This window comes from Monodelphis domestica, chromosome 2 (genome assembly GCF_027887165.1).
Source record: "Monodelphis domestica isolate mMonDom1 chromosome 2, mMonDom1.pri, whole genome shotgun sequence".
NCBI classification, from domain to species: domain Eukaryota; kingdom Metazoa; phylum Chordata; class Mammalia; order Didelphimorphia; family Didelphidae; genus Monodelphis; species Monodelphis domestica.
Genome location: NC_077228.1, coordinates 282,451,963 through 282,596,141, shown reverse-complemented (window position 1 = coordinate 282,596,141; position 144,179 = coordinate 282,451,963). Strand labels below are relative to the sequence as shown.

General features: G+C 38.0%; 2 protein-coding genes across 3 annotated transcripts; both read left to right on the top strand.

The window, feature by feature from the left end:
- The first annotated feature begins 32,918 nt into the window (after window positions 1–32,918).
- On the top strand, window positions 32,919–92,566 carry LOC103096749 (trem-like transcript 4 protein). Of its 2 annotated transcripts, none has more exons than XM_056818201.1 (7): window positions 32,919–33,273; window positions 72,398–72,542; window positions 72,784–73,161; window positions 76,290–76,356; window positions 77,319–77,434; window positions 79,625–79,659; window positions 91,668–92,566. In XM_056818201.1, the coding sequence occupies exons 2-7, from the start codon at window positions 72,482–72,484 to the stop codon at window positions 91,854–91,856; spliced, it is 846 nt and encodes a 281-aa protein (XP_056674179.1). In that variant the 5' UTR covers window positions 32,919–33,273; window positions 72,398–72,481; the 3' UTR covers window positions 91,857–92,566. The 2 variants fall into 2 exon arrangements, with proteins under 2 accessions (XP_056674179.1, XP_007483916.1); XM_007483854.3 differs by lacking the exon at window positions 32,919–33,273 and adding an exon at window positions 69,612–69,766.
- Window positions 92,567–109,433: 16,867 nt separating this feature from the next.
- Window positions 109,434–130,635, top strand: LOC103096565 (triggering receptor expressed on myeloid cells 1-like). The gene is made up of 7 exons (XM_007483851.3): window positions 109,434–109,707; window positions 109,967–110,311; window positions 111,856–111,922; window positions 112,064–112,090; window positions 123,818–123,936; window positions 125,115–125,170; window positions 130,371–130,635. Exons 1-7 carry the CDS (start codon window positions 109,656–109,658, stop codon window positions 130,587–130,589), a joined length of 885 nt encoding a protein of 294 aa, XP_007483913.1. The 5' UTR covers window positions 109,434–109,655; the 3' UTR covers window positions 130,590–130,635.
- Window positions 130,636–144,179: the final 13,544 nt, after the last annotated feature.

The following is a 144,179-nucleotide window of genomic DNA, read 5'->3' as shown; positions in this document are numbered from 1 at the left end:
CATGTTACTTTTTGATTATTGTATTTCCAAATCTTCAATCCAAAGGACAAAATAATTCCTGAGCAAGGCATTATTTGCCACAGGGTCCTAGCTATCACCTTGCCAGACCACATTCCATACCAAGTCACAAACTTTATTAGCCTCTTCTTTGATTACGTGATTGTCAATTGAACCAATGTTAAAACCTATACCATGTCAAATGTTCATTAGCTACCTCCCACTTCACATTCCAAAATGCTCCAATAATAGTTCAGGGACACATGCAAGCCATTTTCTTTCTTTTTAAGAAGCATCACCGGAACTTGCTACATCCCTTGTGTTTTAACTTGTTGTCTCTGAGTCTAGGCTACTGAGTCTGAGGCTACTATTCCTTTGTTTCTCTCCCTCTCTCTCTTTCTCTCTCTCTCTCTCTCTGTCTCTCTCTCTCTCTCTCTGTCTCTCTCTCTCTCTCTCTCTGTCTCTCTCTCTCTGTCTCTCTCTCTCTCTCTCTATTACCTCTTCATCCATTTTCTTTCAGTCTCCATTCTCCTTCTCAGGTGACCACCCATGAAGAAATTAAAAAGGAACTGCAGGCAGTTCCAGCATATGGCACCCAATGGACTATAAATCACCTGAGGAGACATATTGGGTTCAAGATTGGAGACAGATCAGTAGACCTGCACTTGTCCAGTGAGGTGAGTTGCTGTTCCATTCTGGAATATAGGTCAAAAACTATTTTCTCATACATGTTGTATTAGATTATTGAAGTCTTTAATATCGAAGAGAGGAATTAAGATTTCAGAGACTAAGCTCCAAGCATTCATTAAGAATATCTTAAAATTTTATCCTGATTTTCCATCAAAACTGGTTGTTAATGTACAGGAATGGGATCAAATAGGTCAAATAATGAAACAAAATTAGAAAGAGGGACGAAAACTATCCCAAGATATATGGAACACATGGAATATTGTACAAATGGCATTAGCAGTGGAGCTATTACAAGATTCCACAGATACATATGAAATATCTTTAGAATTTCCAGAACCTGAACCTCATTCCTCCACACCCTTTTCCCCAAACCCTAAATTACTCTCAAAATCATACTATAAAAATGCACATTCCCCACCCCTACCCTTTAGTCCTGCAACATGTCCTTCCTTGACATATCCTCCCCCTCCTCCAATGGTGCCTGCAAAAACCAAAGACTCACCAGGGCCAGCACTTTACCCTAACTTATTTCAGCTAACCTTTCTAGTCTTATTGAATCATTTGGATACTATCCCATTGGAGTCTCCATTTATTCCTCCCCCCCCCCACCACTATAATATGATCCTTCTTTTCAAATTCACTCTACTCCTCCCCAAACACCTCCCCCCAAGAGGCTACCAGAATTGTCTCCATCAGGAAGTCAAAACAAAGAGCCCTCCCAGAGGAAAGAGCAGAATTCTTAGCATGCCCTATAGTTCTGAGAGACAACCCAATAATCCAAATGAGCAATTAGCAGAACACAGGATTTTTGAATTCAAAACCCTTAAAGCTCTCAGAGACAGTGTAGTACAAAACAGAAACACAGCTCCATTCACTATAGCACTAATTAGGAATATTAGTCAGCAGTTTCTTACCCCAGATGATTGGCATGTCTTAGCAGAATCTACACTTAATGGTGGTGACTATTTAAATTGGAAATTAAAATTTCAAGATTTATGTCAAGAACAGGTCAGAGCAAACAGAGGAGCTGGATTAAATATTTCTTATGATCAATTGGTAGGACAAGGGGAATTTTCAGTCCTTGATAGGCAAATTTTATATACAGAACAGATTCATGGTCAAATTGCCCTAGCAGCAAAAAGAGCGTGTTTGAATGTACTTTAGGGGAAGATAAAGTTGTAATCTCCTGATTGAACAATGAAGGTACTTAGTTCTCACCTTATAGTGAAGCTAGAACTTTAAGCTAAGTCTATTTTTAGGTCTTAATACAAAAAGGTGTTAAGTAAGTATAAAGGTTAAATTAATCACAAAAAAGTCAATCAACTAACAAAAGGTGAACTTAACAAAGAAGTGTTAGGTAACTCTAAAGATATAATCAAATCAAAGAAGGTGAGAACTAAAAGTATTGTCAGTCCTAGAGAAAGCCTTTGATGTGATTGGTAGATGTGAAAATTTAGAGGGGGAGACACAAGGGTGAAAGGTCTATATATTTGGGATTTTTCGTCTCTCAGAACACTCTCTTTCCCTGATTGGTGGTGGAGAGTTAGCTGAGAGCAGCATGCTGGTTGGCATCTTAGCGGGGCTACAAGCTATTGTCTGGTTTGGTGGTGAGTTTCTGGCTGAATTTCCCTCCTTTACTTTTCCAACGTTATCCCCTTAGAAGCCTCTAATCTTCTTCAGAGACCTAGAGGAGGGGATTTTAAAACTCCCCCTGGCACAGGCTAGGCAGGAGAATCCTATATCCTCTTCTTTCCTTCTCCTTAAATTCCCTCCCTCTATGTTAATTAAATTACCATAAATTTCCAGACTGACTTGGGTATTTTATTTGGGATTTTCCCCGGTGACCAATTAACTCTAGTTCTTTAAGTCACAATCCTAAAATTATCTTTACAGTCGCAATCTTTACCAGCAAATGAAAAAAAAGGCAAATTCCTATATGGACATTATACAAAAGCCCATGGAAAGGTTTGCCATTAAATGCCAGGTTCCTCATGAAGGAGCTGCAGAAATTCTTTTGAAAGATCTTGCCTATAGAAATTCTAATTTGGATTAAAAAAAGAGCATTGGTTCCCATTAGGGCAACTGGTTCATTAACAGATTTCATAAGAGCTTGCCAGGACATAGGCACCATTGAACATAAGACTGTCCTGGCAGCACGACTTAAACGACCTACAGGTCTCTGTTTCTCATGTGGCCATACAGGTCATTTTCAAAAGACTTGCCCTAAATTACGATAAAAAACCCTCCCAGTCTTTATCCTAAATGTAAAAAAGGATATTACTGGGCATCTTTATGCAGAAACAGGGCCCCACATAATTATAACTACAAAAATATTATATAAATGACAAAAAACTGATCTCTGGGCAGGTCTTGGGCCCGGGAAAAACTAGAGACAGAAAACAGGCCACCCTTCCTAGGAACTTTGAAATGGCTGTAAATTCTTTACCACAGCAAGAGTCAACCAGTTTTTCTATCAAGGCAGATTCAAATTTAGTGATTACAGCTCAAATGGGAATCTTCCCTATTCCTATGGACTTTGATTTCACCTTTTCTCAAGAATCCATAGGTTTATTATTAGGTAAATGCAACCTACTTGCACAAGGACTAGAAGTCTTGCCCCAGGTAATTGATAAGCAAACAGAAGAAAGAATAGCAAGAGCTTTTTCCTCATTTAACATCACAAAGGGAATGGAGATAGTCACATTGCTTTTACTAGCTAAGACTCCTCTCCTTGAAACAAACACTGAAGAAACAGAACACTCTGAATCGCACACCCCAAATTTATATTGGACCAAAAAAATTACTAAGGACAGATTAATCATGTCCCTTTATGCAGAAGATAAAATTATGATAGGCATTTTAGATTCTGGAGCCAACATATCAATAATCTCTACAAGAGATTGGCCAGTATCTTGGGCAGCAATCACACCTCAGCAGCAGTTAATTGGTATTGGGGTACCCAAAGATATTCTACAATCTGCCAGAGATTTATCTTGGTCTGATGATGAAGGACACTAGGGAATATTTTGGCCTTATATGCTAGACATCCCATGTTCTCTTTGGGGCAGAAAAGTTATGGCTGAAATGAATATAACACTAACCACATCCAGTCCAGCACATTCAACATTTTTTGGATCTGTTATGAACTCCACAACTAAATTTTCTGAGCCAATAACTTGGATTGATTCTAAGCCTGTGTGGATCAATCCATGGCCTATATCTAGAGAAAAACTACATTTAAATAAATTAATACAAGAACAACTAAGCTTAGGGCACATCAAAGAGTCCAATAGTGCATGGAACACACCTATTTTCCTTGTCCCCAAAAAGTCAGGTAAATGGAGACTGGTTCATGATTTAAGAAAGGTAAATGAACAAATGCTTGATATGGGAACACACCAACCAAGCATTCCCTCCCCTAGCCCCATTCCCATGAATTGGATCTTATAGTGATTTATTTAAAAGATTGTTTTTTCCACATTCCTCTATCACTGCAGGATTGCCATAGGTTTGCTTTTTCAGTCCCCTCCATAAATTTTAACATACCTTTTAAAAGATATGAATAGCTAATACTACCTCAGTGAATGAAAAATAGTGCCACCTTGTGTCAAAAATTTGTTGCCCAAGCACTTGACGAAGTGAGGAAAAAGTATAAAGGGCAATATATCTGCCAGTATTTAGATGATATAATGCTAGCAGCACCATATAATAACAGTTCAGGACATGCAGCTTTAACTAAAGCTAAGCTAGTAATATCCCCTGAGAAGATTCAAATTAGACCTCCTTATAAATATCTAGGCACAATTGTTTATGAGCAGGAGATTAGACTGCAAAAAAAAGAGGGATTGCTGAAAAACTCTAAATGATTTTCAAAAACTAATGGGTGATATTAACTTTTCTGAAAATTACAACAGGGAAATTAGAAAACTTATTTGCCACCCTAAGGGTGGAAGCAGTTTTATCAGCAGCTAGATTATACAGGATTGATCCTTCTCTACCTTTAGTAGCATCAGTCATAAGTACAAGGTACATACCCATGGGTGCATTACATCAAGGGGACCATATAACTGAATGGATACATTTAGCTAATCAGGAAACTAAACCACTCACTAGTTATTTAGAACTCATGGTATTAGTAATCACTCAAATCAGAAAAAGATCCCAAAAACTAATTGATTGTGATCTGGATACCATCCACCTCCCTATCATACAAGACCAGATTCAAAATTTATTTGCACAGTCACTACCATGGCAAATTGCTCTTGCAAATTTTACAAGAAAGATTGATAATCACATTCCTAGTAGTAAAATATTACAATTTGTAAAATTAACTCCTATTATTTTTCCAAAAATAACATCTATGCATCCAATTATTAACGCTATAAATGTCTTCACTCATGCACCAAAAATTGGTAAGGCAGGAGCAGTTGTAAACAATCGTGTGTTGTTAATGCACACACAATACAGTTCCCCACAAAAGGCTGAATTGATAGTGGTCAGGAATGTACTTAAGGATATCACAGAACCTTGCAACATCATATGTGATTCATTGTCTGTTGTGAATTTAGTTAACTCCTTAGAAACAGCAAAAATTAAACCTGTCCATGATGAAGAGTTATTCCTTTTATTTCATACCACGCAAACTGTGATCCTCAAGAGACAAAACAAAATTTTTATAACACACATTCATTCACACACAAACCTCCCTGGACCTCTGTCTGAGGGAAATTCAAAGGTGGATGCATTAGTAGTCTCTGCCTTTCAGAAAGCAGTTAATTCACACTCTCTATTACATCAAAATGCCAAAGCTCTTAAATCTCAATTTGATATAGCCAAAAGACATGCAAAAGAAATAATTCAGCAATATAGTTTTTGTGTACCTTTCTCTTCCAAACCCCTTCCAGCAGGAGTAAATTCATGAGGTTTAAAAGCCAATCAGCTATGGCAAATGGATGTGACTCAACATTCTCCTTTTGGAAGACTAAAATATATACATGTAATTGTTGATACCTTTTCTCATGTTATATGTGCTATAGTTCAAAATGGAGAAAAAGTATGTCATGTTACTGCACATCTTTTAGAATCATTTGCACATTTGGGCATTCCTAAACAAATTAAAACTGATAATGGAATTGCATATACCAGCAAACGATTTACAGAATTTTGCAAATTATGGAATATATCACATAAAATGGGCATTCCAGGCAACTCCACAGGACAAGCTATTGTGGAAAGGACTAACAGAACTCTTAAGGTCCAAATACAAAAACAAAAGGGGAGTACCAAATAATTTATGAAAGCAATATTATGAAACCTAAGCCTATTAATCCTAACAAATTATTAAAAATGGTACTCCTAACCATCAATCACTTCTCCATCCCAGAAGGGCTAAGTGCTACTCCTATGCAAATGCATTTTGAGTGTTATGACAAAGATTGCACAGTACAGCAGCCCTGGAATTTTTGGAGATTACCAGGACTATAGGAGACAGAACAGGATGATACATTGGGTTGAGGGTTTGCTTGTATTTCTACAGATAATGGAAACATCTGGACACCCACCAAGCACATCAAACCATGGAGAGGACCAGATCCAGATGCAGAGGGAGCAGACAGGCAACCAGGGCAGAGCACAACACACCTTGCAGCTCAAGACCAGGAAGAGAAGCAGAAGAACAACACAGATGACATCACTCAATTAACTGCATACCAGCCACACTCAAGACATACTTGACGAAACAATCACTGGTGACTACACAGATAGCAAAGACTGACAGTACACTTCTCTTAATTATATTCACTGGAATTGCTCTGATGGACACTTGTCATGCTGAAGTCTATTGGTCTATTATACCTAAACCTCCAATATTAAGCATGTTAACTTGTATGGACAAGCCCCCACTTGTATATGTTAATGATACCAAATGGCTACCAAACCCAATTTTAGCCAAAGACATTCCCATGGAATCTGAAGGGGCAAGCTACAATTATTCAGGTTCTACTGTATACCCTCCTTTTTGTATGTCTACATTACATACTGACAAAAAGAATTCATTCTGTATACCTCGTAGAGTTCAAGCTTGGATTGTAAAAAATGCTACTGATAACAAATATATAGGCATAGGTATGGGTTCCATAGGAAAAGGAGATAGAACATCTCATCCACCACATAAACCTAACTGTCCTGAGAACAAAAAGTTATGCTTAAATCAGGTAGAGACATTGCACAGGGATTGATCATGTACAGATTGTTCTGTCCAAACTCCTAGAAAGGTTGAGATGTCAGGTAAACTAGACTTTGAGATTTTTAATTGGGGACCTAAATTACGTTGTAGATTTTATGATCTATTGACACATTTAAATAGAACTAGAGGATATGAGAGATGGCACATTCCATGCACAACACAGCATAGGATTGAAGAATTTACACAGGCTGATGTATCAGGTCCCAGACTTGTTATTGACTCAGGTCCCATTCAAAATACTCAGTAGAAGATAATGGCTGCCACCCAGTCAATTTGTAAATTTCAGGTAAATATAATGAATTTTGGGGTTGATTTTGAAAATGCCACTCACATCAACATCACGGTGTGTGTATTTGCTCCTTATGTAATGTTAGTAGGTAGCACTCTTAACATCTCTGTAAACAATAAGGTACTATATGAAATTCAATGCCTAAACTGTCATCTACATCAATGTATAGATTCTATGCATAACAATACCTATATAACTATTATGTACCAACCACCATTGGTGTGGTTACCTGTACATCTTACAGAGACATGGGCATTTACTCCAATTGTACATTTCATTCATGAAGCATTTAATATCATTAGGCATCACTCCAAATGTTTTATATTGACAATTATAGGATCAGTAGTGTCCAATATTGCTATGATAACAGCATTAACTACAGCAACAATTGCATTGATTAACTCCATTCAGAACCAAGGTTTTATACAAGAGATTGTATCTAATTCATCTGAATTGTGTCACACACAACAAAGTCTTGACCTTGCTTTTAAGGATGAATTAGAAACTTTGAAAGATGCTATATTTTGGCTAGGAAAAGAGGTTGAAGCTTTACACACTAGAATTACTTATCCATGTCATTTCAATCAAACTGGATTTTGTATTATACCTTTAAAATATGATAATGTTTCATATGAATGGCAATCCATAGTACAACACATTAAAAGTGCTTTGGGACATCATAACAGCACATTGGATATTATAGATTTACAACAAGAAATTGATAAGCTAGACCAAATTGTATATGAACAAGAAGCTGTAAAGATTGCTTCCAAATGGGAAGCAACTTTAGATTCCACAAACTCTAAAAATTGGTTTGGCAGAATTAATTTAACAAAGATTGGCAATGTCATAGTTTTGGTTATTATCTTTATTGGTCTAATCATACTTTGCAGGAAAGGTTGTATAAATAAGGCTTCTATTAGAAATATGTAGCCAGAAGTTCTGTCTCCTCATTCTCATCATTTAATACATGATGATATAGAGCAACAATCACACAGAATGTAATGTTTATGGGACTATTGGTACCTTTTAAGAATTACATTAATTATTGTTTTAATGTTTTTGAAAAGCTTTTATGTGCTAATATATTTAGTACACTCATGCTATGAATCTTGACCGTCTTACATTAGAAAAATAAGAATCATTTTTGAAGGTAAATTCTTCCTGTTACAATCTGGATTAGTTGACACATTATCATATGTCATGTATGATGTAAAAAAATTTTTCTCATCAATTTTATTATTCTATTCTTATTTTCAATTAGACATTTTATTGTTATCTTTTTCTTTCATTTTCTTTTTCCCCGAATACTTTTTTATTATTAATTTTGCTATATATTATTTTCTGGGTATCTAAAGTATATTCAAAGCAATATTAATATTCAGATCCTGAACTATGAATTAACAATAAATCTAAGCCTTTATGTTTATACATACCCAAAAGCTTGAGACTGTAGGAACATGCCAGCATTTGTTAAACCTCATGGGACTATTATGAGTTATTGTGTCTGATTGCATAAGAAGGGATTATGATATATACGTTACACTTTGCCAGAAAACCTAAGCCATAGAGAGGTCTGTAATCCATACGAGACATATAAATATTGGTTGCTAGGGTTGGAGGTAAAAGGATGCGGTATTTTGACACCCTCAAACACAGGTCAACCTGGTACCAAAGTTCCAACCAAATATCTATGTGGCCGGCATCTTGGCTTCAATATCCCAAAGACTATGCATGATCAGGACAAGGGAAAGGAACGACTTCCCTCTCATCTCAAACTATAGTCCCATTCTTTAGATTTAGAGGTCTGGCAATTTCTTACAGTCCTGGCTGTACATGGGTAAAATGATATATTATTGCACTTGTCTTATGGGACTGTGGGACTGAAGATCTTTCATAAACTTTTTAAATTTAATTTTGCTATTTGATTTAGAATTCATTTTTATTTTTTTCTTTCATTTTTGCTATACTAGTTATTATGTTTTTGTTTGGTTTATAATTTCTTTTTACCATTATACAATCTTGTTTTAATTTTTAAACAAAAGGGGGGATATGTAGCATACCAGGTATATTAGCATCTTGAAAGTATTATTGGTGTATTGATATTGTATCATATGTATTAATATACCAGACTCATGGTCATGTTACTTTTTGATTATTGTATTTCCAAATCTTCAATCCAAAGGACAAAATAATTCCTGAGCAGGACATTATTTGCCACAGGGTCCTAGTTACCACCTTGCCAGACCACATTCCATACCAAGTCACAAGCTTTATTAGCCTCTCTCTCTTTGATTATGTGATTGTCAATTGAACCAATGTTAAAACCTATGCCATGTCAAATGTTCATTAGCTACCTCCCACTTCACATTCCAAAATGCTCCAATAAAAGTTTGGGGACACATGCAAGCTGTTCTCTTTCTTTTTAAGAAGCATCACTGGAATTTGCTACATCCCTTGAGTTTTAACTCATCTCTGAGTCTTTATTCCTTTGTTTCTCTCTCTCTATCTCTATTACCTCTTCATTCATTTCCCCTCAGTCTCCATTCTCCTTCTCAGGTGATCACCCATGAAGAAATTAAATAGAAACTGCAGGCAGTTCCAGCACCTACTGAATATGGATTTGACATCCTCATAAGTATTACATGCAGCATGGGGGACACAACTGCCCAGGATATTCCAAGGATCAGAATTAGGAGCTGATATAGGCTTACAGTGTGATTCTGTGCCCCTGCCCAAGTCTTTTCTGAACTCCTTCTCAAGCCTGAAGTGAGACCTTATTGCAAGGCAGTCTACAGAGTATCTGACCTGTATGAGGTCAGAGTGAGGCCTGGAGTCCATACTCAGGATCAAGGTGATGCCTTGAGCCCCAGAAAAGGGTATCTCACAGTGTACTGAGCCCTGCAAGCCATCAGTAGTCCTTAGAGGAAACTGAATTAACAGTGGGACGTGGCTTTCAAAGCTCCCAGTCCACAGGCTACTTAGGAAGAACTGAAACATGCATAAATGCAGAACTGATGGTAGCAGCAAGGGAAAACTGAATTTTGAGAGATTGCTTCCTCTAACCTGAGGAAAGAGCCCACCTTTAAGATAAAATTAAAAGTTAAAAAAAAATACTGGGAAAATAAGCAAATAGCAAAAACAAACAAACAAATCCCCACCCTTATCATAGAAAAGTATTATGGAGACAAAGAAGAGAAAAGCATCAATTCTGAAGGGGATAGTGATATCAAAGCAAAACTTCAAAGAAAAGTTGGAATTAGTCTCAGGTACTGGAAGAGCAGAGACAAGGAAAATGAAAAAAGAAAAGTGAAAGCAATGTAAGAAGAAAATAACTTAAAAAGTAGAATTATCTAATAGAAAATGAGGCCGAAAAGTCCAGTGAAGAAAAGAGTTTTTTAAAAATTAGAATTGGGTAAATAGAAGTTAATGACTTCATGAGATATCAAGAAACAAAAGAAAATGAATGAAAGAATTCAGAAAAAATGAATTAAAAATAGAAGAAATATGAAATATCTCATTAAAAAACAACTGATCTGGAAAATAGATCAAGGAGAGACAATCTGAGAATTATTAGATTTCTCGAAAGTCATGATAAAAACAAAAAAGCATAAATATCATATTATAAGAAATTATCAAAGAAAATTGCCCTGATGTTCTCAAACAAGAGGGTAAAATAGAAATCAAAAGAATACACCTATCACCTCCTGAAATAAATGCACAAATGACAATTCCCAGGAATATTATAGCCAAATTCAAAAGCCCCCAGACCAAGGAGAAAATACTATAATCAGCCAGAATTAAATAATTCCAACTATCATGGAGTCATAGGATTACACAGGAATTAGCAACTTCTAAATGAAAGAATAAGAAGTTTGGCAATATGATATTTGGGAAAGCAAAGGAACTAGGTTTACAATCAAGAATTACCTACTTAGCAAAACTGAGTATATTCTTTAATGGGGTGGGAATGTGTGTGATCATTACTAAAGTACAAGATTTCCAAGATGAAAAGACTAAATCTAAATAAAAAATGTGATATTCAAATACAGGACTCAAGGGAAGCATAAAAAGGAAACAAGAAAGAAAAATCAATGGATTCAATAAGATGAAACTGTTTATATTAATACATGGAAAGATTATATTTGTAACAAAATTTTTATCATTATTAGAAAGATTAACTGGAATATACATTGGGAAAGGGTATGAGAATAAGCTGATTATGGTGACATAATATGCAAAAAAAAAATCAACAAGTGAAAAGGGGAATTTCCCTGAGAGAAAAGGGAAGGAAAAGGTAGAAGGGACAAATTATCTCACCTAAAGAGGCACAAAAAACTATTAGAGTGATGAGGAGGATGAGGGTGGTGACAGGCAATGCTTAAACCTTACTCTTATTGGGATTGGCTCAGAGAGGGAATAACAACCATATTCATTTGGGTATAGAATCTTACTATATAGAAAAATAGGAAGGGAATAAGACAAGGAGAGGGAGTAATACAAGATAAGGGGAAGTAGAGGATGATGATTTAAAAAGCAAAACACTTAAGAGGGAGGACAAAGTGAAAGGAGAGAGAAAGAGCAGGATCAAAAAAGGGAAAATAAGATGGTGGGAATTCACAGATAGTAATCATAACTTTGAATGTGAATGGGATAAATTCATCCATAAAATGGAAGCAGATGGCAGAGTGGATTAAAAACCAGAATCCTACTATATGTTGTTTACAAGAAATACATATGAGGTAAGGAGACACACAGAAAAAAAGGTAAAGAACTGGAGTGAAAACTACTGTGCTTCATCTGAAGTAAAAAAACAAAACAAAACAGAAGTATGCACCGTGATTTCAGACAAAGCTAAAGCAAAATATCCCTAATTAAAGGAGATAAGGAAGGAAATTACATCTTGATAAAAGGTATTATAGACAATGAAGTAATATCAGTACTAAATATGTATGCACCAAATGATATGGCCTCCAAATTTTAAAAAAAGAAATTAAATGAGCTTTTGAAATAAATAGACATTAAAACTATACTAGTAGGGAACCTCAACCTTTTCCTTTTAGAACTATATAGATCTAACCAAAAAATAAATAAGAAACATGTAAAGGAAGTGAATGAAATTTTAGAAAAGTCAGATTTAAAAGATCCCTGGAGAAAACTGGATGAGGATAAAATGAATAAACCTTCTTTTCAGCAGTATATGACATCTACTGTAGGGTTTAAATTAATGTCCAATACTTCAAGTATTATTTATTAAGTTTATTATCTGACAAAAATAGAACCACATGACTAAGTTTTTCTACCTGTTCAAAAATCCCTACTCCAACAAGGCCACCAAAGAAAGAAAAGAGAGAGTAGAGAGATGGACCTCCACCCAATTTATATCCTATCTATATCAGCATTTAATGACAGGAAGTGAGTGGGGTTCTGGGAATCATAGTTTTTCTGGGGATCATAGTTTTTAGGGTAACAGATTCTAATTACACACTACATAGAAACTGATAATGTACTATGGCATAAAAACTTCAAACCAAATGTAGAAAAGCAGAAATAATAAATACATCCTTTTCAGATCAAAATACAATAAAAATTACAATCAATAAGAGTCCATGGAAGGATAAATAAAAAAATTGACTTGAAACTAAATAATCTAATTTTTTAAAAGGGCTGAGTCAGATAAAAAATATAGAAAAAATCAATAATTTCATTAAAGAGAATAACAATGAGGAGGTAACACATCAAAATTTATGAGATATAGCCAAAGAAGTACTTAATGGAAAATCTTTATCTCTGAAAACTTACATCAATAAAATAGATAAAAAGCAGATCAATGAATTAGACATGCAAGTATAAAAATAGAAAAAGATCAAATTAAAAATCCCCAGTTGAAGTCTGAATTGTAAATCCTAAAAATCAAAGGAAAAATTAATAAAATTGAAAGTAAGAGAACATTTATCTTTCTTTTCCCCCTATTTACACATTACATGTCCCCCACATGTTAGTATACATAGATTGATATAAATGTAATCCTTATAGAAGAGAGTTTGAGTAAAAGAAAAAGATAACATTTTTCTCCTTTTCCCTTTCCTTCATATTTACCTTTTCAGGTATTCCATGCTCTTTGTTTTTTGAGATCTAACTTTCCACAGAGCTCTGGTCTTTTCTTTGCAAAAACTTGGAAATCTTCTATTTTGTTGAATGCCCATACTATCCCTTGGAAGTATATAGTCAGTTTTGCTGGATAGCTGATTCTTGGTTGAAGACCCTGCTCTCTTGCCTTTCTGAAAATCATGTTCCATGCCTTACGATCATTCAGAGTGGAACTTGCAAGATCTTGTGTGACCCTGATTGGCATTCCTTTATATCTAAATTGTCTTTTTCTGGCTTCTTGTAGGATTTTTTCTTTTGTTTGAAAGCTTTGGAATTTGGCAATTGCATTCCTGGGAGTTGTCTTTTGGGGATTTAGTGTAGAGGGTGTTCTGTGAGCTCTGTCGTGGCTGTATTGCCCCCTTGTTCTAGAATCTCTGGGCAATTTTCTTTGATTATATCTTGTATTACGATGTCGAGTTTGCTGTTTATTTCTGGCTTTTCTGGAAGTCCAATTATTCTTAAATTATCTCTTCTCCCTCTATTTTCCAAGTCTGTCACCTTGTCAGTGATATATTTTATGTTCTCTTCTAATTTCTTGTTTTTTTTTTTGGCTTTGCTTTATTAATTCTTGCTCGTTGTCTTCGAGTTGCCTGATTCTGACTTTTAAAGCCTGGTTTTCCTTTTCACTTTGGTCAAACTGGTTTTGTAGATGCGTGAATTTCTTTTGCATTATTTCCCACTTTTCCTCCCAGAAGGCTTCCATCTTTTTGGTCATTTCTGATTCAAATTCTTCATGGGTTTGTGGAGAGTTTCCATTTCCTTTGGAAGGTTTTGGAGCATTTGCTTGTGTTTCCTCTTCTATCTCCTCTGTATTTTGTATTTTTGCTCCATAAAATGTGTCCAAAGTCGCCCCCTTCTTCTTGTTTTTCTTGGAATTTTGGGTCTTTTGTGCGTCTATGGAGTTTGCCATCTCTATCTGAGTGGGGAGGACTAGCTTTTCTTATCTCTGTCTGGTGTTCAGAGGTTTTAGCCCTAGGCAGATTGTCCTTCTATGCAGTTGTTGTTCTGTCTTCCCAGGGAAGCCAGGAATTGCTGGTGTTTCCGTGTTACTGCCCTCCTCAGTTCCCTCCTGATGCTTCTCCTTTGCCTTACTTCCACGCTCTGAGCCTGGCTTGGCCCTTTCCTTGGGGTGTTTGTTTCTGTGCCTTAGCCGGCCAGGAGAGCCAGCACTCTGAGGGGGGAGGGGCCGTGGCTTCCCAGAGCTCCAAGGGCTCCTGATAAGATTAACTTTCGCTGGGTTGAACTGAGTATGCTTTGAGGCAGGGACCTTCCATGAGACTTGGATGGAAGGATCCAGCCAGGGGGCTGCAGGCTCCCCCCGTCTCTCTCTGTTTCCCTTCTGTCTGGATGCCCCCGGACTGGGTCAGGTTATTTTCAGGAAGCAGCCTTCAGAATAGCCAGCTCCCGAGGCCCTTTTGCCAGCCCTGAGGGTTGCTGTTGTTTCAGAGGACCCTGCTCTCTGAGGGGGGAGGGGCCATGGCTTCCTGAAGCTCAGAGGGCTCCTGATAGGATTAACCTCGGATTGAGTATGCCCTGAGGCAGGGACCTTCAGTGAGACTCAGATGGAATGATCTGGTCAGGGGGCTACAGGCTCCCCCCGTCTCTCTCTGTTTCCCTGCTGTCTGGGTGCCCCCTCGACTGGGTCAGGTTGTTTTCAGGAAGAGGCCTTCAGGATAGCCGGCCCTGAGGCTCTGAGGTTCCCTCTGCTGCCTCAGACTCAGCGCTCTGGGTTGGGGGGATGGGTCCTGGGACCTTCCTTCTGCCTACCCCTTACATCTGAGTTATCTCGGGTTCTGGCTTTTTGGGGGGCCGTACCTTTTGATCCAGGTCCAAGTCCAGGAGGAGGATTCCCAGGGTCTATGCTGTTGTTCATTTTGAATTTCGGTGCCTTAGGAGCATATAGTTTGAGTTCGGTAGGGAAGGGTTTCCGAAGATCTGAACTTTAGCTTTCTCTAAGTCGCCATCTTGACTGGAAGTCCAGTAAGAGAACATTGAACTAATAAATAAGAGTAGGAGTTTTTAATGGGAAAAAGCAAGTAACAAGGACAAAGCATTGGTTAATTTGATTTTAAAAAGGAAAGAAGAAAATCAAATAACCACCATAAAAAATGAAAAGGGTGAATTCACCAATGTAGAGGAAATTAAAGCAATATTAGGAGGTATTTTGCCCAAATACATGTCAATAAATCTGAGAATCTAGTTGAAATGGATGAATGTTAAAAAATATATATAAATTTCCCATATTAGCAAAAGAGGAAATATTTAGATAATCCCATCTCAGAAAAAGAAATTGAAGAAGCCATTAAAGAATTCCCAAAGAAAAAATTCCCAGGGTCAGATGGACTCACATATGAATTCTATCAAACATTTAAAGAACAATTAATCCCAAGATTATATTAAGTATTTTGCAAAATGGGCAAAGAAGGATTCCTACCAAATTCTTTTTATGACACAAATATGGTGCTGATACATAAGCAGAAGAGAAAAAACAGAGAAAGGAAATTATAGACCAATTTCCTTAAGGAATACTGATGCAAAAATCTTAAACAAAATACTAGCAAAGAGATTATAGCATATATCACAAGAATTATTCACTATGACCAGGTGGGATTTATATCAAGATTGCAAAGTTGGTTTAATCTTAGGAAAACTATCAGCATGGCCACATCAATAACAAAACCAACAGAAATCACATGATTATCTCAAAAGAAGCAGAGAAAGTCTTTGACAAAATATAACACCTAGTCCTCTTTAAAACATTAAAAAAAACATAAGAAGAAATGGGCCTTTCCTTAAAATTATAAGTAGTATTTACCTAAAACCATCAGCAAGTTTCATCTGCAATGGGGATAAGTTAGAAGTCTTCTCAATAAGATCATGAGTGAAGCAAGGATTCTCATTAGCACCACTATTATTTAATATTGTACTAGAAATGCTAGCTTTAGCATTAAAAGAAGAAAATTACATCAAAGGAATTAAAGTAGACAATGAGAAAACTAAATGATTTCTCTTTGTAGTATAGAAAATCCTAGAGAATCAACTAAAAATGTTAGTTGAAATAATTAATAACTTTAGCAAAGTTGTAGGATACAAAATAAACCCACATAAATCATCAACATTTCTATATATTACCAACAAAGTCCAGCAGCAAGAGATATAAAGAGAAATTCAACTTAAAATAACTCTAGACATTGTCTAAAGTTAGACAACTCTAACAATAGACAATAGAAATACTTGGGGATCTACTTAGCAAGAAAAACACAGGAATTATATGAACACAATTACAAAACACTTTCACATAAATCTAACCAATTGGGCAAATATTAATTACTCATGGGTAGGCTGAGCTAATATAATAAAAATAACAGTTCTATATAAATTAATTAAATTATTCAGTGCCATACCAAACTACCAGAAAATTATTGTATAGAACTAGAAAAAATAGTAAAATTCATCAGGAAGAACAAAAGATCAAAACTACCTAGGGAATTAATGGAAAAAAAAAAGTAAAAGAAGGTGTCTTAATAGTACTAGATCTCAAACTATACTATAAAGCAATAATCATCAAAGCAATCTGGTATTGGCTAAGAAATAGAATGGTGGATCAATGGAATAGATGAGCTACCAAATATAAAGGGGTAAATGACCTCAGCAATATAAGTTTCTTTTGGCTGTGAATTTATGCTCTGAAATCACATAACATAGGTTAGTTACATGGATGGCAATCCTAGTTATATCCCTCTCTCTCTCCCCCAGGGGACTAATGGAGAAAAATTTCTGACTAGAAGATAGTACTCTTTATCCAACAGTAACCCCTCCCAAATCTCTTAAATTCCTTTAGCCAAATCACTTCTCTGGGATTAGAGAAAGGACATAGAATTTTAGGTGGGAAGGACTTAGTTTGACCAGAAGGAAGAGGAAAAGTCTATCCTTGTATCACTTGGCTATAAGGAGAAGATAAGGGAAGAGGTAGCGAAGAGATGGTATCCTTCTGTCCTGGATGTCCTTCCTAAATAGATCCCCATGATCCCAACAGTTTTTATCCATCAAAGTTATCATCTTAGACCACATAACTCCATTTCCATTCATCTAAATCTTAAAGTCCTAGGCCAAGTTCTCATACTTACTTCATCCCCGCAACCCACTCCCTTATGCCCAAGCTCTTTGGATGCCTACACATGAAATAGATGCTTGTGAGATCAGAAAACTTATGGAGTAAAACAAGTTCCAATCATGGTTTTTGTCCTCAGGGCTAAAGGTCTTCTTGAGGAGGGTGCCTAGGTCATCCTTAGAGGTTAAAGCCCTGAGAAGTAGACTCTCCCAAAGATAAGCTTTCTCACCCTTCTCCTATGACGTCAGTACTTTTGCTCCTTTTGCTCTTCTCACTTGCCCAAGCATAGCTTCCTTCTTTCTCCCTTAGTTCTTTCCTCTCACATGCTCAGATTTAAGCAGTAGAGACAAACACCCTCCTGTCTCCTATCAACCCAAGGACAGCATAAAGACATTGCCTCCCATGACCTCTGCTTCTGGACCCATATAGGCAAGATGGCTCAAGCAGTCCCACTACTACTACTGCTGCTGCTTTTGCTGTTGATAGGTATCTGGGGGTGAGAAGGAAGTAAGCGATGAGGAGAGGAGAGGACTGACAGGGTGGAGAGAAGAGAAGAATGAGAGAAGGGAAGAAGTACAATATTATGTTGGTATAAGGGGCTGGGAAGGAATAGGACCAGCTTTTTTACCTTGTTCATATTCTTCCGTCAGGGAAGGGAGGGACTCCCCCTGACCTGAAAATCTTTTTACCAGGCTGCCAGGGACAAGAGTTCAGAATGAAGTACCAGGAGCAGCAAACACTGAGAGTGAATTGTACCTACAAACCAAGGAGACTTGAGAAGAGGTGGAAAATCTGGTGTAAAGAGCAAAAGATTCGAAAATGTCATAACATACTAATTGCCAGGCACCCAGATACCACATTGTACAGCTTGGACCAACGAGCCTTTCTTGTGGATGACACCAACACTGGTATCTTCACTATCACCATGTCTAAGCTCCAGGTAGAAGATTCTGGAATCTACTGGTGTGTAATCAAAGGCTATTCTGATACATTTAATGTTATCAGGAAAATCATCCTAGACATTTCTCCAGGTACGTCCCTTCCAACTCAGTCCTTTTTAGTTCCAGTAGAGTATTGCCTGTGTCGGACACACTGGGCTAGGATGTGAATTTAGGACTTTTTGGGGTCTCCAGGGAGAAGTTAGTCACCTTCTTCCAATCCTTCAGTTTCCTGCTCCTCCCCATTCCCATCCTCTCCTCTCTTCTTCCCACACTATGATTTTAGGGGGAGTTTGTCCTTTAGTCCCCAGGTATGGGGAGGTATTTCCCTTCCAGTCTCCTTCCCATTCAGGAGCCTCCTGGGACCTCATTTTCTTTGTTGTTAAGTGTCTCACACACACTCAATTCATATTAATGTGTCTGGCTCATACAGGCACAAGCACACCTAGAGTCTCCCCAACTATTCACAAAAACACACAAAAACATGCTCTTCATAGACTGTAATGCTAGCAACTCTGGCCCCATGAAACAAAGAGGGGCAGGCACCAGCAAAGGTATGGCTGAAGTAGATACTGGCAGAGTCCAATGGAAAGAGTGCAGGAATGGAGTCAGTCTTAGTTGTGAAACTGACTTATGTAACTCTGAGAGGTCACTCCCCTTCGACTTAGTTCCTCTTTTGTAAAATGGTGGGAATGGGAGGGGAGTGGTGAGGGGAAGAGAGGCAACTATAACAGTGAGTATGGGAAATACACTTTGTGAATTCTAATGTGCTCCACATTTAGGAATTATTAGCATTGCCTTCATTCTGGACACCAACTATACCCAACTCCTGGGGACAAGTCTGATGGCAACATCAACAGTAGGAACAATAGGTTAGAGCATTTGATAATACATAATGAAAGGAATATAATACACTATAATATATTAGCCCACAGCTTGCATGCATGCATATGATGCCCAAGCTTTTCAAAGACCCAGTACCTCTTTGGGACCACTAGCGTTACTGTGCTGGCACTTCCAGGGAGGAAAAGGCATGTGAGACTGGATTCAAGGACCAAGTGGTTCCTTCCTCTGTTCTTTTTTCAGCTACGACACTGAAGACCATCATATGTTCTCAAACTATTACAGAGATGCCTTTCACCACCCCTGCCATCACCTTGGCCACCAGCAGGTACAACTCCTTTTTGGAAATCCATTTGTCTCCAGGACTCCCAGCCTCTGCACTTAGTGTGAGTTTCATGTGTGCTAACCCTGCCTATAAGCCTAAACTGGTATCTTTCCATCCTCTCTTTCTGGATGGGAGAGCAAGGGGATAAAAGGATGCTGAGGGTTGTTTTGAGCCTAGTGAAACTGTACTCACAAGCTTTCCCCCTTTCCCTCATTTTCAAGTTTAAGGTCACTTGAAGTTGAATTTCTTTTAGCCCTAGCCTGACATTTTTGTTCCTGAACCCACACTACCTTGTGTCATATGCTAAGTCTTTCCCCCTTGCATCACTAAATTTTTGGCAGGTGGGAAAAGTCTGCCTATTGTTTCTCACACTTCCTCATCTCCAGATAAATCAGACAAATCCCCAAATTCCTCTTGGTAAAACAATTTTCTCTTCCTGCTAACTGGGCAGCATCCCCAGTGATTGGTCACTTTTCCCTTTCTCCCATTAGAGCTGAAAGAACCAGCCAAATTGTGAAACAAAGAAAATTTACCTCCCTAAAAAGATTGCTTACAATATGCCTACACCCAGCAAATATTCTTGTTGGAACTTCTCTCACTCATTTCTCACCCCCTCATTTTTCACTTTGCCACTCAACTGAAACTGTTCTCTTCAAGGTTACCAATGAATTGACTTTTTCTTAAATTCTTCTTGATGTCTGTGTGGTATTTGGCTCTGCTGATGACTTCCCTTCTCTCAGAACTCCTGGATTTTCACAAAACGGCTCTCATCTCCTCTCAGTTCCTTCTCAGACTCCTTTGCTGGATTATCATCCTTGTCCTGTCCCTTATGTATGAGTATTCCTAGTCTATCCTGGTCTTGCTTTTTCTCTCTATATACTGTCTATAGCTCAAGGGTGATGAACCTGAGGTCCATGAATGTGCTATAAAAAAGATATTACTAACCATATTGCTACATATAAAATGGTTTTCTTTATAATTCCATGAATTTTATTTTATGTATTTAAAAGCATTCTTTTGAGAAGAGGGTCCATAGACTTTACCATATTATCTATGGACTTGATGGGACAAAATGGGTTAAGAAGCCCAGATCTAGATGGTGCAACAGAGAACTCATTTTAAATAAATTATCTTCTCTATTTAGATGACTCCTATATAAGATAGTATGTGTGTAGATACATAGATATGGATATATATGTGGCTGATGATCAGTCATTTTAGTCATGTCTGACTCTTCATGACATCATTTGGGGTTTTCTTGTCAAAGATATTGGAACAGTTTGCCTTTTCCTTCTCCTGCTCAGTTGGCAAATAAGGAAACCAAGGCAAAGAGGGTTAAATGACTTGCTCAGAGTCACGTAACTAGTGTCTGAGGCCAGATTTGAACTCAGGAAGATGAGATTCCAAGCCTAGGTCTCTAACCATCATACCACCTACCTGCACCTTGGGTTCAAATCCTGCCTCTAACTTAATTTAGCTGTGTGACCCTGGGCAAGTGACTTATTCTCTCTGAACCTTAGTTTTGTCATCATTAGAATGAGAATGGGCTCAATCCCCCTGGCCTCTAAGGTCCTTTCTGGCTCTCAGTCTAGGATTCCATGACCTCATTATGCAAAAATGCAAAAAATACTTAGCAAGCCCCTACCATGTCTCTGGGATTATACTAAACTCCAGGGATGCAAAGACTAAAATGGAAATAATTCTTGCTTTCAAGGAGCTTGTTCTCTATTAGAGTATGTTTCTCTGTGTATGCATATGTTGTATGTCCATGTATGTGTCAAGCTAGCCTGTCACAAAAAGTTTATTGAAGTTTTAAGCTTTAATAACTTTAGAAGTAAATATGCTAAAAGATTGCAAAATGTTTTTTGAAAACTTAGTATTATTTTAATGTGTTTTTCAGTTATTTAGTTTCCTAAATTTTGAATAGCAAAATTTTAATTTTAACAAGCCTGGGCATTATACATTTCATGTGCAAAAGCCTCTTGATGACACTGACTCAGTCTAGTACATGGTAGAGGACATCTTGCTTGATCACTCAGTTACCTGGTCTGTCTCTGGATGTTTTTAGGGGGTGGGACACATAAAAACTGTCATGCACACATCAAAACTTTATTCTTTGGATGATTTTGAAGCTAGGATTTCAAGTGCAACAATTTTAGCTGCTGAGTAGCAGCCAATGAAAGTTTTTTAAAAGTTCTAAAATTTACTAAGCATATCAAGACTTTAAAATTGAAATAGAACTTTTTTCAAAATTCCAAAATAAGTTTGTAGCATGAATATTTCTGAAGGGATTGAAGTTTAAAGTTTCGCTAGGACTTTTGGAACACCCTGGATAAATATGTGTATAGGTAGGTGTGGGTGTTGCTATTGTAGTCCAGTAGTTTAGTCATGCCTGACTCTTCATGACCCGTGGACTTAGTCCATGGCATTTTCTTGTCAAAGGTAGTGGAGTGGTTTGCCATTTTCTTCTCCAATGTGTTCCCATTTTACATCTGTAAAATGTAAGAAGAACTGAGGCAAATAGAGGTTCAGTGAGTGACTTGCTCAGGACCACAGTGCTAATAAGTGTCTGAGCCCAGGTCTGAACTCAGATGTTCCTTTCTCCAGGTCCAGTGCTCCATCTACTGTGCCACCCAGCTGTCATGTATGTGTGTATATATGCTCATATTGCAATATGATTATATGTATATGATGCAAACCAGATGATGTACACACATATGTACCTATATACATATATACAAGTATGTATTTAAAAAAAATTTAACCCTTTATCTTAAAATCAATACTGTGTATTGGTCCCAAGGCAGAAGTGATAAGGGCTAGGCAATGGAGGTTAAATGCATCGCTGAGGGTCACACAGCTAGGAAGTGTCTGAGGCTAGATTTGAAGTCTGTATTTTTTAAGTATATGTGAATAAATGAAATGTTGCTCATTTTTATCTACACAATATTTCTCTTCTAGCCCCATCTTTCTACTCACATAGTCATCATCTCTTGCTTAAACTCTTGCAGTAGCTTCTTATATTGGTTTCTCTGCCTCAAGTCTCTTCCCTCCATGAAGCTTCCAAAGTGATTTCTCTTAAGTACAAACCAGGCCAGGCCATGCCTCTACTTAATACATACTTTATTATGTCTTCTTATTACCTCTAGAAAAAATATTATCTCTTTTACTTTTAAACCTCTTTACAACCTGGATTCATTCTATCTTTCTATCCTGATTACTTATTACTCCTCTTCACTTCATATACAATTAAGTGAAATTGGTCTTCCCTCTGTTTCTCTCACATAGTAGCTTATCTCCTAACACATACATCTGTATGGGTTGTCCCCAGTGCCTAGAACACATTTTCTCCTCATCTCTGCCTCATAGGGTTGATCTTCTTTCATGATGCAACTCAAGCACCATCTTTTATATGAAACCTTTCCCAAACCTGCATCCTCCCAACCACTAGTGCCCTCCTTCTTTCCTTAGCTACCTTGAATCAAAATAGTTTGCATCTTTTTTGTATTTCTTCCAAATAAACTTATACATGAACATGTCTCCCCGAGAGAATATAAGCTTCTTGAGAGTAAAGATTGACTCATTATTTATATTTGTATCCTTTATGCCTAGCACAGAATCTGGAACACAGATTTTTTAAAATGCTTGTTGATTTATTGATATATGGTAAATGATATAAATTGGTATTAGATAGAAATGAAAATATCTGACAGCTGATTGGTTATGTGTGGAGTCAGCATGAGGAGTCAAGTATAGTGCTGAGGTTTAACAAAATTTGGTAAAAGAGTGAAAAAAAGGTAATGAATTTGTCTTGGACATGTTGAATTTGAGATGTGTGCAGGAAATCCCATTTGAAATATCTAATAGGCAACTAGGGAAAGTAGGTCTAGAGCTCAGGAGAAAGGCTGGAGTTAAATATACAGAGCACCAGCATAGCACTAGCATAATAATTAAACACATGAGTTTTGATGAGTTCACCAAGAAAGAATTTAACAAGAGGAGAAAAGAGGAATTAGGACAAAAAGTTTTGGATCATATATCCTTAGAAGACGTGATATGGATAGTAAATCAGCAAAGGTTTACAAGAAGGAACAGTTGGATGGGGAAGAAGAGAACAAGTAGAGAGTAATGTCACAGAAAGGAGAGAGTATCCAGGGGAAAAGGTGATCAATATTGTCAAATGAATAAGAGAAGTCAAGAAGTATATAATATGAGGAAAAAACACATGAAATATTATAAGAGATCTTTGGACACTTTGGAGAGAACATTTTATAGTGAGTGATGAGATTATAATCCAGATTGCAAAGTGGTTAGAAGAGAAAGGAGAGGCATTGAGGCAGAGAGTATAGAAAGCTTTTTTCTGGGAGTTTGGCTTAGAAACAAAGGAGAAGGAGAGGACAATAGCTTGAAGGAATAGTAGGGCTTCTGTAGGTTTTTCAAGGATGAGAGAGATGTAGGTATGATTAAAAGTAATTTTGAATTGATCCAGCTATAGCACTGCTGGGATTGTACCCCAAAGAGTTAATAAGAAAAAATACATGTACAAGAATATTCATAGCTGCACTCTTTGAGGTGGTAAAAAAATTGGAAAATGAGGGGATGCCCTTCAATTGGGGAATGGCTGAACAAATTGTGGTATATGTTGGTGATGGAATACTATTGTGCTCAAAGGAATGATAAAGTGGAGGAATTCCATGGAGACTGGAACAACCTCCAGGAAGTGATGCAGAGCGAAAGAAGCAGAACCAGGAGAACATTGTACACAGAGACTGATACATTGTGGTACAATCAAATGTAATTTCTCCATTAGTGGCAATGCAGTGATCCTGAACAACCCAGAGAGATGTATGAGAAAGAACACTATCCACATTCAGAGGAAGAACTGTGGGAGTAGAAACGCAGAAGAAGGGGGCAGCTGGGTAGCTCAGTGGATTGAGAGCCAGGCCTAGAGATGGGAAGTCCTAGGTTCAAGTCTTGCCTCAGCCACTTCCTAGCTGTGTGACCTTGGGCAAGTCACTTGACCCCCATTGCCTAGCCCTTACCACTCTTCTGCCTTGGAACCAATACACAGTATTGACTCCAAGACAGAAGGTAAGGGTTTAAAAAAAAAAAAGAAAAGAAACACAGAAGAAAAACGACTGCTTGATTACATGGGTCGAAGGGATATGGCTGGGCAGGTAGACCCTAAATGAATATCCTAATGCAAACACAAATAACATGGAAATGGGTTCTGATCAAGGACACATGTAATAGTCAGTGGAATTGTGCGTTGGATAGGGGAGGGGTGGGGGAGGGGAGGGAGGAATAGAATATGATTTTTGTAACCAAGGAATAATGTTTGAACTTGACCAAATAAAATTTAAAAAATAAATTAAAAAAAAAGTAATTTTGAAGGAAAGGAATAGTAGATAGGGAGAAATTGAAGATGAGAGAGATGGAATATTTGGGGGAGGGGTGGAATCTGATAGCACAAAAGGAGATAGGGAAAAGGATACATATTGGGGGCTAGTCATAACAAAGAAAGGGCCACTTAATTATCAGAGTCTGTAAGAAATGAGGAGAGAATGATGGGGGTGGGGTTAGATGCAGAGACAAGTAGAGGAAGGAGATCATAGTAAATGCCTCAGGGAGAGGATGTAAGAGGTCTTGAAGAAAAGGGTGAAGAAGTGATATGGAAGGTTTGAGGAGCAAAGAACTGATTTGGAACAGTTTCTACAGGGAATGGAATTCCCTATATTATGCAATTATGGAAGAAAAAAAAGAAATGCCTTGATACAGGGAGATTTAATAGAGATTAGACAACTCATTTGTAGTGCTGGTCATCTCTGCTAGGAGATTTCCTTTAGATCTTTGCATCATCTACTGAGTAGGAACAGAGGAAGCAGTAAATGGAAGTAATCCAGACTTGGGGTTTGGAAAAGAACAAGTCAGCAATAGAACACAGAGTTTTTAAAAAATCTATTTATTTGTTTATTACATTAGTGTACCCAGTTCATTCCCTTGTTTGTATCCCAACACCCATTGGAGAACACATCATTTGACAAAAAGATACATATATATGAATGAAACTATGTCTTACTTAGTTCTATATATCAGTTCTTTCTCTGGAAGTGAACAAATCATTCTTCAAACAATATTTCTACAATATTCTTTTTTTTGTTCTGCTTATTTCAATCTTCATAGTTTCCTGTCAGCCTTTCTATGTTTTTTCCCCAAATTAGCCTATTTGTCATTTCTTATGGTTCAGTAGAATTCCATCACAATCATATGCCACAACTTGTTTAGCCATTTCCCAACTGATGGGTATCCCTTAATTTTTAAATTTCTTTACACCACAAAAAATAGCTGCTATAAATATGCTTAGAACATATAGGTTCTTTTCTTTTTTTCCCCTGATCACCTTAGGAAATAAACCTAATAGTGTTATTACTGGGACAATTTTATTACTCTTTGATCACAATCCCAGATAATTCTCCAGGTCACAGTTCCACCAACAGTGGATTAGCATTTCCATTCTTTCCATATCCCCTCCAACATTTGTAATTTTGCTCTTTTATCATTTTAGATAATTGGAAAGATGTGAGATATCTCAGAATTATATTTATTTGCATTTCTCTAATCAATAATGATTTAGAACATTTTTATGTAGTTATTTATGGCTTTATTTTCTTCATCCAAAAACTGTCTGTTCATATCTTTTGACCATTTATCAATTGGGAAATGGTACACACTCATATATTTGACAAAGTTCTTTAAGTCTTTTAGATGTTAGACCTCTATCCAAGAAACTGTCCACATAAACTTATTGCTTTCCTTCTCACCTTGACATCATGTAATCAAAATTATCCATTTTATATTTCACAGTGCTTTCTGTCTTGTTTATTCATAAATTTTGTTTTATTCATAAAATATTCATAAATTCTATCCATAAATCTGATAGGTAATATTTCCCTGTTCTTCTAATTTTCTATATCATGTTGATCTTATCTTCCTAAATGGGAAGATATTGATCTATATCTAGTTTCTCTCAGACTGCTTTTCAGTTTTCCAAACAATATTTACCAAATAGTGAATTCTTATTCCAAGAACTTGGATTGTTATTTTTTTTTTAAACCCTTACCTTCTGTCTTGGAGTCAATACTGTGTATTGGTTCCAAGGCAGAAGAGTGGTAAGGGCTAGGCAATGGGGGTCAAGTGACTTGCCCAAGGTCACACAGCTGGGAAGTGGCTGAGGCAAGATTTGAACCTAGGACCTCCGGTCTCTAGGCCTGGTTCTCAATCCACTGAGCTACCCAGCTGCCCCCATTGGATTGTTATTTTTATCAAAACAAGTTTCACTACATGCTACAATTATTTGTTGTATGTCTGCTCTGTCCCACAGATTTTTCTATTTCTTAGTCATTTCTAGAAAGTTTGATAATTACTGTTTCATAATATAGTTCAAAATCTGATACTTCTTGAACCTGTTGTTCCTTAATTTTTTCTCAGTAATACCTTTCATATTCTTGACCTTTTGTTTTTCCAAATGAATTTTAATCTTTTTTCTAGTTCAATAAAATAATCTTCTGATAATTTAATTAGGATGGCATTGAATAAGTAAATTAGTTTAGGTAGGATTGTTATTTTAATTATATTGACATTGTCCACCCCTGAATATTTCTCCCATTTAAATATTACTCTATTTGTATAAAAAGTGAATATGAAATCAAAACAATTATTAGGTATTATTTTGACCAATTATATGCCAACAAATTTAATAGTTTAAGTGAAATGGGAGAATACTTAAAAAGTTACCTAGTCTAGCAGAGGAGGAAAAGGAATATCTAAATAAACTTGTTTTAGAAAAAAAAATTGAACAGGATATAAATGAACTTCCTAGGAAAAAAGTATCAGGATCAGATGTATTTTTAAGTGAATTTTACCAAACATTTAAAGATTATTCAATTCCAATATTAAAATATTTAGAACAACTGGGAAAGAAAGAGTTGTGCCAAATTTCAATTATGAAGCAAATATGATGCTTGATGAATAATCCATGAAGAAAGAAAAAAGAAAGCAAATTATAGGCTATTTTCATTAGTGAATAGATGCAAAAATCCTGAATAAAATATTAGCCAGGAGACTACAACAATATATCACAAGAACTGTATGTTATGTCCAAAAGGAAGTTATTCCAGGTATACAGGGGATATTTAATATAAGGGAAACAATCAACATAATTTATTACATCAATAAAAAAGTAACAAATATCATAAGCTTATATCAATAAGTGCAGAAAAACTTTTGACAAATACAACACTCATTCCTACTTAAAAAAAATACTTGAAAGAATAAGTATAAATGGATTTTCCTTAGAATAATAAAAATATATACACTTCAAATCATCAGCAAACATTTATAATGTTTATATTATATTTATATTATATATTATATTTTATTATTTATTATATATAATAAATATATTATATTTATATTATAATGTATATAATGGGGGTGAGTTATAAAGCTTCCCTATAACATCACAAGTAAAACAAGAATTCTTATTATCATTGATATTATTTAATATTATGTTAGAAATGCTGGCAATTTTCAGTGAGAAGGAAAAGAATTTGAAGGTATAAGAATGGGTGAAGAGGTAATAAAATTATCTCTTTTCACAGATGATATGGTGATATATATGTAAATCCTAGAGATTCAACTAAAAATTAATTGAAACTGTCAATAATTTTAGTAAAGTAACAGGATATAAAGTAAACCCACATAAATCATTAGAATTTCTATGTATCACCAACAATATCCTGCAAGATGAGATAACCCATTTAAATTAACCATAGATAGAATAAATTACCCAGGAATACCTATATGAATATATATGTATCTATCTATCTATCTATCTATCTATCTATCTATCTATCTATCTATATATATGAACATGATTTAATGAAAGAGAGGAACAGAGTTTTAAGAGGAAAGGGTGATAGAGCTAAATTAAATTTGGAAGGGAGAAAAAATGAAATCATAGCAAAGGTAATGATGGCCTAAGAAGGTAACAAGGGGAGTACCAGGATTGAAGTTCATGATGAAAGTGAAGACTACGTTTAGGAGAGATGAGGCATAGGGAGAAATGGAATGATGGTAGTTCCTCTGCAGAGTAAATCTGATGATACTATATAATATACCTACATAAGCTGTACCCTTCCTAGACTCTAGAGCCTTTGGCCAACCTCAGGTTCAGTTTAGAGTTTTTGGTGCTATTTATTAATAGACAGCTAATTAAGCACAGATCAACCCCCCATTCAAGGTAATATTTATTTAATCACCATATAGGAATCACAAATAAAATGAGAAAGAATTGAGAGAGAATACCAAAGTAATTCACAAGAAAAGAAAACATTTCAAAAAGGATCCTTATTGTCACTTTCCAATTCCCCAAATTAGTAAAAATCACCTTCAGGCCCTGATGGGTTAAGGAAATTTATACTGGAGAAGGAAAACTAGTCCTCATTTTGGTCCCATGTTCCTCTCAGTTTGTTCTCAGTAGCCAGCGTGGAGGCCCAATACCACCATCGAGATCTCTCATTACCTCTTGGATATAGTTATCAGCTCCAAATTATCAGATTGTTCTTAGACTCCTACATTTAGAGACTCAGCCATGAAGCTCCTATTCCTTCCATTTGCTCCATATAAAGTTCCTCTTCTAGTTATGCCAGTAAGTCATCTCTTTTTCCTAGTTCTTACAATTTCTTCTCGGTCATCGGAGAAGATATTAATACCATTTCAAATATGAGGCATTTGACTAACTCATTAAAGGCCTGATAATGTTTTTTATCCTAATGTTTCTTCAAGTGTGCCAGACTATTCAATCCAGATTACCTTTTGTTTCCCCTGCTTTTGGATTGTTTGGAGTCAAAATCCTGAATAACAACAACAATAACATAGTATTTATTTAGTACCTGCTATGTGTCAGACACTGTGCTAAGTACTTTACAAATATTAGCTCATCTGATCCTCACAACCTTATGCGATAAGTGATATTATCATCCCAAATTTACAGTTAAGGAAAATGAGGCAACCAAAGAGGTAGTATTGTTGAGTAGCCATACATTTACAATAAGGCTCTGCATAAATTTTTGATAGTCTTTCTCAATCCTGGAGAAGTTATCAACTCTTGAGAATTCTCTGGATGTAGCTAGACAACTCTATATTTTTATCTTCTAGGATTAATAATCATTTCCTATGGAGAAATTACATGTGACTCCTCCCTCTTTTCTCCTCTTCCCATACTTAACTTAACTTAACATTTGTCAACTGATAGGTTTAGACCAGTGACTTCTAGAAAATCTTACACCTTCTGAAGTCTTTCCTCAACTTCTTTGTACCTTTTTCCAAATACACTGAGATCATCCAGATAAACCACCATTACCAAATAGTTATATATCACCACTCACTTTTTTCCCATGAGCCACTGAAAATTGTCAGGGTTTTCCATCTACCACTCTCAATCTCTTGGGGGTACATGCTCAAAATTGGTGGAAACCAAGTGGACAGATGAAATTTTTCTCCTCATCTTCTTTTGTCATGCTCATCTGATCATTTCAACCATACAAGTCCAACAAGAGATTCACTAGTTGTCCATTGGACAGCCAAAGTATACTGTACTGTTGTGCCTTAGTTTTCTCAGTCAAGGTCCCATAATCCCACTGCTCCTTAATTTTCTCAGACTTTTTCTTATCACTGGTATATGTTTTGATTTGTCCATCTTTTATAGACCTCCATAGTGCTTCCTAGATTTCTTAGCCATGTCATCTCCACTCTCTTCCTAGCTCAAAATTGGACTCTGTGTCTGAAACCACCTGAGGCTTTGATGGGTCCAGAATCAGTTTTATCTTGCTTAGCCACAGGACTTTCTGAGACTGTAAGTCTCAGAAAACTCCAGCTATGCTACTTCCTTTCCAACCTTGTGTCCTTCCTGCTTTCTAGCCTATCTCTTTATGTGTTGTTTTCTCCCATTAGAATGTAAGCTCCTTTTATTTCTATCCCAGTACTTGGCACATTGTAAATGCAATTGTATCCCAAATGCCTAGCACATAGTAAGTGTTTCATAAATGTTTTGTCTTTGTTTAACTATCTATCTATCTATCTATCTATCTATCTATCTATCTATCTATCTATCCATCCATCTATCCATCCATATCTCCATCCATCCATCCATCTAGCCTTCCATTTCCATCTATCTATCTATCCATCTATCCATCCATATCTCTCTCCATCCATCCATCTAGCCATTCATTTCCATCTATCTGTCTATCTATCTATCTATCTATCTATCTATCTATCTATCTATCTATCTGTCTGTCTGTCTGCCTGTCTATCATCCATTGGTAGGGCCCATATATCAGATGACTTCAAGATGATGCCATTGACTAACAGCAACTTTAGGTCATTCTCAAGATTCTCCATCTCTGAAAGAGGGATTATCTAGGATTATTCTTATAATGGTCATACAGGTACACTATGTATTCTTGGGAACTTAATCATGCAGTGAAAATACCCTAGTCCTCATGTTCAGTATCTTTCTCATATCTTCCTTTTCTTAGGCAACTCATAGTCTACAGAGTTGAGCTTGTCTAGAAGGTTCAGTGCTTCTTTATGATTCTTTGCCAACCCTGATCTTTACTTTGTAATAAATCTGCTGTAAAAATGGACTTGAATCCAGGACTTAAATCCCCAGAAGTCCTTGCTCCACTTCCCCAGAATGCTTTGTAATATCACTGAATTCTCACCTGGGCTGAGATCGAGAAGGGGTATTTAACCTGATTGGAAAAGGTTTTGACTCTCTTCTCTTCCTGACTCCGCTGGCAAACAGATGCATCTCATGATGTGAGTGAAATCTGGGTGGCCCTCATGGCCCACCTAGCATGTGCTTGTATTTTCTTTAGCTTGTATAGCTAGGTGCTTGTATTTTCTTTAACCCTTGTCCTTTAATAAATCTCATAAAAATAATACTCCTTGCAGAGAGAAACTAATTTCTACCTGCCTCAGTTTCCCTAAAATTTTAATCTTTACACTGCACACAGGAGACATGATCTATCAAGACATTTAAATTCTTTGTCTGCAATACTGTCAGTACTTTGAACACAATGGAGGCCACCCCACTTCACATTAAAATTCTAGAGATTTTTACTGCATTTACACAATGTCTACCTTATGAGTGATATCCATTAGAATAAGTGGTAGTGCAGAGGCTGGAGTGCTGTTCCTGGAGTCGGAGAAACTTGAGTTCAAATGCAGCTTCAGACACTTACTTGCTATTATGATCTTGTGGAAGTCATTCCCCAACTATAAAATGGGGGTGGTAATAGCACCTACTTCCCAGGTTGTTGTGAGAACCAAATGTAATATTTGTAAATTACTTAGCAAAGTACCTAGCTGCTACATACATACTAAGGGTTGTGGTTATTCATTATTATTTGCTACTTTTCTGGAGAACCTTCAGTTCCCAATAAAATTCTTTCTACCTCAGAATGTGGTATGAGCAAATGCCTAAAAGGCCTCTTCGATGCTTCCCTTGCCCTTTAAAAAACTCCTTGGTGGACACATATTCCCAGTGGAATTGCCCGTTAGCTACGGGAAGGGGTAGGGGGAAGGGAGGAAGGGAAAGAATATGATTCTTGTAACCAAGGAGTAATGTTCTAGGTTGACTAAATAAAATTTTCTAAATAATAAAAATAAAAAATAAAGATATTGATAGCTTAAAAAAAAAAACAAAACTCCTTGGTGGGTCAACTGCTGTGGATCACTAGAGTCCTTGATGAGAGCTGGATTAGACAAAACAAACTGTTAGTGGGGAGGAGGAACATTTTCCCCAGCAAACTAAGGTATTTTTTGAAGAAGTTCTGTCAAAATGCATTTGCTCTGTGGAAGGATAGTCTGCTCATGTTCATTAGCTTGATGAGGTTATCAGAGCACAATTTGGTAGGGATGGGGTGGTGGGGGTGGAAGGTAGGAGGAGGCTTTGGGAGGGAATGGGAAAAGCACAGGATTTAGAGGTGGAAGACCTGGCTTTGCATCCCAGCCCTGTTACCTGTGTGACCCTGGGAAAGTTAGTTCTCCTCTCAAGACTTCAGTTTCCTCATCTGTAAAGCAAGAGGTGGACTCAATGGCATACAAAGTCCTTTGTGTTTTCAAAGCTGTGATTCTAGAATTGGAATAGGACATAATAGTAGAATGTTAACTTTTGATGAGGGAAGGAGGGTTCGAGGGAACAGGCATTTTTTAGCACCTACCTATAAGATATCAGGCACCCTGCTAAATGCTTTATAAATATTATCTGATCGGGGAGAATTCTAAGAAAGATCTGGAACATGTGGCATTGCTTGGATTTAGCTGACGTCTGACCCTGAAGCAGGGTGCCGAGTAGTTAGGAGGAACCTGAGGTTTCCTGTGGGGACGGGTGGAGCAGGGTAGTAGGAGACAGCACTCACTTCTTTTGTTACAGCAGGCCTTCCGGAGCGTGCTTTTGCTTTGTTTCTTATCGTCCCACCTAACTGATCTTCCTTCCCGTTAGTCCAACAGACCGCCAGAAATTCATCATTTGGGGAGCAGTGCTGACCTCTTTGCTCCTTCTTGGGCTCCTCATTGCAGGTATTGTGCATACCAAGAAAACCTCCTCCAAATCGGGAACAGGTAAGACGACACGTGTGGTCACGACTCTTTTCCCAAGAACCGTTGAGCTCCCACCTACCTTTCTTCCTTTGGCCCCCCAGGTTTTTCTCTCTCACACTTCTCTAGCATTGCTGACTCAGGGGCTGAGAGAAGGGAAGATGACCCTAGAGATCCACATGGCCTCTGGACATTGCCGGTCATCTTTTCTTTTTCTCTTCTGTGACATGCAACTCATTCTAGTTTTTGTTACAATGAGTAGAGATTTCTCTTCTCTGCCCCCTGACAACTTGCTGTCTTCTTTTCCCTTTGTTTCATTTCGGGCCTCTATCTCACAGGTTTGTTGAAAGGACCAAGTGAGAATCCTACCCTTATAGTGTTCTGTATCTATCCGGAAAGGATGTTGTTAAATTGAAGTACCTTTAAATTGTAAATAGCAACATGAGGATTCTTCTTGTTATCTATATGGTCTTGAAGAAAGAAGAAGTACAAATGTCTGTATTTTACTTTTTTTTTAAGGATCAGTTCAGCTCTGGGCATCATTCAAAATGGAAACCCTGTTTTTCGTGGCTTAAACTTAAACCAGCTACATGCCACTAACTTTCCAAAATGAAGAGAACATTTAGCCAACTGAGTTTATCTGCAACTGTGTATACTGTCAGACTTTTAGCAACACAAATAAAACAAATTACATTGCTTAAAATATAATAATATTTGAAAAGCACTTAGCACAAAGCCTGGTACATAGTAATTGTCATATATGTGCTTGTTGCTTTTTCCTTTTGCCCTCATTCTCAGAGCCTATGTATATCAAATGAATGGATTAATTGCTAGAAATTCCAAGTAAATATAGGTTTCCTATGAAAAAAAATTTTCTTTTTTCTCTGCCAGTCCCTCACAAGTCAATTTAAACATTTATCAACATAAATATTTATTAAATACCTCTGATGTCAGATGCTAGAGATAAGACAGATATAACCCAAAGCTTATTCTCAAGGAGCTTACATTAGAATTCTTCCTTCAGTGGAAGGAAAGACATGTTTATAAATAAGGATAAAATGAGAGAATGTCACTGCCAAGGCCCAGCAAAAGTGGAACTTTGAAGAGAAAGAGATCACTTTGATCTGAGTGTGAAGGGATCAAGAAAGATTTCATAGAGCAAGGTGGCACCTGGCCTAAGCCAGGAAGGAATAAAAGGATCTCAGTAGAATATAATGGGTTTAATGGATGAGATGTCTGATTCTAGACTCAGGAGGCATGATGAGCACAGGCATGAAGACAGAAACAATCTGAATGAGAAAAGGAGAGCAGTGAAATATCCTGACTGGAACAGTCTATGAGCAATAGAAAAGATAGTTGATAATTAAACTGTAGAAATAGATATCTCATTCAAGAGGCAATGGGGAGCCACTGAAAAGTTTTGAGAAGGGAAGAAACTTAATCTCTCTATCTCTGCCTCTCTCTTCCTCTATCTGCCTCTCCTCTCTGTCGGTCTCTTTCTGTCTGTCTTTATCTTTCTTAACCTCTGTCTTCTGTTTCTATGTGTGTTTTACTATCACTCTTTCTGTCTCAGTTTCTCAATTTCTGTCTTGGTCTTGGTTTTGGTCTTGGTCTCTCTCTCCTCTTTCTCGCTCTCTCCTTTTCTCCTTCTTTCGTTGTTCTTGTCTGTCTGTCTGTCTGTCACACACACACACACACACACACACACACACACACACACACACACACACACACACACACCTCCCTACCTTAGGACCCTAAGTAGAAATAGAACATAAAATAGGTAAGTTTTGATTGGGGGAATAGTGAAGAACAACATGTATTATACCAAACTATTTTCAGTGAGCAGGTCTCAATTGGGGTGGGGGCAAGAGGAGCAGATTTCAGTTCCCACTGAAGGAGTAGATCCTCTAAAGATATGTGCTTTGGTAGGTGATGATGACATAAATGAAGACTTTGAGAACCAGAAGCAAAAGACCAGGGTAAGTAATATTAATCATCCTTTACATGTGTCCACAGGACCATTATATTTTTCTTGCATTTTACTTTCAAAGCAACTTCACAGACATTATCTCATTTGCCCTGACAACAATCTTATGACTTGGAGTGGGAGGATATTCTATCCATGGCATAGAACAACATGGCATAGTGGATAGAGAACTAACCAATGAATCAAGAAGTCCTCCTTTCAAGCCCTGCTTCTGATGCACACTGTGGGTGGGTGACCTTGGAGAAACCACTTAGCCTCTTGGAAGCACGAGACTATTGATGTCCTTAGAGAGTAAGTTACAAAACAGAGGCTGATGAACTGTGATAGAGAGTGGTTCTTCCTCTGGAGTTCCCCAGTGAAATCAATGGACCATCAAAGAAAATAAACAAAAAACACTACCTCCAAGCAGATCAGAGATCATATTGTTTAGAGAAAGGAAGGAGTTTAGGGGTCTTATGGTTTAACCCTCTCATTTTAGAAATAAGGAAAGAAGTCTACAGAGGTAATTTGACTTTTCCAGACACACGGAAAATCATTAAATAAGAAAACTAGATTTGGAATAAGAAAGATTTAGTTGAACCTCCATGGATATGTATTGGCTGTGTGATCTTGGGTATGTCAAGAGGTCCTAAATAAGTCATGATTATCCTTGGTGGCAATTTCTTCATCTGTAAATGCAAGGGTTGGAGTTAATGACCTTTGAATTTCCTTCTACCTCTAAATCCAGACAGGATAAATGTAGAAAGTTCTTTCCCTCTGCTGACTATTTCCAATTTATCTTCTCTATAGTTTGCTTAGGGTAGCTAGGTGTTACAGTGGCTAGAGTACAGGATCAGAGTCAAGAAGACTCATCTTCCTGAGTTCAAATTTGGCCTTAGAAACTTTCTAGTTATGTGACCCTGGGCAAGTCACTTCACCCTATTTGCCTCAGTTTCTTTATCTGTAAATGGAACTGGAGAAGAAAATGGCAAACTACTCCAGTATTTTTGCTAAAAAAAACCCCAAATGAGGTCATGAAAAGTCAGACGTAACTGAAAAACAACTAAACAGTAGATTGCTTACACAAAGTTGTTTGTATTTTGTTTCCTTCATTAGACTATGAACCCCATGAAAGCAGGGATGCTCTTTTGCCCTCTTCTGTGGCTTTAGTGCCTAGCATGATGCCTTGAACAGAGAAGATGCTTATTAAGTTTCTATTGACTGGCTCTCTAGGGATAGTCAACAGAGAAAAGGCACTAGCATAAAGTGCTTTTGGAAATGACTTCTTGAAGATGAGATTTTTACAAAACCTGAAGGTGTAGATGAAGAGGGAGAAAATTCCAGAAATGAGCAACAGCCTGTGAAAATGCACCAAATTAAGAGATAGAATGTCTTGGGCAAGGAACAGCAAGAAAGTCAGTGCAACTGAATCACAGAAAACTTTAGGGGAGAAGGGAGTAAGGAGTAAAAAAGACTGAAAAGTAAGAATGGACCCAAATTGTAAAGAGCTTTTGAGTGGCAAATAAAGGATAACATACTTTATCCTAGAGATGATAAGGAATCATTGGAGTTTATTTAATTTGGAGGGGTGTGTGTGTGTGTGTGTGTGTGTGTGTGTGTGTGTGTGTGTGTGTGTGTGTGACATCCTCAAACCTGAGCTTTAGTAAGATCATTTTGATAACTGGAACTGAAGTGGGGAAAATCTTTGAGCAGGAAGACCTATTGCAGTAGCCCAGGAGTTAGATGATAAGGATCTACAATAGGTGGTGCTCATGTCAAACGGGATAAGGGGAGGTCTATCAGAGAGATGTTATGAAGGTAAAACTGGCAGGCCTTGATAACAGGTTGGGTATGGAAGATGAAGGGGATGGACATTGAGGATGACACCTAAGTTGTGAGCTTCTGTTATTGGAAGGGTGATAGTGTCCTCTAGAGTAATAGAGAAATTTGAAAGAGGGAAGGGTTTGGGGAGAAAGGTAATAAATCCACTTTTAGACATTTTGAGTTTGAGATGCCTATGGATACCCAGTTTAAGATACCCAATAATCAGTTGGAGATTCTTCCAGTCTGGAGACCAGAAGAGAAGTATGGTTTGGATAAATAAGTATAGAGATGTCAATTAAATCTTTGGAAGCTGATGAGATCACCAAGTGAATGAGTAGAGAAGAAGAGAAGGCCCAGGATAGAACCTTGGGGACACCCACTCTTCATGAATGTAACCTGAATGAAGATCCTGCAAAGGTGAATGAGGAGTAGGAGTTTGACAGGAAAGAGAAGAAAGGTAAGGTAGTGTCATAGCAATGTAAAGAAAGGAGAGCTTCAAGAAAGGGGTGGCAGATAATGTCAAAGGTTCCTGAGAGGTCTAGGACCACAGTAGAGGTCCAAATGCTTTATTTTAACTTGTGTATATCTAGTGTGCTATAGGATAAAACTTTATAAATTACTTCCATTGTATATGGCAGCTGCAGAACTAATTGTGGGTTCCTTAGTTTGGACTTGATCTGAACTTCCTATTATGATTTCTAATGCATCATACAAACTATGTCACATAATTGCCCCAAATCCAGTTTATCCAGTTAATTACCAAAACAACTGCACTTAGAGCAGAGCCTGGCACATGCCAGGAACTTAGTAAATGTTTGTTGACTGACCAAGGAAGCAACTTTCTGGGCACATAGTAGACATTTAATAAATACTTATTGAATGAATGTAACTGGGACATCTTGGATTGAGTTCTGGCTCTACCATTAACTCCATATGTAATCTTAGGAAAGTCATTTCTCTTCTTTTGGCCTCAGTATTCTTTTCAGTAAAGTAAGGGAAATGACTAGATAATTTCTTAGTTCCCTTCTAACTCCAATATTTTATATGTAGATCTATGACATTCCCAGGTGTATTTCCTAGGCATGGAGTTCCCTTCTCCCATTATAGTGTCTCACCTCCTTCTCTTCCTGCATCCTGCTATATAGACAACAAAATTGGCACTGGCAACTTCCCTTACCCTGATCTTTACCTTTTAGTTGATGATCTCCCTCTCTCTGCCTCCTAGGATGTCACCATGGAAATGCAAGAAGAGTATTATGAGGTCATCCAATATGCCTCAGTGATCCATAGCACCCAGCTCAGCCTTGGGGATTCAATCTATGCCAATACCCAGATGGGGCAATACCCTGGTTTGAATCATATTCCCAATGAGCCTGTGGAATATACCAACATTGCAAGGACTAGATATCAGTTTTCAAAATAAACTTCCCTTTAAGAAACAGTAGTGAGGGATTGCATAGGCACAGAAGAACCTACTTGGTATAAAACCTCATGTTTCTTGGGGATTGAGGGACATGAGAAAGCATGAAGGGACTCAGTCCCTGCCATTGAGGTCTTATAGTTTCTCTGAGGACCCTAAAGCAGGAAACAATCTGAAGATAGTTGAAAAATCAATATATTAGTGTTAATAGACTCATATGTTATGGACTGATTTCCCCATATTAATATATTAATGGCTGATTTCCCAACCACAAATTTATGCTGTATAAACCACAAGAAGGCCCTCTCTGTTGCTCTGAAATTCTATCCCTCATTCAATCTATCCCTCCCTATAAAAGGGATTCTTACTTATCAGGCCCAATTCCCTCTCCCCCACATGCAAGGATTAGTCAATCTCTTGGGAAAAACTTGAATCCCTAGAACTGGAAATAAAGACCCTTTGTGAAGCACAGTTACCTAATGTGGAGGAGAGAAGGGTGAAGATGGTGGTATAGAGGAGAGAACAAGGAACAGAGATGATGACAGTGTTTTTCCAATATCTGGGAGCCTTAGGGCAGAAAGAAGAGCAGAGAGAAATAAGTTGAATGGAAGGATGTGAGTTCAAATAGGAAGGAGTCCAGGTTCTAGACCTAGAAAGTAGTATGTGACATCAAACTGGACAACTCCACTCTAAGAAATCCCCTGAAATATATCCTTTGGTAAACAATAAATCAACATGTTTCAGAAAGCAACTCATACTAAAGTGTCCCTGAACTAATTTGGAGGAGAGACATATTATAGATGAGAAGTTTTACTTTTTGTTTAAAGAATATAACAATCTACATTAAATAACTTAGAATCACTCTAAATCCCAAATATTCTGATGAACATTTCATTGCCATTTATAGTTCTAGAATCTACCTCTCTTCATCTCCTCCTCGGCTTTCCCATGGTGGTGAAAAAATTGAGGGAATTAGGACAGCAAATTGTGGGAGCTGATTGAACCATAGTGGCCCCATTTTGTGAATCAAGTCAGGACTTAGCTTAGTTCACCTTCTAGTCAATTATGGATTTAATCCAACTTCTGTCTTGTGAGAAAACTTTATTCAATTGTGAGAACTGGGAAAAAATCTTACTGTATTTTTAAATCTAGCCTTGCATAGTTGGGAAGCTAGATCACCCCTACCTGTTGTTTAGAGATTCTTAACTAAGGACCTAGATGATGCTGACCAGAAACCCATTCAGATCCAAAGACAGAAGTTTTTCTCACAACAAATAGCACATATTAGGGTGTTGGGTTGCTCAGTGGATTGACAGCCATGTCTAGAGTTGGGAGGTCCTAGGTTCAAATCTGATCTCAAACACTTCCCAGCTGTGTGACCCTGGGCAAGTCACTTAACCCCTATTGCCTAGCCCTTAAAACTTTTCTGCCTTAGAACCAATACAAAATATTGATTCTAAGATTGAAGGTAAGGGTTTAAAAATGAATAAATAAATAGTACATATCAAGCAATCCATAAGTCTTATCTGAAAATTTGCCCCACACTGAACAATCATTTATTGTTTTCATGTCCCTTTGATAGTTTACAGACACTTGCTTTCCTCCCTACTTAGAAAGTCCTTAATCTTTCATCCAATTAGAATCAGATAGCCTAATATTGTATTGTTTCCTTTTAATTAATTTGATTAATTGCTTTTAATGTATAGAAGTCTGTCTCCTCCCATATAGAAGATCTAATGCCAAAGCTAAGGAACATTACTGGCCCCAATATGTTGGGCAACTGTCATGCATTGCTAAATAAATCGATATGCTCTAAAGATTGAACCTTTGTTTCCTCAGTTATTTCATCTTTCACCTACCACTGTGGGTGCTCCTTAGGGTTCTCAGATGAAGATGTCTTCCTCTAATATCTTCTTCCATGTTCCCACAATAACTCATCCTGGAATGGATTTTTGTGCCATTCTAATAGAACGGCACACCTTTTTCTCTTTAGATTTTTTCCTTCTCTTCCTAAAATTGCTCTAATCTCACCTCCACTTATCATATCCTCTGACTCTTGCCCTCTATTTAGTTAAGGTATCCTACATCTCATCCTGGCCTTGAGCCCATGCTTCCAACCCTGCAGGGAAAATGCAATATTATTCAAAAGACTAGATTCTATTTCTCTAGGTTCTTCCAGTTTATTAAGCAACTACTATGTGCCAATGCAGTGTGCTAAGCACAATTCCAGACACCTCATTCACTCCTCAGTTCACTTTCTTGAGATTCTAATGACATTTATGCAAATTAAACACAGAATTAATCCTTAGAACTACTTATTTTATACCTTCATAAAATGTCTTAGCTGCACGGAACCTCTGAAACCATACTCTACATGCTTTCCTCTCTCTTCCCAATTTTACTGAGAGTAAATAAGATTCCAGAAGATGTCCAAGAACACAGCTAGTTCATGTCATAGATCTTGCCAAAGGAAAAAATGGGCAGAGGATCAAGCATTTATTGAGCACATACTCTGTGCCAGGGACTATGCTAAGCATTAGGGGTTCAAAGAAATACAAAAGCCAGCCACTGTACTAAAAGAAAGTTCATCATCTAATGGGGACAATAATGTCAATAATTATGTACAAACAAGAAAGAGTCAGGGTAAATTGGAAATAATTTTAGATGAGAGGCATTAACATTAAAGGGGAATTGAGAAAAGCTTTCTACCTTCAAACTGGGATCTGAAAGAAGCCAGGGAAACCAGGAGAAGATGAAGAGACAGAGAATTAAAACATGGGAGACAGCTAGTAAAAACATGCAACCAAGAGTTTTATGTGTGAAGAAAAGTAAGGCGACATAGAGATTGCCAATAAAAAATTTTCTAGTTTCACAATTCTGCCTGGAGCTAGTCTTGTTTTCTTTTCCCCTCCAAAAAGAGATATTAGAAAATGTCTATCAAATGTAGCAAATACAAAGGTGATGATGATTCCTGTGTTTTACTCCCAACTCAAATCAGGATATGATGAGAAATCATATGAGATGAGATGACCTCAATGAGTTCGATTTACAAGGACTGAATGAATCTGATATCTTACAATACTTAAAGTGCTGACGTGTTTGATTGTTGAGTCATTGCATCAATGATCTTTGAGAACTCATGGTTAGTTGTCCTTCTTACTCAAAGAGGATCTAAATTATATCCCTAATCCAGGGTCAATGTGCAATGTGACCAACTATGGCTGAGCTTGGAAGGTTCTAACTTTGGTTGGGCAAAAATAGCCTGTATGCATTTGAAATGGAGATTCTCTACATTTGCAGATCTTGTGTTTCTTGAGAACTCATAGAGAATGTGTGAAGTGCTGTAGGTTTGAAGAAGAAAATATATTGCCCAGTTTCCCAAAAGGAAACAGGGAAAATTCTATAAATGATTATTATAGAGCCTATTACTGGGTATTTGGAAAGGGAAATGGTAATCACTAAGAACCAGCAGGAGTTTCTCAAAAAACAAGTCAGAGAGGTAAGTGAACATGGCCACAAGCAGTCTACACACTGGTTCATTATTTCAGGCTATAAAAGCTACTATGGAAAGTCTCACTTCAAGAAAGTATGAAGGACTACAGGAATTTTGCTTCTAACTACAGTGAACTGAGAAGAATATGCTGGTTATATCTTCCAGGGGGACAAGAAAAGTGTTAGTGATAAACATGGATTGAATTTTCATCTACAGGAGAACATGTTAGTATTAGAATACTTACCCATTTTCCTGATTATTATAGAGGATGAAATATTTCCTAAAATATTAGAATAATCATTTCAATATAGAATCTGAGAGAGTAGAAAAGCAATCAGAAGAGGAAGAAGGAAATCGTGGCTTGTATTTGGAGTTGGAAGGATGAATCAGTGATACGGAAGAAAAATGAAAGGACTAAATTTCTGGAGCTAATAATAATAAGCATGTAGATTCTAACAGAAAGGGGATCTGAATACTCTCAGAAAGAATCAATCTTTGAATTAGGGTTAGGTTATTATATACATAAGCTTAGGTGTGTATGTGTGTAATGTATTTCCTTCTAAACACAGACAATACAGAGATTTGTTGTTTGATTATACATACTTGTTTGCAGCAGGGATTTTGTTTTTCTTTCATTCACAATTTGGGGGAAAGAGAGAGGGCTGATTTAAGAAATTAATTTAAAAAGGAAAATTGTTTAATTTAATGAAATATTTAATTTGATTAATGTTTAATTTCAAAACAAAAGATTTATTTGTCCTTTAACCACTCATCTATTTAAAGTCTCTTTGACTCCTATATCTACTGAGTGAGTTCAGGCATGCTTATCTATTAAATCAAACGCCCTGTCAGTCCTCAGGTCAGGACAAAACTCTCAGTGAATCCAGGAAAAGAATCTGGGAGACTTCTGCTCAAAATCAGCCGGCATCTACCTTTAGCACCCTGATCTCCTTGAAAATGCTGAGTGGGCAAGGTCAAGACTGTAGTACATTTAAAAAAAGTGGAATGAATAGGAGATTGAATAGTAAATAGGAAATTTACAAGTTGTCTTGGGCAGACAAATGAAGGAATGGTCAGAGATTGTTGAGTTAGCTGTATGATGTATCCAAAGTCATCAGAAACATTTTTTAAAAAGGTACTTGTTCTCCTTTCCTTATAATGTTTGGAATTTAAAAAAATGCATGCATGCATGTATAAATGACAAAACAGTTATTGAGTACTCACTACATGCCAGGCACTGTACTAAGTCCTAAGAGTACAAATACAAAGAGAGACAGATTGCATTCTCATTGGGGAATGTAATACATAATAATATTGGACTAAATTTGATTGTTAACGCTAACAGATCAGGTAGTTATCTTCTTTCTGTTACCCTCCCTTCCTCTCTCCCAGCTTCCCTCTTCAGCCTCTTCAGCTTCCCTCCCCCTCCTCTTCTACTTCCTACTAAAACACTCAGGGTGAGTTTGTGGTGTCTAAAATGAAAATACTTTTTCTCTTCTTTATCTTAAGTAAGGGTTTATTTGGGGAAGACAGGAAAGGATAGAGAATGGAGGAAAGAGGGATGAGGATTTCCCCAATACTACTATGAGCCTTAGGTTAGGGATGTTGGGAAAGAGTTCAAATTGAGAGGAATGATTGATAGGTCTGGCAGTTCAGTCACTCTCCTAAACAGAGCATCCTGCAACTTTACTAAAGTTGTTGATTATTTTGATTAGCTTTGGTTGATTCTCTAGGATTCTTTAAGTAGACCATAATGTCATCTGCAAAGAGTGATAACGTGGTCTGCTCCTTGCCTATTTTAATGACTTCAATTTCTTTTTCTTCTCTAATTGCTAGTGTTTCTAGTAAAATGTCAAATAATAGAGGTGATAATGGGCATCCTTGTTTCACTCCTGATCTTATTGGGAATGCATCTAGTTTATCCCCATTGCAGATCATATTAGCTGATGGTTTTAGATATATACTGTTTATTATTTTTAGGAACAATCCTTCTATTCCTAGGCTTTCTTGTGTTTTTAATAGGAATGGGTGTTGTATTTTATCAAAGGCTTTTTCTGCATCTATTGAAATAATCATGTGATTTTTGTTGGTTTGCTTGTTGATATGGTCAATTATGTGGATGGTTTTCCTAATATTGAACCAGCCCTGCATCCCTGGTATAAATCCTACTTGATCATGGTGAATGAATCTTCTGATCACTTGCTGGAGTCTTTTTGCTAGTATCCTATTTAAGATTTTTGCATCTATATTCATTAGGGAGATTGGTTTATAATTTTATTTCTCTGTTTTTGGCCTGCCTGGTTTTGGAATCAGTACCATGTTTGTGTCATAAAAGGAATTTGGTAGAACTCCCTCTTTGCTTATTATGTCAAATAGTTTGTATAGTATTGGGGTTAGCTGTTCTTTGAATGTTTGATAGAATTCACTTGTGAATCCATCAGGCCCTGGGGATTTTTTCTTAGGGAGTTCTTAGATGGCCTGTTGGATTTCTTTTTCTGATATGGGATTATTTAAGAATTCTATTTCTTCTGTTAGTCTAGGCAATTTATATTTTTGTAAATATTCATCCATATCACCTAGGTTGGTATATTTATTACCATATAGTTGGGCGAAATAGTTTTTAATGATTGCCTTAATTTCCTCTTCATTGGAGGTGAGGTCCCCCTTTTCATCTTTGATGCTGTTAATTTGCCTTTCTTCTTTCCTTTTTTTAATTAGATTGACCAGTACTTTGTCTATTTTGTCTGTTTTTTCAAAGTACCAGCTTCTAGTCTTGCTTATTAGTTTAATAGTTCTATCACTTTTGATTTTATTAATTTCTCTCTTAATTTTTAGGATTGCTAGTTTGGTTTTCTTCTGGGAGTTTTTAATTTGTTTGCTTTCAAGCTTTTTGATTTCCATTTCCAATTCATTGATCTCTGCCTTCCCTAATTTGTTAATATATGCATTCAAGGATATGAATTTTCCTCTGAGTACTGCTTTGGCTGCATCCCATAAGGTTTGAAAGGATGTCTCACCATTGTCATTTTCCTCAATGAAATTATTAATTGTTTCTATGATTTCTTCTCTAACTAACCAATTTTGGATTATCATATTATTTACTTTCCAATTAATTTTTGATATGATTCTCCATGTAACCTTACTGATCATTATTTTTATTGCCTTATGATCTGAAAAGGTTGCATTTATTATTTCTGCTTTTATGCATTTGTATGCCATGTTTCTGTGACCTAGGGTATGATCTATCTTTGTGAATGTGCCCTGTGGTGCCAAGAAGATGTATTCCTTTTTGTCTCTATTTATTTTTCTCCATATGTCTATTAACTCTAATTTTTCTAAGATTTCATTCACTTCTTTTACCTCTTTCTTATTTATTTTTTGGTTTCATTTATCTAAATTTGATAGTGGTTGGTTCAAGTCTCCCACTAATATGGTTTTATTGTCTATTTCTTCCTTTATTTCTCCTAGTTTCTCCATTAGAAATTTGGGTGCTATACCATTTGGGGCATACATGATGATTAGTGATAATTCCTCATTGTCTATACTCCCTTTTAACAGAATATATTTACCTTCCTTATCCCTTTTGATCTGGTCTATTTTTGCTTTGGATTTGTCAGATATCATGATTGCAACTCCTGTCTTCTTTATATCAGTTGAGGCCCAGAAGTCTTATTTCATCCTTAAATCCTAACCTTGTGAGTATCAACCCACCTCATATGTGTTTCTTGAAGACAACATATGGTAGGGTTTTGGGTTCTAATCCAATCTGCTATTTGTCTACATTTTATGGGTGAGTTCATGCCATTCATGTTCAAAGTTATGATTGTCACGTGTGGATTCCCTGGCATTTTGATATCCTCCCCTAATTCTGACCTTTCTTGTTTAGCTACAACCTTTTAAACCAGTGATTTACTTTAGATCAATCCCCCTAGTCCCCTCCCTTGATATGCTTCCCTTTCTGGCCCCTCCCTTTTTTGTTCCCTTCCCCTCTCCCCGTTCCTTCTCTCCCTTTTTATAGTCCCTCCCCCCCTCCTTAATTTCCCCTTGTCTCTTGCCGTGTTGGATAAGATAGAATTAAGGATCCCAATGGATCTAGATGTTCTTCCCTCTCAGAGTTGATTTCACTGAGAGTAAGGTTTAAGTAATACCACTTCTCACTCTCTTCCTCTTCTTCTCATTTGAGAATTTTCCCCCACCCCTTCCCATGTGTATCTTTGTGTGGGAAAGATTGTTCTATTTAGTTCCCCCCCCCATTTCTTGAAGTAAATTTTAGTATCCTCAATGATTCCCCCCTCCCTTTTTCTTTCTTTTCCCCTCCTTTCACCAAATTGTCTTCAAGTCCCAATCTTTCCCTATGCGTGATTCTTTGAACTAGTCTTATGATGCATACAATTTTTGAGAGTTACACATTACATTTTCCCAACATATTATATATATAATTTGACATAAATGGAGTCGTTATAGAAGAGAGTTTGACTTAAAGAAAAATATAAGATTTTTCTCCTTTTCCCTTTCTTTCATATTTACCTTTTCATGTTTCTCTTGCTCTCTGTGATTGGATGTCAAATTTTCCACTATATTCTGGTCTTTTCTTAGCAAAAACTTGGAAATCTTCTATTTTGTTGAATGCTCATACTTTCCCCTGGAAGTATATAGTCAGTTTTGATGGATAGTTGATTCTTGGTTGGAGACTCAGCTCTCTTGCCTTTCTAAATATCGTGTTCCATGCTTTGTGGTTTCTTAGCATGTTTGCTGCTAAGTCATGGGTGATCCTTATGGAGTCCCCTCTATATCTGAAGCTCCTCTTCTTGGCTTCTTGTAAGATTTTCTCCTTATCTTGGAAGCTCTTGAATTTGGTGAATACATTCCTGGGGATTGTCTTTTGGGGATTTAGTATAGAGGGTGTTCTATGAACCCTTTCTATTTCTTTTTTGTCCCCTTGCTTGAGAACATTGGGGCAATTCTCTTCTATAATTTCCTGTAGTACGGCATTGAGGTTTTTGTTTATCTCTGGTTTTTTGGGCAGACCAATGATTCTCAAATTGTCTCTCCTTCCTTTGTTTTTCTGGTCTGTCACCTTGTCAGTGAGATATTTTATGGTTTCTTCTAATTCATTAATTTTTTGGCTTCACTTTATTAATTCTTGCTGTTTTGCAAGCTCACTGTCATCCAGTTACTTAATTCTGGTCTTTAGGGACTGGTTTTGCTTTTTGGCTTGGTCTTCCCTTTTGTTAGATGCTTCCAGCTCTTTCTCCAATTGTGAGGTCTTGTCTGTCAGGCTTCTGAACTCTTTCTGGTTTTTTTCACATTTTTCTTGCCAGAAGGTTTCCATCTTTTGGATAAGCTCCAATTTGAGTTCTTCCAGAGCTTGTGGATAATTTCCATTTTGGGGGGCATGTTTAGATTTTGTTTGAATTTCATCCTCTTTCTCTTCTTTTCCTTGGGTATTCCCACCATAAAAGTTTTCAATAGTCACTTTTTCCCCTTTCTTCTTGGAGGTTTGATTTTGGGCCGTGCGAGCCATCCCTTCTTCGGTGGTGTTTTTTCCCCCTTTCCTTTTTGGTCTGAGGCCTGGGTGATATGGGTGGGTTTTCTGTGGATTTAGGTTGCCTCAGACTAGTTCTTCCCAGCCTCCGCAGTTCATTAGCATGCCCACCCACGTGCTCTGTGGTCTCTTCTCACAGGTGTGCAGGAATCTCCTGTAAAACCGCTCTCAGGGATGGATCTCTGATATTCCTTCTCAGTTTCCCGGGAGCCTGGAGTGCCCCCCCCCATTACAGTGAGGGGCGACGCTTTGGCCTTAGGCAGTTTTTACAGATTCTTGAGACTCCACAGTGTTCACAGTTTGCAGGGGCCCCATGGTCTGTGCACTCTGAAGTGCACAGGGTTCTCCCATGAAACTACCCTGAGAGGCCATTCCCTAGCAGTCTTTAGATCCCAAGGACCCTGGTTCCCCCCCCCCCCTCCAGACAGAGATGTTCCTCACTCTCTTGCTGTCAGCACTCTGATCCCCTACTCTGGTTCCGTGGAGGAGGTGTGTGTGTGGGGAAGGGCGGCTCAGTTCACGTTTTTGTGCAAGCTTTTCCTCCTTCTTATAGTGTGGCAGTGTTCAAACCCCATGTACCTTCGTTTCTGTGGGGGTACTGGAGAGTCCCTCTGTTCTTTCAAAGATGATTTTTATGCTCTATTGAGGTAGTCTATTTCGTTCGGTGCCAGGGAGAGGAAGCGATTCGAGTCTAGGTTGCAGCCATGTTTACCCAGAAATCCCTCTGTTATTCTTTTATTAGAGATTTTCCTGGTGCCTCCCTCCAGGACAAATCCTAAATAATCTATTGTTGAAAGGACCCACTGAATCTTCTTTTTTAAAACTTTATGTCCTCTCTTATGAAGCTCTATCAATAACTTCTTTGAATCCTCCAAACATGTTTTTGGGTCAGGCGATGCTAGCAGCAAATCATCCACATAGTGTATTAATCCACTATGTTTGAAAGTTATGGAGGCTACATCTCTCTGTAGAAGTTGACAAAATATTGAACCAGACTCAAAACATCCTTGCACTAATCTGGTATAGCACAGCTTAGTTTGTCCCCTTTGGAAAGCAAAAATATTTTGAGAATCAGGGTGCAACAGTATGGTAAAATAAACATTGCTCAAGACCAACACTGTGTACCACCTAGCTTCTGAAGGTATTTGGGTTATTATGTCATTTGGTGAAGGTGTGACAGTGTATCTTTTCCTTACAAAATTATTTACAGCCCTTAGATCCATGACAAATCTCCAAGCGGGAGTGTCATCTTCATTTAGTTTGTTCTTTTAATAGCTAGAATTGGACTATTGTATTCAGATACCATACGTCTTAATATGCCTTGTTCTAGAAAACTATTTATAATAGGTGTTATTCCTTCTTTTGCTTATTTACTCAATTTGCATTGCGGTATCTTAGGTAGTATTCCTTCCCTGACCTCAATCCTGACTGGTGTAACTGACCTGATCCTACCCGCATTATTTTGATATTTTGCAAACACCCCTTGTGGTATATTTTTTGGTATTTCATACATAGATGTTACAATTTGAATTTTTCAGGTACTTCTTCTAGTTGTTCTAGATATAACAATGGGTAGTGTTTTAGTGAATTCTTGGGTAAATGCAAATAAAATTTCCCAGATTTTTCACATTGCAATGTTGCCTGAATTTTAACAAAAATATCCCATCCTAAAAGGTTATCTGAAAACAAGGGAATGAATAGGAAAGTATGATCTATGGTGAGAGGACCCAATTTGACCACAGTGCTCATTTTTTATTTTTATTTATTTTTTATTAATTTATTTAGTCAATTTAGAACATTATTCCTTGGTTAAAATAATCATATTATTTCACTCCCTCCCCTCTACTCACTTCCTGCAGCCAATGTGCAATTTCACTGAGTATTATTTGTGTCCTTGATCAGAACCTATTTCCATGTTGTTGGTGTTTGCATTAGGATGTTCATTTAGAGTCTACATCCCCAGCCATATCCCCTCAACCCATGTATTCAAGCAGTTGTTTTTCTTCTGTGTTTCTGCTCCCACAATTTTTCCTCTGAATGTGGATAGTGGTTTTTCTAGTAGATTCCTCCAAGTTGTTCAGGATCACTGCATTGCCACTAATGGAGAAGTCTATTACATTTGATTGTACCACAGTGTATCACTCTCTGTGTACAATGTTCACCTGGTTCTGCTTCTCTCACTGCATCAATTCCTGGAGGTTGTTCCAGTTCCCATGGAATTCCTTCACTTTATTATTCCTTTGAGCACAATAGCATTCCATCACCAACATATACCACAATTTGTTCAACCATTCCCCAACTGAAGGGCATCCCCTCATTTTCCAATTTTTGGCCACCACAAAGAGCACAGCTATGAATATTCTTGTGCAAGTCTTTTTCCTTATTATCTCTTTGGGGTAGAAACCCAGCAGTGCTATGGCTGGATCAAAGGGCAGACAGTCTTTTAGCACCCTTTGGGCATAGTTCCAAATTGCCTTCCAGAATGGCTGAATCAATTCAGAACTCCACCAGCAATGAATTAATGTCCCTACTTTGCCACATCCCCTCCAGCATTCATTACTTCCCTTTGCTGTCATGTTAGCCAATCTGCTAGGTGTGAGGTGATACCTCAGAGTTGTTTTGATTTGCATTTCTCTGATTATAAGAGATTTAGAACACTTTTTCATGTGTTTATTAATAGTTTGATTTCTTTAACTGAAAATTGCCTATTCATGCCCCTTGCCTATTTATCAATTGGAGAATGGCTTGATTTTTTGTACAATTGGTTTAGTTCTTCATAAATTTGAATAATTAGACCTTTGTCAGAGGATTTTGTTAGGAAGATTATTTCCAATTTGCTGCTTCCCTTCTAATTTTGGTTGCACTAGTTTTGTTTGTGCAAAATCATTTTAATTTGATTTGTTTTGATTTAATTTGAATTGTAATCAAAATTATTGATTTTACATTTTGTGATTTTTTTCTAGCTCTTTCTTGGTTTTAAAGTCTTTCCTTTCCCAAAGATCTGACATGTATACCATTCTGTGTTCACCTAATTTGCTTATAGTTTCCTTCCTTATATTCAGGTCATTCACCCATTCCAAGTTTATTTTGGTGTAGGGTGTGAGATGTTGATCCAAACCTAATCTCTACCATACTGTCTTCCAATTTTGCCAGCACTTTTTATCAAACAGTGGATTTTGGTCCCCAAAACTGGGATCTTAGAGCTTATCATAGACTGTCTTACTGAGGTCACTTACCCCAAGTCTGTACCACTGATCCTCCTTTTTGTCTCTTAGCCAGTACCAAATTGTTTTGATGACCATTGCTTTATAGTATAGTTTGAGATCTGGGACTACAAGGCCTCCTTCCTTTGCATTTTTTTCATGATTTCCCTGGATATCCTTGATATTTTGTTCTTCCAAATGAAATTTGTTATGTTTTTTTCTAATTCAGTAAAAAAGTTTTTTGATAGTTCAATGGGTATGGCACTAAATAAGTAAATTAATTTGGGTAGGATTGTCATTTTTATTATGTTAGCTCATCCTACCCATAAGCAATCAATGTTTTTCTAATTGTTTAGATCTAATTTTAATTGTGTGGAGAGTGTTTTGTAGTTGTCTTCTTATAGTTCCTGTGTTTGTCTTGGCAGATAGATTCCTAACTATTTTATATTGTTTAGGGTGATTTTAAATATAATTTCTCTTTCTAATTCTTGCTGCTGAGATGGGTTGGAGATATATAGAAATGCTGATGTCTTATGTTGGCTTATTTTGTATCCTACAACTTTGCTAAAGTTGTTATTTCCAATAGCTTTCTGGTTGATTCGCTAGGACTCTTTAAGTAGACCATCATAGCATCTGCAAAGAGTGATAGCTTGGTCTCCCCATTGCCTATTTTAATACCTTCAGTTTCTTTTTCTTCTCTAATCACTACAGCTAGTGTCTCTAGTACAATGTTAAATAACAGAGGTGATAATGGGCATCCTTGTTTCACTCCTGATCTTAATGGGAAGACTTCTAGTTTATCTCCATTGCAGATGATGTTTGCTGATGGTTTTAGATATATACTGTTTATTATGTTTAGGAAAAGGCCCTTCTATTCCTATACTTTCTAGTGTTTTCAATAGAAATGGGTGCTATATTTTGTCAAGGGCTTTTTCTGCATCTATTGAGATAATCATGTGATTTTTTTTTTGGTTTGCTTGTTAATATGGTCAATTATGTGGATGGTTTCCCTAATATTGAACCATTCTTGCATTCCTTGTATGAATCCTACATGGTCATAGTGAATAACCCTTGTGATGACTTGCTGGAGTCTTTTTGCTAGTATCCTATTTAAGATTTTTGCATCTATGTCCATTAAGTATCGAACTGCCTGATCCTGTTAGACCAAGTATCTGCATTGTTACAATCAGGAGGTAGCTAAATCAAATCTCCTAAAGTACAGTCTAAGTAGGGTGGAATAGTTTTAAAGTTCACAGTAGGTACCTAATAATTGCTTTGTACCGTTTTCTTTGCAAATGCAGTAATTCCAACTTGTTTTATTCAAATAAGTCAATGACATCCAAAAGTGGGAAATGGAATCAAGAATGGACATTGACATAAACTATCACCATTTGGTACAAAAGTTCAACTTCTATAAAGCAATCATCTCTATGAGGTCAAAAGAGTACAGAAACTACTTTTGAGTTTCTTCCCAGGCAGAAGTCATGGAAACCAAAGGAAATGTTCATTTTCAAAATTTTACAGAAGAGGAGAGAGGAATAAAAATTTATATTACTATATTGCAAACCTTAAGGAGCTATATATTACATAGTAATTGTTATTAATAGGGGCAGAATTGACCTTTAAAAATGAGAACTAGGAAAAAATAAACCCTGAATATGCAGAAAGCATAGTGAAAAATCAGGTAAGCCAAAAAATTTCAAGAATTTTTAAAGATGAGACTAGCAAGATTGAAAAAAAATGAACAGAAGTGGCTTATGGAAAAAATGTCCATGAATAACTATTAACTCATAACTACTTTCTCATTTTATAGAATCTCTATGGAATGATTTATGCCTGATCAAAATCAATATCAACTTAATCTGTACTTGTATGAAGTTGATACCAGCTTGTTATATCAATAAGGCTTCTCCAAAAAATATTCTATAGTAGTCCACATCTTTGGGATATATGTCCAGTACTGAGCTTAATGGGTCTAAAGACATGAATAGTTTTGCAATTTTTGCAACATAATGCCATTTTCCTCTAGATAATGTTTTCTTCATCTTTTTCTATAATATAGGACTCTGGCACCCTTAAGGACCCTGTTCTTCCATTTTTTTAAATGTTAATTTCCTTTTAAATCTAGATCATATATCCATTTTGATCTTATCTTAGTAGATGGTATAAGATATTGGTCTATACCAGTGATGGCAAACCTATGGCACAGGTGCCAGATGGCATGTAGAGCACTCTCTGTGGACACTCAGCCATCCTTCCCTTCCCCAATCCCTCCCTCCCCACTGAGTTCATTACTAGAAAGACAGTGGAGGTGCTCCCCTCCTGCTCTCTGCTATACCTGAAGACATTTTTTTCACATCATCCACCCAGCAGCCCAATGAGAGTGCACAGGTGGCAGAGTTGAAGGGGAACAGAGTGCTTAGGCCACCCCCTTACCCCTCTCTACACTTGCTGAGGACATTCCTCACTTTACCTGTCCCTCTACCCAGCAGCCCAATGGGAGCACTTCCTCCTACCCCAGTGTGTGTGTGTGTGTGTGTGTGTGTATGTGTGTGTGTGTGTTTGTGTGGGTGCGCACGTGCGTGTGCATGTGCATGTGGTCGGGGGGGGTGATGGGCATGGTATTCTATCTGGGGGGTGAAATGGGGGCAGGGCCTAGCACTCTATCTCCAAAAGGTTTGCCATCATTGCCATAATAGCTATCAATAGTATTTTTTCTCCTTTGGTAGCTCTTTTTTAAAATTTTTACAAATTTTAGTGGCCACGCCAATAGACTTAATTATTTGCCTTTTGATGGACTCTCAGTGTTTCTGTCGTACTGTGGTGTTTGTTTTTTCCTGGACCTTATTTAATTATTCCGTTTTCTATAGTCCAGGGTATGACATAATCCTAGTTTCTCTGCTCAAGCCCCAGTCTATAAGGTCTCAGGTGCTCCAACCAGAGCTGGTGGACAGTTCTGCCATTACCACTGCAAGCAGACAGACCACTTCCCTCTGTAGCAACAATCAAGGACCCCACTCTTCTGAGAATAAGCACATTGGAGGGACCCCAATCCCTCAGAAATCACACTCATTGGTGTACTCTCCTTCTTCACTCCTCCTCTTCCTTTGACATGGCCAAAGATAGAGTAGGTATCCAGTCCACATTCCTCAGTTCTCTAAAGTCCCTCACCTGGGACTTATGAGAAAGAATGCTATCCACATTCAAAGGAAGAACTGTGGGAATAGAAACACAGAAGAAAAACAACTGCTTGATCACAAGGGTCGATGGGGATATGACTGGGAAAGTAGACTCTAAAAGATCACCCTAGCACAAATATCAGTGGTATGGAAATGGATCTTGATCAATGACATATGTAAAACCCCAGAGGAATCATGCCCTATGGGAGGGGGCTTGAGGGAGAGCAGGGTAAGAACATGAACATCTTGTAATCATAGAAAAATATTCTTAATTAATTAATTAAATAAAAATTTCAAAAATAAGAAAAATAAAGTCCCTCACTTGTCAGCAGTGAGTCTTGAGATGCTGTCCTTAGGATTTGGCTCTGGTGGACTCTGTGGTATCCACTCCTTTAATCCCCAGCTGTGGGTAAGTGTAAGTCTTCTGAGCTGAGGCCACCACTGACTCAGCTATTACAAAGTCCTTCCACTTGTGGATTCCAGGGGTATCCTCCTAGATGTAAGCTCCTAGGCTCATCAAACAAGGTGAGAGTGCCAATTCTATCCTCAAAGGTTATCTTGTTGATTCCATACTCTTTGTTGTGTTCTTACCCCCAGAGCATGTGACTGTAGGACTGACAAGTCAGAAGTCTTCCTTCCTAGTTGCCCCAAGCTGTTCAGCTTCACTCCCAACTCTTGTCTGTTTTGGTTTTTTAATCACTTTTAGCATTGATTCAGTGGAGTTATTTTTGGTTGTTTGTGGGAGCTTTGGGAAAGTAAAGAAGCTTCACACCCTACTCTACCATTTTCCCACTTTTTTATTATTTCTTGAAATATAGTATGAAATTTTATGTAAAAAATTTTACCATGATTTTTAGATAGTCTGCTGATGTTTACTCATCTCTCTGATCTGTTTATTCATATTTCCAGGCTCAGTTTCAGGCCTGAAAAATTGGGTTTCAGTCAAAGTCTATTTCTGTCTTCTTGGATGATGTGACTTGGATGATGTGTCCTCCTTGATCTTGACCACATTCTGTAGGAATTTTCTAGTTTTGTCTCCTGCTGTGGTTCAGGACCAGACTGCATAATGTTTGTTTAGACAGAGGATGGCGAATCTTAAAATGGACATGGTGTTCCAGTATAGTGGGTTGGGTACAGGTTGTCTAAATGATGGTCTAGCAGATAGGGGCCCAAGTCATCCTATGCTTGGTGATGCCCTGGTCCTGTCTCTTGTTTAGGAGGATGAATCCTCTAGGTCACTTCACTGGGTACAACTCTGGCCTTATTTTCTGATGGACTGTTTTGCATTTCACCTTCCACTTGCCCTCTCTTGTCTCTAGTCTGTGCTTCTGCAGAATCCCAAAGTCTTTTTGCAGTACTGGTTTGAATTGAAGAGTTTATAATTGATTGTTTTTGGTTTTTATTTTTCTTTGTTCCTTATGGTTCATTTTTAGAGAGATATTGGGGTATTTGTGGTCAGTCCAGGTTTCTCTATGTTCTTTCTTCTTTGATATAATCATTTTCTATTTTTCAGATTACATGAAATGACAATTTTTAATCCTCTAGGTCCTAATATACTATCATCTTCCCAAAAGTCCTCTTCCACTGTTTTGCAAAAATGGAGATTTTGAACCTTTAACTTCATTCCCCAGAAGTCCTTAGTATTTCCCCAAATTCCCTATAATCTCTACTGTGTCTCCACATTGGCAAGGTCACATTATTGGTATTTAACTGGCTGTAACTCCTCCCATGCCTTTTTTGGCATGATGCAGCAATTATGGCGGCATAGTAAGGTGGGGATTTTTGAAAATGGCTAACCAGCCATGGACACGTGGTTTTTATTTTGATTCCTCTTTATTCCTTGATTTTGAATGATCATTTTAATAAACCTCCTAAAATATAATACTTTCATTATTTGAGATCTAATTTTAATTTTTACAGCATAGAGGTGTTCACCATTATTTTAGTCCCTAATACCTGACTAGACATGTATCCTGGTGTGAATTTTAAAATCTCCATCTTGGTCTAGCACCCAAAAATTGTGCACACCCACACTACACGGGCATGTGCTAGTCAATGACAAATCAGAAATAACTAACTGCCCACCTGGGCTGTCCTAAGCCAAGCTTGAACCACCATTGGCACGTGTGAGGCACAGGAAGTGACAGAGAGAGCAGCCTCCAGAATTTGCTCACTTCCTGTAGACAGGGCTAGACGGGAGTTCGTGTTAGAAGCTTGAACAGAGAGGAGGCCTGCAGACAGCTTCCCTTCAGATCGGTCACGTGAGTCAAGGACTGATTCCTTCCACCTTGGCCCTTTGGGCCTACACTCCCTCTGCCTTGGTCAGAGGTTGAGTAACCCCTTTCCCTTTTCTCCTCTCTCCTTCTCTCCCTCTCCTTTTCCCTACTCTCATTGTGATTAAACCTCCATAAACTCCATTCTGACTTGAGTGTTTCATTTTAGGAATTTCATAAGTAAATTCCTTGGCGGCCATTGTTCAATATTATAATACTCTTAAAAGGTGAAAATGTTCACCACAACACTGGGTATAAACACCATGGTTAGGAACTAGATGAGTGAGGCAACAGGAGAACAAATAGGCTCCTACTACTATACCTGGCAAGGCATTCCCTTCTCTCTTTATCTCTTCAAATCATTAGTTTCCTTCAAAGGGAAGTTCTGCTCTAATTTTACCTTCTGTGAGCCTTTTCTCATCCTTCCCCTTTAGTGCCCTCTTCCTCTCCATTTGTTTCCTTAAGTTATTATTTTAAATTTTTTTCAAAAACATTTTATTCCAAATTTTACAAAACCAAATGAAACAATCATTTCCATATACAAAGAAAAAGAAGATACTATACAAAGGAAACTACAAATCTCCTTTATGTTCAGCTTGCCATTTACCTTCTATATTTTTTGTATTTACTTATATTGTTTCTCCAATAGAATGTAACTTTCATTTTTGAACACAATAAACATTGAGAAATGTTTACTGATTGATTGATTGGCCATATGCTGTTTTATAGTTATTCTTATGTATGTTATTAGTCTTGTCTTCCCAATTAGACTATAAATTATAAGAAATCAAGGATTCTACACTTTATATCAATGTATCTTCACCTCTTCTCCCTCCCTTTCTCCACTCAGTGCCTAGGATGTTCCTGACCCTGTAACAGATATTTGATAAACAATTCATTGACTTAATCAATGAAAATCTGTATTTAATATAATCAAATAGCTGGGATGATGGAATAGAGAGAAAGAGAGACCTAGGAGATCAATATAGTCCAGTTGCTATTTGATGAATTCCATCTATAACATCCCCAATAAATTGTCACTTGGCTCCCATTTGAACATGTCACAGTTATAACCCATCACCTCACAAGATTCCTTATCCCACTCCCTATTGGACAGCTCTAATTGCCAAGAAGTTAGATTGAGCTAAAATCTGTATCCATTAATCTTCTACCCACTCCAGGCCAAGCAGAACAAAATTAATGCCTTTGCCAAATAAAAGTTCCTTGAATACTTGAATACAGCCTTACAGTAAAGATGGTAAGTTTGCCTGATTGCCACCCACCAAGAGGGTCCAGTGGCAGGGTGTGCCTGAACTCCTGCCCCACCCTGCCACCTGCCACTGCCTGCTGTTTCTCCTATCCATCTACTTGAGCCAGCATTCCTCACCACTCTACCCAGCTTGGAGCCTCTTCTTGCCGAGACCAGACCCACCACAAGAGTGCCAATCCCAGTTATTTTTTTTTTCCACAAAGGGTGATGTATAAAAATCTTTTGCCCTAATCCCTTTCCACACTCCACATGTGTGTTTCTAGCCTACCATAGCCATTTTTCATCATGGAGTAAAGAACCCTACACCTTCTAATTTTTTAAGCAGATCTTTTTTTTTTTTTAAGCTGATCCTGGACTCCTCATTTAGAAGGGTGTTAGTCAGTTTTGTGAAATAAACCTGTTTTTTTCCCTTCTTTCTCTTGACCCCAAACACCAAGGAGCATTACTTTTTCTATCATATGCAAACACGCAATTGTTTTCCCTTGAAGTTTTGTCCCTAGGGAGGAGGTGAACAAAAAATACTTTCCCAAACCTCCTAACTAATTCCTTTCCATTCTGCCTTTTTAAAAAAAATGCTATTCCAAACCATTATTCAAACTCTCAAAGAACAGTTTGAATTGCTTGAGCTAGCAAGTACATATTGGTTCTGCTTGAATCTCTTGCTAGCAGCTTGTGTTTTCATTGGCTGTTTCTCATTCTGCTTATTTCCCCTCAAGAATATGCAGCAAACTTTGCTACTTAAACTACAAACCAAACTGAAATATTTTTTACAAAGTTCTAAAAGTCTCAAATACTCTCAATATGCAGAGTGGAGATTCTACCCAGTTCTTCTATCAGAAATTTCAGAGCTCGAACAAAAGAGATGCAAATAGATGATACATACTGGGGGGAGGGGAAGGAATTTTTAAAAAAGATATGGAAGTTTATTGCTAACTATTTTTAGTTTATTCTACTCCTATAATATAGAACAAGTCTATTGGGATTGGTAAAAAAGGATTTTGACTTCACTGCCAACCTGTACCTTCTCATTTGTTTATAATATTATATTTACTGATTGCTTTAAGGTTTAAAAATTTTTAAGCATATCTGTATTAATCTAGTTGATACCTTTCTGTAATACTGAATCATTTTAAGATAGTATGTTTTTCCTATTTTGATCTTTAATTTGTACCTTTACCTCTGCTGAAGAACAAAATATTACTATATAAGCCCATGAACATCTTGTCCAAAACCCTTGTCACTAGATCCATTGAAGATCACATGTGTTTGTTAATTGTCACATAGATGATGATGATGGATGGATTTCAACAAAGGTAGTTAAATTGTATGCAAACTTTGGAGAATTTAACGAGCTAAAAATTTAAATGGTAATTCTAAGGGGTCTTCAGAAATAATTTTAGTAATTAGTAGTTTCTGAATGGATGATTTTTAAAATATTTGTATATATTATAAAGAATGTTGTATTAAAGGTAAAAAGTTCACATAAATCAAGAAGTCAAAAAGAGCTTCTGTGTGTGCATAATAATTAACTGCAGTTTAATTTACTTCCACCAGAACAATCTAGATTTCTTGGTAGTATTCTAGACTCAAATAAGTTTTGCTTTGTTTAAAAATATATTTGCCAAGGTTAAAAGATTTGCTACATCTGTAAAAATTGTGACAAATATCCATCAGTTCACAGGTTTTTTTTGTGTCATACATCAACTTGTATGAAATATGATAGCGGGTTTGTTTGCTATTGTAATTAATTGGGCTATTATGAATTTTGGGGACTTTGATACTTCTTTGAATGTGCATTATCTACTGTATTACTGTTTTATTCTGAAAATCATAATGTACCAACCCTGTGGTTCATGACTAAGTTAAAAAGGAAATGGATCTCATTTTTGGTGAGGAACCTTTGTATTCTACCTCTCCTTGGCTGACACAGTTTGTCACTGATTATAAGCTATATGTTTTTGATTTTTAAAACTTTTTATTATTGTTTTTCCTTACATGTGCAATATAGCATCTGAGTTTTATTTTTTCTTTTTGTATTTGAAGCACATGTCAACGTATTGAGAAGATTTTTCTTTAACTTTTTTGATTTTGCAGTAATATAAGTTTAAAATACATTTGTTCTAATAGTAATACATACCCAAAAGCTTTAGACTATAAAAATGATGCTATTGATTGTTTAAAAATTATGGGAAATTGCTTCATGATTCTGTCTGATTCCAGAAAAAGGAATATACAAAAGAGCCACTGTACAGTGCTAAAGAAGCACAGAGTACCTGCATAGTGCCTATGGAGCACAAGGTCAAGGAGACAAGATCCCAGTGGGATTGATTTCGAGCCAGGACAAGAGGACTCAAACTTGTTTGGGGTTCGAGGTTGTGACTGTTTAACATGTGTTAAATGCAGGACTTCCTTGAGCCACATTCTATCAAGCACCTCCTTTTTGCTGCCATCTAGACTCCCATTTGCTGCTAAAATCTAGTCCCTTTTCTGTCTTTCATGATGTGGTAAATTTTCTATGGTTCTGGCTACTGATTAGGTAAATGCATTATTGCTTAAATCATTTAAATTGGACCTTGATTCAAGGACCTGTTATAGATTTGTTTTTCCTTTACTTAAGTTTTTTTAGATATAAGACTTTTACATTTTGTATTTCATCCACAAGTTATTTTTCTCTTTTATTTGGATTTTTTCATGTTTTTGATTTTTTTTTTTTTGCAAATTGATTCATATACTTCATAATTCAGCCATGCATCCTTGGGTGATCCCTCTGTTTATTATTATTCACCTCAGGGGGGGGGGCAAGTAATTGTTTTGAACTTTGATTTAAATTTGAGCAATTTTAGGATAAGAAACTTGCTACCTCTCAAAATCCAGAATGAGCCATGAAGGTAGATGCATGTAGAGACCACATGCTGCACCAGAAGATCCAAAGTGAACTTTGGGATGCGAATTGAACTATGGGGGATTGAAATGCCTTTGTTTTGAATGTATACTCTTATGCCAAAGGGGACTGCCTCCAAATTGGCTTTTTGTCAACCTAGTAATCATTGGTTTTGTTCTTTTTTTTCTTTTATCCACAAATTATCACACTTTTAAAATTGATTATGTTTCCATGATCTTTTTGGGGAAACTGAGTTTCCCCATAGGATCACAAGAGGGTATGTATAAATGGAGATTTTTAACCTTTGACTTCATTCCCCAGAAGTCCTTAGTATTTACCGAAATTCCTTCCCTATAATCTCTCCTGTGTCTCCACATTGGTGAGATCATGTTATTGGTATTTAAGTAATTGTATACTCCTCCCATGCTCCCTTGGACCTGCGACCAGGCTGAATTCTGGCAGTTCTTTTGCTTTAGTTATTATTAATAAAACTTTATAAAATATAATATTTAGTTATTATATATTACTTTTAATCTTTACAGTTTTTTATAATCTTCTAATGGGTGTTTTACTTTTGTCTAGACTTTCATATAAATACAGAGGAATACTTTTACTTCTTTGTAATTTAATCTTAGAAAGTTATCTGAGACCATGAGAGGTTAAATAATTTGCTCAAGTCTATACAGATATAATGAATCAGAACTTAAATTTTATCCTTTTTGACTCTGAAGTCAATTCTCTATGCATTATTCCTTGTTGCTTCTCTATGTCCCAAGCACTATTGTGACACTATTCAAAATTTTTGAGTCTTTTTGATAAGTTTTTTGTTCAGTAGTTTTTCAATCATGTCTAACTCTTCATGACCCTGGAGTTGTTAACTATTTCCTCCAGCCTGTTTTGCCGGTGAGGAAACTGAGACAGAGTAAAATTACTTGTTCAGGGTCACATAGCTAGAAAGTGTCTGAGACCAGATTTGAACTCAGGAAGATAAGTCTTCCTGACTCCAGGTCTATTCACTGAGACACCTAGCTGCCTGATCAATATAAGTTTTTACAAATGAATTTATATTATATGTGGGTGTTTCACATGACTACAAGATCTCTCTAACAGGAGGATCATATGTTTTTAGCAGAATGCTTTCTCTGTCATCTCTGCTCTATCACTACTCCCCAGTCTCTCCCTATCTACATGGTGATTCTTTCCTGTATACAAATTTATACCCCATCCCTTCATCCAATTTGACCAGCCTTCCTGCTATCAGCCCATGTCTTTTTTCTTATATCAGCTAAATTTCCTTGACAAAGCCATCTACATTTGGATCTCCCACTTTGTCTTTACTCTCTTCTAAACTTTCTATAGACTGACTTCTGAGTGCAATTGAAACTCTCCAGTTACCAATGATTACAAAATCTAATGGTCTTTTTAAAAATCTTTATCCTTCTTCAAATCTCTCCAGTGCCTGATATTCTTAATCACCTTCTGACAACTTCCCTCTTTCTAGATCTTTGTGACACTGCTACCTCCTCAGTTTTCTTCATGTCTGATTTTTCTCAATCTCTTTGGCTGGAAATTTCTCTAGCTCAGTGATAGTGAACTTTTTAGAGACAGAGTGCCAGGCCCTACCCCCATCTCATTCCACAAGACTGAGTGCTGTGCCCACCCCTCCCAAGAGATTAAGTGCTATGTCCTGCTTCCCCAGAGACTGAGTGCCCCTAGATAAGGGAGGGAGGAAGCACTCCCATAGGGCTGCTGGGAAGTGGGGCAGGTTATGAGAGGCTCATGTGGAGAGGAGGGGAGTGGCCCAAGTGCTCTGCTCCCCTCCAGCTATGTGCCATGCTATGAGCTATGTTCCCCTCATACCTAGCTCCTCTCCAACCCCACCACAGGAATCACCTTCACCACAGATTCAACAGGCTGACATGTGTGCTGCATCCTCACACAGTATATAAGTCACTCCCCTATTCTCTCCACCACTCCCCCTCAGTACTTTACCCCAGACAGGGGAGAGAGGAAGCACTTCCATAGACTGCTGGGCAGAGGAGTGGGGAAAGTGAGAAATGTCCTCAGGAGCATGGAGAGGGGGAGGGGAGTGCACCTCGGGCCTTTCTAGTAATGAACTCTGACTACAGATATTTCCACAGAAAGGGTTCTGTGTGTCCTTTTTCACACATGTGCCATAGATTTGCCATAATTGCTCTAGGTCATATTCAGCAATTAGGGGTGTTCCATAGGTATTTGTCCTGCCCGGGATGCTTCTCCTTCTATACACTTTCATTTGGTGATTTTTCCAGCTTCCATGGATTCAATTAACCTGTTATTTGTATTTGCATAACATCTCCTTGTGCACCATGAAGATATGAGATAATTTTCTCTAACTTTCTTTTCCTTCTTGCCTAGTACATTTATTTCTCTTTCCCTGTCTTTCCATTCTTAAGACATAACAGAACCACTCCCAAGTCTTGTCTAAATCTTCTCTCATCTCTGATGATGATAGTGTTCAGAGGTATCACATGAATCATCTTCCCATATCAGAATATGTTTATCCTTGTTTAATCCTTTAAAATTTTTCATTCATCTTTTCTTTTTTGTTTATCTTAGCTTCAAAATTTCTACTCTGCTGTGGTCTCTTCATCAGAAATGCTTAGAATCCCCCTTTTTATCAAAGATACATTTCCTCCCTGTAGCACTGTAGGGAGTTAAAGAAGACTGAGAAGGACAAAGATAACTCCAGGTTAAGCATTCCCAGTGTGTCAAGGAAGTTTTATTCCCCTCCCTCTCCTGAGGAGCTTTATCTGTCTGTCAAACATTCCTGACATACCACAGTTGCACCAGGTTTTGAGTCAGTCAACATGTGGTATGTCAATAAAAGTCAAGGTTTGGGGCTTCTGAGCAGGAGAACAGAGAAAGAATTGGGGGAGAACCAAGAAGAGAACAGAGCAGGCAGGTGAGGGGGAGGGAGGGAGGAGAGAAGAGACATTCAGGCTAGGGCCATGCGGTCAGGTTACTTAGGAATGATTGTCTACCCTCCTAATAAACTTTATAAAATAAATATCTGGGTAGAAATATTATTATTCAATTCTTACACCAGATAATCATTAGCGATCCTACAGAAACGGGATTACTATCATTTTTTTAAATGACAATAATTTGGCCCAATAGAAACTAGAGACAGATTTTGATTTTTAAGGACTTTGCCATGAGGATAGCAGAGAGGCATTTGATCGATATGATAATATGATAATAGCACAAGTGAAAAAGGCAATTCTAATGGGGATAGGAATGCAAAAGTCATGGGCAAGAAATGACTTGCCAAGTGGTCTCCAATATGAAGTATTGTTCAAAAAGTGTGTTAAATCTCACTAAGATCATGGATATAGGGGAAAAGATCGAGATTGGAATGAAGGCTGAGAATTAGGAAACATCAGCTGTCATAAGAAAGCCTTGCACTTCTCTGATCTTCCAAAGCATGATTTCCTCCTCAGAAGAGTGAAAGGGGGAGAGGATCTCACCACCAAGGAACAGAGGAGCTATAAGAAAAGACTAAATAGCAATTTGATGAGTCACTATGACAATCTCTGTTGAGGGTGGGTCCTAATGTAGCCAATTTAGGGGTCCTTTCTACAACACAGTTTCATCAACTTGGGGAGCTTTAAGAAGACTTTGCAAAGTCAGTTAAATTGGTTAGATGCTCCTGCTGGGAACCATCTTTTTTTTTTTTCTTTATAGATCTAGGACAGGGAATTGTGTATGCCTGGCTCCATAAAGACAAATTCCAATTATAGACAGTTCTTCCCTAGAAGTCTGCAAGGGAGATAAAGTTCCTAAAAGATACCACTTTAGTGAATATATTATATATCCCACTTCCTCTGCCTCCACATCCTATTACCAAATTATAGGGAGGTCAATTCAATCCTAATGAAGCCCCAAGAATTATCTATGAACTTACCCTTAACATTCTACCATATAGGTGTGGACAGATCAATTGGTGAAATCCAAGCAAAAGTTCAGACCAGTGGCAGGCAACTGTCCAGATAAATGTGGTTGTTGAGACAAATAGGAGAAATGGCCCCTGGAAGGATGAAGCACAGTGACTGTTGTCCTCCTAGTTGGGCAGAAGCTAATAACACTCTCTCCTGTAGAAATCTGTTTTTTATTGGGGGTTTTTTTTCTCCTGAAACTACTATGTCTAGTTTCTCTGAACTACCTTTCTATACAAGTGCACTGAACACAGAATAAGCCTGTTTGTAGTAATGTACCAATCAGGAGACATCAATGAGCCAGAATTTTTGTTCATTACATTATCATTTGTTCATTTTGTTAAAGTCTTGCTCACTTCCAAATGCCTCCTTAGTGTTTGCTGGTTGATTGAGCTGAGCTGAGGGAGCCCTAAGCTTATTTAAACTAGCCTCATGGTCAGCCAATACATACATCTTGAAATGGTCTATTGCTGTGTTCCATCTCTCCCTGGAAGAGATTGCCCATTCTCTACTCTCAACTCCTCCCCAAACAATTCCCTGTGGCAAGCAAGATAAATTGTCTCAATCCTTCTTGGGCTATGGGAATCTCCACCTTGGATGTCCTCTGATTTGCATGCCTATACTTTCTTTTTTAATAAATAATCCTATGAACTCAACCAATATTCAATATTTGGGGGATGGGTTTTTCTCAATTGATATTTTGGTTCAGTTGGCAGGATTTGATGAGGAGAGAGTAGATCAATTTCATTCTGAAGGTGAGATTAGGTACTATCCCAGACTCCTTTGCATGTCCAACTCATTCCTGGCTTTGTGTCTGATGAATCCTGCTCTCCCAATCAAATTATGAACTTCCTCTCTGGAGTTGAGATTATTTATTGAAAGGGAACCCCTAAAACCCATTTACTAGACCCATGATGGTGAATCTATGGCATGCATGCCAAAGATGGAACACAGAGACCTCTCTGTGAGCACACATGCCATCCCTGGCAGAGTTAGTTACTAGAACGTCAGAGGGACTCCAGAGGAGCAGCTCCCTTCTCCCTTTCCACTGTGTCTCTCTGACCCTCTGTGCTTACTCCCTTCCCTGAATGGAATGCTCAGTCCACTCTCCACCTTTTTCCCTCCCCTGTCTGGGGTAAGGTGGCAGGGGGGTAGGGGAGGAAGGGAACACTCAGTCTCTGGAGGGTGAGGAATGCCACAGCATATGGTCTCTAAAAGTTTCTAAAAGGTTTGCCATTGTTGGACTAGATCATTCTGTATTCACAGAAGGGATTTTTCCCATTAAGGTTCTTAGGTCCCCTGGATCTTTGGGCAGTGCTCTCCCTAAGGGAACAGATGCAGGTCTTTGCAACATGGTCTTGAAACCTGCAGGTATTTGAATATTTAGCAACAGCTAACCAAAGATTGCTCCCATCATAGTTGTCCAACCCGGGGTACTTTTGATTAGGAGGAGATAAATTACCTTAAGAAATGTCTTGATGAAACTAGAAAGAAAATAAACTATTTTGAGTGGGATACTTTGAATTGAATTATGTGACACCTAACATAAATCTGCCAGAGATTTAATTGGTAATTCATTTTTGGCTAATTCAACTTTATTTTTACTATTGCAAATTGGAAAAAAATTAAGGCTAACAAATTATGTATTTGTCTTATCATTTTGTCTGTGTTTTTTGTGTTGTATGATGTAGGAAAAACCCTGTCTTCTTTTGTGTTTAATGCTGTTTGTAGATTCTGTCACCTTAAAGGATTTCTTAAAAAAGGAAAATGTGGAAAAACTACTAAAAAGCTACAAAGAGTTTAGTATGCTGGGGAAGATTAATGAAGTTTGATACTTGAAGCAATTGTCCCTGTAAGCAGAACTCCCACTTTAGGCTTTCAGTGGGAGACTAGATTATCAGAGAAGAAAAAAAAAGAAAAATCCCTGAAAGATACTTTAAAAAATATATCTTCAACCTTGGCCACATTATCTGATTTGGAGGGTCCTTGAACCAACAATTACTCCCAGGAACCTGAGGACGTCTTGTTTTCTAGGACCGTAAGGACATCCTGTTTTTCTGTGCCAAGAGGTCTCCGACTCAATCATGCTTGCAGACCACCCATTCATCTCCCCCAGCCCTGCTGAAACTATAATAATTCAAGGCTTTATGCCTGCATATCAGTCAATCCCACCAGATGCTGGGGGTGTCTCAATGTGTACAACCTTTTTCTTTTCTTTTCAGTAAAGCTTATCTTCAAGTCTTCTGAGTATTTTCATGTCTCTGTTTAAGAGGTTTCTAGACCCCAGCAGAGATCATAGTCAACAATTCCATAATTATTTTCCTCTTTACATATCAGGAAACTGAGGCAAAAAGAGATACGATAACTTGCTTAAGATCAGACTAATAGCTTTTCTGAGATGGGAATGCAACTCAAGTTTACCTGTATTTTTCTAGCACTTTTTTCCAGTATCTTTTATTTGAGAACATGATCTTAAATGAGAGGGGTTAACCGATCAGGAGAGTAGAGTCTAACTTATACAATGAACTCTTCTTACTTTCAGATTTATCAGACAAATACTTTAAAAATGGGAAAACAATTTCTTAAGAAGTAATATGATTTTATATGTCAAATCCTTAATCCAAATTTGAGAACTTATTACTAAAACAAAGACCAAACCCAATTTCCATACCAGACACACACACACACACACACACACACACACACACACACACACATCTTGGAGAAAAAATCTTATCCTGTTGCTTTCTGAAAATTTACTATTCCACTTAATCAGAAATTTTTACATTGCATCTGTCTTGTTACTTTATCTAATTTCCTTTTTAGGAGGACATTGTTCCTATGTTAGAATTTGACCCCAAATAGAGATTAAAATTATAAGATTTTTCATAATTGTATTCTATTATAGTAATTTGGAGATGTTCCAAGAATAATTTATTAATGAACAGTTTAATGTTGTACTTACAAAACTTTCACTGCTCACCTACCCTGATTTTTTTTCCAAAGGGGTCTCTGAGCTGAGGTGGTCACTGACAGGGAAACAATCTTTTCTCTTTTCGTGGTCAAAGAAGGGTTAAATACAAGATATATTTAAACCGCAGACCACACACACATACAAAATCTCACAAAGGAAATAAAGTGGAAGATGCAATGTTTTGATTTGCACTCAGACTAAGAGTTCCTTCTTTGGCTGTGGATAGCATTTTCATCCTGGACCCTTTGTGGTTATCCTGGAAACCTGCTTTTCTAATAAATGGTTTAGTCCTTCACAGTTGATTATCATATAATTTTTCCATTACTGTATACATTGTTCTCCTGGTTCTGCTCACTTCACTTTGCTTTAGTTCATATGTCTTTCCAAGTTTTTCTGAACTCTTCCTGTTCATCATTTTTATGGCATAATAATATTCTATTACAACCATATACCACAACTTGTTTAGCCATTATTCAGTTGATCAATATCCACTTAGTTTCCAATTCTTTGCTACTATAGAAAGAGCTGCTAAAAATATTTTTGTACAGATAGGTCCTTTTGCCTTATCTCTGATGTCTTTGGGATATAGACCTAGTAGTGTTATTTCTAGGTCAAAGGATATACATAGTTTTATGGCCCTTTGAGTCTAATTCCACATTGTTCTCCAGAATGATTGTATCAGTTCATAGTTTCACCAACAATGTATTAGTGTCCCAATTTTCCCATCTCCTTGAGCTTTTATCATTTTCCTTTTTGGTCATGTTAGTCATTCTGATAGGTGTACGGTAGTATCCCAGAATTATTTTAATTTGTATTTATTTCTCTAATCAATATTTGGAACATTTTTTTTCATATGACTATGGATAGTTTTAATTTATTCTTCTAAGGATTTCATGTTCATATCCTTTGACCATTTATCAATTGGAGAATGCTTTGTATTCTTATAAATTTGACTCCATTTTCTCTATATTTGAGAAATGAAGCTTTTTATCAGAGATACTTGCTATAAAATTTTTCCTCTCAATTTTTTGTGTCCCTTCTAATCTTGGTCACACTGGTTTTATCCATTTCCTTTTTTTGAAATATTCTCTATGTATTGTTTGGTCATAAACTCTTCTTTTATTCATAAGTCTGGCAGGTAAACTTTTCCATGTTCCCCTAATTTATTTATGGTATTACCCTCTATTACTAGATCAAGTATCGATTTTGACTTTATGCTGGTACATAGTGTTAGATGCTCGTTTATATGGCTAAATACTTTTTACTTCTAACTTACAGAATTAATTCTTCCAAACATCTTAATAATTAATTTCCAAGCTCTCTAATCTTCCAAACCTACTAAAATTCTTTTAGCTGTTTTAAAAATCATGAAAATTTTCCTTTCTAAGATTATCTAACTTTATTTAGGCAATTCCAATGTGGCCAAGGTTGTAAATATGTATTTTTAAAGCATCTTTCAGGGATTTTCCTTTTGTTTTTCTTTTTTTTTCCCTTTCTGATAATCTAGTCTCCCACTGAAAGCCTAAAGTGGGAGTTCTGCTTACAGGGACAATTGCTTCAAGTATCAAACTTCATTAATCTTCCCCAGCATACTAAACTCTTTGTAGCTTTTTAGTAGTTTTTCCACATTTTCCTTTTTTAAGAAATCCTTTAAGGTGACAGAATCTACAAACAGCATTAAACACAAAAGAAGACAGGGTTTTTCCTACATCATACAACACAAAAAACACAGACAAAATGATAAGACAAATACATAATTTGTTAGCCTTAATTTTTTTCCAATTTGCAATAGTAAAAATAAAGTTGAATTAGCCAAAAATGAATTACCAATTAAATCTCTGGCAGATTTATGTTAGATGTCACATAATTCAATTCAAAGTATCCCACTCAAAATAGTTTATTTTCTTTCTAGTTTCATCAAGACATTTCTTAAGGTAATTTATCTCCTCCTAATCAAAAGTACCCCGGGTTGGACAACTATGATGGGAGCAATCTTTGGTTAGCTGTTGCTAAATATTCAAATACCTGCAGGTTTCAAGACCATGTTGCAAAGACCTGCATCTGTTCCCTTAGGGAGAGCACTGCCCAAAGATCCAGGGGACCTAAGAACCTTAATGGGAAAAAATCCCTTCTGTGAATGCAGGGTGGTCTAGTCTAGTAATGGCAAATCTTTTAGAACCTTTTAGAGATCATGTGCTGTGCTGTGCCCCTAGAGACCAAGTGTTCCCCTTCTCCCCCACCTCCCTGTCACCTTACCCCAGATAGGAGGGAAAAAGGTGGAGAGTGGTCTGAGTATTCTACTCAGGGGAGGGAGTAAGCACAGAGATGCAGGGAGGCACAGTGGAGGGGGGAAGGGAGCTGCTCCACTGGAGTCCCTCTGCCTTTCTAGTAATTAACTCAGGTCTAATTGCGAGCACCACTGGAGTACAAAAGAGGATAGCATAATGACAACATACAAGACGTTTTTAATACTGAAACAGAGTTGATGTCCTGAATTTTCCTTCCACATGTAAGTAAATTGCTTTTTAGTATAATTCCAAATTTCTTTCCAGAATGATTAGATCAATTCACAACTCTACTGGCAGTCTCTTGGTGTGCCCATCTTCTTCTTGCCCTTCCAAGTTTATTTACCTCTTGTCATCTCTATCAATTTGCTAGTTAAGAGATGAAATTTCAGATTTAAATTTTCTTTATTATTAGTGATTTTCAGAAATATTTCACATTGTTGATAAAAGGTGTGACCATCTTGTCCAAAATGGGGGTATATGGAAATCTATTTCTTTTATTCCTGAATCTAACATGTATGTTTTCCATACATTACCTTCTATATAGATGTACTGGACACAGAATAAGCCTACTTGCAGTAAGAAACCAATCAGGAGCCTACAATGAGCCAGAAGTTTTATTCATTCCCCAGACATCTTTGCTGAAGTCTTGCTCACTCCCAGATGCCTCCATGGTGTTTGCTGGCTGACATTGATAAGATGTAGCAGCCATTGCTACCAGACATCCTGAAATATCCTGCTTCTGTATTTCAGCTATCTCTGGAAGAGGTTGCCCATTCTCTATTCCCAACTCCTCCCTAAGAGATTCCCCATAGTTTGCAATATCAAATGTCTCAATCCCTCTGGGACTGTGGGGATCTCCACTTTGGAAGCTATACTTTCTTGTTTATCAAGTATCCTTTTAGCTCTCTAGACCTGGCTCTCAATCTACTGAGCTATCCAGTTGTCCCCATCCATTTCTGGAAAAGAGATTATCAGTTCTTTCTTTGGGTTATCATTTATTATATTGTTCATGAAATTTATTAATTTTATATTACTGAAATCTAACTTTATGTGACTAAAGATTGTTTGAACACTGAATGTCACCCTGACCTCAGTAACTCTCTTGAAATGCTCGAGATGGATTCAAGAAATTTAGGGTTCCCCCCGGGTCCTAGATCCATCTAAAGAATTCTTGTTTTGGGTCACCACACTTAAGGTCTTATTTTAGGTCCACTCGAGTTTATGTTTTGGGTTCTCCTTATGTTTTTTACTTCATCTAAATTTCATTGAATGCTTACATTTACTCATATCCATCTCAATATATTTTGCTTTCAGGTTGCTCTTTTGGCAAAATTGCCCGTGTATGTGTGCTTCCTCTGTGGATATACTTGAATAACTCCTAAATCATATAAACTTTCCAGAGCCAAATAGGGGGAGTGACACCTCCTTCCTAGCTAGCTCTCCTCTGCTGAATGACCTAATAAATTTCTTTCTAAAATTATTTCAGGGGAGGTAGAGCCAAGAGAGCAGAGTGGAGAGAGAAGCACCAACAAAAGTTAGGGTAAAACAATTTTCCATTCCAAAACAACTTGAAAAACTGGCAGGAAAGGTCTATCTTGCCAGGGAGGTGGTCAGGTTCCCCTGAAAGTCAGCAGAAGGCCTTCGAGATAGATGTATTAGCCAAGGCAGCTCAACTCATGAACGGTGAGGGGGATGAATAACAAGTTGGAAGGAGAATACCAAGGACCCTTTGCTGTCACTGTTGCGTCACCTACATGCAGTTCTGGGTCACAATCCCAAGGGCCAAAAAGACCCAAAGTATTTGTAGTGGCAGGATTGCAGGGTCTCTGGGTACAGTTCCAGGGCAGTGAGGAGTTATTGTGTTCCCTGAAGGGGTACTAGGTACTATGGTCTCAATTCCAAGACATGGGAACACTAGCAATTATGGCTGCAGGGGAACTAGTACTTGTGGCTACTGGGGAATAAGGTCCCTTCCTGAGTAAAGACCAGAGCACAGACCAGGAAAGCAGTGACCACAGATCTCCCTAGACATTCAACTTTAGAAGTACCAAAAAAAACCCCTACAGAGTCCTAGAGCTAACTCTGAAAACAGCTGTAAGAAAGGCCTGAAGCTTAGAATAGTATTCCTTCCACTTGGGAGCAGATTCCAGCATTCATGAAAAATTAAGTCAAGAAATAAGCTACCAGGAGCTAATTGGCTCGGTGGATTGAGTCAAGCCTAGAGATGGAAGGTCCTGGGTTCAAATTTGACCCTAGACACTTCCTAGCTGTGTGACCTTGGGCAAGTCACTTAATCCCCATCACCTAGCCCTCAGCCCTCTTCTGTCTTGGAACACAGTATTCATTTTAAGATGAAAGGGTTAGGGTTTAAAAAAAAGGGGAAATAGGAAAAAATGAACAAACAATGACAAAAAAAAGAAACTGACCCCATCAAGTTATTACAGTGACAAGGAAGATCAAGGTACAAACCCAGAAAATCTTTATGTCAAAACAGCTCTCCACATAATGGGGATATTGGGATTAAGAAGAGTAAATACTTTTGTCAATTGGCAACCACATCTTGGGCCTTAAGCTGTTTAGTGGGAGAGATCTGGCACTATCTCAGGTCTCTGAGGTCTGAAAAGTGACATTTTTATTTCTAAAATTCAGAGGGAAGGAAAAAAAAAACTCCTGGCTCCTGTGGAGTGGGTGGGTATGTGGAAAATTAGATTTATTTAAGGCAAATCTGAGTGGGTGGAACCCAACTTGGGGAAGCTCACCCCTGCGAGCTCTGTGCTTTGGCTTCTTCCACTGACCTCTACAACTCCCATTAGGGCTCTTCCTTCCTGATGTCCACATTTACTTCTTCTTAGGAGGAGCAGAAGCAGAGCCAGCATCCTTCCTTTCCCTGGAGATCTCCCTGGGGATCAAACTGAGGGTTGGCAGAGAGGACCAGCATGGCCCCAGAAATCCTGCAGCTGCTGTTGCTGCTGCTGCTGCCATCCCTGGGCATCTCAGGTAAGGAGTGGAAGGTTTCAGGAGGAGAGGGCTGAGGGAAGGCGACTGGAAATGAGAACTAGGGGAGTGGGTGAAAGAGAAGAGTGAGATGATAGGAATGGCTGGCCACTGCCGGGTGTCCAGAGACAGGGAAAGGAGGGAGACTCCCAGAGCTGCCTCTTTAGGGTATGCCCTTGTCTGTGAGAGGGCAGAGGAGGCTGCTTTCTAGGAGACCAAGTTCCCAGTCCTCCTCATTTCTCAGGCAAGCCACGGAGGAGTGTGGTTCAGCTCCCGGGCTCTGGAAGACAAGACGTTCAGACTGAGAAGGCACACAAACTGGAGGGGGAGACATTCAGTGCGAACTGCTCCTATACGCTCCAGGAAAATAAAACTATTTGGATTTCTTGGTGTAAAATGCAAGAGAATAGAGAGGACTGCAATATAGTACCCTTAGAAACAAGGTCCAGTTTTAAAGTAGCAGACCGAATATACTTGTCCTCTGCTGACGTCAATAGTGGCATCGTCACTATCATGATGTCGGGACTCAGAGAAAATGATTCAGGTTTCTACAAGTGTGGAATTCTATCAAATTCTCCTGAGAATGAAGTCATCAGGAGATTCCACCTCCAGGTGTCCCCAGGTAAGTCCCTTCTAGCTAGAGCCCACACAGCTCAACAAATATTTGTTAATCACATCACCTGCGGAAGTACAAAGTCCTGCCAAGGGGACATGGGGGGGGGGGGGCTCCTTGCAATCTCTTGAGGGGGAAGGACAGTCCCTCATCCTTACTAGTCCTCTCTTTTTCTCCTGTTTCTCATTCCCCTCAGCTCTTCCCCACACCCTAGGCTCATTCTTTAGCTAAGGATTCTTAACCTTCTCTTTGCCATGGACTTTTTGGGCAATCTACTGAAGTCTATGGATCCCTTCTCACAATAAAGTTTTTAAGTAATTGAAGGGAATGTTGAATTTCATTAAGAGGTTAATTAAAATAAATGTTTTTCTCTCTGTGCCCAAATTCCCTTGAGATCTACCCATGGTTGTCTTGGGAGTCATTGGATCTGTGAATGTGGAATCTAGAAACCCCAAATTTGTAGCCTAATAAGATCTGATGAACCCCAAATTTTAGGACTCGCTGGTAAACTAAGTAGACTGAAACTACTACTCTAAGATTCACTTCAGTGTGGATTCTCATGGGAACAAGGAACAAGGACAAGCTTTGGGGTCTCCAGCTTACCAGCAAGTCCTAAAACTTGGGGTTCATTGGATCTTACTAGACTACAAATTTAGGGTTTCTAGATTCCATGTTGACAGATCCTAGATTAAGACTACTTACTTGAGACTGAATTAAGAATAAAGAATAAGCATTTATGAAGTACTTACTATGTGCCAGGCATTGCAGCTAAGTACTTTACAAATATTGTTTCATTCCATTCTTACATCAACCCTGAGAGGTAAGTGTTATTATTATCCTGATTTTATTCTGAGGAAACTCAGGCTCTAAGTTAATCAATAAACATTTATTAAGTTCCTCCTATGTGTCAGGTATCTATCACTGTGCAAAGCACAGCATACTGTAAATGCAAAAAGAGGCAAAGGAGAGTCTCTGTCTTCAAGGAGCTGATGACCTAATGAAGGAGACAAAAAGCAAATAAGTATGTACAGACAAGCAATACAAAGGATAAGTAGGAATTAATTAAAGAAGGAAAGCAATAGAATTAAGAGAGGTTTAGAAAGGCTTCTTTAAAGAAGGTAAGATTTTGGTTGGGACTTAAAGCCATCTCAGAAAGGCAAGAAGCAGAGCTAACAAGAAAGATCATTCCAGGCACGAGGGACAGACAGAGATAATGCCTGGAGCCAAGAGGTGGACTTGAGGAAAAACAAGGAGTTCCATTTTACTGGTTCCAAGAGTTCCTATTAGAAAATAAAGTGGAAGAAGACTAGAAAGGTGGTTCAGAGGGCTTGTTATGAAGGGCTTTTAAAAGTCAAAATGAGAAATTTGTGTTTGCTGCTGGAGGCAATAGGGAGCTACTAGAGTTTTTTGAGTAGAGGAATAGTATGAATGGATCTCCATTGTATGAAAATCACTTTGGTAGCTGAATGGAGGATTGATTGAAGTAGCAACAGAGTTGACAAGGCAGCCAGATGCACCAGCAGGCTATTATTATAGCCAAAGTATGAAGTAATGAGGGTCTGCACCAGAGCCGGGGCAATATCAGAGGAGAGAAGAGATTACATTTGAGAAATGTTACAAAGGTGAAATCAATAGGCCTTAGTAACAGACTGTTTATAGGTCATAAAATATACAGAAGACTCAAGGATGTCTGAACCTGGAAGACTGAAACGATTGTGTTGCTTAGTAATAGAACAATTTGGAGCTTGGGAAGGTTCAGTAGGAAAGATAGTGAATTCCATCTTGGATGTGTTAAATTTAATATGCTTATTAGACATCCATCTGAAAGGCAGTAGGTGATGTGGGACTGGAGGTCAGGTTAGGTGAGACAGACAATTTTGAGAATGAACAACATAGAAATAATGATTAAATTCATGGGATTTAACAAAATTACCAAATGAAGAAGTAAAGGAGAAGAGAAGAGAGCCTGAGAGAGAGCCTTGAAGGGACACATAGGGTAAGAAAAACATGACCTAGTGAGGATCCAGCAAAGGAGACTGAGATGGACCATAGTTAGGAGGAAAACAAAGGGAGAGCAGGCTCCTGAAAACCTAGATAGAAGAGTATCAAGGAGAAAAAAATATTTAATAGTGTCCAAGACTGGGGAGGGAATGAGGAGAATGAAGTCTGAGAAAAGATCTCTGGAATTTACAGTTCAAAGTAATTCAACACAGAGGTTAAATAACTTGTCAATAATGAGTGCCTAACACCAGATTTAAACCAAAGTCTCTTAAACTCCAGATCCTACACTCTATCTATTGCATCACATAACTGCTTCTGTTAGGTCTCCTGTCTCTGGGGAAGGTGAATCAATTTTTTCCAAGTCTAGTAAGAAGCTACTTCTGGAAATGGGAATTTTGGGGTTCAAACCTGACCACAGACATTTCCTAGCTACATGGCTCTACATGGCAAATCAGTTAACCCCAATTGCTTAGTCTTTTATCTTTGTTCTGCTTTGGATGAAACATAGTATTAATGTGAAGATATGGGAAGAAGGAGGAGGAGGAAGAAGAAGAAAGAAGAAAAGGAGGAGGAGGAGAACATAGAGGAAGGGGAAGAGGAAGAATAAGAAAGAGAAGGAGAAGACTCTACCCTGAAATTGATGGAAAACCAGGGTATCACATGCACTCATTCATACCTACGCATTACACTCACCCACCCGCATCTGTAAACAATAGTAATTTGCTTTGCTCCTTTTTATGCTGGAAGTCTCTGGTTCCTCTTTATACTGGAGCCTTCAATGACACACCTAGAGCTGGAGCAGGAGCAGATGCATCTTTATCTTCATGTGACAATAGCCCCAACCACCTCTTGAGGAGAGAACAGCCTATATGACATGCTGGGCCATATTATCAATGGCCTGGCAGAGGAAGGAGCAGAGAGGTATCTGAGCATTACTGCAGGAACAATAAGAAAGAATATTGGAGATTGTATGATGAATGCTATCTTCCACAGCACTATAAATTGCATTCACACAAAGAATTGGACCTTTTAAAGTCCCATTCCACTACAGGGCCAGCATTCCTATGCTGGTAGCTCCTTGGTAGCTTCAGGAGGTGGGGATTCTACAAGTTTCTCTCTATGGCTTCTCTTTTCAGCTCAAACACAGAGCCCCAGGAATCGTATCCAGGCTAACTCAGAGGACACTTCCAACAACACTAACAGGTACCTCTAATTTCCACAAAACTCTGTTTCTTGTCTCAGAAGTCTGTGTGTGTCCCCAAGTTACACTTAAACTTCTCTAAAGTCTGTATGTACCAGGCTTTTCCGATATTCACTGATCTTTCCCATTCTCCATGGAAAAGAAAAAGGGTTATCAGAGAGCCCAGGGCTGCAGTGGTCCTGGGGTAATTTTACTTTATGTCTTTCCCCTCAAATTTAAGTTTACCCTAGCCTAAAGTCTGATATCCTATAGCCCAAGCCCTTTTCCAGTGTGATTGGTTTGAAGTAGGAAGTTTCTCACCCTATTTCCCCTTTAAGCCTTTGCATATCACTCTTCCTGACCTCAAGAGCAATTATGGACAAATCAAGGTCAGCTGATGGGCATGGTGATGCTGGTCACCATTTAACCAACTGGAGCCAAAGATCTCTCAGCGCAGCTGGGGAGACCCCATGCTGCCTGTCTGTCCTACAGAAGCTTCAATTCTCCCTAACTTGAAGATGCCATGCCCTACCCAAAAAAAAAAAAGAGTTGATAAAAAGTACAAAGTAGTGTACAAGAAGAAATATAGGGTTCCTGAAGGCAGTTATTCTGTATTTCACATCTCCCACAGTGGACAGTACTTGAATCCTAGTAGATGTACTGTTGTTATTGCAAACCCCTTCACTCTACTGTGGAATTTTAGAAACTGTGGCAGCCTAATAATGCTCCAAAGCAGGAGGAAACTTCTGATTTTCCTCAAATCAAACCCCAGAAGAGAATAGGGCTATATGGAACTAGTAGGATTATAGGACTTCAATCAAGAAGGGACTTCAGAGCTCATACAACCCTCTAACTTTGTAGATGGGGAAATTGAATCTGTAGAAGTTCCCAGGCTTAGAGGAGGAGGTAGAGATGTTAGTCATTTAGGGCATTTTACTTCTTTCCCACCCTTGTTCCCTTTCTCTCATATCTCTCTTTCCCTAAGTTCTTCAGAGAAGAAATTCATCATTTTGGGTGTGGTCCTGTCTTGCCTGCTCCTATTAGTGCTCCTTCTTGTAGGCATAATTTGTGCCAGAAGAATCTACCAGAGAGCAGAGAAAGGTGAGAAAAGGAGGATCTTGACCCTTTTATACATTCTGTCTCTGCCCTCAAGCTCTCCAATCTTGCATTTCTGTGATGCTGCAATCTCAGGCCAGGAAAAGAGAGTTCAGGACTCAATATAGATTTTGAATACTATAGTCCCAGTCTGCTGATAGATCACCTTATATTTCTCTTTTTTATGGCACATCATTCCACTATCTGTTATAATTATTGTGTTCTGGGACAGTTAGGTGGTCCAGCAGATAGAGTGCCAGACTTAGAGATGGAAGCACCTGGGTTCAAATGTGGCTTCAGACACTTCCTAGCTGTGTGCCCCTGGGCAAGTCACTGAAACCCAGTTGTCTAGCATTTGCCACTCTTCTGCTTGGGAACCAATACTTAGTATCAATGCTAAGACAAAAGGTTTGAATTTTTAAAAAGTACCAGGGAGAGGGGCACAGCTAGGTGACTCAGTGGATAGAGAGAGCCAGGCCTGGAAACTAGAGATCCTGGGTTTCAATCTGGCTCAGATACTTCCTAGTTGTGTGACCCTGGGCAAATCACTTAACCTCTCTGAGAATTCAACACTAGCCTGCACCCCTTTTCTTGGCACCCTAAGATCAACCTTGGATTTTTAAAGGGACAGTTTCATATTGAGTTTGAAACAGTCCACCCTCTAATTAAGTTGCAATTTAGCTCCACCTTTTGATTGAATTATGAACAAAGGCTGATGCTTATCTGTCAAGAAACTACTTAAAATGGGGAGTAGGATGCTAGAGACTTAGTGGCTCCCTGACACATGGAAGACACTTGACTCTTGTCCCAGGTGATTCCTGGCATCCAGAAGACCCACCTCTAATCTGCACTGAGGTTGGAGTCCACCAAATCAGAGGGATTCAGAAAAATGATGTCACAAATAGCTTAAAGGGTACTTGAGGAAAGGGAGATTTCTTTTGCCTCAGAATCACAATGAGAGGAGGTAGATAGGTAAGCACTGGCATGTCCATAAGGTGGCCATGCAGCTGGCTTGGAGAAGGGGGTTAGGGAAGTGTCAGCTTGGGCAAGCACTGGCTAGGGGAGAAGGTTTGCAATGGGAATAGCCAGTCACATGTGCTTTTCTTTTTCTGCCCTGTTTTAAAAAAGTATTTAATAAGTACATATAAATTACAATATAGTCTTCAGAGAATTTAAATATTAACACCCCTTCTGACTTAAAAAAATAATGTTTTCCTACCCTTTAGTGGATCATGAGTTTTTTGGGGATAGGGAATTTCTTTTATTCATCTTTGTAATTCCCTTGTCTCCCCTTAGCAAAATGTATCTTACACATAGTAGTTGTTCAAGGATATACCTTAGAGAGAATACTTGGAGATGACTAGCTTTCCCCTTTTCTCCATGTCACTACCCACAATTCAACTAAAGTTTCCATTCAATTCATTTCAACAAAGATTTTTAAATGAGCAAGACAGTGTTAGGTGTGTGCAAAAATAGATGCAATGACAGGTTGAGAATGTTACAGTATAAAAGGGGGTAAAGTGTTATACATGACTAAGTATTTTATGAGAGTGAGATGAGTGCAAAATTGGTCCAGTCTACTATGAAAAGTACTATGAAAAGTGTGAGAAAGGAGAGATGAATTTCAGCTGGGCTTAAGAGGTGGGAGTAGGGATAAGGAAGCTAATGACAACATGACACTTGACTTGGGTCTTGAAACAAGGCAGAGATTACAACAATATAGAGATGGGACTGGGGCTAGTGAATGATGTTCCATTCCAGGTTTAGAGGATGACATGAGCAAAGGCATGAAGGGAGGAGAAAAGAGGACAGAGTACCATTTGGCTGAAATATAGAATAAATGAAAGTGAGCTGTAGGAGATGAGTCTGAAAAAATTGAATGGAATCAGGTTCCATAGAACCTTGAATGTCAGTCTTATACACATAAATACAAAAATATATATACTTGGAATCTTCTCCATTTGGTTCCTCTTCAATCCCTCAGAAACTAGTCATTTCAAAGTCTAGAATGGGAATGACAACTACATTTTGAATTGCGTTGGGTGAGTAGCAAAGAGCATAAGAAATGGAACATTGTTCATGGTGATAAGCCTCAAGTTGGGTTTAGAGAAGAGCAGAAATGGGCAACTGGGGCAGTATCCCCCTATTAATTTCCATGGAGAAAGTTCAATTCTTTGAGGGTGTCTGTTTTGACAGGTGATGACTCTGAGACCCAGGGAGAGAAGTTAAAGGTGAGTAAAAGTACTTCTCTTTTACATGTATGCACCTAAAGAGAACTTCATATTTTATGCATGCCAATAGAAGAATGACTTGTTCTTGTTCTAAAGAGAGTAGAAGTTGGAAGTAAACACCCTTTGTGTTCCAAAATGGGACCTTGAACCTTTTGTAATTTTTGTTTAAATTTTGTTAGAGGACTTGGAGCTATTAGTTAATATATCTTCCAATACACTATTTAATATAACACTGAACAAATGAAGCAAGTTGTCAAAGGATGAGTGATCAAATATTAGCTCTGCTATTAATTGATTTATTTTTCTTCAATAAAGTTATATAAACAAAAAAAGTCATTTCACCCCCACATCTCTGTGCTGGGGATAGAATGAAGTTTTTATCCCACTTTCACATAAGTAGGTTCTATATCCTGTACTTTAGAGGTGGAAAGGAAGAGAGAGATTACTGAATTCAAACCATTCATTTTGCAAGGAAAAACCCTGAGGTCCATAGAAATCTAAAGAACTTGACCAACATCACACTTTGAGTTAGTGACAGAGAGGGATCTCCAGGCTAACCTTCCTATTCTCTAGTCCTGTGTGCTTTATACTATCATATACATTGTCCAATAGCAAAAACAGAAATCATCATGTCTACCAGGAAGTAATTCCCTTCATACTAGATATGAAATATTCTCTCTCTTCCTATTCCTAAGAGCACAAATAAATAGATCTGTCCTAGTCTATGGAGGAACTGAAGACAAATTAGACCCACTGAGGAAAAGTAGCCATAAAAGACATGTTTGTGAGTTTGCCTAGGATTTTATAACAAGGCTGGGTCTCAATATAGCAGCTCAAAAGTAGTGTCTAGCTGAAACTCAGATAAAGACATCTTCTGAAAAGCTTCCTTCATAATAATCCTTCAGTTGTTCATTATTTTGATGATCAAAGAAGCCTTTGTAATGACATTACCAAATGACCTAGACTCTCTTTCCCCTGTTTCCTGCAATGCCCCCCCCCCAAGTTATTGTCAGTATTCCTCAATCAAGGCTTCGGTTTGTGGAAACATCCTAGAAATGTTTTGGGTAAAGTCTTTTCATAAGCAATATTTTGTGAGAAAGTTATGCCTCTTAAATGATGTAATGCTTAATACTCTACATTCTATAAAAATCTTTCTCTTTATAGTAATAAATGAAACTATAGCAACAACAACACTATAGTGTCTTCCACTTGGTTCTCTCTCCAGCCATGCAGGTGCTTGCTTTTTCCTTTCTATCTATTTTTCTATCTTTTACTTACATGGAGTGGGGCTCTTTGTAAGCTGACTCTTTCTCTGAGGCTGTGATGGTGGTTTAGCCCTGACATCTAGCCCTCATATCCAGCCATTCATCACCTAACACCAGTCTAAAAGATTTCTCAAAATAGAAAGGAGCAAAGTTTGTCATATAATAATTTTGTTTGAAATGAGAAACTATATTTTTCAGCCTTATGAACTTATGACCTTATACGCAGAGCTGTATCTAGGAATTCTGGTACCTGGAGCAATGTTGTAAAGGTTGGAAAAGCCAAAGAGTGTTGGCTCAGCCATGCCCACAGAAGGTGAAATACAATCTTGCTGAGCTTTTGGTGTGAGGGTTAGAGGGAGGAGGGAGAGGGAAAGGAAGGGGGAGAGAGAGAGAGAGAGAGAGAGAGAGAGAGAGAGAGAGAGAGAGAGAGAGAGAGAGAGAGAGAGAGAGAGAGAGAGAGAGAGAGAATGTGGCAGGGTTTTTGGTGCAGTGATTATTTGGAAGAGGTGGATATATTCATGAAAGAAGATGGACTACAGAAGAAAAATGATGGCTGGACCATGGACCATTATATTATAGTTGGGAGTTGGAGTATAAAAAGAATTTTAAACTATTGGATAGGATGAAGAAGAAGACATAGTAGAAAGCATGGAGAAATCAGGATTACAATGTTTTAACTATAAGGTAAGAAAAGTGGTGTCTTTAAAAAAAACAACCTTATATTCTGCCTTAGAATTGATATGTAGTATTGGTTCTAAGACAGAAGAACAGTAAGAGCAGGCAATCAACAGTCATGCAGCTAGGAAGTGTCTATATCCAGAATTGAACCCAGGTCCTCCTGACTCCAACCTGGCTCTCTATCTATTAAACTACCTAGCTGCCCTGGTGTGGTATCTTCCAGATTCTGTGAAGATGGAGCCAGAGAAGTATGCCCCCATTCACTTTGAAAGATTGGTCTTCCAGTCACTCTGTCCTAGTTATAATGCCACTTATAATTTTAATTGAATTTTATTGATACTTTTGTTTTTATATCATCTCCATTTCCTGTGATAGCCCTTTCCTTAAAATTTTCCAGTTATCTATCCCTTATATTTAAATAGAAAGGGAAAACGCCCAGGATTCATTTAGAAGGGAGATAGAAATTCTTAGCAGAAGATGGGGCTTAGGAAACAGATTGCAACTTTGTAGAGCAATTAGGAAAGCATAGAAAATACCCGTTGAATATAGTCTTAAAGGCAACCTCTGGTAGGAGGAAGAGAGGGAAGACACTACAATGAGGGCAGGAAGAAAATTAGAGTGACTTGGTCTTGAGGCAGGACACAGCATGTTTCAACGTAGGGCTAACAGTTAGGAAAAAATTGCTAGAATGGTCTCAGAGAGGAAACATGCTCCCATATCTCTTAGACAGCTAATATTAGAGCACAAAGCCCCAGTCATACTATCCTAGTTACAATGGTATTTTTAAATTTTTATTGTATTTATTGAATTACTTTATCTTTGTTTCATGAGATGCCACTGCCAAAGAATTCATTACCTAATGGTCATGAACTTCTCTGTCCTTTGGCAATAAACACCATTTGATTTCAGGCCTATACTCTTTTCTAACTTTTCCACATAAACAAGAACTACCAGAGACTGTTTTCTGAACATAGTATGAGAGAGAGAGAGGTCACCTAGGTTATTCAGTGGGTAGAGAGCCAGACCTGGAAATGGGAAGTCTTGGGTTTAAATCTGGCCTCAGACATTTCTTAGCTGTGTGATGCTGGGCAGATAATTTAACCCCCATTGCCTAGCCCTTACTGCTTTTCTCCCTTAGAACCAAATCCATAGTATTGATTCTAAGATGGAAGGTAAGGGTTTAAAAAAATAGTTTGAAAGATCCCAGGACCAGTCATCTTCTATCCCACAATGAGATGTCAGAGGAAGAGGACTTAGTAGAAGCCAACAATGTTCAGAGGCCATAATGCTCTGAATAATTGAGGCTCCTTTATTCAGAGAGGATCAGATCAGCAGGTGTTTCAAGTCAGAAAATGCTCTTAAATGCAGGAGAGAAATAAATGACAAACTAATATTGTGAGCTCTTTGAGGAACTTACTAAGTGTTTTCTTGTTCAATTTGGCCCTATGTTGTAGGTTTTAAAGATTTTTACAAATTCTGACATGAAATATTTTAGCCATCACTCCCATGTTTGTGTCATTTGTAAAGTTTGATAAGTTCAATATATGTATATATTTATATAGCTGCTGGAGATGAAAGAGACATTTTTACTGTGACCATTTTTTTTCTTCATAGAAAATCGAGAAATGCCCCTAAGATCCTTTAATGGAAAATTGATGCATTTGTGGAACACACCATAAAACCAAAGTAGTATATATAGCAGAGGCAGCTAGTTGGTATAATGGATAGAACACCCAGTCAAGAAGATGTGAATTCAAATATGACCTCAGACACATACTCACTGAGTGATCTTGGGCAAGTCACTTAACTCCATTTGTTCAGTTTTCTAATCTATAAAATGAGCTGGAGAAGGAAATGACAAACTACTCCAGTATCTTTGCAAGAAAACCCCCAATGGGGTTATGAAGACTTGACAGAAATGACTGAATACCACCAGTGTAGAGGACCTATATTTGAAATAAGAGCTCTGGCACATAGAGAGTGTGGCCCAGGTGTCCTGACATACCTCAGAGCAGTGATGGTGACCTTTTAGAGACCAAATGCCCAAACTGCACCCTCATGCAACATGTGAGTCACCCCCTTATTTCAGACAGGGGAGGGAAGAAGTACTACCATTGGACTGCTGTGCAGAGGAGCAGGTTATGTGAGAAATGTCCTCAGGTGAGTGTGGAGAGGGGGAAGGGAACAGCCCCCTTCAGCACACTCTAGCATGTGTGCCACAGGTTCGCCAACACAGCCTTAGAAGCACATTTCCCCCATTGGCCCTCCTCCTGAAGAAAGTTTTCCTGAGGGAAAAGGGAAAATCCAATTGGATGCTCTTCAGGGTGTGTCTGCTCACTTGGATTGTGGTCTATGCCTGACTATGAGTCAGAAGGCCTGGTCTCAAAATCTTACTCTGCTACTTATTTAACCTTTTTTGTATCTCATTTTCCTCTTTTGTTGAGTAAGGATTTAGATCAGATTATCTCCTGGGTTATTTCCAACTGTGAATCTGTAATACTCATCTCTTCTTCTCTACTTGTAACAAGTGGTTACTCTTAAGCTCTTGCCTATGAGGCAGATTTTTAAAATTTGGGCTCTGTTTATAATAATCTGCATTCAGAATTAAAGTTATAAAATTACTCCCTTTTATACTCTTTGATTAGAGAACAGAACTTTCTGACAATGGGTTAGGGTTTGAGCTTCCAGTCTAGTGCTTGAAAAGGTCATGCTCCTTTTTGCATGGCTCGCATTGGGTAATCATGCTGCAAACAAAGGGACACCAGGCAACATAAAAATCGAAATTAACCATAGGTATTTATGAGAAATAATATTAAGCCTGAAATGCATTCTTTAACAGAATTTTTAAAAAATACATTCAATCAGGGGCAGCTAGATGTCTCAGTGGATTGAGATATAGGCCTAGAGATGAAAGGTCCTGGGTTCAAATGTGGCCTCAGACACGTCCTAGCTGGGCAAGTCACAACCCCCATTGTCTAGCTGTACCACTCTTCTGCCTTACAACCAACACATAGAATTGATTCTAAGGTGGAAGTTTAAAAAAGGGGGGTGGAGGACTTAATTTCTTCCAGTGATATTTGATTTGGCCTAAAACTTCAGATTACCTAAATTCTGATTTTTTTATCTATCAAATCCTAGTTAACTATTAGATGTTTCCTTAGTTTAATAGAAGCACAATTTCCAGCCATAACTTTGGGGATTGTCTTTTTATTTGGGGGGGGCACTAATTAGCTATGCACTGCCTTGGGCAGTAATTTGTTCTCTAGATATGAGAGTGCAAAAACTAAAGTCATCTCTGCTCAGCCTTCCTTTTGCTACCCAAAGCCTTTGAACTTGTAATTATGAGTCATGGTGCTCACAGCCTGGCAGAAAACTGACTCATTTAAAGGATACTATCACTTGTTACCATTTCCAAATGCTATGATCAACCATTAAAAAAAAAAAAGGAACAATTTTGCTAAAAGAGCAGCATGTGTGGAAGGAGAACAGTATGCACTATTCTTTCTAGACACATACTCAAGAACCAAATCCAGCCTTAATTTGAGCCAATTTAAAAATTAAATAGAGAAATGGCACTGGAAAGTCAATGATCAGGAAAATTCATATCAGAAACATTTGTAAAATGTATCTTTTTTTCAGCCCAAAGCATAGGAATTCTGGACTACTATAATTTCTAGTGCTTTTCTTCCCTCCTTATACTTCATTTGGACAAAGTGGAATAGAGATCAATGGGAGAAAAATAAATTTTTGTTGATTTAACCTATCTCTTTGTTTATGAATCTAGGTATTTTGATGGCAGATCCAGAGAATTTATCTAGACAGCTAGACAGATAGAGGGCAAGAAATGTAACCTTCAGAAGGTCCTTTTATGTTCAAGGAATAGCTGTAATCTTATTCAGTGGCTCCCTCCTGTGTGTAGCTGCTACTGTTTTTATTTTTTTAAACTTGTATCTTCCATATTAGAACCAATATTATGTATTGGTTCCAAGGCAGAAGAGTGGTACGGGCTAGGCAAAGGGGGTTAAGTGTCTTGCCCAGGGTCACACAGCTAGGAAGTAACTGAGGTCATATTTGAACCCAGGACCTCCCATCTCTAGACCTGACTCATAAAATGAGAGTGAATAAAAGTGATTAAATGTGGTATAGATTGCCGAGTCCTATGGGAATTCAGAGAAGGAAATAATCAATGGTAGCTCTTTCCAGTCTTGGGAATGATAGGGTTCCAAGGAGGAGTCAGGACATTCCAGGCCACATGAACAATATGCACCTTGCCTGTTCTAAGGACAGTGAGCAAACTAGCCTGACTGTGAGCTGAGGTCATACATATATAATATATACAATAACAGGATAGGATGAGTTTATGGTTAAGGTCCCCCACAGTATGATTTCACTGTCTATTTCCTCCGTAAGCTCCTTTAGTTTCTCCTTTAGAAATTGGAATGCTGTACCATTTGGTGCATAAATGTTGAGATTTGATATTTCTTAATTATTTATACTTTCATCAAGATGTAATTACCTTCCTTATTTCTTTTAATGAGATCTATTTTTGCTTTAGCTTTGTCTGAGATCATAATTGCTACTCCTGCCTTCTTTGTCTCAGTTGTAGCCCAGTAAATTCTGCTCCACCCTCTTGCCCTTATCCTGTGTATGTCTATCTGCCTCAAATGTGTTTCTTGTAGATAACATATAATAGGATTCTGGTTTTTAATTCATTCTACTATCTGCTTCTTTTTTTATTGATGAGTATATCCCATTTCCCTTCACAGTTATGATTACTGTCTGTGTATTCCCCTCCATTTTGACTTCCTCCTTTGATTCTGTCTTTTCTCTTATCCCACTTACCCTCCCCTCCAACTTTTAGTCAATCTCCCCCCTTTCTCCTCCCTAATGTTTCCCCCTTCCCACCTCCTCCCCTCTTATTTATTTTCCTTACTATAGTGCTTTATAAATGATCCCCCAATCTGTCCTTCCCTTGTATTGCTCCCCTCCCCACCAGTGCATTTATTAGCCTTCTACTTCTTTATAGGGCACAATACAGTTCTCTAGACCCCAGTGGATCTGATTGTTCCTCCCTCTCTGAGTCAATTTCAATGCCCGTAAGATTAAGTATTGCCTGTTGCCATCCTCTTTCACCCTTCCATTATATTGGTCTTCTCCCCCACTCCCCCATACGCTTCTTTATGAAACATATAGTTACCCCATTTTATTTCTTTTCCCATTTCTCTTAGTATTTCCCTCTTTTTACCCCTAGTTTTTAATATATTTTTGACATATCAACCTATATAGTTTGTCACTGTACCCTCTAAGTATACTTCTTCTAGCTACCCTGATGATAATTTTTAAGAGTTACCAGTATCATCTTTTCTTATAGTAATATAATTTTAACTTATTGGGTCCTTTAAACAAATTTTCGCCGTTTCTTAATAACCTTTTGGTGATTCCTCTTGAGTTCTTTGTTTGGGCATCAACATTTCTGTTTAAATCAGGTCTTTTCTTTAGGAATGCTTCTATTTTATTAAATGACCATACTTTCCCCTGCAAAGAATATAGTCAATTTTGCTGGGTAGTTGATTCTTGGTTGTAGACCCAGTTCCCTTGCTTTATGGAATATCATATCCCATGCCTTCTGGTCCTTTGGTGTGGATGCAGCCAAGTTCTGTATCATCCTAACTGTGGCTCCATGATATCTGAATGGTTTCTTTTTAGCAGCTTATAGTATCTTTTCCTTAGTCTGGTAGTTTTTGAATTTGGCTGGGCATTGTTAATTGGGGATTTAATGCAGGAGGTGATCAATCTCCACTTTAACTTCTTGTTCAAGAATGTCAGGGAAGTTTTTTCTGTAGAATAATGTTCAAGCTTTTTCTTTTGTCATGATTTTCCGGTAGTCCAATAATTCTTAAATTGTCTCTTCTGGATCTATTTTCCAGGTCTGTTGTTTTATCAATGAGATGTTTCATATTTTCTTCAATTATTTTATTTTTTGACTTGTTTTAAAGACTTGCTGCCTTATGAAGTCATTTCCTTATAGTTGTTAGATTCTAATTTTTAAAGACTGAATTTCATCCTTGGCTTTTTGGTCATCCTTTTCCTTTTGGTCTATTTTTTTTTTGTAGGTTGTCTTTCACTTTCTTTGTCTTGTCTTCAAGTTGATCAATTCTGGCTTTTTAGACACTATTTATTTTCTTGTTTTAGTTCATGTGCTTCTATTTCCAGATGGCCTATTTTGCTTTTTAAATTCTTTTCCCAGTTTACTTCAGACTCTCTTAATTTTTTTTGAGTTGTGTTTTGAGTTCTTCCAAAGCCTGTATCCAATTTGCTGGAGCTCCTGAGTTTTTGCTTGATGTTCTTTGGTCCTTCTCTGTTCCATTTGTTCTTTGTTTATTACCTGAATAGAAGCTCTCAATTGTAATTTCTTTTTTCTTTTTCTGTTGTTTACACATTTACATATTTTTTCCTTCTTTCCTCTGTCATTGGCTGTATTATTGCTTCTCTATTTATCTGCTGGTTTGGGTTATTCTGTCCTAAAGGAACTTCTTCTCTGCTCTGCTGATTAACTGGATTAGGCTGATGGAGCTGACCTGTTGTATTAATGAGACCTGAAGCCAGATCTTCCCCAGCTGCCAGCAGAAGCTGAAGGTGAAGGTGTGGAGGCTGAAGGTAGTAACCCTCAGTCCTTTCTTCCTTTCTGCCAGCCACCTCCCTGCCAGTTGTGGTCAGATCCCTGAGCCTCAAGTGGCTGTGGTAGCAAGGCACTCCTTCCAGGCTAGAGTCCTTGCCCCAAGATTCCAGCAACTGCCAAGTCTCAGCACAGTAGGTGGGGGAGGGATCCTGGGACCTTCCTTCTTTCTTTTCCTTAAATCCAAGATTTCAACCTTCTCTGCATACCTTTTAAGTTGAATCAAGCAGGAGGGTCCCCTGGCTCTGTCCTGTTGCTGTAATTGGTTTGGGTTCCCATCGAGGTGCTTTGTTTTTGATTGGTGTGGAAGGGTTTTCACAGAGGACTAGACTTTTGCTGCTTCTAAGCAGCTATCTTGACTCTGGCTCAAATTTAGATAATATGGAAGGCCTTTAACAGTCAAGGAGAATGGGGGCAGCAAGGGGGCTCAGTGTGGATAGAGAGCCAGGTCTAAAGATAGGAGGTCTTGGCTTAAAATCTTGCCTCAGATACTTCCTAGGTGTGTGATCCTAGCAAGTCATTTAACCCTCATTGTCTGCCCCTTATCACTCTTCTGCCTTGGAATCAGTACATAATATTGATAATAAAGAGAGAAGGTAAGGACTTAAAGAAAAATCAAGGAGAGGAATTTAGCTCTCATGTATTATGAGAAATCTAAAATCAGCTTCTATACTTTCCCATTTATGATTATTTCTTCTAGAAGTATTTTATCTCACTCTTCTAAGCTAAATACTATAATGGTGGTTAATACTTTATCTCTGAATTTTGGTTCTATGATGGCTCCTTAGGGTAGCTCATTCACCCATATGGTTTCAAATATTTCCTATATGTAGATGAATCCCTATTTTGTATCCTCTGTTCTGAAGTTTCTATTTCCTATGCCAAGATAAATGCCCATAGGGCCTATTTATTTAGATGTCCAATCAACACGTTTTAGACAAAGGATCTCTCTAAATGACAGTTCACAAACTCTCTTTACTTTCTAATTTCTATAACCTAGCAGTCTTGAATATGATTTTTAATTTTTCTACTTCTTACAGTTTTCCACTAAAATCAATGCAACAAATATTTATTGAGTGCAGCATATTTAAAATAAACTGAATGAAAATATTGTGGAATAATGGAGAGAGACCTGATCTCTAAGTCAGGAAGCTCTGAGTATGAGTCCCACCTCTGACACATTCTGACTGTGTGACTCTAGGCAATCTCTTGCCTCTACTGTAAAATGGAGATAATACCACCTATCTCCCAGGTTATAGTGAGGACCAAAGGAAATATTTGTAAAGTGTTTTATAAACTTTAAAGCACTCTATAAATACCAGTTCTCCTCCTTTTCCTTCTCCTTATGTTTCTTCCTCTTCTTCCCTGTCTCCTTCTTCTACTCCTCTTCCTCTTCCTTCTTCTCCTTCTCTTCATCATTCATAGTTGCTAATATATCGGCAGAGAGAATTTTCTAACCTGGAATTTTTGTCAATAAAATTAGAGATCCAAGAAAAAAAAGACAACCTACTAGAGTACAAAGTCAAAAAACAAAATAGTATCACTCCTCAGAGAACTTAAAATATATAGGATCTAGTCTATATCCAACTCCTATTGATTTTTCAAAATATTGCCCAAACCCATCTCTTCTTCATTGCCACAGTCATAGCCCAGACCTTTTAAAGTTCATTGTACTTGAGTTCTTGTAAGAACCTCTCTTCTAACCTATATTTTATAATATTCTATCTTTGGCATGCCCTTCAATCACCTTTCTCGGGTGAAAATTGGATCCATTCACTCTTTTGCTTTAAAGGCTATGTTTACTGCCAGTTTCCTCAAGTATCAAATCTCCTCCCTGTCTTAGATTCAGCCGAGTGTCACCCTTTTATATCATCACCCTCATCTCTCTCCATTCCATCTGATGCTTTGTCTTGTAGGTTAATACATCTTCTTATGATTCTCAACTTGCCTCCCTGCCCTCTAAAGCCTTGTACAGACCATGATATATGAACAAATTCTCACTGCCTTCTGTGCCAAATCATGACTTCTTTAAGACCCTGTTCAATCTACTTTTTGCACAAAATAAAATCTTCCATAAATACTAGTTCATTAATTACTTCCTGACCACATTTTAAAATCTTCACATCTCTAATTACTTAGCATGTAAATATATAACTTTATATGACTCTACTTGATCCTTTTCATATTTGTTTATGTTTGTCTTTAGTTATGAAAATATTTTATGTTTTCTTTTGTAAGTGAAGACACTAAGAAGGTGCAGAGTCCAGTCAGAGTGGGGCAGAGAGAAGGGAGCATAGGAATATTAGGGTAGGGTATGATTATTCAAACTTTCCCTGTACCCAATCCATCTCTAATGGGTGCTAGGTCTAGAAGTGAAGAATAACAATGGGAGACATCAGTTCAAAACAATGCAGCAGAGTATAGTTAATGTTGGACCAGCTTTGATTAGCAGGATAGACTGTGAGGTATTTGGAGACCATATGCATTTTCAGTCTAAATGAAAACATTTACTTTGGTGGCTGCATATCTGGAAAATGGGAGGTATCTGTGCATATGGAATTCCTATGGAATTGGAAAAATTTATTTTTTGTCATCCCAGTCAGCTTGATGAGTTCATGAGAAAGCCTTTGGGAAACGTGATAAGCTCCTCTCAAGGCATAGTATGGATGGGTATATCCATTAGTGTCTAATTGAAGAAAATTAAGCTGGCTCCTAATTGTGATTCAGGAATTGAGGCTATCTTCAAAGTGACCTCCAGGTTGGGACTATGGAGAAGACACACTTGTCAGAGGAGCCAGTCCTCTTTGCTAGCTCATAAAAATGAGTTGGCAGAGATTGTCTTTTTTTCTTTTCCTCATTCAGAGGACAAAAAGATCTGGTCTGCTACAAAATAATCCATTCTCCAAACAAAAATTATTCACCATGGCAACTATAGGAACTCATTTTGGATTCCCTAGTATCATTCTGAGCAATATGTTGGTAAATTTTAATAACTAAGCTTTATCAAATTCCACTCCCTACCTACTAGGTGCCAGTCCTTACTTTCAGAGGCATGGATTGGAAAAGTGGGAAAAGAACAGTCTCTTCCCTCAAAAGCTTACAGTGATCACTGGGGGTCAGGATATCCAAGGTCTAGTTCCTACCTTGCCACTAGTTTTGTGCATGATCTTAACAAGCCATTTATCTTGTCTGGACCTTAGTTTCCTCACATGTAAAATGAAGGAATAGGCAAGATGATCTTTAAGTTTTCTTCCATATATAAACCTGTGTCATTTCCCACCAGTGCTTACTAGGTATTTTTCACTTTCCTCCTACCATATAAGCATCTCTTCCTTCTCAGGGTAGCTCTATCATCCAATTGATGTTGTCTTGCTTCCTCTGACTTCTAGGGCTCTAACATGAAGATGGACAGCAATGAGGATGCTAAAGATATCCATTATGCCACAGTGTCCAAAAGAAGCCACAGAGAACTGATCAATGTTCAGACTCATACTCCTGTTGAGACTGTGCAATATGCCACCATAACAAAGAACCGACATCAGTTGCCCAAATCAATTCCTCATCAGGATCCAGTATAGAGGGAATAAGAGAGTTAACTATCAGCAATGTTGGTGAAACACTCTTCCTCCAGCAGAGAAGTGTTGGAACAAAGATATATGGAAAAGAGATATATGTCATTAGACATGGACTCTATATGGATTTGTTTTGCTTGGCTATGTTTCTTTATTGTAAGGGAGAGATCTCTGGGGTTGGGGGGGCAGAAAAAATAACATTGTTTAAATATATGTATATATGTAATATATATGTATATAATTTGGGATCTCATTGAGATGGATATTCTCTTCAGTGCTGCAGATACCAACTCATCCATGACCTTCCATCCCATGTAAATTACCTTTCCCATCTGGAAAGTCCTCCATGAGAAGTCAGCCCAGCATCCTTGAGGATTTCTGGGGATTTCCATTTTTTTTACTTATCAGCAGATTTTGTGAATTTTCCATTAGTTATTCTTGACCCTTGCCACATGACTGACCCACTTTCTTTTCTGGTTTTTCATCTCTGTGACAACATGTTTCTTACCCAGAATTTGATTGGTCATGAACTACAGCCTACTCACACCCCCAATGCACTTCTCCATTTCATTTAAGTGCTTTATGCTTCAATTCTTCAGAAATCCTTTTTTTCTATGACTGCTTTTCAGACATCATCATTGGAAGAACCTTGATTAAATATGAGCCTTTTTTTTCAGGAAGAAATTCAAGGGGAATAAAACACTTGTGCCTGACAAGATGACATATTTACATTTCTTGCTAATGGGGAGGCTGAGGTTGGTGAATTGCTTTAGTTTAGGAGTTCTTAGTTATAGTAGTATTAAAGTCAATTGGATATACTCACTAAGTCTGGAACCAATGTGGAGCCCCTGAGAACAGAGGATCACTAGGTTGCCTGAGGTGAGTCAACTGGCCCAAAACAGGAAAATAGAACAGGTAAAACCTTCTGTGGCAGTCAGAACCAAGATGGGGTCAATGAGTGGCTGGCACATTTCTGGTGTGAGTGAGATAGAGAGACCTAGTCTCAAACACACACACAACACACAACACACAACACACACACACACACACACGTTTGGAGTTTGATACATGCCTAGACCATCGAAGATGGCATCACCCATGATGATGAATATGCTGAGGAGCTAGTTAACTGGCAGATATTTAGGCATTCTCTGTTATGCTGCTAAGTAGTTTGGAGGAACATTTTCCCACTGATTGACAGCTGAAAGTGTCCTAGCTTTAAAACTGCCTGACCAAGCACCCTGAATTTCAGGCTTTTCTTGAATTTGCATCTGAGAGTAAAGGATTCCCTTCTTCACATTCCCTCCATGCAGGAAATGGAGGAAAGCTTGGAGGCCTCCTCTTTTCCCTCATGCTCTTAAGTCATATGGTCTCCAGGAATGGGTCTAAAATTGTGGGTTTTTCCTTTGTCCTTTTCTGATCTTGGTGCAGGAACTGGAATCTAAACTGAGAGCAAGAAAGATGGGGAACCTGGGAGTCTAGGAATCTAGACTGAGTATTTCAGTCAATCCAATAGCAAACCCCTGATGGGAGTGAGGAGTGGAAGCAAGATTGTCAGAAAATAGCCCAAAAAAGACTTTGGACTTGGCTTAGTGAGACTAATGCTATGTAAGAACTGAACTAAACCTAATCCCTGCCCCTTCCTCTTCCAAGACAGTGGGGAGTAGGAAGTATGGAAGCATGGAAGTAGGAAAGTTTTGTCTCCAGTAGGGTTAGAGGGAAATGTTTGGGTGCTCGTTCTTCCTATATCATTGAAATAATTATCCCTTGGGACGGTAGCATCTATTAAAAATGATTCAATATCTGATCAGGGCAAGTATAAGAATTATGGACTAATATCACTAAAGAATATTGATGAAAAGTAAATTTAGATAATTCTTAGCACAAAGAAAAATCATATAAAAATTATTGCTGGGGTCAAGTTGAACTCATACTAGGGACACAAGGGCAATCTACCCATAGGAAAACAAATCACATAATCATATTAAAAGCAAAAGCTCACCAAATGCTATAATTATATCATTAGACATAAAAAAGCCTTTTAAAGAAGGCATATTCATTTGTGCTCAAAATGTAACAAGTCATAGGAAAAGGATGGGGCATTTTTTCATATATCATATATATATATATACACACATATATCTGAAAATAGCATAATTTGCAATGGGGAAACACTAAAATTTTGACATAATTCAAGAAATGTTAGCAACAGCAATAAGAACAGGGAAATAAATTAAAGGCATGCATGATGGCAAAAAGGAAACAAAAGTATCATTATTTACTAATGAAAAAGAGGGTACTTTATAGATCTAGAGGAATATAACAATGAAATTCATATGGAGGAATAAAAGTGCTAGAATGTCAAGGAAAATGGGGGGGGGAGTAGAAACAAAGGTGAAAACATCAAATTCTTCCAGCCTTCAAATTATATAAAATAGTAATCATTGAAATTATTTGGTACTATCTAAAAGGCAAAAGAATAATCAATAGAATATAATAGATAGGGATAAAGAAAAATAATAAGATTCAATAACCCAGTGTTCAGTAAAGCTGATAACATTTTAAATACTTGAGGGAAAGTACTCTTGGACATGAAGAGTGGGAAACAATTGGAATGAAATTTGATAAAAATTAATGTCCTATGAACATCATATACCACAGAGCTGAAAATGGACCTAGGAACTAAATGCTGATGATCACACCTATAAAAGATTCAGAATAAGATTGAAATCTGGCACATTTCACAGGTATGATTACAGGAGCGATTCTAAATCAAATGAGATTAGGGCTCTCATGGAATTAAAAATAATTCCAATTACATGAAATTGAAAAACGTTGACTGAAAAGTCAATGAAGCTAGGGTAAGAAAGGAATGTGTAGTTTAGGGGGAGAGTAGACAACAAAAGCAAAACATTTGTTACAAGAGGATGGTTCATTGGTACAGGAGGAGGAAGGAAAAATGACAAAATGATAATTCTGCAATAAAAAAGCAGAAGTTGGCATTACTTGCCACAAGAAAGTAAATCTTTCTTAACAAATACAAGTGTAAAACAAAAATTTCCCTCTCTGAGTTAGAAAAACTTGTGCTAAAAATCAGACAAGAGAAATTCAAGGCTACCATATTGACAAAGACAGAATAAGTCTTATTTGCAGCCTGAATGAGAGTTTACTTAGAAAAGTACAGAATTAGCTAAGAAACTAAGATGAAGAGCAACATGGAAAATAAATTAACTAAAGTATTAGTATTTCTAAGTGGCCAAACATAGAAATAAATAAAAAGAAGTCTCATTTTTAAAAGCCTCTTCAAAATAAAATGCCTGAGAATTGGACTTCACAAGACTTCTATGAATACAATTACTAAAACCTTTTTTAAAGAAATAAAGAATAGATTAATTGGAGAGCTATTATGATTTGGTCATTGCCAACATAGTAAAAAGTATTATACTACTTATGTTTGTTGGTGGATTTAGTGCTATGCCAAGACAAAAAAAAAAGCTAAACAAAACAAGAAAATTCATTTGTAGGAACAAAAGGGTTTAGAATCTCAAAGGAAATAATGAAACAAAGTAGAAATTATGTGGCAGTGGCACTTTCAGATTTCAAATCTTATCATAAAAGAATAATCCTCAATACACTGTAGTTGAAGTTAAAAACAAAGAGAAGTAGATAAATGGAATAGAGTAAGCAATCAAGAGTCAGACAAACATGATGACCCTGCGTATACTTTTAATATAAATTATTTAGGGAAGGCCTCCTTTTTTCCTTTGGTTTCCAAAAAATATGCAGCATCAAGACTTTTCCTTTTTTTTTTTTTAAGTCCTTGCCTTCTGTCTTAGAATCAGTACTATGTGCTGGTTCTAAGGCAGAAGAGTGGTAAGGATTAGATAATTGGGGTTAAGTGACTTGCCCACGCTTACAGGAGTAGGAAGTGTCTGAGGTCAGTTTTGAACCTAAGACCTCCCATTCTCTAGGCATGACTCCCTATACACTGAACCACCCTACTGACCCCTATCATGCCCTTTCCTAAAATTAACAAACAAAAATCACTATATTGTGTTTCCCAATACTTTTCACAAAATAATTTGTCATTTCATTATTATATCAATATTCCTACCTTATATTTTCTTTGCATAAAATTGAGAACTTATTAGTATTTTATGAAAGCACACTAATAAATCTTAAAGAAAATTAAAATAATATACATAAATATTTATTGACCAATAGAAATCATTGATAGTGTTCACATTGATAACTTAAGAATAACATGGCAATTATATACTTAATGTGATGGAAATGCTAGTCTTTCAGCAGTTTTTGAAGCCTTATGGTGTCCCTGATCATTTTACTATTCATCATTTCCTTCAAGCAGTAACTCAGATGGATAACTTGTCCTTTTTAACAGCAAGAAAGGCCATATCATATAAAAAAACATATTATGAAAAGTATCAAAATTTGTACTACTTTGTTTGACAAACAAAGAATTTCTTACTCATCTGTAGTCAAAGCATAAGAGTTTTAGGTTCTATTTTTTTCTCTAATTTTTGAATTACCACAATACAAGTCTATGCTCTGTTCTTGTTCAGATGGAAGAAGACCAGATATCATAGTTGTCCGTGGCAAATGAGTTGCTCACTTATTCATATTCAAAAATATCTAGGTCTTTGAAATATGAGACTTTCTTATATGGTTCAGTCATGAAATTAATAAGATCTTTACTTCTGTTTCATTTGCAGAATCTTTTTTTTAAATCGGGAAGCATATAAAATATTAGTTTACACGTTTATTATCCATAGCATAATCTTTTTCATAAATGTAGTTACTTTATCTTTCCAGATCAACATATGAACTTTAAAACAATACACTAATTTATTTAGAGTATGCAAATTTCTCCCCCAAAATTATAAAATACATATTTCCTGAGGTAATTTTCTTATTAAATGAATTTTTCAGAACTATCATCTCTCTGATAATAGTGATTCTTTGTTCTAGCTCAAATATACTCCAAAGTAGTTTGGGATGAAGAACCCATTGCCATAATATATAAATGCCTAAAATTATGTTTGCAAAGAATCTTCCTTTTAATGTGTCTATTTTTAAAGGGTGCATTCTCTTCTAACAATAAAAAAAATGTGGTTCCTCATTCCTATTTTCCATTACTAATGATTGATTATCTGTGGAGCAGACAAGTCCAAATTAAATGAGGTGCTCCATTTTGAACAAGTGCTCAGAGACCTGTGTTTAATTCTCATATCAACTGAATTCAGTCTGTATAAAGGTTAATATAATTGTCCCATGTTACGTCATGTTTATTTTTTTAAAATTCCTCTTGATGAGGCATGCCTATTCATAGGATTTTTATTTTGTAAAAATAAGGCTTGTCTAACATAAATTAAAATAGGTCTTACATATAGGATGAAATCTTTCATTACATCTGGTGATTCATCCACTGGGAATGCAAAAATAGGAAGATTTGTTTCTCAAATGATCATAAAGCTCATTTAGGACTGTTGGTGATTTTCCTGAACACCATATTATCTTCAAGTAGACCACGTGAAGTTGCTTTACACATGATTTGTCAAGCATTCTTTTTACTATATCAATAGATTCAGGTCTACCATAATTACAAAACTGAGGTTTCTTAATACTTCGTAATAATTCTGAAAGCAAGCACACTTTGATAAAACCAAATATCCCAATTACTTGGAGAAGGAGTCATTATCTGACAGAAATTGCTGGGAATACTAGACAGTAGTTTGGTAGAAAAAAAGGTTTAGAGCAGAATCTCATGCCGCATCTCAAGATAAGCTGCAAATGGATAAATGAACTAGATAGAAATGGCTTTTTTCTTCCTTCCTTTCTCTCATTACCTCCTGTCTTCTTCAGAAGAATGTCTTCCCCAACTCTTATCCTTCTCCTTTCTATAATCTTCAAACTCTCCCAGGAACCAGAAGTTCCTGACCTCTAATCTATAAAAATTATCCTTTGAGTAATCCTCACATGATCCAACTCTCTCCACTAGTCATCTCTTCTTGCAAAAGCTATTTTTACTAGCTGCCTTTCCTATCACTTTTTAAAATAATTCCCTAGTATTTGGTTTTCTAACTTTATAATTCTACTGAAACTTCTTTCTAAAGTTCACCATGAATCTACTTTTCTGCCACTTTCTTCCCTTCCAAACAGTCCATTATCCAGTTACAATGACTTATTTGCTGCTTCTCCCACAAGAGATTGCATCTTCCCCCTCTATCCCTTTTCACTGTCTCTCACGTCTGGAATGTTCTTTTTTTTCTCCTACACTTTTAGTTTTCCTGACTTCCTTCAGGTTGCATTCAATTGCCCCCTTTGATGGGAAGTCTTTTCATGCCTGCAAGTACTTCTCCTCTGAGAATATCTTCTATTCTGAAGAGAAAAATGTCAATATTTCATTTCTATTTTGGGGCAGCTAAGTGGCACAGTGGTAACATCAGACCTGGATTCCAGAAGACTTGAATTCAAATGTGGCTTCAGACATTCACTAGCTGTGTAACTAACCGTGGGCAAGTTATTTAACTCTGCCTCAGTTTCCTCATCTGTAAAATGAGCTGGAATAAGAAATGGCAAACTGCTCCAATATCTTTGCCAAGAAAACCCCAAATGGACTCACAGAGATTCAGACGCAACTGAACAACAACAGAGAGTAGGTGATGACTTTTTTTAAAAAACCTTTCTTTGTATCCCCATGGCTTAACAGAGAATGTGGCACATAGTAGGTGCTAAATACATTCTTGTTGACTGACTGCCAACTTTTGTAGTAACCTCTTAATTGTTTTCACTCCCTCAAGTTTCACTCTTTGCAATTTATCTTCTACACAACTGCCAAGACCTTATTACTCCCTTAATCAATAAACCCAAATGACTCCCTATTACCACTCGGGTAAAATATAAATTCTTCTGGCATTTAAAGCCTTTCAAAACCTGATCCCAACTTACCTTTCCAGGCTTATTACACATAAACTCTTTCATGAGTTCTACGTTGAAGTTAAATCATCTTCCTCTTCCTCATGCACAATATTATATTTCCCACCTCAGTGCCTTTTCATTGGCTCTCCCTCCCTATGCCTGAAAAGCACCCTATCCCATATATTATTTGTATCTGTTTTTATGTATAATACATTAAATATTGTCTACAGTATATACATGTTGCCTCCCAAGATAGATTGTAAACTCCTAGTCAGAGGCTTTTTTTACCTTTCTCTTTATATCTCTAACTCTTAACACAAAACTTCAAATATAACAGCTCTTTTGATCAGTGTTTCTTTTTGTCTTGATTTGCAGACCTTAGAATTTGGCTCCACTTTTTTGATGGTGGAACCCTCATTCTCAATGCCACCTCTCACATCTTCCATCCATACTTAGGGATGATATATCTCTAAGATGAAAAAAAGTTTTTTCTTCAAAGAAATTTTCAGTTGTTTCCCATATCTACAAATTAAGCATACATATTCTCTAATGTGGCATTTAAGACCTGAGGTAATTTTTACACCTACCTTCTGGCTTTGTAACTCTCTATGAGAGGTATTTTATTCTTCATTCTCTTGCCATACTAAAGGAACCATTTTGTTCAGTCATGTCCAAAGTGACCATGGGGATACCAAGTGACTCCATAGACTTTTATCAATGGAATTTTCTTGGCAAACATAATGGAGTGGTTTGCCATTTCCCTCTTCAGTATGATTGCATTTTATAGATGAGGAGTTGAGGCAAATAAGGATTAAGTGACTTGACTAGGGTCAAACAGCTAGCAAATGTCTGAGGCCATATTTGAACTCAGGTCTTCCAGACTCCTGGTCCAGCACTCTATCTACTAAACTACCTAGATGCCCCAGAACTCACCACAGTTCCTAAAAATAAAAATTAAAACAACAACATTAAAATAATATGACTTTGCTTATGCTGTTTTTTGGTCTGAAATGCCCTCCTTACCACTCCCCAAAGTCACACAAAATCCTACCCAGCTCCTAAGGCCCATATCTAATGCTACCTTTTTTTTTTAAATATTCACAAATCCTCCACCTCCTCTCCCTTTTCCCTGATTAAAAACAATCTTTTCCTTTGGGTTCCCAAAGGACTTTGTCTTCTCTTGATATCAATATATTTTGCTGTGTACAATCTTGAGTCATGTGCCCCTCTTTTCCTATCACTGTCCTAACCTTATCTCTGAATACAAAGACAGGGTCAGCCATATTGTGGGTCCCCAGAAGAGTATCCTAAATGTAATAGATACTCAACAAATGTTCACAGCCTTGTATTGGATTGAGTTCGTGATAGGTAAGAAAAAAGAGAGAGATTTCTGGTGCTTGTGCCAAGCAGAGCTGCCCTTCCCCCTGCCTTATCCCAGGAGACATCAAGACCATGGCAAGTACCTAAAGAAACTCTTAGGAAGGAGCACAAGTGCCTTGTCCTTATCCTTCCTCAGGCTGTCCCAGAGCTAATAGGAGGCACCTAAAGTACTACAGCAACAGCTGTCTTCTCTTGCCACAATGTCTCCAACTTTTCTGTCAACTTTCCTTTTCCTTTCCCCTCCTAATCAGACAGCACCCCCATATTCCTGTTTGACAGAGGGAACCCTAAATCCCCAAACCTTATGCCCCTTGTTCCATCCCAAATAGTGGTAGTCCAGTAGTCTCCAAGATATCCACTGTGCAGGGCAGACGCCCCCAGGTATCCCCAAATTACTGGGCTTTGCCATCTACCCTGATACTGTCAACTTAGGATCCTCTTGGCTTTTTGCAGTTGAAACTACACATAGATAGCCTCCTTTAAAGTAAGTTAAGTAAATTAAAGTAAGAATTCCTGGAGAATAGATTTGTCTCTTTTTTTTTTTAATTTCTATTCCAGGCTAGCATAGTGCTTGGCTTACAGTAAATGTTTAATAAACATGTTTTCATTTATTCATTCAGTCCACACAATCACCCTGTACATTTTTGTTCAGCCCTATTTCATCTTCATCTGCTGCCATCTCGCCTACTTCCCCTTATACAATTTATATGCTACTTCTTTCATAAAGCCCTCCTTAATGTGCAAAGCTAGCAGTGGCCTCTTCCTCACCTGATCTCACAACTCCTTCTACTGTTCTTATCCATTTATAAAACTTTGCATATTTAGTCTAATAAATACATTTCATGTGTCTTGTTCTGCATTTATCTTTATATTATGTATATATTTCTCACTTATATACTTATATTCTATTTTGTATTAGCTTTTTGTGTGCCTATTATAAAACACAAAGCATATACCTGTCAAACATTTATTGGAATTTATTAGAATTATTAAGCATTTATCTCTGTCTTCCACTTGGAGGAGGGACAATATGGCCAGACATATTTGCCTTCCTTCCTATGATGTAACCACCAGTCAAGGTTGAAGATGCCATCTTTAGCTATGACCTCAGGGCCAGAGTCCTAACCCCCAGTCCCCTGAGTATAATGAATCCTTCTCATCCACACAATCCCTCATCATATGACTGGGGAAGCAAAAAACCTTCCTCAACACAGTGGTAAGACTCTAAAGAAGAGAGAGCCCACATAATTCAACAGCTACTTCCACAAAATACTCTGAAGTCCAACCCATGAATTATAATAAGATTGCAATATTATTATCACAATAATGATTCTCATATTTGTATGACTTGGCAATTTGTCAGGTCATTTTTAGACATTAAATACATACATATATTCATATATATGAGAGAGAGACAGAGAGATGAGACACAGAGAGAGAATCACTAGCAGTTATATTATAGCTTAAGGCTTCCAAATGCTTTACAATGCTTTTGATCCTGTATAAATGGAGATTTTGAGCCTTTGGACTTCATCTCCCAGAAGTCCCTTAGTATTTCCCAAAATTCCCTTTTCCTGCATTCCTGCATTTTGTGTGCTTGTATTTAAGTGGCTGTAACTCCTTCTTTTTCCTCTCTTGGACCTGCAACCAGACCAGGCTGAATTCAGGAAGTTGTTTTGTTTTAGTTATTATTAATAAAACTTTATAAAATATAATAAATAGTTATTGATTATTAATTTAAAAACCCACAATCCTCATAACAACCCTGGGAGGTAGGTGCTATCATTATCCCCATTTAATAGATGAGTAAATGAAGGCAAATAGAAGTTAACTGATTTGCCCAGAATCACAAAGTTAGTAGGTGTCTGAAACTGGATTTGAACTCATGTCTTCTCTAACTTCTATACCCTAAGCCACCTCAATGCCTAGCATAGCAATCTTGTTGGGAAGGAATAAAACTAGATTTGTCAGTCTATAGGCAACACCTACTCCATTCATTATATTTTGTTATTTCTTACCAGCTAGTGTGACCCTGGGCAAGACATTTAATCTGTCTCAGTTTCCCTAACTGTAAAACGGGGATAATAAGAGAGTAATGACATTTTGAATCCTGTTTTCTCTCCTCTTTCTGCAGAGAATCAATTCTCTTCTAGTTGAAGAGTTATTGTGAGAGTCAAATGAGATAGCTGGTTTAAAAACACACACACACACACACACACAGTACAGTGCTTGGCCCTCAGTAGGCACTACATAAATGCATATTCCCTTCCTCCCCTTTTAGAATTCTGTTTAGGACCCAGATTCAAGATATTTTCATTAGTTCAGTTTGCCTCTCTGTAGTGCCAGCCTTCCTCCTCCCTTAACGGTGGCTTAAACTTCATATCGTAATAGAAGCAAAGTAATTTAATTTGTTTAGGGAAAGGCAGATAAGGTTAAGCTTCAAACATCGACCTTCTAAAATGGCAGAGGGCATCATCAACTCACTGGAGCCAAATTTCTTCCCCCCCCCCCTTGCCAAGTGAAATCTTGTCTTCCTGATCACTCATTGCTGATAGTAGAGAAAAGGTGCAAGTTATCTGACTTCATTCTATGTTTTGCACAAATATGGGAAAGGGGAAATATCTAACAGTTATTTATGGCAATGTGGGAAAACAAGCTTGGCCACATTGCAGAAGTTCATTGAGCCTCGTAGGCATAGTTATAACCTCCAGACCAAAGGTCTAGAGCTTTTTCTCAAGCTCTCAGATCCGCCCACTCTTGCTAATGCGTGCATCCTCGGGGTTCTGAATGGAAAAGTTTCCTCTGTTAGGATCTTAATTGTCCAAAGGGTAACGTGTGGAATGGGATTCTGGGGAGGCTCACACCCCCAGAAATCACTAATGAGCAGTCAGGAGACTTGATAAGAAGCTGGCAGAGAAAAGCGGCTTTATTCAGAGAAAACAAGGGACATTAGGAAGGGAGGAGGGGAAGGGAAGAGAAGGAAAAGGGATTCTGTCCACACAAGCGACTTACTCAGGACAAAAATGTCCTCTCTTCTTCTAGATACAATCACAGACTTTTATAATAATCCTGACGTAAGATTCTCCTTCTCCCCTCTGTCCAATCTCATAGAAGGGGGGCTGTGACATTTACAGTCTTGAGCTCGTGATTTTCAGCATTATATGCCCCTAAAGACCCCCATGATCCAGAAAAACCCGTGACTGTCGTGGAATTTCCAGGCTGGGACGAGAATGATACTTTTGAAAGTCTCTCTGCACTTTCCCTCCTTCAGCTTATGTTTGGGCTTTCTTCCCAGGGTACAGATAAACTCTTCTCAAGGTTTTTGAAAATGGGTCAGGAAAACTAGAACTGTTATGGGGTTGGGGAGGCAGTTTTAGTCTAAGAAATAATAACACTAGGGGGTCTTGAGAATTGGGGTTATAAGCCAAATACTAGTCTGAGAATTACACACTGAGTCTCATCCCACACGAGTAAGAATCTGAGGGCAGCTGGATAGCTTCTTGGATTGAGAGTCAGGTCCATAGATGGGAGGTCTTGAATTCAAATTTGGCCTCAGACATGTCCTAGCTGTGTTACCCTGGGCAAGTCACTTCACCCCCCTTTGCTTAGCTCTAACTGCTCTTCTGCCTTGGAACCAATACATAATAGTATTGATTCTCTCCAGAAAGAGGAGAAAATATAGAATCCAAAATGTCATTAGGAACTAGGTGGTATGGTAGATAGAATCTAGAATCAGCAAGAGCTGAGTTCAAATATGCTCTCCATTAAGGTAAAAATATCTCCTTTTGGAATTCCTACAGTAGGTAACTGCTGCCAAAACAAATCTACCACAACACAGAAATTATAAAGGGAGGGAGCAGGTAGGGAATACAGTGGACAGAGTGCAGGTCTGGAGTCAGGAGGACCTGGGTTCAGACAACTTCCTACCTGACCTGTACAATCCACTTTTTTATCCTAGAACTGATAAGAAGACAGAAGATAAGGGCTTAAAAAAGAAAAGAAATGAAATTATATAGTTAAAAGGCTAGATTTTATTATGCCTTAGCATAGGTTCAGAGGGAAAGAAAAACAACATCTGAACAGATAAAAAATTTTTGATAAGCTTTTATAGAGAAAATTATGTCAGAAACAGAGAATTAGCTTGTTTATATTGCAATCTTGTACACAATCTTAAAAATTCTTTTAGGCTACAAAAGTTCTTATTTTAAAGACAACTTATAATCCCCTTCATTCAAAGTCATAAACTTAAAGTCACAATTTCGTAGTTTCCTAAGGAAACAAACCTAATTAAACAGATTCTATAGATAAACTAAGTCAGATTATTGATTAAACAAATTTAGAGGGTTCACACATAAACGGATTGGAGGGGGGGATACTTATATGCCTGTTAAGGTGAAATAAGTAGAATCCCTCAAGTCAAACTACCTGGAAAGTCTTGACTCTCTTTTTGGCTTCTCTTCTGAGGAACGTTAAATAGTCTTCCCTTAAAACCATCATACCATGAGTCAGGTTTTGGGGAGGTGAGATTAATATTAACAGAAGATAGGCCTTCAGTTAACCAAAAGTTATAGGAGGAATGGCCCTAAGCTCTGAACAATGACAATTGGTAAAAGAAAATCAAAGATGAAAAAATTTTCACAACTCAACCATGTCCTAATTATGTTACCTTGGGCAAGTCACTTAACACGCCTTTATAAAAAATGGGGACAAAATAGCAACTGGCTCACAGGGTTGTTGCAAGGATCAAATAGGATAAACTTACAAAGCTCTAAACACATTATCTGGCACATAGTAAGTGCTTGTTCTCTTTATCTCCCTAGTCTTCCACTTCCTACAAGTTAAAGCCAAAGGCGATGTGACCAACAGATGTTCTCTGGCTCTATTAGCCTCCCTGGCACTTCCTGGGGCCAGACCTCCTCATCTTCACCCCACCTATCTTCTTCCCTATGTCTGCTGCTGCTCCACACTCCAGAAAGATGACCAGATACCCTATCTAGAGCCTAATGGTGGCAAGGAGGGAATATATTAGACAGAAAAAGGGTAACCTCCAAATTTATCACTCCCTTTTGCTATCTGGCAGAAATGTATCTAGCCAATATTTGCTAATCAGACTTCCCTCTTCTCAGCAGAGAATTGTACACACAGAGGAGTTGGGAAATGAAGCCACATTTGCGGATGTCCAGTGTGATGGTATGCTTTGAATAAAAATAGTTCTTCATTGGGAGGGGAAGTTCTATAGTATAGGAGGGGAGAAGTCACTAGAAAGTGACATGTTTTTTAAAAGGAAATCAATAAAACCCTTATTTAATTTTAAAAAGCAGTATCAATTACCTCTTGTAGAGACATGCACTATACCTGATATATGCGACATACATATAAAATACAAGATACATATATGTATATATACTATATATAATATATTTCTGAGGGGAAGGGTATAGAGGAAAGTGTAAGGGAAAGGAGGGGGTATTTACAGTGATCTACAATCTCCTGTTATCTCATTCTGTGGGAATCTTGTCCTTGTTTTCCAGCAAATCCTCTTTGGGAGTCCACGCAACATCCTGATGGCTTTCCTTCATATACTGTGACATTACTAGTAGAGTATGTGAGGCAGCTAGGTGGTACAATAGAGAGTACACAGGGTCAAGAGTCAGGAAGACCTGTATTCAAGTCTAGCCTCAGATGCTTGCTGGTCAGATGGCCACAGGCAAGTAACAACCTTTGTTTACTTCCTTTTCCTCAACTATAAAACAGGGAGAACTGTACCTCCTTCTCAGAGTTATTGTGAGTTTAAAGGCTTAGTACAGTGCTTGGAATATAGTAAATACTAGTTGTTATTATTATCCAATGGTCAACGTTTTTTTTCTTGCCAAATAACTGTTCCCCTTTTCTCTTCTGTTCTTACATCTTTCTACTGATATCTATTATATCATTTCCCTTGGACAGTTCTCGTTTGGTCAGATATTTCAACTTAATTATATTCGCCATGGAGCAGAAATGCAGAAGAAAAACAACTGTTTGATCATATGGTTTGATGGGGATATGATTGGAGATGTTGACTTTAAATGATCACTCTATTGCAAATATTAATAATATGAAAATAGGCTTTGAACAGTGATACATGTAAAACTCAGGGGAATTGTGTGTTGGCTATGGGAGGGGGAAGGGTGGAGGGAAGAGAAAGAACATGAATCATGTAACCGTGGAAAAATATTCTTAAATAAATAAATTATTGGAAAATTATATTCACCATGCTTTTCTCCATTGTCTTTTGAGTGATTCTCGGTTTTTATTCTTCAGAACTCTTCCATGCCTCATAGTCAAATATCATTATCAGAAGAATCCTGTTCAAAAACAGGTTTTTGTTCTAAGGAAAAATTTGGGGTCATTAAAAACACTGTATAGTTTCACCAACACAATCCATTTTACCCTCCCCATCTGGTTTATTGCTGGGCCCAGAGTATTGGCTGTCCAACATACATGTACTGCTTGATCAGCTCTATGAACTGTCCCTCCAATTTCCTATCCCAGGATCATTGGTTTTTAATTGGAAAGGAATTTGGATGTCACATAGTTTAATTCTCCCACTTTACAGATTAGGAAAGTGAGGATCAGAAAATTTAATGAACTTTTCTACTATCCCTGAGGTAAGGTTAAAAGGGAAATCTGATCCCATGTCCTCTCACTCCAAAATAGGAATTTCCAATTTTGTTTTTTGAGGAGGCAGGGTGCCCTGTGGATAATAAAACCAAATTCCCAAGCTGATTATCAATCTCATTTTACAAGTATGTTATGGTTCAGGGATTTATCATAATAACACACTCTTCCCCTAAATACACACTCTCTATCCAAAATTCCTTGAATTTATTTAAAGTCTTTTCCTTATTTATTTTATCCCTCTTTTTATTTTCTCTCTCACCATTTTTACTTGCTTAATTATTTAAAATTCTCTACTTTTAACCTGACATGCAGATCATCTCTCCACTTTGATCCTGTTCTTTGTTGCTCTCTCCCACCTTGATTTATGAGTTGTCTTCTTTCTATAGACTGTAAGCTCCTTAAGGGCAGGGTATATGTTTCTTTTTGCTTGTTTTTATGTCCCTGAAGTTTAGCACAAAACAAGCACTGAAATGAGGTAAAATGTGTAAAGCATTTTGCAACCTTTAAAGCTACACAAATGTTACCTATTCACAATAATGATGATAATAATAATAAATGTTCACTCTATTTATCTATCTATCTATCTATCTATCTATCTATCTATCCATCTATCTATATCTTTTGACTTTTCTATTTCCTGCCCAGACAAGGGTATTGTCCAAAATCTTTCCTCCCAATTCTCCAACATTTTTAGCTCAATTTTCCTTCTCCTCCATTCCCATGGTTTTCCTTTATCTGGTTCTTTATTTCTCTTTGCTTTTAGTCTCTTGTGAATTTTATTCTCCAATTTTCAAGAGCAAAGGAAGAGAATTTAAGAATAGGTTAACATTGAAGTAATGTCGCTCAGTTGTTTTCAGTCATGTCTGACCCTTTGTGACTCCATTTGGAATTTTCTTGGCAAAGATGTTAGAGTACTTTTCCATTTCCTTCTCTAGCTCATTTTACAGATGAGAAAACTGAGACAAGCAGTTAAGTTACTTTCCAAGAGTCACACAACTAGTAAGTGTCTCTGGCTGGATTTGAACTCATGTCTTCCTAACTCCAGGTCTGGTGCTCTATCTATTGTGCCATCCAATTGCTCTAACAATAAAGCAGTGTAAATGAAAAAAAAAAATGCAGGGACAAAATGCTGATTTAAAAATACTAAATGGGTAAAAATCACTATAAAAAGAAATGAATGGTTGAAAACATGAATCTAACAGTAAATGCAGGTTAAACAATCAAATCAAATGAAAGTGAGTAGAAGGATAGATGAGGAAATGAAACAATTTGTTGCACTTCTAAAAGTAAAAACTCACAAAAAATGCAAATAGATGTTAGAACAAAATTTACTTCAGATTATTTTGAAAAAACAGGCTTTTGATCATGATATCAGAAAAAAATAAAAAAAATTGACAATGTTAAGAGAGACAATCATGGAAATTACACTAAACTTAAAGTTACTATAGATAATGAACCATTAATGATACTAAATATATATTCACCAAATGGCATCATATTTAAATTCATGAATGCAAATTAGCTGAATTTTTAAAAGCACATCAATAATTGTAGAAGGCTTTAATGTTCCTCTCTCTGAGATACATTAATCTAACAAAAATGAAAATACGAAAAAACTTGAATGGCAAGCACTGTTTTGGGCACTAGAAATACAAAGGTAAAAAAAGAAAATATTTCTTGTCCTCAAGGAGCTTAAATTCTATCAGGGGAGATAATTTGTGTATTATAAATATATACAAAATAAATAGAAAGCAATTCAAGAGTAGAGGAAGGCAAAAACAGCTGGGGAGAGGGACAAATCAGGAAGGACTTCATGTAGTAGGTGACGCTGGCACTGTTCCTTAAAGGAATCCCAGAACTACATACCTGGCATTGGCAAGAGGTAGGGCAGGACAGAAGCAGAGAGACAGTTAGTGCAAAGGCACATAAACAAACAACATTCCATTTGGAAAAGTATTTTTGAACAAAAAATACAATAAAGCTTTAAAAGAGAAAAAAAAAACTTGGAAAAAAGTGCCAAAAGCCTTACCGTAGTTTCTGAATGTGAATGTTAACAAATATATTTCCCAGTATCAAATGATACTTCAGCAAAAATAAGCAAAAAAAAAATGATAAGTCACAGAAATTAGGGACAAATATTTCTTTTTAAAAATTTAAAAATTGTTAATTATTTAGAATATTTTTTCATTGTTACATGATTCATGATTTTTCCCACCCCTCTTCCCTCCTCAGAGGGAACCTCAGAGCTTAGAGGAAATGGGTTTTGAAATTACTGACCAAGATGTAATTTTTGACCTCCTTTTCATCTATCTCTTCACTAGCTGCCATTGAACCAAAGAGGGGTAACTTTAATATCAGGTGCCTGAGTCGTACCTGAGCTCCAAACCAAGCTCTAGCACAAGATCTCCCACCCCCCCCCCCCCCCACTCCAGGCTCTCTGAGTGTTTCCACATCCATATCAGAAACAGTAGAGAGTGAGAAGAAAAAGTCAGTAGAAAAGAATATGTTAAGTATCAACCACATCCTTTAAAGTCTCAGGCTAGCGAAATAGAGCAACATTGGTCAAGCCTCAGGCGCAGAAACCAGACAAATGAAGATTGTCCAGTAGGAGCTCTTCTTCCCTTATAGCTCTGTATTCTTCTACTCCCTCTACTTCCTCTATACATAAAGACTATCTTTGCCCATTACCTTAGTTCTTCCTTCTCAGAGACTCAGAAAGAATAAGAGAAGACTCAGGATCCTACCCACCGCACCACCTCCCCAAGTTCCAAACTGAGGAGGTGAGGTGAGATCTTGTCATCCCCTAAGAGCCCAAACTGGTCCAAGATGGTAAGAGAAGCCCCACTGCTGCTGTTTCTGCTGTTTCTGGAGATCTCAGGTGAGGAGGAGAGGCATGGAGAAGGAGGAAGAGGGAATGAGAAGAGAGTAAAATCAGGGGACTGTGTAGACTGGTGTGGGGCAAAGAGAGAAGCTCTCTGAGGACCCTGGACTTCATTCTTTGGAGCGTTTGGAGTGTGGGTGAGGGAAACCTTCTGAGAAGACCAGGTTTCCTCGAACCCTTTATCCTCAAGTCAAGCCAGGGAAAGGATCTTGAGCCATTAACAAAATTCCTACTAATCTGAAACTGTGCTCTCCAGGTTCCAAGAAAGCAGAAACTATTGAGGAGTACACAAAAGAGGAGGGGCAGACATTGAATGTAAACTGCTCATATCGGCCCTGGAACCTTAAGAGGGAGTTCAACGTGTGGTGTAAACTTCAAGAGAATGGAAAGGATTGTAACAAATATGTGTCCATAAGAAAAAACTCAGTTTTCACTAAAGAAGGCAAATTCTTCTTTAACATGCTTGATGAACCTAAGTCTGGCAAAATCATCATCATAATGTCAGGGCTTAGGGTAAAGGACTCAGGACATTACTTGTGTGTGGTCATAGAGCAAAATGCTGCCACTGTCCTCAAGAAAATTCACCTAGAAGTGACTCCAGGTAGGTCCGTTTCATCTCAATCCAAAAAAAATTCAGAAAACTATTAGTCATCACCTTTTTTTTGTTTCTTTTTTTTTTAATATATTTTATTTGATCATTTCCAAGCATTATTCGTTAAAGACATAGATCATTTTCTTTTCCTCCCCCCCCCCACCCCCCATAGCCGACGCGTAAGTCCACTGGGCATTAGATGTTTTCTTGATTTTAGTCATCACCTTCTAAAAGCAATTGGGCGGGGGGGGGGGGGGGATCAATTTCTTTGGGACAGATTTCTAGTCCTTTATTGTGCTAAACTCTATCCTATGCCCCTCGATTTCCCTTGCTCTCCACATTCTGTGACTAGAAAGAATTAGGATGCCTATCCTGGAGGTATCACCTCTACAATTCTCTGAAAAATGAATTTCTATGGGGATCACTGGGACATACACACACATTCTCTCTCTCTTGTATTCCTGTGTTAGCAAATGTGACTCAGCAAATCTGTGAGAACTGTATTGCATTTACTAACTAAAAGGGAGGAAATTTTTTTAAACATAAAGTTTAAACAAACATTTTAAAAAGCAAGAATGAATTCCTCCCAAGACTCAAGAAAACAGAGAGAGAGAGAGAGAGAGAGAGAGAGAGAGAGAGAGAGAGAGAGAGAGAGAGAGAGAGAGAGAGAGAGAGAGAGAGGAAATTAAATTGAGGAACTGATTCACAAAAGATTTGTCCCCATACAGTTTGTGATTAATCTGCCCACATTGTATTGGCTCTGGAGTTTTGATCACTAAAGATTTCCTATCTGTTCATCATGGCAGCAGCTCCTTCATACTGCTTGCTCTCCTGGCTCCAGGCCCTTTTTGAAAAAGAGGGAGCTGGGGGGCACCTGGGTAGCTCAGTAGATTGAGAGTCAGACCCACAGATGGGAGGTCCTAGGTTCAAATCTGACCTCAGACACTTCCCAGCTGTGTGACCCTGGGCAAGTCACTTAACCCCCATTGCCTAGCCCTTGCCACTCTTCTGCCTTGCAAACCAATACAAAGTATTGATTCTAAGACAGAAGGTAAGGGTTTAAGAAAAGAAAAAAATATATATAAAAAGAATGAGCTAGTGGGTCAAGGTTATGTCCTCTGCCAGCTCTAAGATGAGGGCAAAACTCTTCAGGTTGAAGGAGAAGTTAGCACATTATTTTCAAACCACATACACACACATTTGCTTCATTGTATCCTCTGACCCCTCTTTCTAGGGAGCAATGGGGACACACCTATCAGCTTCAGCTACCTGCTGAGGATAGGAAGAGTATCACCTGTGATTGGTCAAACCACCAATGGGCTTTAGGATAGCAGAGTATGAGGACAAGAAGAACAAAATAATAAAATACTAGAAAATACATAAGGAATTATATAAGATACAATATAATATGAAATATCATACAATGCATTTCTGTTGTGTATTGTGTTTTTTAAAAGAACCCTGTATCTATGTGCCAATAGGTCTGATAAAGGGTAGATGGAAGGTTGAGAGGTGAGTGTCTCTTCTTCATGTTTCTCTCATTGTCTTTGTAGTACAGAGTACCACCAAAGGCGTTTCAAATACTTCTAAGGTCCATCAGACTACTGTGACCACCTACAGGTACAACCACTTTCCAGAAATCTCCTGGGACCCATAAGTCCCCTGCCAAGTGTTCCATGTGTTTCCCCAACCTGAATTTATCTAAACCCTTTTGTTCACTGGCCCATTCTCAGTCTTATTGACCATCTCTCTTCTCCATAGGAAGAAAAGAGATCCAGGGAATCCCAGGTAAGCCAGGGGAAATTATATTTAATATTTCTACCACATTTACATTTCCTGAATTCATATTACTTTCAGAGCAAACAGTTCTCTCTATTTTCCCTCTGCTCAGTCCCTAATCTTCTGCATATCACACCTGTTTAATAATGAGATTGAAGACAAACTGGGGTCAGCTGGGGTGGGGGGTCACCAGTTTGCAAAGAAGAGCAAAGAAGTGCCCCTCCCAGCCAAGCAGAGGAGTTCTGCAGATTTCCAGCCTGAAGTTTGGTTCCTGTAGGAAAGAAATCCCTTTAAAATGTTGTAGTGTGGAAAATATATGGTGACCTAAAGTTTCTAAAGGCATTTTCTTCTCTATTTCAAATTTTCCCTTTAGAATTAGACTCTATAGTGTGCCTATCTGGCATTCAGTGCCTTGGGGTTTCCCCTTGGCTTCCTGGCTCATTGCCACCTGGGCTAGAAAACTTCAGCATCTACCAATTCCATGACACCTGGCATAGGACCTACCTAGGTTAGAATCTCTTCTCTGTTTCACATTGCCTATGTGACCTTGAGCAAGTCACCTCAGTGACTTCCAATTTAGTCTTCTAAAAAAGGGGTTGGGGGTTGGAATTGATGACCTTTAAAGCCCTGTCCATCTGTAAATCCTTGGCTCCATAGAACCAAGTGGGGAGATCTAATCCACAGCCACCCTTGAGAAATTGTTCCCAAATTCTCTCCATTGATTACCAACAGCAGCCCAAAGCCCTGTAACATTTGCCTCATTCTGAGAGTCTATCTTCTTAACAGTCAAATGAGACAGTTAAATTTGGGGTTCTTAACCTGTATTTGTGTCAATGATTCAAGTCTGGAGTTCAGGGAAGAGATGGGCTGAATACGGAAATCTGAGTCATCTGCATAGAGATGACACTTGATTCTATGGAAGTTGATGTCCTAACAAAGAAGGTCCAGGACAGAACCTTGGAATGTCCTCATAGTTTGGGGACATGGTACAGATAATAAGCCAGCAAAGGAGTCTGGAGAGAGAAACAGACAGAAGGTAGAAGAAGAACTGGGAGATAGTAGTTTCACAAAAACTCAGAAAGGGGGAAGAAGTCAATAGGGTCAAATATAACAGACCAATTAAAAAGGAGAGGCCTCTGAAAATATCATCAGCTGGCAATTAAGAGATCATTATGGGGCAGGTTGGTGGTTCAAAGGATTGAAAGTCAGGCCAAGAGATGGGAGGTCCCTGGTTCAAATCTGTCCTGAGTTACTTCCTAGTTGTCTGATCTCGGGCAAGTCATTTAAGCCCAATTGCCTAGCCCTTATTGCTCTTCTGCCTTAGAACCAACACAAAGTAAGACAAAAGGTAAGGGTTTAAAAAAAGAGAGAGGTCATTTGTAACTTTAGAGATCAGTTTTAGAAACAGAAGCTTCTGATAAAGTTAGAAGCCAGATCATACAGGGATTAGAGAAAAGGAGAGGAAGAGGAGGCAATAAATACGGATAGCATTCTCTGGGAATTTGACAGAGGAAGAGAGAAGAGTTATAAGATGATAGATTGAAAAGATGGCAAGTTCTTTCTTAAAAAATTAATTTATTTAGTCAATTTAGAACATTATTCCTTGGTTACAAGAATCATATTATTTCCCTCCCTCCTCTCCCCCCACCCATCACCTAGCCAATGCACAATTTCATTGGGTATTACATGTGTCCTTGATCAGAACCTATTTCCATGTTCTTGGTGTTTGCATTAGGATGTTCATTTAGAGTCTACATCCCCAATCATATCCCCTCGACCCATATATTAAAGCAGTTGTTTTTCTTCTGTGTTTCTACTCCCACAGTTTTTCCTCTGAATGTGGATACTGTTCTTTCTCATATATCCCTCCAAGTTGTTCAGGATCACTGCATTGCTGCTAGTAGAGAAGTCCATTACATTTGATTGTACCACAGTGTATCGGTCTCTGTGTACAATGTACTCCTGGTTCTGCTCTTTTGCTCTGCATCACTTCCTGGAGGTCGTTCCAGTCTCCATGGAATTCCTCCACTTTATCATTCCTTTGAACACAATAGTATTCTATCACCAGCAGGTACCACAATTTGTTCAGTCATTCCCCAGTTGAAGGGCATCCCTTCATTTTCTAATTTTTAGCCACCACAGTCTTTTTCCTTATTATCTTTTTGGGGTACAAACCCAGCAGTGCTATGACTGGATCAGAGGGCAGAGAGTCTTTTAGTGCCTTTGGGCATAATTCCAAATTGCCCTCCAGAATGGTTGGATCAATTCACAACTCCACCAGCAATGAATTAATGTCCCTACTTTGCCACATTCCCCCCAGCGTTCATTACTTTCCATTGCTGTCATGTTAGCCAATCTCCTAGGTGATACCTCAGAGTTGTTTTGATTTGCATCTCTCTGATTATAAGAGATTTAGAAAACTTTTTCATGTGCTTATTAATAGTTTTGATTTCTTTGATTGAAAATTGCCTATTTATGTCACATGCCCTTTTATCAATTGGAGAATGGCTTGATTTTTTGTACAATTGGTTTAGTTCTTTATAAATTTGAGTAATTAGACATTTTCAGAGGTTTTTGTTATGAAGATTGTTTCCCAATTTGTTGCTTCCCTCCTCATTATGGTTGCATTGGTTTTGTTTGTACAAAAACTTTTTAATTTGATGTAATCAAAATTATTGATTTTACATTTTGTGATTTTTTTCTAGCTCTTGCTTGGTTTTAAAGTCTTTCCTTTCCCAAAGATCTGACATGTATACTATTCTGTGTTCACCTAATTTGCTTATAGTTTCCTTCTTTATATGCAAGTCATTCACCCATTCTGAGTTTATCTTGGTTTAGGGTGTGAGATGTTGATCCAAACCTAATCTCTCCCATGCTGTCTTCCAATTTTCCCAGCAGTTTTTATCAAATAGTGGATTTTTGTCCCAAAAGCTGGGGTCTTTGGGTTTGTCATAGACTATCTTGCTGAGGTTACTTACCCCAAGTCTATTCCACTGATCCTCCTTTCTGTCTCTTAGCCAGTACCAAATTGTTTTGATGACCACTGCTTTATAATATAGTTTAAGATCTGGGACTTCAAGGCCCCCTTCCTTTGTATTTTTTTTTGTCATTTCCCTGGATATCCTTGATCCTTTGTTCTTCCAAATGAACTTTGTTATGTTTTTTTCTAATTCAGTAAAAAAATTTTTTGGAAGTTCAATGGGTATGGCACTAAATAGATAAGTTTGGGTAGGATGATCATTTTTATTATATTGGCTTGTCCTACCCATGAGCAGTTAATGTTTTTCCAATTGCTCAAGTCTAGTTTTAGTTGTGGAGAGTGTTTTGTAGTTGTGTTCATATAGTTCCTGTGTTTGTCTTGGGATATAGATTCCTAAGTATTTTATTTTGTTGAAGGTGATTTTGAATGGGATTTCTCTTTCTAATTCTTGCTGCTGAGATGTGTTGGAAATATCTAGAAATGCTGATGACTTATGTGGGTTTATTTTGTATCCTGTAACTTTGCTAAAGTTGTTGATTATTTTGACTAGCTTTTTAGCTGATTCTCTAGGATTCTTTAAGTACACTATCATATCATCCACAAAGAGTGATAGCTTGGTCTCCTTATTGCCTTTTTTAAAGCCTTCAATTTCTTTTTCTTCTCTAATTGCTACTGCTAGTATTTCTAGTACTATGTTAAGTAATAGAGGTGATAATGGGCATCCTTGTTTCACTCCTGATCTTATTGGGAATGCATCTAGTTTATCCCCATTGCAGATGATGTTAGTTGATGGTTTTAGATATATACTGTTTATTATTTTTAGGAACGACCCTTCTATTCCTATGCTTTCTAGTGTTTTTAATAGGAATGGGTGTTGTATTTTATCAAAGGCTTTTTCTGCCTCTATTGAGATAATCATGTGATTTTTGTTGGTTTGCTTGTTGATATGGTCAATTATGTGGATGGTTTTCCTAATATTGAACCAGCTCTGCATTCCTGATATAAATCCTACTTGATCATAGTGAATGACCTTACTGATCACTTGCTGGAGTCTTTTTGCTAGTATCCTGTTTAAGATTTTTGCATCTATGTTCATTAGGGATATTGGTCTGTAGTTTTCTTTCTCCGTTTTTGACCTGCCTGGCTTTGGAATCAGTACTATGTTTGTGTCATAAAAGGAATTTGGTAGAACTCCCTCTTTGTTTATTATATCAAATAGTTTGTATAGTATTGGGATTAGCTGTTCTTTAAATGTTTGATAGAATTAACTTGTGAATCCATCAGGCCCTGGAGACTTTTTCATAGGGAGTTCTTTGATGTTGATGAAATCCTGTTGGATTTCTTTTTCTGATATGGGATTATTTAAGAATTCTATTTCTTCTTCTGTTAGTCTAGGCAATTTATATTTTTGTAAATATTCATCCATATCACCTACATTGGCATATTTATTGCCATATAATTGGGCAAAGAAGTTTTTAATGATTGCCTTAATTTCCTCTTCATTGGAGGTTAGGTCCCCCTTTTCATCTATGATACTGTTAATTTGCTTTTCTTCTCTCCTTTTTTAAAATTAGATTGACCAGTACTTTGTCTATTTTGTTTGTTTTTTCAAAGTACCAGCTTCTTGTCTTATTTATTAGTTCAATAGTTCTATCACTTTCAATTTTATTAATTTCACCCTTAATTTTTAGGATTTCTAATTTGATTTTCTTCTGGGATTTTTTAATTTGTTTGCTTTCAAGTTTTTTTGATTTGCATGTCCAATTCATTGATCTATGCCCTCCCTAATTTTGTAATTATATGCACTCAGGGTTATGAATTTTCCTCTGAGTGCTGCATTGGCTGCATCCCATAAGGTTTAAAAGGATGTCTCACCATTGTCATTTACTTTAAAGAAATTATTGTTTCTATGATTTGTTCTCTGACTAACCAATTTTGGAGAATCATATTATTTAATTTCCAATTAATTTTTGATTTTGTTCTCCATGTACCCTTACTGATCATTATTTTTATTGCCTTATGATCTGAAACAGTTGCATTAATTATTTCTGCTTTTCTACATTTGTATGCCATGTTGTTATGACCTAGTGTATGGTCAATCTTTGTGAATGTGCCATGTGCTGCTGAAAAGAAGGTGTATTCCTTTTTGTCCCTATTTATTTTTCTCTATATATCTATTAACTCTAATTTTTCTAAGATTTCATTTACATCTTTTACCTCTTTTTTGTTTATTTTTTGAATTGATTTATCTAAATTTGATAGTGGTTGGTTCAGATCTCCCACTCCCACAATAAAAAAGTATAGTTTTTCCTCCTTCAATTCTCCTAGTTTCTCCATTAGAAATTTGGGTGCTATACCATTTGGTGCATACATGTTGATTAGTGATATTTCCTCATTGTCTATACTCCCTTTATCAGGATGCATTTACCTTCCCTATCCCTTTTAATCAGGTCTATTTTTGCTTTGGCTTTGTCAGATATCATGATTGCAACTCCTGCCTTCTTTCTGTCAGTTGAGGCTCAATGGGTCTTACTCCAATCTTTAATTCTGAACTTGTGAGTATCTACCTGCCTCATGTGTGTTTCTTGAAGACAACATATGGTAGGGTTTTGGATTCTAATCCATTCTGCTATTTGTATATGTTTTATGGGTGAGTTCATCCCATTCATGTTCAAAGTTATGATTGTCATTTGTGAATTCCCCACCATTTTGATATCCTCCCCTAATTCTAACCTTTCTTCTTTTGCTATAACCCTTTACACCAGGGGTTTACTTTAAATCCATCCCCCTAGTCACCTCCCTGATTATGCTTCCCTTTCTGGCCCCTCCATTTTTGTTCCCTTCCCCTCCCCCCTCTCCTTCCCTTGTTTTTTATACTCCCCCCCCATCCTCCTTAATTTTCCCTTCTCCCTTACCCTGTTGGATAAGGGAATTCAAGATCCCAAAGGATCTAGATGCTCTTCCCTCTCAGAGTTGATTTTACTGAGAGTAAGGTTTAAGTAATACCAATTAGCACTCTTTTCCTCTCCTTCTTATAAGAGAATTCATCCCCTCCCCTTCCCGTGTATATCTTTGTGTGACAAAGATTATTCTATTTAATTTATTTCTATTTCTTCAAGTATATCTTAGTACCATCATTGATTCCCCCCTCCCTTTTTCTTTCTTTTTGTTTTTTTCCTCCAAATCATGTTAATGCCCCAATCTTTCCCTATGTGATTCTTCTGATTACTCTATTAATGCATACAATTTTTGAGAGTTACACATAGCATTTCCCCCATATGTTAATATATATAATTTGATCTAATTGTAGCCCTTATAGAAGAGAGTTTGAATAAAAGAAAGAAAAAAAACCATTTTTCTCCTTTTCCTTTTCTTTCATATTTACCTTTTTGTGTTTCTCTTGCTCTTTGTGTTTGGATGTCAACATTTCCACTGAGTTCTAGTCTTTTCTTTACAAATACTTGGAAATCTTGTATTTTGTTGAATTCCCATACTTTCCCCTGGAAGTATATAGTCAGTTTTGATGGGTAGCTGATTCTTGCCTTTCTCAATATTGTGTTCCAGGCTTTGCGGTCTTTTAGCATGGCCGGTGCTAGTTCTTGTGTAATCCTTATTGGTGCTCCTCTGTATCTGAAGTTTCTCTTTTTAGCTTCTTGTAAGATTTTCTCCTTAGGTTGGGAGCTCTTGAATTTGACAATTATATTCCGGGGGGGTTGTCTTTTGGGGATTTAGTATAGAGGGTGTTCTATGAACCCTTTCAATTTCTATTTTGCCCCCTTGTTTGAGAACATCAGGGCAATTTTCTTCGATTTCTTTTAGTATGGCATCGATATTTTTGTTAATCTCTGTTTTTTCTGGTAGACCAATGATTTTCAGATTGTCTCTCCTTCCTCTGTTTTCCTGGTCTGTCACCTTGTCAGTGAGGTATTTTATGTTTTCTTCTAATTCATTAATTTTTTGACTTTGCTTTATTAATTCTTGCTGTTTTTCAAGATCATTGTTTTCCAGTTGCTTAATTCTGGTCGTTAGGAACTGGTTTTGCTTTTCAGTTTGGTCTACCCTGCTGTTAGAGGTTTCCAGCTGTTTCTCCAATTGGGAGTTCTTGTCCATCAGACTGTTGATCTCTTTCTTAATTTTTCCCCATTTTTCTTGCCAGAAGGTTTCCATCTTTTGGATAAGCTCCATTTTGAGATCTTCCAGAACTTGTGGACAATTTCCATTTTTGGGGGAGGGTTTTGATTTTGTTTGAATTTCATCCTCTTTTTTCTCTGTAGCCTGGGTTTTCCCTCCGTAATAGTTTTCAATAGTCACTTTTTTCCCTTTCTTCTTGGTGGGTTGATCTTGGGCACTGAGCCATCCCTTTGGTTGTTTTCCCTTTCCTTTTTAGTCAGAGGTCTGAGTGAGATAGGTGGGTTTTCTGTGGATTTAAGTGGTGGTGCTTTTGCCTCAGGCTGGTTCTTCCGCAACAGCCTCCACAGTTTGTTAGTGTGCCCACCCTCATGGTCTGTGGTCTCTTCTCCCCCATGCGCAGGAGTCTCCTGTGAAACCACTCTGAGGGGTAGTTCCCTGGTAGACATTGTCAGTTCCCAAGGACCCTGGCGTGCTCCCCCCCCTCACTACAGCAAGGAGCAGAGCTTTTGCCTCAGGCAGTCTCTAGAGTCTCCCTGGTGTTCACAGTTTGCAAGAGTCCCTGCAGTCTGTGAGCTATCCAGTGCACAGGAGTCTCTTATGAAACTATTCTGAGGGGTAGTTCCCTGGCAGTCCTAGTTAGATCCCAAGGACCCTGGGGCGCCCCCCCCAGTCACTACAGAGACATTCCTCACTCACTCGCTGCCTCCGGTGAGCGTGCTGTTCCCTACTCTGGTTCTGTAGGTGAGGTGGGGGAGGGTAGTTCAGATCATGTTTGGGTGTGAGCTTTTTCTCCTTCTTATACTGTGGAAATGCTCAAACCCCAAGTACCTTCATTGCCACACCCTACTTTAGAGTCCCTCCATTCTTCCAAAGATGATTTTTATGCTCTTTTCAGGTAGTCTATTTTGTTGGGTGCTGGGGGAAAGGAAGCAATTCGCATCTAGATTGCAGCCATGTTTACCCAGAAGTCCTAGACCAATGATTCTTAAGTTTTCTCTCCTGGAACAATTTTCTAAATCTTCTGTTTTGTGAATTAGGTGCTTCACATTTTCCTCAATTTTTTTCATTCTTTTGTTTTTGTTTTGTAGTGTTCTGCTGCCATGTGAAGTCGCTTATTTCTAGTTGTATTCTTGTTCTTAAAGACTGGATTTAATCCCTGGCTTTTTGGTCATCCTTCTCCTTCTGCTCTGATTTTCTTTGGAGGTCATCTTTTATCTTCTTTGCCTCATTTTTCATCTCCTTTGTCTCATTTTTAAGCTGGTTGATTTTGGCTTTCAAGACACTATTTTCTTGTTTTAGTTCAAGTGCCTCTGTTTCCAGATGACTTATCTTAGTTTTTAAGTTCTTTTCCCAGTTGTCTTTGGCCTCTCTTAATTATGTTTTGAATTGTATTTTGAGTTCTTCCAGAGCCTGTATCCAATTCACTGGGGTTTCTGTTTTTTTCTTGGTGTTCCCTCATCCTTCTCTGTTCTGTTTGCTCTTTATTCATTGCCTGTATAGAAGCTGTCGATTTTGGTTTCTTTTTTCTTTTTCTGTTGTTTTTTCATATTTACCCCTTCTTTACTCTCTGCAGTTGCCTGAGCTCTTTCTCCTCTCATTTTTTGTGGTTTTGGACTTTTCTTTCTGCTTCCACCCTTGAAGCTTTGTCAGTAAATCTCTCAGTGTAACCTGTGGAGGAGGGGTGTTGGAGCTTGAGCTTCCCTGCCCTCTGGAGGCTTTGATGGGATTAAGTCCAGCAGTCTGTGGGGGAGGGATTTTGGAGCTTGAGCTTCTCTGCCCTCTGGATACTTTGATTGGATTAAGTCCAGCTGGGTTGCTGGATGTGCCCTAATGCCAAAACCGTGGGAATGGGGGGGGGGGACAATATGGAGTGTCTCCACTGCTTCAACTATGCTGCCTGCTCTGCCTTTCTTCTGTAACTGCTTCCCCACTGTCTGTGTTAGATGCTCTGAGCCTGGCACAGCTTTGCCCACAAGGTACTCCCTCAAGACCATCGCCTTTGCCCACCCAGAGGTTCAAGCTGCTGCTGGAGTCTTAGTACTCTAGGTGGGTGAGGGGTTCTGGGACTTTCCTTCTTCCTTCCCCTTAAACTTGAGTGTTCTCAAATTCTGGTTTTTGAGGGTGTACCTTTTAAGTTGAGACCAGCAAGAGGGTTCCTTGGCTCTGTCTTGTTAGGTTTGATTTTCAGTTCCCTAGGAGTATTTAGTTTGTAATTGGTAAGGAAGGGTTTTAGAGGTCTGAACTTTTGCTGCCTCTGCGCTGCCATCTTGACTCTGCCTCCAATGGCAAGTTCTAAAAAAGGATTTTTAAAAGTGGAGGAACTTGGATAAGCCTGAAGACAGTAGGGAAGTAACTGGTAGGAAGAAGCTGAAGGTTAGGGAAAAAAGAGAGAGAGATTAAGAGAACAATCCTCTGGAGATGATGGGAACAAACAGGTCAAGAGCACAAGTAGAAGGGTTGTCCTTAGCATCAAAAATTCACCAAGAAATTGGAAGAGGAAAGCCTGAATGATTATGTCAAGGAAATTTGAGAGGAGAGGGTAAATAAAGGGAGCTTTTGGAATATGATCCCTGCTTTTTCATTAAAGTAAGAGACTAAAGCCTTAATTAAAAATGAAGTGGATATGGCACTGTGGGAGGATTCAGGAGAGAGAAGAGACTTGTAGTAGCTACTGTAGGAAGAGGAATGAAAATACTGCCTTGTTTCATTGAGGACCCAGATGAGGTTAAATAAAATAAATTTGTAATGTAGCAAATGAATTGAGTTTTGTGACTTCTTATAGTTCTTTTCATTGGCATGGGAATAGGTATGGAAAAGGTGAAAAGTGGAAGTAACCTAGGGTTGAGATGTAGAAAGAATTGAACAATGTGAGGCAAAGGATTCATGAGATGAAGTCACAGTGGAGTCAACCCAGGTCAGCTAGGCTGAAATTTTGAAATAAGAGAAGTGATGTCAGAATTGGATATCAAAGATTTCTTTTTCTCTTTTTTTTTTTGTTAAGTTTTGAGGAAGTGGAATACTTGTGAGTAATGGGATCCAGTATGTACCCATCACAGTGTGTGGATGAAGTATAGTGGAAGAACTAAGAAGTTAGAGTTGAGAAAGCATCAACATAAATGTTGAAATCTAGTATAAAAGGCAAGAGTTGGGGAGGAGAGGAAGACAATGGACCAAATACTGATCCCCTCAAGAAAAGAGAGAGAATTACCAAGGGGTTGGTAGACAACAGTCACAGTGATCAGTATTGGGAGAAAAATTTTAATACAGTGAACTTCAAAGGAAAGGAATTTGTTAAGTAATGATGTCAAAAGGAGAATCTGGAAGTGACTGAAGATTAACAAGAATGACTCACCTCAAAAGGTGAGTGTGATTAGTAAGGGGGAGGGTGGCAGGAAAAGGTGCTGGAGAAGATGGCCACATATACTGTATCATTAGGAGTAGCCATGACTAGAATGAAAGTTTATTCATTATGGAACAGAATTCCAAAGGTGAAGTGATAAGGGGAGGTCAGAGTTGGAATGGGAGGGGAAGAGTTAAGGGACTGAGGAAAGATGTCAGGAGTCAAAGCCATTTACTTCTAAGTCAGGTAGCAATTTACAAAGATAAAAAAAAGTAGAGCGAATTTGCAGGGAATAAAGTTAGCGGAAGGTGGCAGGTGAACTAGAAATCTCAATCTCTGGGTTCTATAATGAAGACATAAAAGGTCCCTTCCACCTCTAAACCTATTGATTTTATAACAGGACAGTTAAATTTTGGTGATAGAAGGATACTGGAAAAAGTCTAGAATAAGAAACACTTCTTTGAACTAGGAGTTAGAACCAAAATCAAGAGCTTTTGGAAGCCAAGGCAAAGAGGGGGAATTTGAGATCTATGGGTACTTGTTGAAAGGAAAATCACAAATGGATGATTGGAGGCTCTTAAAGTCAAAATTCACCCATTTTTGTGTATGAGATGGAACATAATTTCTCTCCCCCTCCCTCCCTCCCACGATCATGTGGCATGTGAGTAATGGGATCCAGTATGTACCCATCACAGTGTGTGGATGAAGTATAGTGGAAGAACTAAGAAGTTAGAGTTGAGAAAACATCAACATAAATGTTGAAATCTAGTATAAAAGGCAAGAGTTGGGGAGGAGAGGAAGACAATGGACCAAATACTGATCCCAGTATGGGAATGATGACCCAGGGTGGGTCCTGTAGAGCCTCTGGACCATCCCTCTGCCAGTCACCTTATATTTCTCTCCCTTATGGCACATTTCATTCTACTTTATATTATGGTTAGAGCTTATTTGTCCCCTTGGTAGACTGTGAGCTTCCTGGGGTTCAGGAATCTGCATCTTATTCATCCTTGTAACTTCTTCAGGGCTTGGCAGCACAGGACTTTTAGACACGGGTGTTCATAGATATATCTTAAACAAAATTTAAACCTTCCATCATCTTTCTCTCTCTCTCTCTCTCTCTCTCTCTCTCTCTCTCTCTCTCTCTCTCTCTCTCTCTCTCTCTCTTGCTCTCACTCTCTCTCTCCCTCCCTTTCCCCATCTCTCTCCCCCTCTCACCCCCCCATCCCCACTGTCCCCCTCTCCTTTTTTTTCTTCTTCATATCTAACATACCTCTTTTTCCATAAGTCTTTCAGAAAAAGAGAAATTCATCATTTTGGGTATGGCCCTTCCCTTCCTGCTTTTATTGGGAGTCCTCATTATAGGAATTGTGTATATCAAGAAACTCCACCAGAAAGTCAGGAAAGGTAAGAGAGATAAAATGATGACCTGCCTCTCACTGCTCTGATGCTACATCTTTCTAGCATTTCAGTCTCAGGGGCTGGGGAATGATGACCCAGGGTGGGTCCTGTAGAGCCTCTGGACCATCCCTCTGCCAGTCACCTTATATTTCTCTCCCTTATGGCACATTTCATTCTACTTTATATTATGGTTAGAGCTTATTTGTCCCCTTGGTAGACTGTGAGCTTCCTGGGGTTCAGGAATCTGCATCTCATTCATCCTTGTAACTTCTTCAGGGCTTGGAAGCACAGGACTTTTAGACACGGGTGTTCATAGATATATCTTAAACAAAATTTAAACCCTTATCTTCTGTTTTAGAAGAGTGGTAAGAGGCAGGTATTTGTTGTTGATAGTTGTATCCGACTTTTTGTGACATCATTTGGAATTTTCTTGGCAAAAATACTGCAATGGTTTGCCATTTTATTCTCCAGCTCATTTTACAGATGGGGAAACTAAAGAAAACAGTTAAATGACTCCCCTGGGATCACATAGCTACTGAGTGTCTGAGGCCAAATTTTAACTCAAAATAAGTCTTCTTGACTCTGAGTCTGGCCCTCTATCCACTGTACTGTCTAGCTACCCATATAACCTAACCCAATTGGGTCTTCTTCAGTCCTCTTGTACTTAATCATTTCAGAGAATGAAACAAATAAAAGTAAAGTTTTGAATGGATTGGAGTCAATAATGAAGAGCAAAAGAAGGAAATAAGTGTTTATCTGTGGGCCAGATATTGTGCTAACTTCTTAAAAAATATCTCATAAAAATAAAATAAAATAAAAATATCTCATTTAATCTGCACAACAACCCTAAGAAACGGGTGCTCTTATCATCCCCATTTTATAGGTAAGGAGTTTGAGACATAGTCACCCAATGTTACAAAGGCAGTGTTTGAGGCCAGATTTTGACTTATGTTTTCCTGGCTCTAGGTTTGACTCTCTATCCACTGTACCACCTACCATTGAAAACATAAATCTATCAATTAATAAACATTTATTGAGCACCTATGATGTGCCAGGTACTGTGCTAAACCATTGTCTATGGCATATTGCCTCAAGATGAGAAAAGCAGACCTGGGTAAGGGTTGGGAAGGGGTAAAATATCTCCCCGTAAGGAATCAGGCTGCTAAAAGTGTATGTTTTTGCAGGTGACAACTTCCAATACATGTGTGATAACTCTGAGTACAACATGCAGAAACCTAGGGTAAGTACAGCTTTTAAACATGGCCACCTCTCATAATGAGTAAAAGATGAAATGACTGAGCAAACAAAGGTTCTATCTTCTGATCCTGTTGATTTATTAAGTAGTGTATTCCAATTACCAATAAATCAAAACCAAGTCCTCTCCTCAGCTTAAGGCTGGACCCTGAACACAAGGGGAGACAGACTTTTATACATTAAAAACAATTAATCAGATAAGATCAATTAATTAAAAGGAAACAATACATTAATTCATCTGATTTCTAATTGGATGAAAGATAAGGGACTTTCCAAGTTAGATGTGGGAGAGTAAATTCAGGAAGTGCTCTATTTCTCCCAAGTATCAGTAAACAATCAAAGGAATGTGGAAACAATAATTGATCAGTAGGGGGCCAGTTTTCAGATAAGATATATGGATTGCTTGAGATGTACAATTATGAGAAAACTCTTGACATCACTCTTTGGATCTGATCAGTGTAACCTAAGCCCTTAGTTGAGAGTCTCTCAATGGCAGGTATAGGTGGTCCAGTTTTCTAGCCACACAGGATTAGGTTCTATAGAGACCCAGATGGGAGATATAAAGACCCCCCATATGAGTCCTATAACATCTATTTGTGGGAATAACCTGAGGTGGAAAGAGGGGGCTGAGGAAATGGGATAATAATAATGACTCAAAGACAGAAGTAGAAACTCATGGGGAGTAACTCGAACTCCGAGGAAGCAAGAGGAACAAGAGGACAGGTGGGGAGTATCAACCCCTTGATACTCCTATAGACAATAGTCTGAACAACAATGGGAAGCTTTGGGGGCGACTGTGGTGCTAGAGAAGTGAGGGGAGTCACCACTCCCTGGTACCGAGGCACTGGGGCGACAGGGTCGCTAAGAAAGGTGGGAGTCAACTCCTTGGTGCCTCCTATCATAATAGGAGGTACTGGGGTTGCTAGGAAAGAGATACAGAGAAGCAAGAGTGGCAAGAGGAGAGGCAGTGAAGGACGAAGGGCCTGGTGAGAGAGCTGGTAAGAGAGAGCAAGAGAGGAGTCAGTAAGAGAGGAGTTTGAGAAAGGCATCGAAGGGCGAAGGGAAGGAGTCCGCACTTGTCCCCTGGTATTTATTGAGGGTCTTAGGAAGGTATACGTATCATGACATGGGTTTTTACATTGGTCCAATTGACAATGACAAGATCAAAGAGGTGGAGTTTAATCCATTCGGCGCTTTTGTAAATTAAGTCGGAGCCCACAATGCCCTGATTCAAACTGTACTCAATTGCCACAATTAACCACTAACTTCACTAATCCCCTCAATTTCTCACACTGTTCAGGGCTTCCTTCACTTCACTGGTGTGTTATATCATCTGACTGACCTTATAGCCATGTTCTTTGGGCAGGATGGGGTTTATCATAACCACTTCTCAGAGAAGATGTTAGGATTTTAGGATTTAGAAATAGAAGGGAACAGAGAGATTTATGTAGTTCAATGCATTCATTTTAGAAGGAAGAACCTAAGGGGGGAAGGGGCAGCTGGGTAATTCAGTGGATTGAGAGCCAGGCCTAGAGATGAGAGATCCTGGGTTCAAATTTGACCTCAGACACTTCCTAGCTGTGTGACCCTGGGCAAGTCACTTAACTCCCATTGCCTAGTCCTTACCATTCTTCTGCCTTAGAACCAACACATACTATTGATTCTAAGATGAAAAGTAAGGGTTTAAAAAAGGGGGGGGGAAGAACTTAAGGCTCAGAGATGTGAATAGATTTAATTAAAATCTCATAAAAGGTTAGTGGCAGGATGAAGACTTTATTAGTCCCTATTTTCTAACTCCCAATATTGTCCTCTTTTGACTACCACAGCCTCTGTCCATAGTTAAAAACAAAACTCAATCTATTTACTAAAAAATCATCTTCCTCATTCTTTAATCTCTAAGTAAAGTCTTCCCTTCTTAGTTCAAAGGATCCAGTTGGAGATAGATCTACCAACTAAAGGAGATAGAGTTATCATTTTAAAAAATCATCTAAAAGATTTCCCCAAATAGTAAAAAGTAATATTTATGTCCCAGGAATCAAGCTTATGTTGCAAATGAGAAACTACAGTTTCAGTGTTTATGCATTAGTTATCTTGTACACAGAACCAAAATGAAGTATCTAATGTGCAAGAAAAAGTTGGAAAGTGTTAGGGGTGAGTGGGGGGGAGAGGTATAAGAAAGAAAGAAAAAAAAAACACATAGAAAGGCACAAATTAGGGGATGGTCAGCCATTTCATTGGATAGTCCTATAAAGGGTGGGAGGAAGGGGGAGAAAGGAGAGATGTAGAAGAGTTTCCTCTAGTTGGGTGCAATCTGATTGGGAAGGAGAATAATCTCTTAGAGGTTCGGAGAGGCAGAGAGGCAGAAAGTGGCAGATGGGGATGCAGTGGTTCTTAGAAAAAATGGCATATGTTCATGGCGGAAAGTCATCCCCAGGAAAAGGGCTGGACTCTCATATTGCAATTACAATGGGCATAGAAAATCGTTAACTGCATTGATTGAACTTTACAGACAACCTCTGAGAAGAAAACAGAAGGAGAAAGGTACAAGAGGCAAAAAAATAATGGAGATCAGTGATGGGACAGCCCACAGAAATACCTATAAAATATTGGAATTAGGGAAGTGAAAATATTATGCCCATGTACCCTTGAAAAGTGGACACACAGGGAAAAAGTTCCAATTATCCATAAGATCAAAGTTCTAGAGCTGGAAGATACTTTAGAGGTCATTTTAGTTTAACCCTTTCATTTTACAAATTGGGAACTGATGCTTAATTAAGTGACTTGTCCAAGGTCACACAGGTAGTATGTGACAGAGCTAGCATCTGAACTCAGACTTATATGACTCCAAATTCAGTGCTCCAAATATGAATACTCTTTCCATTGTATTCCTCAATGTGTGTGTGTGTGTGTGTGTGTGTGTGTGTGTGTGTGTGTGTGTGTGTGTGTGTAAATTTGTTTCATGGGTCTCCTAGAAGCAACTAGGTGGTGTGGTATAAAAATCACAGAACTTGTAGTTAGGAAGGTCCTGAGTTTGATCCTCTGCCTCAGACACTAGCTAGTCAAAACCCATTTAAGTCAATTTCCTCATCTGTAATTGGCACCTGCATCATAGGTTGTGGTCAGAATTAAATGAGATAAAATATGTAAAGTGCTTTGCAAACCTTAAAGCATTATATAAATATTAGTGTCATCATTATTATTATCCACAGCCAAAGAATTCATTGCCTAGTAGATAATTTGCTGGTCAAAAGCCTCTGCAGATTTAAGCTGGTACTTGGCTTGTTTTCAGACCCATGCTCAAGGTTTTCCTGATTTGGAAGAAGTGGTCTGAGCTTGATCTCCACTGGCATAGCCCTGGTGAGAATTGCCGCCATACCACTAGGGGGCAGCAGAGGAAGACTTTCAAGAAGGCTTAGTTCACTGCGAGACTCAGGCAATAGCTACTCTAGAGTTCTCCTCTATTCCAAGAATGTCAGATAAGTAACGCCCAAGTCAGAAAATACTGTTAAATAGAGGATTTGGAACTAATCATCAATGAACAAAGAATTTTCATTTTCAAAAAAGCCTTAGGCGCTTGAGTTCAGGATTGCCTAGTAGAAAGAGAACTGGAAGGGAAAGTAAGAGTGCTGAGAGTTCAAGTTCTTAGTTGTTCAACCCCATTGGAATTATATTACCTTTTGGAGCTTCAAATTCATCATCTTTAAAACTAGTATAATTATACTACCTGTCTCATGTAGTTGTTCTCAGGAATATACCTTTTAAACCTTAAAGTGTTATTGAAATGTGAGTTATCAGTCTAAGGAAAGTTGATCCCCAGTGGAGTTCCATGTGCAAATGTTGAGCTCTCCAATTATCCTAATGAGCTCACAGGGCACTAGATTTTGGAGAATGCATGCGATGGGAATCTCCCCATGGAGAGTGTGGTGTACCCATTGGTCCCTTGTTGGGAGGATAAGGATTGGTTTCTGATGGAGTGCTGAGCATTAGGGGATGTCTGGAAGATGATGAGTCTCTAAGACTCTGAGGCACCCTCTCTCCACTGGTCTATAAAAGTGAAGTGACAGAATTGATCAAAACTTTTGAGGCTACTTGATACCTTGCCCTGAACAGAAGATGGGTAGAGGACTACTTTGTGGTGTAGTGATCTGTCTTCTGAACAGGGAAAAGATGTACACAACAGATACAACAATTCATTTTTGATTCCTTAATATAGCTTTGATCTATGACTAGTGCTATTTTAAATTCATCAGATACTAAAAAATTAAATTAAATTAAAAGATTAATAAGTTATAGTTATAGAAATTTATAAATATTATCTCATATGATCCTCATAATCGCTCTGGAAAGTAGGTATTGCTATTATTTCCATTTTTACTTATGAGGAAACCGAGGCTTAATTGACTTATTCAGAGTCACAGTTAGTAAATGTCTGAGGCTAGATTTGAACTCAGGTCTTCTTGACTCTAATTCCACTGTGCTAGCTAGCTGTCTTTGGATTCCATTGTGAGATTTCCTTCTAGATCCAGCTCTTTAAACCATGATCAAAGCACATGCTCATTCAAGACACTGGCCATCCTTCAATATTTTGCTAATTACCATGCACCATGAACCCTAGGGAAGCAAGAGAGTGTCTGGGAATCTAGATTCTTCTGGTATCTACCTACAGATGACTAACTCTCCCTACCTGTAGCTTCTAGATAGAGACCTGGAAGCAGCTTTGCAATGACTTCACTTGCGATCTTAGCAGATTACTTCTTTTCGTTCAGGTCCAGTTTCCTAAACTCTTAAATGAAAATGTTGCTGTTGGTCAGTAATTCTTAACCTTTTTTTGTGCCATGCACCCTTTCAGAAATCTGGGGAAACCAAAGGATCCCTTCTCTTCTGACTGGTGTTTCTTGTCTATATTTTTAATTATAGGAAATACTAAATTTCAGTTAGTGGTTAGTGCAAATAAAGATGTCACTTTTATCTTATTCAAGGGATCCACAGATTCCTGTTTTAGACAATCTCTATGGAAACTTCTAGGTCCACATATATGTGAATCCATGCATTCTAGAAGATGCTTCCTAGGCATGTTGCCTTTTGATATTGTAGCATTTCAAAGCCTTCTAATGTGGGTACCAAAGCTGGCGATGGCAATTCCCCCATCCTCAATCTCTAATTTCTAGTTATTCTTCCTCCACTAGGATCCCAGCATGGAGATGGACAATGGAGAGGATCCTAGAGATATTCACTATGCCTCACTGAACTATATTGGCCCCAGAGAATCAATGCACACCAACATACTGAAGGGCTACAACTCTAAGACTATGCAGATCCCTCATGAGTCTGTGGAATATGCCAGTATCTTAAGGACTGGTTTTCAGCATCCCAAATCAAATGCCCCAGTGGGCAGGGAGTGTTAGTCGTTTTTTAAGAGCTTAATAAAAATGTTCATTGCTAATATGGAAATATGTTTTGCAAGATTTCACATGTATATTTGAAATCATATTGCTTGCCTTCTCAATGGGTGGGGGAGGAACTAGAAGGAGGTAAAGAATTTGGAACTAAAAATTTTTAAAGTAATATTAAAAGTAATCAACTTTTTAAAATTTATCAAAATGTTTCAGGGATCTCCATTTTTCTGAGCATCAAAATAGGCCCTATAGGAACAGGGAATTTGCAGGAGATGCAGGGAGACTGTGAAAAACTAACAGTCGGCAATCCAGTCAGTTCTCATCTTACATTTTCACTAGGGATATAAGACAAGAAACCATTTGAGAATAATTACAAAAATGATACATTGATGAACTTATATCCCCTGATACATATTTATGGTATACCACCACCACTGGGTTCCGACTGCTGCTCAGTAATTCTGCTCTCCTCAACACCACCCCACCCCTTCCCTAATTGAGGGATTCTTGGTCAGTAAGTATCCTTAGCATCATGATTACATCTCCTGTTTCATTTGGATCCACACAATGCATAATAAATATTCAGAAAAATAGAATTGTGAAATATTTAGCAAAATAAGTAAAAAATACAATAAAACACAAACAGTGTCAATATATGGCTTTGTAAATTGACATGTGCCCCTGGGGATCCCTGTGTACAGTTTAGTGGCCTCTGTTTCTATTTGCATTTGACACCACTGCTCTATCTTATTCATCCCAATGGATTTTTAAAAATTTCCTCTTCTCTTTTCAAACAAAAATTGATTCTATTCCTTGTCATCACCTTTTCCCTTTTTCAGTCAGGTAAATCAATCAATCAACAAGCATCTTTGAAGTGACTACTATATGTTGGTCACTATTCTAGTTGCTGGGCATACCAATATTATCTATGAAATGATTCCTACTCATAAGGAGCTGATATTCTAATTGAGTGAGACCAGACGGACTTATATAAATACATACAGAACAAATGTAAAGAGAATGATGTAGTAGTTCATTGGGATATAGTTTGTCGGGGAGGGCAATAGCAGTTGAAAGAATCAAGAAAGGTTTCATGATGAAGGTCATACTAGAAGGGGCAGCTATGTGGCACGGTTTCAGTTTGAAGGAAGAGATGGATTCTGTGAATTGGAGGATGAGGGAGGAGTGCATTATTGGCATTTGGGACCTCATTCTCACGTCCTTCTGACATCACCCTCCTTCCCACATCTAGCTATTTCTTCTTTACCCTTCTCTTTGATGAGGCCAGGCCCCTATCTCATCCCCTCTTTCAAAAGATAATTGCATCTTTCATCCCCTTTCTCTTTCTAATCTTTTTTTATTGTTCACTTGTTTCAGTCTTGTCTCTTTGTAACCCCATTCAGGATTTATTTGGCAAAGATACTGAAGTGGTTTATCATTTCCTCCTCCAACTCATTTTATAGATGAGGAAACTCAGGCAAATGGTTAAAATGACTTGCCCAGAGTTCTATGGCTAGTAAGTATCTGAAGTTAAACTTGAACTCAGGCCTTACTGACTCTAAACCTGATATACCAGTCATACCTCTAGCCTACATGAAATAGGAAGGCATAGTCTTTAAAAATCCCCTGCCCCGCTGGAAAGAGGAAGCCTATATTTTTTCTCCTTATCTTCTGCTGTTCATATGGGAAGGCAGTCCCATGGGATGGTCAATGCCTGAGGATCCAGGTGAGTGTCATTTGTTTTGATTAGGGAAACTGCCCAGAGATCAATTAGCCTTACAGCTGTATATAATATGCCTTCTCTCTGAGGGAAGGGGGCACACTCCCAGGAAGGAGAAAAGCACACGTCTATTCTGTAGAGGAAGAGCCCACTGGGTATGTTGCCCCCAGACACAACAGAGTCCTGTTTTATTCCTATGGAAAAGGTCTGAAGCTGAATTCTTTCAAGACCAACACTAACAAACTTCACCCGCATCATTTCAGAGGTCCATACAGGGACTATCATTTTTGGCACAGACTTTCACCTTTTTGAGGAGAAGAAACCTTTTGCCTGCTTTTTTCTTTCCTCTAGCAACTGGAACTTCACCATACTTAGGAGGAAAGAATTGACCTCTACAAATGGCAAGTTCCTCAAGATGGAGGATGTTCTGTGAGGTATCTTGTGTGTTCTTCCATGGTATGCCGTAACATAACATTGGTCCTGAGAAAGGGCATAGTGATGTAGACAAGGCTGATTGAAATCTTGGAGTTTCATCCAAAGAATTGATTGATAGCTCAGACAGACTCCATTGTGAAGAAACAAGCTTTATTATAAAGGAATATGGTAACAAAATGGCAAGAGACAGCTAACCAGTATGGTAAATAAAGGAAAAGAGACAAGGTGAGCAAAATGTAAAGAGATGTTGAGTAAAAAGGTGAGATGGGGTTTTTAGGAATGCCTTGATTAAGGCATGTTAGACTAAGGAAGGGGTCATTTGTTTGGGCAAATGTTGCCCTTTTGTTTCCAAAGAATGATGTCACTTTACCCGTGGTCTACTTTAGTCTGCTTGGCTTTGCCCATGATTCATTCTGCCCACTGTGTGTGTGTGGGAGGGGGAGGAGCAAACAGCAATGTAAATGGGAAGATAATATGTTAAATACCTCAGGGCAACTTTCAGTCAAATTTTGCTCTTTTCTGTGCAGACTATAAAGAAGACTGTGGAAATTGAGTATTGTTTGAACCTCATCCTATGTAACTGGGAAACAACCATCTATAGGTTGCTGGCCAGAGACCTTAATCAAGGACCTAGATTATGCCTGAAGATTGATGTAAGGAATTTTCTTATAATTAGAATTCTAAGCAAGTAATATACCTTACCTGAAAGGTAGTCTCATTTTATTGTTTCTATTCTTTTGATTGTTTATAGCTACTTGGCAGCGTTTGTGAGACGTTTCAGCCCATATCCTTAGGAATCTAAGGTTTCATTGACTTTCTCCATCTTAAAGTGAGCCTTTTTAAGGATAAGGGATAGGAAAAAATGCACAGGTTGTCTCTAAGAAGGGAGAGAGGAGAATTTAGTCACAAACCTGGGGAAAGATTCTAGAAGGAGGAGCTCTGCAGAAGGGGGTTTGGGGAGTTTAACTGAGAAAAAAAAACGCTCACTCATGAACTGCCTTCTCTTTGAGCTGGAAAGGAGAACAGCTGCTTCATCAACTCCTGGGAACTAACTAGTATTTTGGGAAAACTAGGAGGTTCTTGGGTCTGGAGGAATACCTGGGAGGAGATCTGTATTTCCCTGAAGTGCTGCAAACAATCTGACGGTGAAGAATTTTGCTGTGACAGTTTGGCTAAAGTAAACCAAAGGGTTTTACACCTGGGACTTTGAGTTTTCCCAGGAAGCCAACCCCAGGCTTGGAGAAGGACTCAGTCCACCTGTGAGTTCTGTCTCCTCAGTCTTATAGAGACAATCTGGGATATTTAGTTTAGCAAGGTAGTCAGTTTCTTTTTTTTTGGGGGGGGGCAGTCTAGAAAGATCAGGGAGCTGATAAGGAGAGCTTGAGAAGACCAGAAGAATGCTCTCATGAGGGAAGCATAGAAAAGTGGGTGGAGATTGAGCTTTTTAGAAACGGGGACCCTATGGAGCTTATCTATCAGTTTCATTAACCTTCATAAGCTAAATAAACTTGGTTTCCTATAGTCTCAAAGGGGTTTGTGATTAAATGACCCTGGGTTGTCCCTTAGTGAGCTTTTTCCATCACCAATCCATCTAGGTCCTTCCTAATCATAAATATATCTCCTTTGGGTGGGAAGAGTTTTCTTTTTCACCTTCCTTTTCCTCTCCTCTTTTGACTAGCACCTCCCAATACCTGGGAGTGTTCTGGAAGAAGAATTGATTTCCACAGCTGGCAATTTCTTCAACACAGGGGAACTCTGTGAGAAACTTTAAGTATTAATAAACTGGAAGAAAGAGAAATCCACAAGGCAGCTAGGTAGCTCAGTAGATTGAGAGCCAGACCTAGAGACAGGAGGTTCTAGGTTCAAATCTGGTCTCAGACACTTCCCAGCTGTGTGATGCTGAACAAGTCACTTGACCTCCATTACCTAGCCCTTACCACTCAGTGGTGAGATCAGTGAAGTAAGACTTTCCCTCAGGAACTCTCATGTTGACAAGGTCAAAACTTGGTGTTTCTACCTCCAAACTAAATAAACTGGGCATCACCAAATCCCTCCAGGCTACAAGTCTGGGGACCTCTAGATTTCACATTGACCATATCAAAAGGAAATCTAAGAAATGTCTTGAAACTCTCCCTTTAGCTTGCCAATATTAGGACCTGTTCCAGCATTCCTTATCACCCTTTTATGCCCAGCTCCCTTATTGGAAAGAGATTTTATGAATTTTGAGAAGAGAGCTTAAAGTAGACTCTCCTATTCCTTAGGACGCTTGGCTCATATTGTACTTGAGTTTCTAGAGTACTCCTTTCTTTAAAAAAAAAAAACATGGTTTCTAAAAAATATATGCCTTAGGAGGAGATCCCAGGTATCCTCCAAGTGAGTCTAGATGCTTTCTTCCTAGAGGGATGGACATCCTGGAATATCACTGATGGTGGAAGGTAGTGTTATTTTTATGTCCAGGTTTTAGGGGAGGGAAGGAAGGCTATCTTTTAAAAGCTATTCTCAAATCTTTGGTAACATACTTATTTATAAAACTTTGGCTTACAAAAAAACATTCTACCCTCTTTCAGTACTCCACTTTGTAGATATGTGTATGACATTTTATTCTCCATTCTTACGGAACTTAAATTCTACATCTTTCTGTGTTTTAAAAATTCATTCATAAGTTACAACATACTCTATTATAACTTCTGTATTTAAATTATGGTTATAATTAAAAGATATTTTATTATTTGGTCCTATAAACTTTATAGCAATGGGTTGGGAGTTTGGCTTCCAGAAAGTAGGATTTTATGAGGAGAGATATGATTTGCACTGAAGCTCGGCGACTCTTGGGAAAGGATTTGTATTTACTATCTTGCTGAAACAATGGCACAACTACTTAGAAATTAGATCAAAGCAAAATAGCTGATTGTAAATTATATTTTACACCTTGTGTTTTCAAATAGTATTGTCAAGCTTCAAAAATTTAACTCTTTGATATGCGTTAGTCATTGGGCAGAGTCACATTGTAGGGGTACATTGAAAGCCTAACTGCCCTACTTTAAATGTTAAAGAATGGCTGTCACATAAGATACTTGCTGAATTTTTTTTAGTTATGCATGTATTAATCCCTAATCCTAAATTCATGCTGTTGATGTCAAATGTAAACATGAAGATTGTTTATTTAAAAGAAGATATTGGGTAGGGGAAGCAATGAATATATTAATCTGTTATGATTTGCATGATGTGGGTGCCTTATAAGCAATTTTTTATTTGTTTAAACTGTTTCAGAGAAGATGTAATTGCCCTTGTGTGTAGTTTTAAGCTGAGTCATCAATTGGTTTGTGTATCCTAACACCTGGGGGCTGGTACCTCCTTTTCCAAGGGGTAATCTCTCTTTAAGATAGCCCCCAGAGAACTGGTCAGACTTGGCCCATAAGAGTTGTTTGGGATGTTCTTGAAGACCCAGAACAATTCTTTGTAACCTAATATGCCATCTATTTGAGGATATATGCAGAAGGCCTTACATAATTATGCCTTTTGCAGAGGAGTCCTTGGCTGCCCCAATGCATTCAGGGGATCTAGTCTGTCTAAGAACCTAGAGGGTTGAGGATACAGAATAGCTTAGCCCAGGGTGAAAAGGATCCTATCAGGCCATTCTGACTATTCCCACTGCAATTAAGCTTGAGGGACACCCTGGCTGAACCCATTTTTTTCTGAATTGAACCTTTTCTCCCTCCAGAGATGTGTTCTTGGACTTACACACCTATGAGGACCTTAACAAGTACTACTTTGCTAAGACCCTGAGGGGACTCCCTGGGTGAGTCATGAAGACACTTAGGTTTGTCTTCTCCAGATTCAGAAACTTTAATCTTCAGACAATGGTTTGAGAAGGCTATGTGCCTATCCAGTCTCCTTATCTGCTGGACATTGCTTCCACTCATCGAGCCTTTGAAACTCTGCCCATCTAGGGCAGGAACAGCTCTGTGTACCTTGTTAGCCTAAAGTAGTTATGGAAGATGAGACCTTCATCCCTGATCCCTCCAAAATGGATTTGGGGTCCAAATTGTTTGAGAGATAAATGATGAGGGAAGGTGGTCCCACTAGAATGACTATTGCTTGAGGGCCCTGGTGAGCATCATTTGTCTTGATTAGGGAGATTGCCCCAAAACTAATTAGCCCTACAGCTATATATAATATGCCTTTTCCTGACAGGGAAGGGAGACACACTCCTTCCCCAGGAAGGAGAAAAGCACACCTACTCCTTAGAAGAGAGGAACCCACAGGGTGTGTTGCCCCCAGACCCACCATAAAGTCCTATTTTACTTTCTGTGGAGAAGGTCTAAGGCTGAATTCTTTCAAGAACGACACTGACCAACACACATCACTCTCATAAGGATCCCACTATACAAATCTAGTTTTGAGAACCATGTTTAAAATATCGTGTATCTCTTTAGGACACTTCTACATTACATTTGGCTACAGGATTTAAAAAAATTTTTTGATAACTGTCATCGGCAGCCACTTAGAATTCTGAGAACAGCTCTGCCCAGCTTAGCCAGAGCAAAAGAATTTTGGTGTGGCTGCCAAGAGGACTGTACTCTGACTGGCAGGTAGCCATCTTGAGTAGAATTCTGTGACCAGAGGACTCGGGGAAACTACTGGAACTTTCTATTGCATGGTTGAACTCAGGGGGCTGCTGGAAGATACCATTTACCAGTTTTTTCCCTCAGCTTCATTGTAGCAACTGCTACTTGGTCTAAGTAGCCAATACAATGGAAGTAACCAATAAATTGACTATTAGCTGCTCTGTTATATTGAAACAACAGCTGTTATCTTAAATAACTGTAACATTAATATAATAATAATGTCTCTGGAGTACTATTTCTCCCTAATCCCCTATGTTTTTGTTGTAATATTGCCTGACTGGTTGTATGACTTTATGAAAGTGGAAATGTTGCTTCCTTACACTGAAGCCAGTATTAAAAGGGGTTTATCCTATGTTATATCAGGGATAGTATCTGGTTTGTTATATGTGATGCTTAAGATCTTGCTGTATCTGGTTAAGAGATACAATGTTTTTGGTTATTTAAATTTTGGGATTGCTGATTTGAAGAATGTTATGGCTTTGCAAGAGAAGTGGAATAAAACTGAGGCTACCTGTGACCAGCTGATAAAATTAAGTGGTATGGCTGATGATTTAAAGGTGCAGGGACTGGTGAAGCTTGAAGGGGCTGAAGAACAACAAGCTCCTACTAAGCTAGAGCTAGGAGCTGCAGCTTCAGAGGTGAAGCCAGTTACCTTTTGTTCTCTACTCGATGTTTCCTATGTTATAGCAGATCAGGGGATAGTACATCTGAAACAACATAAACATTTTACCCAGGGGAAATTGGAATTGGAATAATTGAAAAAGAGGATTACAAAGTACAAGGACAAGCCTATAAAAGTGGTCAAAGAATTAGAACACATAATTAGAATCTACAATCCCAATTATCAGGATTTTGACTTGCTTCTTGATGAAATTTTAACTAGAAGGGAGAAACAAGAGATAGTGGAACAGACTAATGCAAATACTGATCTCACTCCATGGTTCTGGAGATTAATTCTTTAGAGAATTATTGGCAACTAGGTTTGGCTAAGGAGTCTATGTTGGAGACCATAAGGGCTAATTCCAAGCACCCTAATACATGGTCAAAGTTTGAGAGACTAAGACAAGATAAAGGGGAGACTCCAGTCAGCTTCCTGGATCAGATAATTGACTATGGGTAAAGATGGCTTGGTGTGGATCTGCTTTCTGATGAGAACATAAATCACATCCAGAGGCAGTTCGTGAAAAATGCCTGCCCAGTGGTAAAGACCTATTTTAGGAGCAACTGCCTGAATTGGTTTACCATGGGACTGGATGAGCTAAAAAGGGACAGCTACTTCTATCTATCAGGATGAGACTGAGGTTATAGAAGAATTAAGAAAGCAATTAAAAGAAGCTAATAAGATCCAGGACAGTGAGATTCAACAAGTTAAGACTGTTGGCAGCCCTACAGTCTTACAGACCTCCAAGGCAGAATTCAATCATAGGCAAACCAAGTAAAATCCTCCAAGGTGCTTTTTATGCAATCAAGTTGGGCATGTATAAGGGGAAATTTTGCATCCTTTATATATCATCTCCCAGAATTCTTTTCTTATCCCAAGAATCCTTTTCCTTTCTTTCATGTTAACGACATTGTTATTTTTTTTAAGCTGTGGGTAATGCCTCCTTCCCTCTTTTTTTCTTTCATGTGCAAGGCTGGGTGAGCTCTCCCTGTTTCTCTAACTTTTTTAGTTTCCTTTTGCTTTAAGTTAAATATTAATATTAAATATAATACTTGGAGTGTTGAATATTAATTTTTAAAATTTACAGGCATGTGATTAGGGAGTGTAGGTACAGAGGGCAATTTGTAGCTCAGAATAGGGGAAATGGAGGAAATGGGTATAATAATGGATATAGGCAAAATTTTAATAGTGTAAATAGACTTAATAATGGCTTTAATAACAATGTATTTAATGGTAATGTTAGTTGCTGTAATCATGTGTGCAGTAATATTTCCCAGCAAGCATACTAAGTATGCAAAACTTTATCCAGACAGGAGCAAAACCTAAGTATTTCCAGGTGGTTGGAGGGAATGCCCAGAAGGTTGATTTACTAAAGGGAAGTTGCTCAGCATGAAGGTGTCAAAAGGATGGTATGATTAAATTAAATTAAGTTTAAATAATGATTGTGGAAAAGATGTTGTTAATGATATAGGATTAAAAGAATGCAAAAATGATGTAATAATGAAATTAATGAAATAATGTAAATAATGAAATTAATGATGGCATAATTAATGTAAAGAAGTAGATGAAATAATTAATGTAAATAATATAGAAAGTAATGTAAAAATAATTGTTTAATTGTAAATGTGAGCAATGGAAATGTAGAGACCAATGGAAGGTGGAGTGAATCACAAAAATCCTGGCAAAATGATAGTACTAGAGGACCAGAGGAAAATAAGGATATAGGAGTAAATGAGGAGGTGGAAGGTGATGGACAGGAACTAGGGCTCCAGTTTCATGATCTAGATGTGCTAGCTCTTATTATTCAAATTCATTCCCCACTGAGCAGCACAGACTCTTGTTACTCTGAAAGTGAGGGAACAGGTTTATGATTGTCTTGGGGACACAGGGGTTTCTAAATCTATTCTGCAAACATCCCCAGGAGATTGTAAGTCTATGGGAACTATGAAGGTGGTAGGAGTAACTGGAAGACCACAAAGGGCTAAGAAGTTGCAACCCAAAATGGTATCATTGGGACCTTTATATGTAGAACACTCTTTCTTGCTAATGCCCAATTCACCTATAAATTTACTTGGGAGAGATCTTTTATGTAAATTAAGAGTTACTATTCAATGTACACCAACAGGGGACATGAATTTAGAACTTTCTGAAAGGGCTCTGGATCTTTTCCCAATGTTATTCTCAGATGAAGTTGAGGCAGAAGGAGAAAGAGGGAGAGTTTATCCTATACCTCAAGATATCAGAACAGGTATGGGCTACTCCATTCTAAAGATGTTGATCTATTAAAATCTTTAACTCCAGTTAAAGTTAAGACTAAAGGAGATCTACCACCTTGCATTGCACAATATCTCCTAAGCAAAGAGGCAGTAGCTGGTATAACCCTTATCATAGAGTCATTATTGAAAGAAGTAATTATAGTACCATGTATTTTGGAGTTCAAAACAGCCATACTCTCAATAATGAAGCCAAAATTGGATGAAAATGGAAGACATTGTTACAGATTTGTCCAAGATTTAAGGGCTATTAATGACTATGTGGTAAAGTCCCACCCCATTGTTCCAAGTCCAGCTATAATTATCAATACCAAGCAGTGCTAGATATTTCACAGAGGTAGACTTATTTTCTGTTTTCTTTTCTATACCAAAACACGAGTCACAAAAGATATTTGCTTTCACCTGACAAGGAAGAAGTTTCTGTTGAAGTCATTTGCCTCAAGGGTTCTGTGAAAGCCCGTCTCTATTTTGGCAACTCCTTAATAAAGATCTATGAACAATCAGATTCAAAACAGTAAACTTGTTTATTTTGTAGATGACATACTTTTGTTTAAGGGATAGCAAATTTCTTTTGTGTGAGTTGGTAAAAGGGTATAGTGACCCATATGGGAGATATAAAGACCCCCCATGTGAGTCCTATAACATCTATCTGTGGGAATAACCTGAGGGGGCTGAGGAAATGGGATAATAATAATGACTCAAAGACAGAAGTAGAAACTCATGGGGAGTAACTCGAACTCTGAGGAAGCAAGAGGACAGGTGGGGAGTATCAACCCCTTGATACTCCTATAGACAATAGTCTGAACAACAATGGGAAGCTTTGGGGGCGACTGTGGTGCTAGAGAAGTGAGGGGAGTCACCACTCCCTGGTGCTGAGGCACTGGGGCGACAGGGTCGCTAAGAAAGGTGGGAGTCAACTCCTTGGTGCCTCCTATTGCAATAGGAGGCACTGGGGTAGCTAGGAAAGAGATACAGAGAAGCAAGAGTGGTAAAAGGAGAGAAGGGTAAGGGAGTGAGGAGAGAGAGGCTGAGAAGGCCTAAGAGGCTGGTGAGAGAGCTGGTAAGAGAGCAAGAGAGGAATCAGTGAGGTAAGAGAGAGAGATCAATAAGAGAGGAGATTGAAAGAGGCAGTGAAGGCCAAAAGGGAGTGAAGGAATGAAGGGCTGAGGGCCGAAAGGAGGAGTCCGCGCTTGTCCCCTGGTATTTATTGAGGGTCTTAGGAACATATATGTATCATGACATGGGTTTTTACATTGGTCCAATTGACAATGACAAGATCATAGAGGTGGAGTTTAATCCATCTTGCGCTTTTGTAAATGAAGTCCGAGCTGGCACTGCCCTGATTCAAACTGCTCTGTTAGTGACCTTGCTCCGAGCAGAGACAGCGTGGCTGTCTCCATGCCCAACCCAAGAATTTTGTCCCTTGCTAGTGCCTAGGACTGTCTCTTTAACATCAAGAATTCTGACCATATGTCTGGTAGTACAATATTAATAAAACAATCATACTTCCCAAATGCTAATATGCCTGGTATGTTACAAAGGGGACATAAGTGTTTACTGAGAGCTGAGTATTTGGGATTTGTTTTATCTGAAGGTTCTAGAAGCATTTCCCCAAAACATACAGCTGACATCCAGAAGCGAAGTGCCCCAAAGACTAAGAAACAACTAAAAACCATACTGGGTTAAAGAGGTTTATCCAGCCAATGGATCCCTGGGTACAGTGAATTGACCAAAATACTTATTGATTTAACAAGAGATACAGAACCTGAACCACTCAAATTGAAGCCAGAACATCTACAAGCAATAATAAAACTTAAGGAAACAATTCTATTGACTCCAGCACTTGGTATCCCAGACTATGAAAAACCTGTTGTACTGTTTATGAGTGGAAGGGGATAGCTTCAAGTTTTCTTGCATAGACTTTAGGGCCAAATTATTACCCAACTGTATATACTACAATGCACAGCTAGATCCTATTGCAGCGGGGATAGCTTCATGTTTGTGTGGAGTGGCTGCAATTCTTGGATATCCATTGACAGTATTTTGTCAACACCACATTGAAGCCTTTATGTTAAAATATCACACTTGGGCTTTTTCTGACCAATGAGTAGCCAAATATGATATAGTTCTTCTTGGGAATGAAAACATACAAATCAAGAGGTGTAGTGTTTTAAATACAACCACACTATTACCGGATTTGCCTACAAATTGAGAGCTATTGCATAACTGTACTGAAGTAGTCCAATTAATAGAACAACTGAGACAGGATTTAAAAGATACACCATTGGATAATCCTGGCCTTCTGTTATATATGGACAGTTTGTCTTTCATGCAGAATGGTATCCATTCTACAGCGGCCACAGTGATCTCTGAATTTGAGACATTGTGGTATGGTTCATCACCCAAGAATATGAATGTACAAGGGGCACAGTTAGTAACTCTGAAATAAGCCTGTTTGTTATCTGAAGACAAAAGGACTAATATCTATACAGATTCCCATTATGCATTCTCTATCTGCCATGCAACTGGTTCCACCTGGAAACAGTCTTTATTACATCATGGGGAAAGCAGAGCTCACATGGAGATTATCACAGTTACTGGCTGCTGTTACAAAACAAAAAGAATTGACTGTGATATACTGCAGAAATCATTCTTTTGGCAGAGATCCAACATCATGCTGATGTTACTACTCATTATGCAGCACAAAATGTCCCAGCCTATATAATGAATTTCTCAGTCGTAGAATCTGAATATCTTGAAAGAGCATATCTAGACTCAGAAGTTCATACATGGCAGCATAGTTTTGGAGCTAGGAAAGAGAATGACTTATAGGTATCATCAACTGGAAAGCCAATACTTCCAAAGGCATTTTCCAATCATATTTGCCAGGCTATTCACAACAAAGGCCATTTTGGGACACAGGCTTTGGTTGATACTGTAAAGAGTGTGTGGTTAACCCCAAGAATTACTACCTTGGCAAATAAGATCTGTTCCAGCTATTTGTCAGAAATATAATCAGGGTATATTTAAGAAAAAAGATCTAGGTGGGAGACCATTAGCTTACACTCCTTTTGAAAATCTGCAAATAGATTATATTACTATGCCCAAAGAAGGAAAATATAAGTATTGCTTGTGGTTGTGGTAGATAAGTTAACTAGATGGTCAGAAGCATTTCCATCTGCTAGGAACACTTCCACATTTGTTGTTAAAATCTTGCTGAGAGAGATTGTTCCAAGATTTAGAGTACCAGTCAAAACTGATTCAGATAAAGGGGCCCATTTCACAGATAGCATTTTAAAGCAAGTATATGAAAACTTGGGAATCTTGGCAAAGTTTCATGTTCCACATCATCCACAAAGTTCAGGTCAAGTAGAAAGACTGAATAGGAAAATTAAGACCATGACAGAGAAACTTTGTGCCAAGATGCATCTGAAATGACCAGATATCTTACTCCTAGTGTTATTCTATATCCTTACAAGACCAAGGTCTGATATTCATGTGTCACAATTTGAAAAGTATGGTCATCTACCTTTGCAAAATACCTATGCATCAATGTTAGGGGATAGCATCCAGATAGTATCCTATATATTTAGTGCATTACAAAAGAGGTTAAGAGAACTACAGGATATGGGACTTTTAGTTCAGATTGGGCCTCTGGATTATTCATTACATAATATCAAGCCAGGTGATTCAGTTTACATAAAGAATTTTAATAAGATCTCAGCAACACAAGAATCATGGGTTGGCCCATTCACTGTAATTTTAATTTCACCTTCCTCAATTAAAGTATTAGACAAAGAATCATGGTTTCATTGCTCACATGTTAAAAAGATTCCAAGAGTAGTAAAAGAAGAAGACAGAGTTCCAGAAGAAGAAGATGGA

Excerpts from the sequence above, each read along its gene's own strand:
- LOC103096749 (XM_056818201.1), top strand. The coding sequence starts at position 72,482 with ATGGCCCCAGAAATCCTGCAGCTGCTGTTGCTGCTGCTGCTGCCATCC. Across the intron at positions 76,357-77,318 it reads ACTTCCAACAACACTAACAG|TTCTTCAGAGAAGAAATTCA; the intron begins GTACCTCTAATT and ends TCTTTCCCTAAG. Across the intron at positions 79,660-91,667 it reads CCCAGGGAGAGAAGTTAAAG|GGCTCTAACATGAAGATGGA; the intron begins GTGAGTAAAAGT and ends TCTGACTTCTAG.
- LOC103096565 (XM_007483851.3), top strand. The coding sequence starts at position 109,656 with ATGGTAAGAGAAGCCCCACTGCTGCTGTTTCTGCTGTTTCTGGAGATC. Across the intron at positions 111,923-112,063 it reads ACTACTGTGACCACCTACAG|GAAGAAAAGAGATCCAGGGA; the intron begins GTACAACCACTT and ends TCTTCTCCATAG. Across the intron at positions 112,091-123,817 it reads AGAGATCCAGGGAATCCCAG|TCTTTCAGAAAAAGAGAAAT; the intron begins GTAAGCCAGGGG and ends TTTTTCCATAAG.